The sequence below is a fragment of the Drosophila ananassae genome, chromosome 2L (genome assembly GCF_017639315.1).
Source record: "Drosophila ananassae strain 14024-0371.13 chromosome 2L, ASM1763931v2, whole genome shotgun sequence".
Lineage (NCBI taxonomy): Eukaryota > Metazoa > Arthropoda > Insecta > Diptera > Drosophilidae > Drosophila > Drosophila ananassae.
This window is the reverse complement of record NC_057927.1, coordinates 24,853,604-24,967,068: the sequence shown is the minus strand read 5'-3', so window position 1 is coordinate 24,967,068 and position 113,465 is coordinate 24,853,604. Positions and strand designations below refer to the sequence as shown.

The 113,465-nt window shown below is 41.3% G+C and overlaps 10 protein-coding genes across 23 annotated transcripts; 7 read left to right on the top strand and 3 right to left on the bottom strand.

The window, feature by feature from the left end:
* The first annotated feature begins 5,382 nt into the window (after nt 1–5,382).
* On the top strand, nt 5,383–34,901 carry LOC6506017 (transcription factor kayak). 4 transcript variants are annotated; one of them, XM_014905395.3, is made up of 3 exons: nt 5,383–7,018; nt 32,076–32,433; nt 32,494–34,901. In XM_014905395.3, exons 1-3 carry the CDS (start codon nt 6,416–6,418, stop codon nt 33,648–33,650), a joined length of 2,118 nt encoding a protein of 705 aa, XP_014760881.1. In that variant the 5' UTR covers nt 5,383–6,415; the 3' UTR covers nt 33,651–34,901. The 4 variants fall into 4 exon arrangements, with proteins under 4 accessions (XP_014760881.1, XP_001964783.1, XP_032312369.1 ...); XM_001964747.4 differs by lacking the exon at nt 5,383–7,018 and adding an exon at nt 22,653–23,263; XM_032456478.2 differs by lacking the exon at nt 5,383–7,018 and adding an exon at nt 29,522–31,657.
* LOC6506016 (transcription factor kayak) lies at nt 9,276–23,137 on the top strand. 3 transcript variants are annotated; one of them, XM_044717446.1, is made up of 2 exons: nt 9,276–13,734; nt 16,055–17,652. In XM_044717446.1, exons 1-2 carry the CDS (start codon nt 13,435–13,437, stop codon nt 16,058–16,060), a joined length of 306 nt encoding a protein of 101 aa, XP_044573381.1. In that variant the 5' UTR covers nt 9,276–13,434; the 3' UTR covers nt 16,061–17,652. The 3 variants fall into 3 exon arrangements, with proteins under 3 accessions (XP_044573381.1, XP_044573380.1, XP_032312370.1); XM_044717445.1 differs by lacking the exon at nt 16,055–17,652 and adding an exon at nt 17,659–19,382 and having other exon boundaries at nt 11,742–13,734; XM_032456479.2 differs by lacking the exon at nt 16,055–17,652 and adding an exon at nt 21,614–23,137 and having other exon boundaries at nt 11,762–13,734.
* Nucleotides 19,300–20,564, bottom strand: LOC6505517 (protein phosphatase PTC7 homolog fig). The gene is made up of 2 exons (XM_001964746.4): nt 19,841–20,564; nt 19,300–19,785 (listed from the first exon to the last, which is right to left on the bottom strand). Exons 1-2 carry the CDS (start codon nt 20,465–20,467, stop codon nt 19,414–19,416), a joined length of 999 nt encoding a protein of 332 aa, XP_001964782.1. The 5' UTR covers nt 20,468–20,564; the 3' UTR covers nt 19,300–19,413.
* Nucleotides 34,902–35,446: 545 nt separating the features above from the next.
* On the top strand, nt 35,447–36,558 carry LOC6506018 (retinol dehydrogenase 7). The gene is made up of 2 exons (XM_001964748.4): nt 35,447–35,597; nt 35,664–36,558. The coding sequence occupies exons 1-2, from the start codon at nt 35,482–35,484 to the stop codon at nt 36,550–36,552; spliced, it is 1,005 nt and encodes a 334-aa protein (XP_001964784.1). The 5' UTR covers nt 35,447–35,481; the 3' UTR covers nt 36,553–36,558.
* On the bottom strand, nt 36,554–40,314 carry LOC6505516. The gene is made up of 8 exons (XM_001964749.4): nt 40,035–40,314; nt 39,828–39,920; nt 39,101–39,694; nt 38,704–39,042; nt 38,437–38,643; nt 37,832–38,382; nt 37,698–37,773; nt 36,554–37,645 (listed from the first exon to the last, which is right to left on the bottom strand). The coding sequence occupies exons 1-8, from the start codon at nt 40,194–40,196 to the stop codon at nt 36,734–36,736; spliced, it is 2,934 nt and encodes a 977-aa protein (XP_001964785.2). The 5' UTR covers nt 40,197–40,314; the 3' UTR covers nt 36,554–36,733.
* Nucleotides 40,315–40,427: 113 nt separating this feature from the next.
* Nucleotides 40,428–42,702, top strand: LOC6506019 (AP-2 complex subunit mu). The gene is made up of 3 exons (XM_001964750.4): nt 40,428–40,887; nt 40,943–41,381; nt 41,494–42,702. Exons 1-3 carry the CDS (start codon nt 40,711–40,713, stop codon nt 42,189–42,191), a joined length of 1,314 nt encoding a protein of 437 aa, XP_001964786.1. The 5' UTR covers nt 40,428–40,710; the 3' UTR covers nt 42,192–42,702.
* Nucleotides 42,703–43,001: 299 nt separating this feature from the next.
* LOC6506020 (protein D3) lies at nt 43,002–44,744 on the top strand. The gene is made up of 2 exons (XM_001964751.4): nt 43,002–43,733; nt 43,791–44,744. Exons 1-2 carry the CDS (start codon nt 43,345–43,347, stop codon nt 43,927–43,929), a joined length of 528 nt encoding a protein of 175 aa, XP_001964787.1. The 5' UTR covers nt 43,002–43,344; the 3' UTR covers nt 43,930–44,744.
* Nucleotides 44,149–44,744, top strand: LOC6506021 (protein D3). The gene has a single exon (XM_001964752.4). It carries the CDS (start codon nt 44,149–44,151, stop codon nt 44,677–44,679), a length of 531 nt encoding a protein of 176 aa, XP_001964788.1. The 3' UTR covers nt 44,680–44,744.
* On the bottom strand, nt 44,732–46,263 carry LOC6505514 (valacyclovir hydrolase). Of its 2 annotated transcripts, none has more exons than XM_001964753.4 (2): nt 46,173–46,263; nt 44,732–46,075 (listed from the first exon to the last, which is right to left on the bottom strand). In XM_001964753.4, exon 2 carries the CDS (start codon nt 46,053–46,055, stop codon nt 45,219–45,221), a length of 837 nt encoding a protein of 278 aa, XP_001964789.1. In that variant the 5' UTR covers nt 46,056–46,075; nt 46,173–46,263; the 3' UTR covers nt 44,732–45,218. The 2 variants fall into 2 exon arrangements, with proteins under 2 accessions (XP_001964789.1, XP_032312368.1); XM_032456477.2 differs by having other exon boundaries at nt 44,732–46,093; nt 46,173–46,233.
* Nucleotides 46,264–48,006: 1,743 nt separating this feature from the next.
* On the top strand, nt 48,007–62,817 carry LOC6506022 (neurexin-1). 8 transcript variants are annotated; one of them, XM_032456473.2, is made up of 12 exons: nt 48,007–49,996; nt 50,192–50,665; nt 50,729–51,157; nt 51,221–51,605; nt 51,672–52,042; nt 52,288–52,399; nt 56,712–56,859; nt 56,921–57,678; nt 57,735–58,085; nt 58,162–58,397; nt 59,627–59,957; nt 61,839–62,817. In XM_032456473.2, exons 1-12 carry the CDS (start codon nt 49,043–49,045, stop codon nt 62,810–62,812), a joined length of 5,523 nt encoding a protein of 1,840 aa, XP_032312364.1. In that variant the 5' UTR covers nt 48,007–49,042; the 3' UTR covers nt 62,813–62,817. The 8 variants fall into 8 exon arrangements, with proteins under 8 accessions (XP_032312364.1, XP_032312363.1, XP_032312366.1 ...); XM_032456472.2 differs by having other exon boundaries at nt 59,606–59,957; XM_032456475.2 differs by having other exon boundaries at nt 52,288–52,408; nt 58,162–58,352.
* Nucleotides 62,818–113,465: the final 50,648 nt, after the last annotated feature.

Below are 113,465 nucleotides of genomic sequence, written 5' to 3'. Positions count from 1 at the left end.
TAAGTTATCATTAATCGTTTGTGGAATTATTTGGGAGGTTTTTATAGAGAAACCCTATCAGAATTTAAAAATTGTAAGGTTCCAAGAATATGCTTATAGTTTCTGATAAGCATAAAAAACAATATTGGATACAATTCACTTTCATTAATAAAAACGCCATGCTTTTTTTGGCCAATTAAAATATAAGGTAATATTCGTTGAAGCAGGAGCTTATTATCTTAAAGATAAGACTTACATATTAATACCTAATTTTATATAAAAACTTTCAAGTTTATATAACACAATTTAACAATATAAATATATGTAGTTGTAGACTTCTAAACATATAACGTGCTATCCAAACCAATCCCCTATATCCAACTCCACGTAGAGGCGCCTTGCCTGTTTTCGCGGCTGATTTGGTTTGCCTCCCGTTTGGGATCGGTTCGGTTGGGATTGCTCTTTTTGGGTCTGGATGGCACCGTCCGTCCTCATGTCTTCCGTCCGTCCGTACGTCCGTACTTCTGGCCCGATCTCCATGTGCGATGATGGTTGCGGCGTTGGCGATTAATTACCCTCGAAACGGCTTTGCTGATTTCAGCTTTACGAGCCTTTTTAATTTTTTTTTTAGCCGGTCGCCGTCTTTTCTTTGCCTGACAAGTTGAAATATGCGTCGGACACTTTCGAGCAAGGGGCATAAAAATACCAGAACCAATCTGAGCGGCTCGCAGTTTTGTTTTTTTTTTGTCGCTTATGGTTGTTTTTGTTGGGCAGGCTTTTGGTTTTTATAGTTGTTGTGCCGGGGCATTAAAAAAAATTTGGGGTTTCGCTTTGTTTGTGAGCGCCGATTGCCGTGAGTGGAAGAGTTAAGGGCCCTCAATTGTGGAGCACCGGCCACCGGGTGGTATACTCAATATTTATAGACCTAGGTCCGGTAGCCGAACAAAGAGAGAGACCGAATGGAACACTAGTATACAGGGGATACTAGTACCTTTTCAGTTTTAAAAACAAATAAATAAAACTATACTAAATTTTAAAAAATAAATAATTTTAGATAAGAATTTGTTTGGAATTTGTTTAAATGCTAATGAAATCATTTGAATTTTTATAAAACTATTCAAAGATAGAACTTGTCAGATAGTGTAACCTATAAGTAGTTTTTTTTTATCACTACTCTCCACTCTCTAATGGGGCTTCAAAATCGAAACTCTTTCTCTGCCTGCTATTGGGGAACTCTTCGATGACTCATTCATTCGATCGCCCATGTGTAATAATGAGTCTGTCTGATATGAGTGAACCGGAAAAACTGAAGAAAACTCACCGACGTCATTGGTAAAGAGTTGCTGATAAGGATATATGTACCCTGCTTACACGTCATAGTTGTCATGTAAAAAATAAAATATAAAGATAATTGAAATGGAGGGGACATAACCCGGTATGGGTTCAACGAACAGATGCTTTGGGGCCACACCTGTTGCCGAAACTACAATAAAAATAACAAAAAGCTGCGGCGCAATAAAGCCAGAGAGTAGCAGCAACAAAAGCCACCAGAACGCAGAAATCACGCTACGATCATAAAGTCGAAACGTGCTAATAAAAACAAAAACAAAGCTTGAATCGGGAGTCGGGGGAAAGAAAGCCACTAGACGTTGCACTTGAACTTAAGCTCAACAATATGGGGGAGGCGGTGGCGGCACCATCTGCCGTAGCGAATTTAGAGCTCGATGGAATGTCAGCCGTTTCCGTTTGGCCAGTAACCAGAAATGGGGCCAAGGCACACAACGACCTATCAAAAAAAAAAACTCTTACAATAGATTAATAATTATTTTTCTTTTTTATACCCTTGTTGAAAGCATTATAATTATTATAAAAAGTTTAAATCATACATATGTATGTATCATATCAGTATCATCAAGTGGACGCATATGTATTCTACTTTTCTAAAATGTCTATTTCTACAAACCTCTTAGATTTCTAGTTAGATTTCTAGACTCCAAATTTTATCAACTTAGAGATAGGAAGTTGCACCTTTTTTTTAATCTTATTCTTATTATATGAAAATGGTTTGCTACTAATAAGGACTTCCTACTAAGTCCTTACTACGCCAAAGTTTATTTTCTGTATAAATAAAATCTTCTATATCTTCTATATAAAGGATGTACCCTCAGGTAGCTCTGCTTTCTTGTTTATTTTGGTAATTTTTTAAGACCCCAAAAAATATAGTTTAATTCTTTCTATGGTAGCAAAGGGTGGTCAAAATGGCGGCTGATACAAAATGGCGAAAACACAACTCTCTCATGAAACAAAATATGTAAGGGTATAAGATTTGTGTCTCATTAATTTTATATATTTATTTTCCCAACAATACATACATATATGTAAATAAATGTGTATGCACACACATGCATATTTTATGAATTAAAACTGCGATTAAGTTCAAAGAACACTATCAAAGTCTTGATACTTCAAGTACTACTGTATTACTACTGTAGAGCAGGACTAATTCTTCTCTAGAAATTTATTTAAATTTAAATATATTTATTTAGTGTTTTCTGTTTTGGTTGCCTTTTTTTGTTTGTTTGCATTAATTTTCGCTATTACCGTCTTTTGTTTTGGTTCCCAATTTTCGCAGTGAGAGGTGCGATGCACCTATGCCAAATAAAGAGGCAAGATGGCGGAAGGGGGCTAATTGTCTCATTGAGAGCTAACCACACACACACACACACATACCATCATACACACACAGGAAACGCACAATTAAAGGCGTACGTAGTACACTTGCGTACGTGTTTTGAGTTCACTGTACCCGTTACCTTTCGCGCGTATTATTAACTCAAATATACACAAAATATAACAACAGAAACAACTCGTACATCAAAAATGACTTAAAATCTCGCCACACGTCAATGAAATAAATGCATTCGATGCACTAAGAAAAAGTTTAACAAATTTCAAAAACAATCTAAATAGCTATCATTTAGATGAGTATGTTTTTAAACAATAGAGCTTCCCCTATCCATAAACTCATAATAAAATACTTTGTAATTTAATAAGTAATCATTTTACTTAGTAATAACAATTATTTCTCCCAGTGTTGCTGTATATATTGGTGGTTGTGTGTGTGTATTTGCTTACATGCGTAAGTATTTGTTTCGACCGCTCCCTCGCCAAAAATGGCAAAAAACAATTTGTATCCTCGCTCGCTCCTCGCTCCATAAACAATGAGAAATGTTGCATCCGCCTTTGTTTCAGTTTCTTTTTTTTTTGTGTGAGTTTCCAGCCCAGTATTGGCTGGCCTTTGTGTGTGTGAGCTCCCCGTTTGTTGTTTTTGGCGTTATAAAAATGTCATTAACATGTCAACGGGTCGCAAAAGTTCGCCACGTTTCTGAATGGGTGGGAGGGGGCGCCGAAAGTGGTTGGTATTTAAAATGTTTGCCAACATTCATTGCTTCATTGTTTCCAGGGGCTGTATGCAAATTAAAATTCCAATTTTTTATTAAATTTAATCCAAAATGAAACGATGATTTATTTCGTTTTAAGACAGAACCTTTCAATAAATGGATTTCGAAAAATCTATTTTGAAATCTTGCAATCTGATTCTATTTGTTAAAAAAAAACTTGTTTCCCTTTCCAAATGGCAAAGGTCAATGCATTTAACATTATTATTATGATTGCCTTTTTTAATAAAACAATCGAATAATTTTGATTGTTAATTGATTGGTCGAATGCCGTGTTATGTAATTATTTTTCTGTTAGCATATGGGCCTGTTTTGTTGCCAACCAGAAAATGTAAGCGTTAACTGGCCCAAAGTTCAACTGGCCCTCTCATATATATTATTATTATTTTTTTTTTGGTTAACTCTCACCCCCGCTCCAGCAGCAAGGAACAACAAAAACTATGTGACGCCAGGGCGGGCAGAAAGCAGAAAGTCAATGATCGGCTGGCGTCGCCGTCCGCTGCTGTTGTCATAATTAAACGCGACAAATAAAATTTGAAAAAAAAGAGAAAAATGAGCCGCTGCCGTCGCAGCCAGGCTATAATACAACAATGAGACAACAATAAATTCTTCAATTAACATTCGCACAGGTAAGCGCGAGCGGTAAGAGCGCAGAAGAGAGAGCCGGAGCCGGAGCCACACAGACAGCCAGAGACCGTGACAGCTCTGTTCGTATGTATTAGTGCCAGGATCATTTGCATTTTCGCAGCGGCGTCGCAAGGTGTCGCAAAAAAAAGAGAAAAAACGAATCGCTGATTAAAATGCATTAACAACAACAATAGCCGCAAAAAACAAAAAACAAAACAAGAACAAATTTTGTTGCTGAAAAAGTGGGCACGTCGCGCATATTTTTGTGATCCCCTTGCATAGTTGTTGTTGCATAGTTTAAAAATCAGCAAAAACCAAAAAAGTTTAGACCAGGTGGGAGGGCAGAGCGGCAAGAGCGAAGGTGTGGTTTCAGTTTCACCCTTTTCCCTAATCTTTCAGAGAAAATTTAATTGAAATAATATTACAAAAAAACAGCTATAACAATTACTCTAAAGAATCATATAATATTACTTAAAAATAAAGCCTTTTTCATCTTATTTTAAGTTAAAAAATGTATCTTTTTTTTGGAAAAAAATTATTATCACACCCTTTTTTTTTTGCAGAGAATCTCTCGCTCCTGGCACCACTTGATCGGGTCTCTCGCACTTGCTTTTGTTGCCGCCACGGTTGTTCTACATATTGTTATTGTAGTTGGAGCTCCACCGCGTGCCTGGCCGGGATTAGTCATAGCCCGCAGCCGGTGGTGACGCCGGCAGAGACAGCGACTGCGACAGAGGCTAGCCAAGAAGACGACAATGCGAACGTGCCTCGAGTGCGAGTGATCTATGAGCCACCGAACCGAACGGATCGCCCATTTGGCCATATCGCCGTACAGCCGTACAGCCGTACAACCGCACCGCCAATTGGCGCCAAAAACCCCCCCGAAAGGTGTTTTGCGAAAATTGGACACTGGATATTGACAACGGGCGACCACCAAACACGGGATTAGTCACAAAAAAAACAAATAAATCGCCTCGTAATAATTTGTTTCTTCGGTTTGCATACGTATTTGTGAGATTTCTTAACGTTTTTTTTTTTTGACAATTTTTCGGTTCGGGTTTTTATTTTTATTTTTTTTTGGGTAGCCTTTAAGCGCAGTTTGAGCCCAGAACCTGGCCAGAGCGCAACAAAATACAATAACAACATATTAAGACCCCAAAAACGAAGCGGACTCGATCGCGATCGCATTCGGCTTTTGTCGCCTGCCTTCGTTTTGAGTTCAGTGAGTGTGAGTGTATCTGTGTGTGCCTTTGAGCGCAGGTTTATCAAAATTCGATTTTCATTTTGAGTTTTAATACACTTTCTGCCGCACTGCCGTGTGGAAGTATCAGTCCTGGCTGGTAAAAAAAAAAAAATAAAAAATAAATAAAATAATATACAAAAGTGCAAAAAATAAAATATATCAAGAACGTGCAACGAATGGAATAACGAATTGCAGGCGCAAGTGGAGCAAAAGAAATTATTATTATTATTATTTGAAAAAGCTGTGTCTGTGTGTCTGGCTTTTTCGATCTCGATGCCTGTTTATAACAAAATCACGTAATTTAATCCGTGCAAACAGTTACGGAGTCACCCTCTCCGCCCCGCCCGTGGCACAATTGCACTTTTTTTCGCGTCGTGTTTGCCCGTTTTGGTGTTTGTTTACGCGTCGTTTACCGTTACCCAGCCACTTGGCCTGCACGTGCTGATCAAAAACCAAAAAACAAAAAAATAAAGGCCAAAATCGAACAGTGAACGGCTAAAGGGGGCGGTCATCCGACGGATCGACAGTGGGCGTGCCCGACTCCACATATGCATATGTATGCAAATGCGAAATTAATAAGCCGAAATCATTGCGAGTTGAGGGAAAATACATTATCAGTGCGGAAACAGGGCGGCTGAGTCATTTCCAGGTCGGTGAAATTGCCAGCCCAGAAGGGAGGAATCAAGAAAAACCCCTATCCCTGGCATTGCACAATTTGTAAATAGTTGATCCACTGGAGGGAGATCATCAGCTCAAGTCATTGCACAAATAAAGTCAGTATCTCATGACGAGATAAAAGCTACAATCTAACACCAGAACAATAAGAACAAGTATAAAGTTTATATTAAATATTTAAATAATAAAATTATTGCATCCCTAGCCCAAACAAGTTGCCAAAAATTAAGTATAACTAAGCTCAGACATTAATCGAAAATAAAAGTACGTGCAACAATTGCAACACGACGATAAATCAAGCCAAAAATAAATCCGAAAATACATAATAACAATAACAAGCAAGTCAAAATAAAACAGAGGGAGAGAAGAGGCACGAAGGAGAGCAGGAAATTGCAACATCTTGTGATAAACGCTGACAACAAGTTGCTCGTTGATGATTGCAATAAAGGCCAACGAAATGCAGCACAACAACGGCGGCTGGAACCCCACCTTGCAGCAGCAGCAACAACAAGTGATCGATGTGTTGCTCGATAATCCTAGCATTTGGATCAATAATAACAACAGTGGCAACAACACAAGCAACAACGCAACATCCATGCAGTTGCAAGTGCAACAGAAACTGCAACAGCAACAGCAACAGCAGCAGCAACGAGGTGCTCCCTGGATAATCGAAAACAATAAGCCGCGCCACATTAACAACAATAACATTATGAATGTCAATTACAATCAGCACTTGGCGCCCCAGCAGCAGCAACAGGAGCCACAGCCCCAACTCCAGTTCATGCAACCCACTTACAACTTCTACACGCAACAGCAGCAACAGCAGCCGTCTGTCCCAGCCACAACATCCAACAGTTGTTTATACTCGTGCAACGTCCAGCAGCAACCAAATCAATATTTCGCCAACAATCCAACAACAACGACTGCAACAACACAGCATCAGGCGCATCAGGGGCAACTGCAGCAACTGCAACATCGTGTGCCACAGGACTACTTGGGCAGCCACAACGGAATTGACCAGCAGCAGCCACGACATGTAAGTTTAGTCGACCAAACGCATATATTGTCTGCCCATATACGTACATATATAGAAAATATGTAGGCATTACGAATCGCCATCTCCCTCATCTGCGGTTGAGCTCTTTCTGATTTGTCGTCGCCTTTCATTTTGCGGTTTTGTGGGCGGTGCTTCGCCCCAAAGTGAAGTTTTTTTTGTTCAGCTTTTGTTGTTTTCATCTTTTTAATTGTGACTTAGTGGCTAGTGGGTTGCAGCGAGTCGCAGCTGGAAAAGCTACAAAAAAAAATGGTGTCTACGGGGCGTATACTCGATATTGGCGCTCATCACGTATACGACATGTTGTCCAACGGAAAGCGAAGTGAAGCGCTCCGTTTTTGAACATTTTTTTAGTTTTTTATTTTTGTTTCTTATTTAATCTGAGGTAAATATTTACTGCCCTCTGGCTGTGGCGTGGGAATGCCACTCCCCAAAATACACAAAAAAAAGGGGAATAAGTAAATAAAACAAACAATAAAAAATACATTTCAAGTAATTTAATTTGTTTCAACTGGCAAACAAAAAAAACTGGATACTGTGTGTGTTCAGATATAAATTTCGCATATATAGAGGAATTTAAATAAATTTAAATTAAATCATCAGACAGTTACAGATTTATGCAGAAGGGATTAACCCCTGAGAGTTACTTTGCGGGAAAGCTGATACTGTTTTTAAGCGAAACATTCGAGTTTGGGTTTAATTTTAGAATCGAGGCATTAGTAATACTTTTCGGCGGGGTTATTTTTGAAACATTATTTGCAAAAAGTATATATATTAATTACTAATAACAGGGTAAAGCGGTGTTTCAGTTATTATAGGTTTTTTTTGGAACCTGTTGCCAAGAACGTAAAAGTATTCGCCTACTTCTTTGAAAGAGCTGTTAATTTTTTAATAGCCTTGATAAAAAGCTAAATAGTTATTAATGGCAAGCCCTTAAAGCTCCAACTTTTGGATACCAACCCCTTAAGAGCATTTATTTTTAATCTGGACGATTGTCGGCGACTAGCTAGCCTCCGCCCGATAACGTCATGGGGTAAAAATACCCAGGTGATGCATGGCCATCCGTGTGCCTGGCCGTGTCGCGACAGAAAGTCTACTTTGCCTAGTGCCTTTTCCTGAGCATTATCAATAGCCCCCAGACGAACAACTAGCGACCCCAATGACGACGACATCGACAACGTCAATGACAACCCCAACGACAGCAAGCACACGCCGTATGCGGAGCACCTCGTCCAGATAAGACCATACTGCAAAGTCACGAACTGAAAAAACCACACCGGGCCAGGAAGTGTAAAAGCCGTAAACAGTCACAGGTCCAAAGCACTAAACAACCAATGAAGAAAAAGTGAAATCCGCAAACGGAAATGCCACGGGCCGAGCGAGCACTCCAGATCTTATTCGGGGACCTCACAACTTGTGGCTTTATCGCGACGGAACATGGTCTATGTTTTAAAAGCTGAATGCGGAAGTGCTGATATTATAATGGCTGTTTTTTAATTTTGACCTAAAAAAGGCTAGTAAAGGCTAGTGCTGTAGAGTCCTGGAGCTTTAAAAAATTGAGGATCTTTTGGAAAATGAGTTTATTTTTCATCTTAGTTGGGTGTCCGTGAACTTGTAGTAGTCGCAGTGTGGAGGCAGTTTGGGGCCTGCTCTGTTTTGCTGTTATTACTTATTACAAAAACAATTAAGAGCTCGAAATTAACAACTTTAATTGGCAGTCGTTTAACTTTTATTGTTGCTCTGCTGTTGTTATTATTCCGTATGCTTAATTTTTTAATGAGCGACGCTCGATTTCCGCTCGGTTTCCCTGCCTTGCCTTGGCTTGGCTTGGCTTCTTAGTGAAAAAAAACGGTTCTACAACAAACTCATTAAGTTTTGTTAATCATTTACTGCGTTGCAAAGTGCTGCAACTAGTTGGCAAATAGCAACTAGCCACGCCCCCTCCAATTCGCCCCATTAGCGGACAAAAGTAATCAGCTGTTTTGGAGTGAAGGGGTGTCCCTGCTCGAAAGTAAACTTTAAATTCGATTGCTTTGTTTCTCTATCAAGGGCTGAAAGATTGTGGAGCTTGGACTCTTTGTCCCCGAAACCGAACATTGGCTCCCTCAGGTGCACCTCCAATAATGGAAAAAAATAACAATCGAAACAGACGTTTTCCGTTTGAAATAGCTCGGGAACAAGTCTTTGCAGTAATTGCAGCGGAAATAGTTAGGGATATGAATAATAATAATAATACTATATGGTACACATATAAGAAATGTTCTTCCTAGAGAGTCTCTCTAGATTCTTCTTAGCGCACCTTGAATTTCTCCAGACTTGGAACTTTCTTGGCTTATTCATTTAATACCCAGAAATATACACAAATTTCTGCGAATCGGATGACTTGTTGGGGAAACGGTGATGTTCTTTCATGACGTGATCGAAACTTTAATCAATGTAAACATTATTCAGCCGATCGTATCGCCGAGTAAATAATTGAGTATACAAGTTAAGCGGACTTAAATAAATCGTATGCCAGTAAACACTCGAAGTGAAATATACATATAATTATACTGTAATTGAATCTGGGAGGGATATATTGTAAATAAAAGCACTTTAATGTGAAGTTAAGCTGGCAAGACATGAGGGTCTTGTCCTATTTTTTAATTTTCTAAGAGTCTCTTGACCAATTTGATATTAAATTCTTAGTAACTTGCAATTGTGATTGGAAGAAATTATGCGTGTGGAATATTCATGGAACTTGATAACCGATTGCCTTCTAGGAGCCTCTCCCACATGAATGAAGTTTCCGTTTCCGCAGCAAGTGCTAATTCCCGTGAATTCTTGGACCATAATATTATATATGAGTTGAGATGGTAACCTAATCAGTGTGGCACCCGTGCAGTCGCCTGGCAAATTGCTTCAAAAAAATATAGTCACCAACAATAGCCACAACACCGGAGGCATTCAACCCTCCACTCAGCCTTGATTCCGGTCGGTCGTCGTTCCCGGCAATTGGGAAGTGCCAAGGCGTCGCCAGGCACTCAGACACCAGGCTCTTATCGAACTCGTGCTGAGCCTGGGCCCAAAGGAGCGTCGTCGGCCTAATGGCAGCAAAACATTTCGGCTACCTGGACCTACCTAATGGCCCTCGCATCTGAATCGGAATCTGAGTCTGAGTCTGAATGGAAATGGAAATGGAAATGGAAATGGGCATGGGAGTGGGCATGGAATTAATGTGTATGGGGTGCATTACTTGGCGGTCAAACTGTGGCTAATAGACGCATTTAGCACGCGTCCAAATGCATCTCATAGATACTCGCATTCATTAACCGGCCTCGGTTGCACAGAGAGAAACAGGTAGTTGCCAAAAACTAGTTTTCAATATAGGATTCTTAGGGAATACCTTACCACTAAATAATATACTTATAACTAATATTTAAAAAATAAAATAATTAATTTTAAGGGATATAAATTTTGTTTTTATGATAGTATTATATTATTTAATTTTAATCTTGTATTCTTATTTAAATTTTTAATATATTAATAACTCTTTACAATAAACCATATCCTCCTAAATAACTCATCTTGGCACTTAAAAAAATTTAATAATTAAACAAATATGTCCATAATTTTGACCCAATTATTGAAGAACTAAATCGGACCATGTTGTGATTTTTTCCACGTGTGGCACTTGCGTTAACCGCCAATTGGCGATGGAATCAGATGGAACGAACCTGTCTGAATATCTGAATGCCTGAATGCGGGAGGCCCACACCAGTTTCTATAGATGCCTATAGACTGTCTTTGTATTTGTATCTGTATCCGTGTCCGTGTGTAAAAACCCCGATGAGTCATCAGGCAAATGCCGATGCGTGCTGCGCCACATTGGCATACATAAATCCAACATGTGCCCGGGCAACTGGTCTGCCTTTTTGAGTGGGAGCCCACCTCAGGAAAAGAGCGTAACCGAGAGAGAGAGGCAGCGCGGCACCGAAATCAAAACAAAAACGTATCTTTGAAGTAGAAAATGTCAACAAACGAGTTGCCCGCCAAATTACTGATTTGAGTGGAACTCGACTCCGGTTGAGTGGAAGTGGCGGCCAGTGAGAGCGGTGGTGAGCATGAGCCGGCCTTTGAGCCTTTCTCGTTTTGGGCCAACAAAAATCGCATGCGACAAATCTTTCAGATTCGAATTGTATCTGTATCTGTGAGATGGCTCTCTTTCACTTTGTTGCTCTCTATCTCCTTTTGCTTCATCATTCTGACAGTTATTGTGTGCTGTGCCATTCCACCGCCTTTCGTCAGGGCCGCGGGAATCAAGTGGAGCATAAAAATATCGTTCAGTTGGGGATTTCCATGCGGTTGGGACATTTTATGGATTTCTCTTTGGCGGTCAAGATACAATTTGATTTCAAGGTGTGAAATTTTTTGGAAAAATAACGGAAATGCGAAGTAAATTTTGGATATTTTGTGTTAATTATTGAATGCGGTTACTTATTGTTGAAATGTGGTTAAAATTTTTATTTTTAGTTTCTATATTTAATAAGTTGAAATAATTAACTATATTTTATATACAAAAATAAAAAAAATTTTGGAGAAATATTATTACAATCTATAGTCAATCCTAGCTCGTAAACTGGTTCCGATGGCCTGCTGCAGCCCTGGCATCTACGCAGCTTGAATTTCCAGGCAAGTGCGCCTGTGTGCGAGTATCTGTGTGGGCCCGCCGCGTATCTGTGTGCGTGAGGCAATGGCCAAGACGTCACCCGATGGTGGATAGCCAGTTGCCAGTTGCTCAGTTTCAGTTATTCAGTTATTTTTCGCTTTTTGTTAAGGCAACGCGACTGCAGGAACGGCAGCGGAAAGCCACGCGGCCGTCTCTCTCTCTCTCTCTTTCTCATTCTCTCTCGTGTTAATCAGTCCAACCTCCCACCCAACCACCCAACACCCCTCTAGCGTGCTCTCCCGCTCGCACACAACCAGAGAGCTGCCTTTGGAGGAAGTGAGACCGAAAACCAACAACAGGCGACAAACCTTATTATTATTATAATTCCCTTCCATTGTTGTTGTTGTTACGTTTTAATTTTTTTAACACTTTCACAAGTGCACACCAATAACATTCCCCAACAAAAAAACAAAAAAAAAAAACATTGAAAAATAAAGATACAGTTACAAATTGTCAGAATAATTGTGACTTCGCGTTATCTTGTTGAGAATCGAGTTAGTGTGAGTGTGTGTGTGGAACGTCAAGAGCGGCGCCTCAAAAGCCACCAGAAAAGATTTTTTAGGAAAACAAACCGAAAACCAAAAAATCTCCCCTCAACAAAAAAAAGTAAAAAATATTACGAAATATTCCAACAAAGTCGGACGAAGTTCAAAAAGCGAAACGGTGACGGGCGATAAACGTCAGCGGTACACGAACGGTGAGCGGTGGTGGTACCTGTGGTGCGCGGTGTCGAGTGGTGCGGGGCGTGGTCCCCCTGCCTTTAATCTAGAGCAGTGGTGGGCAAAACGCACACATTTATAACATTTGATTGTGTGCGTAAGCAGCGAAAAACAAAGAGAGCAACCCATTCACTGAGCGAAAAACTTTGTGTACTAATTCGTTCATCGGTAATTTTGTAAATATTGCACAAAATAAGGTACTTTTTGTATTTTTCAGACTTGTATAATGAATTTACACAATTATAATAATAAAATATGAAAATATAATACAAAAATAAAAGAAAAAATACGAACTATAATAAAATTAATAAAGATAATAAAAAAAAATAATAATAGGAATATAAAAGAAAATATAAAACGAATAATAAAAAATTAAAATAAAAAAAAAAAAAATAATAAAAATTATTTTATTATTTCATCAATATTAATTTTACCAGAAAACTCTTTTATACGCAAAAGGTTCCCAAATTTCAAGAAACATTTTTCTCAGTGATTTTTTTGTCGCAATGGTCGTGCTCCAGTGAGGTCCGATCATCGAATAAATTCATTTTCATTGGTAGAACAGAATATTTTTGGCGCTCAAATGAAATGAAATGAGAGAAAAATGCCAACTTTGGCCCTCTCACGAAAGCTAATGAGAGTGCTTCGGAGAGGAGCGAGCTCGCTCATACTGTGCGTGTGCCGGCAGCGCTGCAGCAGAATTTTTGGCCCTATGCTCGCGAGTTATGGGAAATGAGAGTTTGCCCACCACTGATCTAGAGAATTCTCCATCGAGCTGTTACCAATTTCAGCGTTAAAAAGACAGCTGCTAAAACGCAAAACTGCAGGCCAACAAACAAAAAGCAAAAAAAACTAAAAGAAAAGAGAGTGCCACGAGGAGAGGGCCCAGCAGCCACCCGCACATGTAAATTTTTGTTTGTATTCGCAATTAAGAGGCGAAAACAATAACAAAAACAAAAACAAAAACGACAATGAAAGTTAAAGTCGAACGCACAACAAAAAAAGCCGCCATAACAAAGGCAACCGCACCGGAAGATTCCAAGATCCCCAAACCCGGTGACCCCGAGGAGGTGGAGATGGAGGAGGAGGAGGAGGAGGAGGAGGAGCTGAAAGACTCTGGCGAGGAGGAGCTGGACGAGCTGAAGGAAGCCCAGCAGTTGGCGGAACAGTTGTCGGGACAAATGGACTTTCTGACAACCGATCTAACCGCAACAACAAAGCTAGCAACACCAGCAGCAACACCAACAACGGCCGCCGTTCGCAATCTTATCGTAAGTGAGATACTCTATTTGCACAAAGACCCAGGAAGTGGGGTATTTGGGGGTATAGCTGGGAGAGGTTAGGACTAGAACGATCTCAGAAACTTAATTCAAGCTTAGAGTTATAGACCATATAGAGCTATAGATCAATGGATCTTAAAGATTGTATCTAAAGGGTCCTCTTCTAGGGGTTCTCTCTCTATAAAGATTGCTTTTTATTATCTTGAGCTACGTGATCGATTTAAGTGTCTTAAATTAGAAATACTATCTTATAGCTCTTACGTCTGAATACTGCCATTTTGGGCAAACTAAATAGTGGAAATTTTTCTGGAAAAGATACAATAAGAACCCTGAATGTATCTCAAAGATACATGGGTAATGGGTATTGAATACTTCGATTCCTGGCAGTGCCTATGGGTTTATGATGGGATTATAAGCCAAGTGGAGCCATAGCGGGGGACTGGCACTGCATAGAACGCAATAGTCGGACTACCCCCTACTCCCTGGTGGATCCAAGTCGGATCTGGCCAACATTTCTCACTTGAAGCTAAAATCAGACTTTGCCTCACCCGCAGAAAAAAAAAGCAAACGGCACACAGAGCTCTGGAAACTTGTTTAAAAAATATATTGAACTTTTGTTGTTGTTTATGTATATTCGTCTGCTTCTTTTTTTTTATTATGATTATTCGCCGAATTGTGTTGTGCGCATTTTGTTGTAGCTTTCCATTGTTATTGTTATTGTTGTGCGGTTGTCTCGTTTTGGGTTTTTATTTCGTATTTACTTTGTCGACATCTTTGGAATTTCAATTTACACTTTGTTGTTGTTTCGCGCTGTCACTCTCTCCCGCTCCCGCCCGACAGCGCTCTCTCACCAACACACACACACACACGCATACTCTCTCTGCGTGAGAGTTGCGCTCACACAGATACAAAATACGTGAACCTGCTCACGTTCACCAATGGCCGACATTTATCGCATGCGACTTTTGCACCCTCTCTCCACTCTCGCTCTCTCTCGGCGGAAGAGAGAATGAGTGGGTTTTTGTGCATTCCCCGATTGCACTCAAATTCGTAGCAGCCGCCAAGGTTGCCCTCCCCTCTCTTGCATTTGTTTCTATTGCCCAATTCTTTATTTCAGCCATTTGGGCCAGATTGTGTATCTTTGTATCTTTGTATCTTTGTATCTATGCGGTATGCAGTATCTTTTTGGCGTAGGTGCGGTTTTTGGGTTTTCGGGTGCCTAGCCTAAAATTATTGTTTCTCTTTGCTCACTTCTCGTTCTGCAACACGTGCGTCGCCCGATGCCAGCACTAATTTCACATTGCGGCAATATGGCCAATAAGCTGGCTGCTGCTCTGAGGTCAAGGCTTCCGATTGGCCGCAGGGGGCAAGTATCTAATTGGGTTTCACTGCAGTTTCAGTCTACAATCAATTTTAAGAATAAATTGTATTTATTAAAGAATTTTGTTTGAGAAAAATCAGTCCTAGGAGGCCTGACATTCGAAATTATGCTGCTGTTTCACCATAAAATTAAATCCAATGCCAAGGTCAAATGGCACTGAGATGCTCTCTGAGACCCACCCCCTGTAGCTGACATCCCCGATTTTGCGTTGGTATTCCACTTAGAATGTCAAGCAACTCACGCGTCGCCTGGCAAGTGGGGGAAAAATTTCAGATGGGGTGGCAAATATAGCAGGGAGCAGGGAGCTGGGAGGGATGTTGGCTATATACGGTGCTGTGCACTTGAACAACTCTGATTGCCTTTTTCGCATTGTGCTGCATAAAACATGCAGCGTGCTACATAAATATTCCATGCATTAAAAGCAAACGCATTAAAAGTCACGAGCAAATCGGCTAACGAGCAATCGAGCGGCGAACTCTCCTCGGAGATAACCTTTTTACAGATTTTTAAGTGTATTTCTACACTCGTGGTTGAATTAATAGTGACTATAACTACTCAAGGTGTTTAATGGGACAATTATTATTCTCCTTTTAATTAATTGTCATTAAGCATCAAGTTATAATATTTTTAAAGAATTTTTTAGTTTCAAGTCTCTTGTTGCTGACCTCGTCTGTAGAGTCGGGCACACGTTTGTATATTTATTTTTTTAGCTCTTTATAATCATGATCAGATATCCGCCAGAAATTGCCAATTTAATGTGCGCATCAACTAAAAATAAATAAATATAAAAACCGCCAATGCTCTTGGCCGTTCCAACAAACAAATAAATAAATAAAAAAATGCATACAACAAACGATTAATTATTATTGTCTTTGTTCTTCTGTGTTGTTGTAATTTGGACTCTGTTCTTCTCCTATATTTTATTCACAGCTATGAACTCTTTTTATGGACCGGGCCTTAAGCACTGGATTGTGCAAAAAATAAAAAAAAAAACTTTAACGACTTTGGCAGTTTGCAGTTCGCCTGTCCCCCGCACGTTTATTTTATCATTTTATTATTTTATAATACCTTTCGATTGTTCCAGGAAATTTTTCATGGGATTTTGTAAATTCGATTCCGAATGCGGTGCTGCTCGACTTATGGGCGAAGGCCGAGCGATAGATACACGTACTGACAGATAGCAGCGCAGAGATAACACTTTACTTTACTTTACAGTTGTAACTGCCTTTGACGCACTTGTTTCTATGTCCATAACAGTCTCTTCTTTGTTCGCGGATATATCGTGTCTTCCAGGAATACATATTTGTACTACTTTTCAATTGAAACTGATAAATGGTATAAATACGTGCAAATATATGATTTTACCAAGAAATTGCTTTATTTATTCCACTTAACTAATATTTATTTAATTGCCCTCCACTAATTGCCTATCCACTTTTGGCCAATCACTATTATTCCATTTTTTTGTGGTTTATTAACCCAAATTATGTGATTTTTTCCGGATGAATTTGCATTTTTGCCATGAGATTTTTATCTAAAGTTTATTTGTGGCATTAGCTTTATCTGGACTGGCTATGTTTGTTCTCTAATCAATTAGGGGAAATCACCGAAACAAAAAGACTCCCATACTAGCCTAGACTCCACAGTCATTGCTCTTAAATGTTCGTTTAGCTTGTGCATTTTGGCGCTTCGCTAATGAAATTATCTAATGACGTCAATGGCTTAAACTTAGCTTAAGCTAAGGCCACAGACGTGAAATAAAAAATGTTAGCTTAGACCGGTTTTCTCGGCTCTCGAAGTTTCATTTCAGTTGAGAGCCAAATTTGGTAACACGCTGCTGCTCGACTGCCGAGTGGTAGCGGTAGCATGACGTCACAAAGAGGGAGAAAGGCGATCGCTTTTCAGTTCCAATGCTAATTTCCCCCCCGTCCTCACAACAAAATTATGTCATCATGTATTTTCAACAAACTAGCCACAAAGTGTATATGGAAACAAAACGAAAGGAAAATGTCAAAAGTTGCGTGTTTTTCGCACTCGCTTTCGATTTTCTTGGAAACAGGGCACTTATTGGGGCGGTATACTGGGGAGGGGACAAGTGCTTATCAGGAGCGCTGTTTAAAGGGGGGATGGGTGGGTGGCGGTAAACCTAATTCAATGCCCAGATAGATAATGCACCGATAGGGGTTATCTTTTGTGTATAAACACACAGGCCACAGAGCTACAGTCATGCTTTTCATTTCGCAATTTAGATTGAAAGCCTAGACGATAAGCTACCTAGAAAGGTTAACAAGCTAATTTTAAAATTAATATTTATTTTATAAAAATTACTATAGTTTTAGGCCAGAAATTAAATCCCCCCATAGTATTCTATAGCTACAGCACTGTCCTTTCCATGGCAAACACTTTGTTTAGCTGGGTTTGTTGAACCCGTACCCCTCGGAACGAATGCCTCCTCGAAGCTAGTGCTAACTGCCAAGTTAGCCCTGTGTTCTTCCCCTAATTGAGTTATATATCGACAATACAACTAATTTCAGGCAGGAGGCCGTCGGAAATGGCACATGCCAGCAAATGGGATTGGGAAACGGGCTAGGCCTCTGGTGGGGCATTGGAATTGGAGCACATCTGGAGCTGGTTGGAGCGTGGCTAAAAATGCACTCGCCACTGAAAGATTTACACGCCCGGCGATCCTGGTCGGGATTACTTTCGTCTGTGACGCGTCATCCGATGAGGAATTCCAAGAAGAGGTGCAGCATCGAGCCAGAACATTCCACAACCAGAGGCAAGGTGGAGTGCAGGAGCATGAGCTGGGGCTGGAGCAGGGGCTGGGGCAGGGGCAGGCGCAGGCCAAGTGGCAAAAGAGGAGTGTGAAGTCCCGGCTCCATCTGCCACAATTCGCCATGGCGTTGAAAAGTGCGAAACGAGAAATGATAAAGCCAAAGAAAGGAAGAAAATTTATCAAGAACCGCAAACACCCAGCACTCCCAAGATTGTGTCAACTTTTGCAGTGGGGTGAGGGTATTTGGAATAGTATATTTACTAAACAGAGAAGATATTAAATATATAATATATTATACTAAGAATAATATTTGTATGTTAATCATAATTATTATTAAATCATTCCTGCGGTTTGGGGTTAGTTAGTAATGTTTAAGATTTAAATTTCCGTATTTACAAGAAAAAAAATATAACCTTTTAAGTTTTAAAGAGTATTCCCCTATCGGCATACACATCCTTCCCGTTTTTATCGAAGACTTTTATGCTTTGGGGGAATTTCGCAATGCTGCATTGGGGATTTCCAACGCCATCGCCTGACTCTGCCAGCCATCCGCTCTTGGCGCTGAGAGGAGTGCACTAGTTCTCAGAGGCACTCTCTCGGCCCAACCAACTCACTCACTCATATTCGTTCACCAACTCACTCACTCGGTGGCTCGTTCGAGTGAGATTGCTTTGAGTGTTGAGCGGCGCCAAACGAGTTTTTGTTGACGACGCTTTTGCGGCTGTAAGTGGGTGCCAAGTTTGGAGCCCTAGGCCATGGCACGTCCCCTCTCTCCCACACCAGTTCGGGCCAAAATGAAAAAAAACGCACGAATTCTGGTTAAAACGCGTATGAGTCATCCTGTTGTGTGTGAAATCGGTTGTAGCTGGCCCGTTCATTCATAATCGAGTTTGCTGAATGAACGAACAGCTATATAGCTACATACGAATCAAGATCTTTATAAACAAAACATATATAGTAGGTACAGCTGCGGTCGAGATAATAGTAGGTATATACGTAATTTCTCAGGTGTTTTGCCAACACAGATCCAGAATGAAATAATGGGGATTTCCGCCGCTAGCTTTAAAACTAAAATAATATTAAAGTTTATTTTGGAGAGGCATAATATTTGGACAACTGTTTATGAACCTCACTTGTGGGGGCAACACGGCGTATGAGTGATATTTACTATTTTTAGATTTGGAATAAAAAAAACTACTCTAGTTAAGATATTTATTATTATTTATGGGTTTGTAAAGGATTTAAAGGATAATAAAAGGGCTATTATGGTATTAGAGTTTATGGACAACACTGCGTATGAGTAATATTTATGTAAGCCTCTCTAAGATCTACATACTTTCTGCCTTATAGCTTATTTTCAAGCACAAGTACTTCCTTTTAATATAGAACCAAATATAAATATTCTTGCCAACCCCTTTTAATTTTTTAATACATATACTTGAGACATTTTATCACTTGACATTCTAGATAGACACACAAAAATATTTACTGGCAACACCTGAAATTTGTTTCCTTAACGATGAACTTTTGGCACCTCTACACTGGCCAAGATCAGGGTAATATCGTCTGGCTTGCCGCCGCCAGAATACGATATATTATTGGCCCTAGCCTTGACGGCGAACGGGGACGGGAAACTGGCATTCATGGACAGTTCCCGTGCCTTCTCCACTACCTGGTTGGCGGCGTCCTGCAGCTCCTTTTCGTCCCGCACGCCATGAAACTTTCTAAGCATCTCTAGGAGCATACTCTCTGGCAAATTGTCGAAGAGTCCGTCGGTGGCCAGGAGCACCAGGTCGCCCGGAGCCAGGGGATGTCGCGAGACGGCAGCCTTTTCCGGGCCATCGCAGTGGACAGAGTCCAGCTTGTGGCTGGGAGCCACAGTTAACTGGGGGAGAAATGTCAACTTTTCCGGACTGGTTAGTGCGCTAAGAGTGTCCTACCTGAAAGGGGGTGTTGAAGTCATGCGTCTGCTCCTCGGAACGGTGCATCACCCGCCCATTCCTCAGCACCATGAAGCCACTGTCGCCCAAGTTGGCCGTGTACAAGGTGAGGTCCCTTCGGTGCATGGCCACCACGCAAGCGGTGCTACTGCCCACCACTGGATCGTCGCGGTCCTTCAGCTCTTGGTAACTGGAGACGAGCAGGCTTCGTGGATTGCGGCCATCGAAGTCCTCCTGCTCGGAGCGACCGCAACAGCAGCCCATCAGCTCCTTGGCGAAGCGTCCCGCGTCCACACCCATATCCCGCCAGCCGCCCACGCCATCGGCCACGCCCAGCACCTCTGCCCGGGGCGTAGAGCTCACAAACCAGCTGTCCTCCCCGAATCTTCGGTTCGCCCTTTCCCGCGGAGAACAGGGCTTCTTCGATCTGCCCTGCACCACCGTGACCAGGTACGGTTCCTGGGCAGCTCGAGCGTACTGCTTAGTCTGACCGAAATATCCCAAGGGAGAAAGATTATCCGGGAATCCGGTAATCCGGTAGGGACGCCTGAAGTCCAACGGATGCCTGACTTGGCGTACAAAGCGGTTGATGAAGCCGGGCCAATTGGACATCATGGTTGGTTTCATTCTTCTAACATTTAAACACAAAACACTGGCAATTTTCAAAAAAGATTTGGTCAGGAAACTTTCGGAGTACAATCACTTTATTATTCTTTCCTTAAAAGAACTCGTCAGAATGATTCTAATTCAAAAGCATACGAAAAAGTGTTCGTTTTTGAAAAGTCTAGAAGACCCTTTTGTGATGTATCACCTGTTGGAATATCATTTTTCTGCAAAAGTCAAAGTAATAAACCTCATATATGTAAGCAATTAGTAATCTGCGCGATAATTGCAAACTTTGCCTTCTGTTTACATCATAAACAACATTTTTTTAATCTCGAGATATACTTTTGTTCCTACAAAGGCCCATAGGCATACGTAGCAAGGTATTTGTCATAGATTTGATTTCTTTGTTTTCCGTTTTTCAATCTTATCTTGATGTGGCCTACGACAGAGTGGACTGGGTCCGGGACATCGAATGGGACACCGAGTCGGAGTCGGAATCGGAATCGGACCCAGACCCAGACCCCCATCATCACCGGAAGTTTTGATCACGCTACGGCTACGGAACTGCAGGTCTTATCGGAGAAACCTTATATTGTGCGGACTCTTATCTGCCAAAGGAAAACAATACGGAAAGATAATTTTATTTTAAAACACTGATGCAAACCGGGTAGCTTATCAATATAGCTGGAGTATTCGACAGAATTGCTCGTTATTCATTTTGTTCGAGTATTATGACAAAATTAATGAGAAGAACCTTAGGCCAGTACTTCCTGTTACCCTTCCTACCAGATATTGCGTAAAATTCAAGTTGTTGGAAAACAGAGTCTTAAAAAGTCATTCCTTCTTCTAAAAAAAGAATACCATGAAGCGATATCTATTGGTTTTATTGGAACTGATAGGACCGACTACGTCAAAACTCTTATCGCTGGTGACGTCAAGCAAGATAGTTTTAAAGTTTTTAGTTCTAAACATGGATGACAGTATATTTTTAGATTTCAGGCCAAAGAGCTCTGTAGAATAGACTGTGGTTCCGGTATATTTTCTACAGATTTGGGTCACAGCTTCTGAAGCCTCTCCAGCCTCACCATGGCCCTTGATTACTCTGATTGATCTCGCTCTTATTGGCCGGAATCCTAATTGACTGTGCACTTTGTTTTCTCGTTGCAGGTAAGTAGAGCAGAGCCACTGCCACAAATGTCCAGTGTCACATGACCCACTTTTGGCTGCACTTTCCGGTACCCCTAGTGCCCCCCCTCCCACAGACCAGCCACCTGCCACCCCAAAATGGGGTGGAGGCTCTCATGTAAGTGGCGGCGCAAGGTCAGCGTGGCCTTTTTTTTTATAGTTTTTTGTTGTTTAGTTTTGTTATTGTAGTGGTAGCTGTTTTCGATGCGCATACAATTACATGGCATCGACATCGCCAATCGCCAATCGCCAATCGGCAGCCGGCAACGGAGCCCCATCAATATTTATTGAAAAGCTGGCATATCATAGATAAATGGTTAGAAATAACAATAAACAGGCGGGGCGGTGTGGTGCGGACACCTGCCAGGGCTGGGGCTGTGGCTGGGGCTGGGCACGGCCGAAAGCCACCTGAGCCTCCAGCGGCGACATCCGATCGCCGGGCGACCCATTTAGGAAAAGTATTTACCAAAATGCCTGATAAGAGCCTAGCCACCTACCACAAAGGCGAGCCATTCATGGGCTGCATTCTCAGTGGGGTTTACCTGGCTCTTTAAATTTAGTTGCTTATGTCATAACTAAATTGTCTGGCGACGGCTGCCCCCCGATAAGATAAACGGCAATCGGTCCAAATATCAAGTAAACAGAAAAAAAGCGTAGTCAAAGAAAAGCTAAACTGGCGGGGCACGTGAGACTCGCCGCCGAATAGAAAACAAAATTGTATCGAATGAATAGAGAGCAGATAGCGAGAGCCAGCGGGTTAAACCCACAATATATTTGTTTTTTTTTATTTTTAAGGCCTAAATGAAAATGGCTCATGCCAGCTCCTCTCGGTGTAGTTGTTTCTGGGGGGGCTTGCTCAGGAAATGCCAGAGCCCCCCCAGTTTCGGACTCACTCAACGTAGCACTCTGCGCCGATTTCTCTCCGATTTCATGCGCAGTGGCTCAATGCGATAAAAGCGAAAAATAAAAAAAACGCTCAATCGCACTCGTCTGGGGCTGGGTTGTATAAAAGGCAAGCCATCGACGATGACGCATTTACTCAAAACAAGTCCGCCGTGCCAAACGCTTCGGCCACAGAGCGAGTTCCCCAACATTCGCCAAAAGCCAAGAGCCAAGAGTTGGTGAAAATTACGCGAAAAGTCAGCAGAAATATTGTGTGTGTGAAAAGTGTCAGTATGTGCGGTGCCTGAAGTCCAAACAAAAACATCAGAGAATAAGCTAAAAATTCTAGGAAATATTGAAAACAGACAGTACAAATAATTCGCACGATCGCGCGCCACATACAGATACAGATACAGATACATTTGTGAGATACTTTTTAGCCGTATACCGTGTGTGTGTTAGTGAGCTGAAATACAAAGGCGGCAGGCGCTGAAAAGCAATTCAGGCAAATTTTAAAGGCGAATTTCGCCAGAAATCGCTTTGAGTCATTGCGCCTCTTCGAATATAGACACTGTGTCGCAATCGAGCACAACAAAAACTAATATTAAACTTATTCTAATCTATTTAAAAAAAAAAAAAACAATCAAAACGGAAGCAATACAATTATTTGATAACATGACGCTGGACAATTACAACATCTTCAACGACGAGTACCTGTTCGGTATGCCGCTATCGCCGCTACCAAAAGTGGTAAGAATCTACTGCTATTTAAAAGCCAGCGATCTGGCCCCGCCCATTGGCATAATTAGATCCAAGTCTTATCAGTGGAGGAGTGTTTGCTCTGAAATTTCTAGAATTCCATACTGCCTACATATGTATGTTACTGCCCCTGGTATTAGATGGTGCCTGGCTCGTAGCTTTTGCTTATCGCTGCCAATTGAATTCTTGGAAATTGGAGATCCCCCTTTTAGTTTTCTACGCCTGTCAATGTACATACTATATGTACAATTTATTTCGCGTTGAGGCCATTTTATTTTTGATGGGGTTGTGTTTGTTCAGCGCCGATAAGCAACGGCGCCCGCCCATTTGCCGTCTATTTCTGATTCCCCGATCGACCGATTTACGGTCATTACCTAAACTGAATTATTCCATTTTATTCGCCTTTTTTTCCAGCAAACTGATAAGCAGAGTTTTGTTGGCTGTGGCAAGTGTTTTCGGGTCCGATTCATCACTGATTTCCAAAACACTATCTTTTTGAGCTCTAAACACGTTTATTTGATGGATCGTAAATGGTTACAACGACTTTAGGGTCCTGGTTGATATCTAACTACTACTTTGAAGGCCACTAGATAAGCTTTTTATGACAAAAATCAGTTTTTAGTAATTTAATTATTTTCTGTACTTGTTTCTTATTAAATTAAGCGTGTAGGATTTCATTATAGCAACTGCCAAAAAAAACACCCCCATTTGGGAATCACGTTGCAATTCCATGCCACCACTTACAGTTGCCACTTTTTTTGGCTTAACTTCTTAGCCATATTTTTTGCTGGTGAATTTTGCCCATTGCATTTCACAGTCCAGTGATCCGGTCTGGGTCTGGGCACTCGTCTGGCTCTGTTTCTGTTCCTCCACTGGAACCGAACCGAACCGAACCGGCGCCATTCGCCCGATATCGCACACGTGCGATTTTCGTGACAATTTATCAAGTTTTATGCGCAACTCTTGCACTGCGTTTTAGGTATTATTTTTTTTGTGCCGACATCGGCTTGGACTTTATTTCACTTTCCGCTGCATAGGAGAAGGGGTCGCTTAATTTCGGGCGTTTTTATATCGCTGGTTTGTGGGCCTGGGGGGGGGCATAGAAAGTGAACGAGGGTCCGCCGCCGCCTGACCCTTTGACTTGTGAACCTCAACTTGCGTGACACTTGATACTCAGGGACAGATGTGTGCGATGGGGATATATAGGTTTGTTTTTAATACTAGCTCGTTATATGGCCCGGGCCCGGGTCTGGGCGGTTCAAAGTGACATGCTGCATGTCAAACACTTGCCACACTGCGCGGCAACAGCAGCGGCTTAGCCGCTCTCTCAAATGGTTTCATTAAAACCAGCGCCCCCACATCCCAGTATATCCCAGACAAAGTCCAACTTTCTTTTAATTAACCGAACAACTGAATATGGTCTTGGTCTTGAAGTACTACTTTCCGTCGCTGTTTTTTGAGGGGGTTAACATTTTTTTTTTGTGGTGGCTGTACTTTCGTACATATACTTTTTTTGGGAGGCGGAAAGGAGTGTTGGTGGTAGGTACAATATGCCCCCGGTATGTGTGGGCGTTTTCGATTGGCCCTGAGCCACAAACTTTTCAAAATGAAAGAAATCACTTGAAACCGTTTATTTGGCGAATTTTGGGCCAAACAATAACTTTCCTTTGTCTTCCGCAGAGCTGCCCACAGACATTCCCTATCTACGCTTCAGAATTGGCCTAAAAAGTAACAATTTTTTTTTAACAATTTCTTTGTCTAGCGCCTCTGCCTAGAAGTGGCCTAAAAAATGATTTCCAAGAGTATATAACTCTTTGGATCCAGTGATCATGCCATGTCCGTGGAGCATGCAACAAAATTGAATTCAATTAAGATCAAATTATTATTAAATATGTCTACGTTGCAACCGAAATAGCTTTTCAACACATACTTATGATGGCGAGTTTGAAGATTGTGTTTGTATGTGGGCACTTAATTGCATTTCCAGCCAATTTAATTGAGTTTCATCTTAATGAATCAAATGCAATCGGAATTGGGAAAGATGGGGCTCTGCGCCAGAGAGCTGCCAGGAAAGTTTGGTGCAGATAATTTGACAGGAGAGGCGATTGAGCCGAGCATTTGCCCTGTAATTGAAGTCCTTTGCTAAGGAGTTTTCCCTGTCTTTTGTGATTTTTTGTTGGTTTTCTAGTCTTCTAGTCGACAGCCGACAGCCGCCAGCTGTAATTTGGCGTGTTGGCAAGAGTCCTGGCGCTTGATGGCTGCGGTCATGTCCTTCTCGGAATTGGCCAAGCCCCGCAAATGAAAAGTGAAAACAACTTTTACTACTGTCTCCGCCTGTCCGCATATCCTGGCCCCTCCTTTCCTCTCCTATCCTTGTATTGTCTGTCTAGTGTTGTGCATTGCATTCGCCATCCTTTCTTTTTTTTCTCCCCATTTTTTTGTCCTTTCTGGCGCCTGGGAGACGCGTCGTTTGTTTGCCATTTCCTCGAACTGCTAACTTTGCCATAAATTCGTTGGGTCGTCCTCCCCCGCCAGGGTCTTCGGGGCTGTTCTTTTTGTTGTCGCGACAAAATGCATTTAAATAAATTATTCCCAGACCAATGTCGCGTCATTTTATTAGCTGCACGTTAGCGTATTATTCCAGCGAGTGTTCGAGTGTTCCACTATTCGAGTGCTGACCACAGAAAGTGCTTAATTATGACTTAATGGCCAAAGTGCAGCCACGGGGCTTTATCAATCAAAAGTTTCGCCTTTGCCAAATGCAATTATTGCTATCGATTAGTGTGAAACGACTCTATATGAGTATATTTATTCCCTGACCCCATATTTATTCGAACCCCAACCCAACCCAACCCAGGCAAATAAATTTCCCCCAGAGTCCGAGCCGATCGAGGTAGAGTCATTAGGCGAGTGGGTTCAATGCACTGCTTAAAAGGCAGAACATAAATATTTTCACTCTTTCTTTTTTAAATATCTCATGCAAATTTGTCAGCCTTGTTCTTTTTTCTGTTCTTCTTTTTTTTTTTAATTTACACGCCCTCCGAACAAAAGTCTGATTAATTTGACACTGAACTTAAAGCCCGACACCAGGGAATCCTGTCCGACTTCGAATCCGACTCGAAAATTTATTTCGGCCTGCACCGCTGTCGCTTGGCATTCTCCCCTTTAAATTTTTTTTATATATGTATATATTTTGTGCAATTTTTGGCAAATTTTGAATTATGGCCGTTGCCAGCTGACAACAGAAAAAAAAGAGTTAAACTTTAATTCAATTTTGTATGTGTAGCGCGGTTGTCGTGGGCGTTCCAAAAATGGACAAACGTCAAGTGATTTTAATGACGGCGCTGCTTTCCACAAACAATCATATATATGTTTTTATATAGTTGTGTATATTTTGCATAAATGTTGGTTATATAAGGGGGTTTTGTTTTGCGTGCCTAAAAAGGCCGGCAAGCCAGGCAAGTCAGGCAAGCCAGCCATCCAGCCGGCCGGCCGTTGACTCTGGGGCCACTCCAAAAATTCTTTTGGCGCGGGGTCGGACGGACATGAAGACCGGGTGGCTCTCAGGTGGGGGGGGGATAGCAGAAGAGGTAATGGAAATTTCGTTTTTTATCAACAGCCAGCCCACAGCCGGCACTTAACACAGTCAACACCGGCCATTTCGCTCGGGCATTGCGGTCACGTTCTCCTGCCCGCCTGCCTAAAAAAAAAAAATACAAAAATAATAATAAAATTAAATAAAAACAGCAAGAGAAGAAAAAAAGAGTATCACTAAAAAAAATATGATTTCTGCTTCTCCTTTGCGTTAATTGTTTTATTCGCAGAATTTGCATTTAAAATGCAAATCATACCAAGAGCCATAGCATTCAAAGTTGTATTCCGAATATTATGCTTATCGTCAAGGGAAGTGCGGTAGCCCGCTGCAATTAAATGGGTTTATACATAAATTTATATATTAAATGAATGTATATATAGTATACTATATAGTCTGATAAAGACAACGATCTTGAACTTGTAAACTTTGTCGCTGCACTCTGACATTGCTGGCTGTCGGAGCAAACAATGCTGGAGCTGCATTTTATTCATGACTCTTTCAAGCCAATTGAAAAATCAAAATTGTATTTATTTTTGCTTTAATTTTTCTTCTTTAATTTATGCGCATTTCTAACTAAACAACAGCCGACCTTCGGCATGCAATTTTTTGTATTTTTTATTTAACAAGCTTGCCAACTAATTTATGCCATTGCAGCAGAAGCAACAAAGGCAACTGAAGCAACTAAAGCATTAAAACAAAAGCAAAATAGTTGTGCCATTAGCATTGAGCTTAAAATTTAGTTAGTTGGTGAGTTAGTTGGGTGGTAGGGGCAGATGAGAAGAAGGCCTATACTAACGTGGCTGTCAGTCTTAACAATTATTAGCCGCTTTTGATATAAACAATACAAATGGCTGTCGCCTGTTTTCGTTTTGTTGTTGCACCTTTGATGATGCCAAGTTTTTGTTTTATTTTCAGTTTTCATTGCGTCATTGTCAGGCTAAAATTGGCATAAAAATAGCCCAACACGTCAGCTGAAGCAGAAGGCAAAGTCTGGGCCTCTCGAGTGCTGTTTCTTAGCCACTCAACTGGTTGCATATTCCCGCGAGAAATGTTTATTTCGGCCAATGAAATAACGAACTAATTCGCCCCAAGGTCATCGGTGATTAGGGCGAGCGTTGGATTTCTCAGAATCGGTGCAAGTCATCGCGCACTTTAGTCACACTTGGTTAAAACCACTGATTAGTGCACAAATGAGCCATTTCTTTTGCGGACTTTCTATCAGTAGCTTGTGGCTACGATTCTATTCCGACTTTAATCTGTAAACTCTGTGCAGCCATAGTCTCTGAGCTGTATTAGTCAGCACTTTGCTGATTCCCGCTGACTACGTCAGTTTATTTATTTTCACAGCAGCCCCACTCTACTCATGCCATGGGACACGCTTTGGCGCTGCTTAATTGACCCCCAGATGTGAACCCAGAGCACTGCTGGTCTGATAAGGCCCGCCAGTGCGCTGGCTTCAATTTAGACAATTCAATTCCAAAGCCGGTCCAGCCCGATTGCTGGTAGTTTGCTCATATTATTGCTATATTTATTATCACTCACTTTGCATATGAGTATATGTGGTGCAGGGTTCTGTTCTCGGTCTCAATTGGCTGATTCATCGTCTAAATGCGGATTGTTTTACGAACAAGTTCAAAAAACAAATTTGCCTTTTGGGTGTACGAGGAAAGTAGGTTAAAATGAAAGTGCTCTGCCGTGTTGCAAAGGTAGAGCGGCCGACTTGAAAGTAAATTTCAAAAAAATAAATATATAAAACACGAGGTGGAGTAACCAACTCAAAAAAGAATAAAATCGATTGTTTGTCTCGTTTGACAAATAAAAGCCGTCAATAAGGGAACGGCCTTTGGGATTGAGAAACACAGTGCGCTGATAAGATCGTCAAATAAATAAGCAGACAATCAGGATCGGTGTCGTCGCCAAATCCCCACCTAATTTTTTTCCTTATTTACCTATATTTTAAGCCATCAATTAATAAATAAACAACTCGCCGAGACAGGGGGTCTCTACAGTTAGTTTCTACACGCACCCACACCTGTTCCGCCATCGCATCTGTCAGATGTGACAGGGTGGACGGGTGTACGGATGTACGGATGTTCGCTATAAATATATATTCATTCTGTATTATTCTCATGTGTATCGGCCGGGCCATAACTTGTGCCAAATGATTTCGCCGAAATTCTCTCGGACATTGAGCGGCTGTAGACGTTAATTTATGGCCGAATAAAAAGCGTTTCAATGGAAAGCGGCTGACTGTAAAAATCGGAAAATCGACAAATCGGAAATAGCCTACACGCGAGCAGATGCACATCAGCCGGAGCAGGGTGTATGGCAGACTACCCATATACACTATATATCGGATAGTATCTGCTATAACTTTTATGGGGAGCGTAGGCCGCACCACCGATCCGTAGTCCGTGTGGGCAGTCGCTCAATTAAGAGCAGCCAGCATTTAAAATTATTTGATTTTCTTAGTGGTTGTCTTCTAATTTGAGCAAACAACTCGCGGGTCGTCCGTTGGCGGACGGAGGAGCAGTACGGTGGTCGTCGGCACACACCCATAGATGCTGATTCTCTCTCCGGGTTCTCTGCTTTCAGATAAATAGATATATATACGTATTGAGGTACGGCGTGATCGCGATCTTGAGTGTTGCCAATTTCGCTCGCCAGATTCAGTCGCAAACGAACAACGAACCATCGAAGTTTAGAAAATATCTAACAATTAAAAGCGATCGCGCGCGCGCTTTTTTCTCGAATTGTGCGAATCTCGAACCTCGAACGTCGAACGTCGAAAAACGAAACGAAACGAATATATATATATTTGGAAATTGTGGCTAGAAGCAGAAATTGCAATTGTCGTTTTGTTTTTAGCGCGCGTGCATTGCCAAAAACGAATTTTCAACAAAGAAACAACAACGAATCGAGCAAAAATTAAATATACACGTATATTTCAAGCGGAATAAAAGGAACAACCACATCAACAACACAAAACGACGCACATTTTCTTAGTTTTCAGTTTGGGTTGCATGCCGCGTGGATTTTAGAGCAGCAGCAGAATCAAAATATATACCCACCTATAGCCACTTACATATATAATTATATATAGCGAAAACTTGTATATATATTTGGGAAATAAAAGCGAACTGTTGGCCAAAGCCAAAAGGGTGGAATAACTTTGAGAGGCGTTGCCCGTCGAAGGAAAATAAAATACAAATTCGTGTTTCTCCCAAAAAACTAATGTGGCATTAATTGAATGCTTGCTCGAAACTGGCACAAGGCTCAAGCTCAGGCGGTCCATAATTACATCATACGAATTTTATCAAATAAATATACTTTTTTTTTGGATAGTACAGTGCCTTTGCTGGGCAGTGAACTGAGCACGAGCCATTAGAACTAAAGCCTCAAGATAAATCGAGTCGATTATGAGCGCTCTGGCCGTGCGGAATACAGATTTCAATCCTTTGCGAAATCAACGGAAGCTTATCGTTAAGCGCTTAAGACCGCCCGAACAGGTCAGAAAAAACATCAAGAACTAAGAAACCGAACAACGAATATACATATATTAATAATATACGTCACAACGAACTCTGCTCGCAGCTAAAATCGAACCTTATTTAAAGCCAACGCAGAATAACGAAATATATATAAAGAATATATATAAATAAAGAAACCACAACCAAAAACGAACGAATTTTTGTAAGAAGAACAACAACAAGAACAACAAATAAACTGCGACAACAACAAGAACCATAAAGACAAAAAAGGATCATCACATTTGTTAAAAAAGTAAATAACACTTTTCCACTCCAAGCGAGGAAAAGTGACTTTTGTAAATAGAATTTTAAAAGATTTTCATTTAGCCACTATAGCTATAGCTAACATTGTTTTTGTTGATTTTATATCATAGTATATCATTGTTGTCGAATTTGTTGTATTAGAGTACCGTTAGACTAAGCAGTCCGCATAACGTTTACTAGTCAGCCGCCCAACTGTGCGTATACGCAACACCAGTGCGTATACTTAATATTTAAGAATAGATTTTAGGAATTAGGAGCATACAGAGAAGAACGAAACAAATGATGAAAAATCTCAATGGTAGAGCGCATAATGCGTGCTACCGTCCTTACTACCATCAATCGTTGCACTTTGCCCAGCAGCAACAGTTGCAACTGCAACAGCAGCATCTGCATCAGCATCAGCAGCCGGAGCAGCAAATGTTACGTCAGCAACGGCAACTGCCCACGCAGCCAGCCTACCAGCAGCAACAGCAGCAGCAGCAACATCACCAGCAACAGCAACAGCAGCAGGAACAACAACAGCAGTTGAGGCAATCATTTGGCAACAACAATGCCGCCAACAACTGCTTTACAATGCGCAACAGCAACAGCAACGGCAACGGCAACGGCAACGGCAACGGCAATGCTTATGGCAATATTGCTGCCTACGCTAATAACAGCAACACCAGCAGCGACAGCAACAGCAACAGCAACAGCAATGGCAACTGCAATGCTGCTGCCATGGCCGCCATGTGCCAAATGCAGAACTTTTTTAGCCAACATCAGCAGGAGTATAATAATAATAATAATAATTGCTCGACTAATAATTATTATCAACAACAACAACAACCGCAGCAGCAGCAGCAACAGCAAGAGCAGCAACAACATGGGATAGTTCCAACGACAGCAACAACATGTACTGATTCAGGAGCAACTAAAACAGAAAACAACGATCATTTTGCAATGGACGCAAGTGAAATTGCCAGTTTTCTAGCCAGCGAGCTTTTTATGCAGCAGGTACCTACCTGGCCAATATCGATAATTGTTTGATTATGATTATCGAAATTTGTGTGGGGAAATTGGGCGGGAAACAATTGGCAGCGTATGCGTGTACTTATTCATCGACGGAAATAGATAAAAAAAGCATAAGAAGGGAGGGTGCTGTGGGGTGATGGGTGGCTTTATAAACAAAGTGATGGATTGGTTGGTGGCTCTCTCTCGTGTTTTCCCTCTTCTTGCCAAGAAAATAAACTAAACATTTGTCTCTCACATGGTTATATATAAATACATATATACAGACACCCCTTTAGTTGAAAATTAGTTTTTCCAAAAATGGCAACAGTGCGTATGATTTATAAAAATTATAAATTATTATTTAATTATTTTCAACAAAAAAGGAGGAAAACTAAAAAGAAATTATTGTTTTTTTTTACAGCTCGGCACCTTCGATGGCATTCAGTTGGCTCCAACGCTGACCACGCCCACGCTGACGCCCACAACAACGCGCAGCCTGCAGGAAGCCTTCTTCGAGCTGACCAACGACCCAGGAACTCCATACCAGGCCACCTTCAAGCCACCACCACTGGGTCTCATGCCCGGCGGCAACAATGGCAACGGAGTGACCAACGTCCCGACCACCACAGCCACGGCCACCGTGGTGGGCGTGGTCAACCCGATGATCAGCCAGCTTCCCTATGAAGTGAACAGCGCGCTGCAGGGAACCGATTCCGACAACTCCAACGCCTCCTGGGCTGATGCGCAGAACAACGAGGATCAGGACACAACCGATACTTGTAAGCTATAGAAATTATCCATTCAGTATAGATTTCTAATCCAATCTTTGTTTTCTGTAGCAAGTGCCCATACGGACAGCACCTCGTACCAAAATGGCCACATGGCGGGCAGCAGCGTCAACGGTGGTGGTGCCAACAACTTTACCAACGTTCTGGCGGGGATTAACGCCGGAAGGGGATCCACCCAGGGCAGCAACACGAATACCTCAAACAGTGCCACGCCAGCGCGTCGCGGAGGCGGCAGACGTCCCAACCGGAACACCAACATGTCGCCCGAGGAGGAGGAGAAGCGTCGCATACGCCGGGAGAGGAACAAGCAGGCGGCGGCTCGATGCCGCAAGCGACGAGTGGACCAGACCAATGAGCTCACCTACGAGGTGGAGCAGCTGGAGAAGAAGCGCGACGGGCTGAAGAAGGAAATGGAGACGCTGACAGACGTCAAGAACCAGCTGGAGTTTTTCCTGCGTGCCCACCATTCCTCCTGCCAAAAGATCCGCACCGATCTGCTGAGCGTGACCACCTGCAACGGCCTGATTGCTCCGGTCGGCCTCCCAAGTGCCGGCAGCTGCGACAGCGGCTCGAGCAGCCACCATAACAACAACAGCAACGACAGCAGCAACGGCACCATTACGGGATTGGACGCCTCTCTGAACTCCACCGGCCGGAGTAACTCGCCGCTCGATCTCAAGCCCCAGATTAAGGACGAGCCGCTGGACGGTGGCCTGGACTCGAGTTGCCTTTTGGATCAGGACGGCCCTCCGCCCAGCAAGCGATTCCCCTTGCCGCCCATGTCCACCCTGATGACGCCCACCGGCGTCTCGTCCGGATCACTGCAAACGCCCATTGCGAGCACCGCGCCCGGTGGCTTTGGTAGCGCCTACCCCATCACCACCACAAAGGGCAGCATGAACAGCCCCACGTTGAACGAACTGAACAAGCCCAAGGAGCGGCCCAACACGCTGGCCGTGCAACGACCCTTCGTCCCGCAGATGCATCTGAACCTGACCAGCAACCACAACAAGATGCCCGGATCGGGACCGACGCACATCCAGGGCGTGCCCATCCAGACACCAACCACGGGCTTCAACTTTGATTCGCTGATGGACGGTGGCACCGGACTGACACCGGTATCGGGGCCGCTGGTGCCCTCGCAGAACAAGCATCCCCTGGAGCTGCCCACGCCCACCGCCGAGCCGTCGAAGCTGGTCAGCTTATAACCGGACGGGGGCCGGGACAGATGCTGGGACCGGGCCGGATGAAGTCCGTGTAGTGGAGTCGAGTCAGGATTAAGTTAAGTTTTATATAATTGAGAGTAGCGATTATATCTATACTTGCTAAAGCAAAGAGCGAAAGAAAACCAACAAAACATTTTTCTAGTTGTAGGAGATGTTTTCATTTTGTAATTTTAAAGCGTAAACCGTAAACCGTAACGAATATTTTGTTTTCGTTTTTGTAACTTTAATGTTTTTGTATTATTATCTTTATTATGGTTAATTTATGATTTTGCTATGTCTTTTTACATACGCCGAGCTACATATGTTATGTACTTGTAATTTGTGCAATTTTCAAACCTTTTCATTTGCGTGTTGTATATTTTCAAAAAATATAAATGCGACGATCGAAGCGACGATGCATAATTAATGCCAGGCGCCCGCCCTCTGACCTGAGGACAGGACAGGGCCTTGGACAGAGAGGGTTGGCGTTTGAATGATAAGGGTAATATGATGATGTGTAGATTTGAAGGATGCGTTGTGATATTTATTATAAAAACAAAAAACAAAACAAAAAAACGAATACAAACGGATAACAATTAAAACGAAAGTAGAAAGCAAAACAGGAGCAGTAAAGAAAGCGTCTAATGAAAAGAACTAAGTCGGTTTTAAAATTGTACATTTAAACGGAATGCGTAACAGAAGTATATATATAGACATATATATAGATTCAAACTACAAACTAAATACAATGCCTTGAGAGAGAATTAAGAAATGCAACCACTTTATATAAATATATATATATATATGTATGTTTAAAGCTAAACAATAATCGCAGAGTTGAGCAAAGTTTTATATTGGGAAAAGCAAAAGTAAAAGCAAATGTGAAATGATATAATATACTTATTGTATTCTGTAAGCTGCAGTAGGAAAACCCAAATATATTTTTACTAAACGCAACGAGTGCGCTATTTTCAAATACCATTTATAAGAAATGACAAAAGCAAAGCAATTATTTAATATAACTATGTATTATCTAAAATATGATTATTCAGAATCAGAATCAGGTCAAATCAACTCTCGCAAGTTTCCATAGTGAATTCTAAATATATATTTCGAAACTGTTAAAGGATCTATCCAATTTGAAGCCAGGTGGCCATCAGGGGCCACAAATTAAATGCACTTATAAGGACAGACAACACCAAAATTGACAAGGAATGAAATAAAATAAAATAAAAATACCGAAAAACCTAAAAATAAAGTGTTTTCTTATGTTTTTTTGTTTTAAAATTCAAAACAAAACGAAAGGAAGAGCGGAATTTTCATGACTTGCAAATTGCGGCTTATCGTCAGGTAAGCTGAGCAGGTAAATATTTGATAAACTGAGACTACAAATAGACATTGAACAAGTTTTTTATATACAAATATTCTTATAATTTTAATTTTCAAAAGTATCAGTTATAGATAATTTAAAAATGTAATTAAATTCAAAAAAAAAAGAATGGAGAAAATCGTAAAATAGAAATCTTATAACTCTAAAACACTACAAAATATCTTGAATAATTCATTATTATTCATTACTTGAGATGTTGTCAGTTTTGTTTTTAGTTTAAATTTTCAGCTAATTAAGGACCAGCCTAAAGAGCAGGTAAACACGGCTATACTCCTCCATTGAGGCACAGATAATGGTTACATACATTCTCGCCTGAACATCCATACATATATTCATTTTCGGGTTTGCCTTATTTTGCATTATTTGGGATCTGGTGTTTTCGGTGCACCGACAACCGACAACCCGACTCTTTGTTTCATTTTCAGTTATCCGAGAACTGGCGATATGAGCGGTAGCCATTTCCTAAGTGCCCTGCGACGAACCCTGGGACTGGGTCGAAAACAGTTGAAGGTCGATAGCCGGCATGTGGTGCTCATTACGGGCTGCGACTCGGGCCTCGGGTAAGGTAACTGAACCTGACTCCCAGTTCAAAGTACTAACTGGCTCTTATCACTGTCTCTGGATAGCCACTCCCTGGCCGTGTATTGCCACGATTCCCTGCACATGACGGTGGTTTCCTGTTGCCACAATCTCAAGTCGGAAGGCGCCAAACTGCTGCAGCAGCTGAGCACCTCCCGGGACGGAGAGTCCAGAATGCATACGCTGGAATTGGATCTATTGAAAACCGATTCCATCCAGCTGATCCACCAACAGCTGAAGGACTTACTGTCAAGGAATCCGGAGTATCAGCTGAAAGCTCTGGTGAACAATGCGGGTGTCATGTGCTTCGGGGAGTTCGAGTGGCAGTTGCCCGAACAGATCGAGATGCAGATCAATTGCAATCTTCTGGGCACCATGCGACTGACCCGGGAACTGCTGCCATTGCTGCGCCAACAGCAGGGCAGGATTATCAACGTGACCAGCCACTGTGGACTTCAGGCTCTTCCGGCCATGGGGCCCTATGCCGCTTCGAAAGCAGCTCTGCGATTCTGGACGAACTCCCTCCGCGTGGAACTCCAGCAATACGGCGTGGAGGTAGTCAACTTCGTGCCCGGTTCCTTTGTCCTTGATAGCAACATTGCAGCCCGCCAGCAGCAGCACGCCGATAAGATGAGACAGGCCTTCAGCGAGGAGCAGCATGCTCTGTACGACTCCTACTTCGAGTCCTTCAATGCCTACCTGAAAATCCTCTCCGGCTTCAAGGCTCCCAACCAACTGAAAAACGAATCCTTGCTGGCGAAATTCAAGGATGCCGTGACCAACTGCCAGCCCTTAAGCATCTACATAGAGGAGCCCTGGCGATATCGCCTGTACCGATGGCTCTTCGGGATCTGTCCCACGCCCCTTGTGGACTGGCTGGCAGTTCGTTTCTGTGCCATGCCCACATACGAGTCCACCAGAAAGCAATCCACTTAGGTAAATACGTAGTCTATTTTATTAACATTTACATTGTAGCACATTGGAATACTTGGATAGAGTTGTGGTTAATAAATCCTATCGAGTCCAGGAAATGGAACCATTTTCCACAAAAACAAAAATTTAATCAAAAGGGCAAGACGATCACAGAACGCAACTGGGGTGTAGAAGGTTAAGGGTTTCAATAACCAGTGCTCCGGCACCGTTCGAAGACAGCTTCATTGAGCAGCTGGAACCACTCGCTGGCATAGACGGAGTCCTCGGCGGTGCGGAACAGTAACTGCTTCTCCTGGGCTGGCAGTGCAGAGCTGAGGTAGTAGCATATTGCCGTCTCCGTCAGCTCGGAGTGGTAATTCTTAAGCGCCCACTCCAGTAGGCGCAAACAGTTCTTGGCGTCCAGGAACTGAATAAGGCGCTCCTGCAGGGCACTCTCCATCTCGGGTATTATGTAAACCCGCGACATTTCGAAGGCCTGCAGCAGGGCGGGATAGTTTGTTTCGGCTAGGTGCCGTTTGTGGCAACCAATTAAATGCAAAAAGTAACGCAGGCCGCTGGCCGAGTATTCCTGCAACTGAATCTCGCCATCGTGCCCCTCTCGAAAGTCGCTGTTCAGCATCTTGTTGAACACCTCACTCGAGTCGCAAAGCAACTGCTTGTTGAATCCAATTTTGAGGATGTTGTCACCCTCCCCACCGACCAAGAATCGCATATCGCATTGTTCATGCATTGGCGTTGAATCACTTATCTGTTGGGAGCAAATGGCATTGGAGCTCTCCTCAACGTCTATCTCCGGCAGTCCAATTCCCAAGGTGTAGCGAGACATGGCAGTTACAGCATCCGCGGCTTCGTCGGCATAGCGATCCTCACTCTTTTTGCGCAGGAGCAGGTCAAAGAGCAGGGTCAGGGCGTTGCCATCGTAAAGAAATTGGTATAGAAGCCGATGGCTTCTGATGATGTGGGCCACCGAGATGGCTGCCCGCTGTTGGGCATTGATGTCGTCACACCGCAGCAGTCGAACCAACTCCTCCTTGCCATAGTTTGATTCTCCCACATTGGTGAGGGTCTCCAGGAAAGCGAACCCATCCTTGCGCATCTGAAACAGGATAATAAGTACACCAGAATATATATTTTTTTTGTATACCCACCTCCTCCACTTTTGTAAGTTGATAAAGCTGATGGACCACGCCGTGCTTAATGATCTGGGCAAAAAACTGGCTCTCCCTGTGAATAAAATGATACTTTAAGAGGAGATTCTACCTTATTTCATCCTTAAACTTACAGGAGTATATTCGTCAGGGCATTGGCAAAATTGTTGTTGGCTCCAAATAAGTTTATGGCTCTAATGAGCGTGTCTAGCGTCTCTGGCTTTCCCAGCTCCACTCGCTTGTTCACCATCAGCGTGATGCGATATATAAGATTCTCTATAATGTCAATGGTATCACCAGCCTCATTTCGGAAAGGTCCTAGCTTAGGCGGCACGTCGGAACTCAGCTCTTCGAAGTCTTCCTTGTCGGAGAGAGTGTCTTCGATGGGTTCGCTGCCCTCATCGATTAGTTTCAAAATATCCAATACATTTGAGGCTTGCGCCCGATTGGCGGCTATGCGGCGGTCTTTAGTATCGACATTGGATGTGCTATTGGTGGTGTCATCATCGTCATCGTCGTCGTCACTGCAGGCAGGTGAGTAGTTGTCATCGTCGTCGTTGGTCAGCAGATCCTTGCAGATGGGTGACATGCTGCGGGAGCTGCACGGACTTGTGGTGCGATATGACCGAGGCGAACTGCTGGGTGAATCAAAATCTGAACCTAAAGTATCGTGAGTTTTGGAAAACTAAAAAAAAATATTACAAATTATATATAAAAGCGTAGTTATTTTATAACATACCTTGCTTAGCATCTCTGGCGAAGTAGGATCTGTTAGCTTTCGTTTCTTGCCGCCTTGCAATCTCTCCTCTCGGCGACGCTTGTGATGATCATCGTCGCTGGTCAGATAATCATTCAGTTCCCGCACCAGCATGGGCACCAGGCCCTCGTACAGCATCAGTTCCATGCTTAAGTTGTCATATTGAAAGTTGATGAGTATGTGAAAGAGCTGTGGGTTAAAAAAGAATTAATTTTTTGTTTTAAAACTAAGAAGCTGTCTGTTTCTTGCCGAAGATCGCTCGCTTTGAGAATTCGAGTCCCGTATTAAAGCCACCAGCTTACGCAAAGCTCCACATCGTCTGATCTTGGAGCGGCTGCAGGCATCGGTGGACAGGGTGGATATAATGTTAATGCAGTGCCGGACTTCGCTCTCCGTGAGTGGCTTCGCCATGTTGACTGCCATTAGCATCTCACAGGCAGCCACAATGGCATCGGCGGTGCTTAGCATATAGAAGGCGCAGGGATCCTTGCAAAAGTTGGAAAGGATCTTTAATGCAGCCGCCCGCTGGTCACCATCTTCCTTGACGAAGCACACTATAGTTGCCAGTGAAGTGTTTCGGGAAATGGACTGTTTAAAAAAGGGATTTTAGGTGTTATTTATTAACTTTTTGATTTAATCGAGTTACCTCCCAGGCCTTCATGCCAATCTGCTGTGCGGATATCAGCACCAGACATTTTAAAATCTCATGAGCCAGCTCTACGGCAGATTCGTTGTCCTTGGGAACGGCGTAGTCATAATTCCTCTTTGTGTTCTTCAACATTTGATAATCGAATATGTCACTACGCACTCCCTCCAGATTGCGGGCCACCTCCTCGAAGTATTTCTCACGGTGCTGGTTTCTTTTGAGTCCGATCAGCGTTGACACCTCAATGTCCGGTATGGGCTCCTTGGGCACCTCATCGTTTTTCATCACGGCCACAAATATCCGCATCAGCTGCATGAACCCGTTGGCCATGAGAAAGTGTTTGAGAAACTGGCTGCTGGCCAGCAGGAAGCGGCAGACGCGGAATGCCATGATGCGGGTCTGCACGGCGCTGGTTGATTCGATAATGTGGCAGATGGCGGGGGCAATGGCCGCATAGTGCACTTGTAGGTACTGAGCCGCCTTCTTGCTTTTGGCCAAGTTCCCCAGCATACGGCAGGCGCGGCATTGGATGACCGGGTTGGGAATGGTTTTCAAAATGGTCACCAATGGGGAGATTACTTTAAGATCCACGGCCTAAAAATGCAGACAATAGAGTGGGAATAGAATATATCGAAGAAATAATTCATTTTTAAATGTAACTTATTGGGTTTAAATGCGAAACCCGTTTCAGTTGCACTATCAGAATGAAAATACAAGCATTACTCACCTCAATACACGACAGCTCGTCTGTACAGCAGTTTCCCAATATACTGAGAACTACTTCCATTATTTTCTCATTCAGCTTTGTTATCAGGCGCACCTGGGAAAGTATCTTTCATTATCATTTGATTCAAAACTGCGGTTTTGATCTTATATTGTGCAAGCCAGTGGCTCTCAAACCGATTGACATGAGCGATGTGAATGTCAAACTTACCATCACTGGAATACCACCAGAAGTGCGAAATAATTCAATGCCAGTTTTGTCTTTAACCAGATCTGTGCGCAGCTTTACCAAACATTTGTAGATTACCGTACGGTCAGTGGAGGTCTTGAGCACGTTGAGCATGCCCTCGACCTGTTCCGTTGACCAAAACATTATTTTTATTTACAATTTTTATACTTTTCGAACAGGGTTGCCACAAATAATGGAAAAGCGATGCCAACCCAATAGATGTTCTAAATTATGGCACAGTGAACTAAATTAGCGTTGCCAGTACAAGTTATAAATGTGACCAGATATTGTATATTTTTAAAAAGGTAGTAGTTAAGAATCTTTCCAGCGCTTGCTTTGTTAAAGGTACATATCAAAAACCTATTAAAGAGAACTTTTGGTTTCATCCGGACTTTGAATAATTTCGTAAAATTAAGCTAGCATTAAACTGTAATGAATTATGTCCACAATAAATTCTTGTTTATTAGCGCCATGAAGATGGTACTAAAAGTCTTGTATTTTCTGCATTGCGATCTACGGACACACTAAAGGGGAGTGAAAATTGATTTTCTGATAAAAATTTTCGCTTGGAGCTCTTTTTGGCAATTCCGTTGGTGGCAAACTCTCCGTGAAGGATTCAATTAGCCCAAACAGGACCTCCTATCAGAGAGCGCACAAGATGATCGGCGGCCTGTTCGTCTACAACCACAAGGGCGAGGTGCTCATCTCGCGAGTATATCGCGATGACATCGGCCGAAATGCTGTGGACGCCTTCCGGGTCAACGTCATCCACGCCCGCCAGCAGGTTCGCTCTCCAGTGACCAACATCGCCCGGACCAGCTTCTTTCACATCAAGGTAGGCACTTGAATCCCCTCTTATCAATAGTCCTTCATTGTCCCATTCTTTCCAGCGTGCGAATATCTGGCTGGCTGCTGTGACCAAGCAGAACGTGAATGCTGCCATGGTTTTTGAGTTCCTGCTGAAGATTATCGAGGTGATGCAGTCGTACTTCGGCAAGATCTCCGAGGAGAACATCAAGAACAACTTCGTTCTGATCTACGAGTTGCTGGATGAGATCCTGGACTTTGGCTACCCGCAGAACACCGATTCTGGAACCCTGAAGACGTTCATCACGCAACAGGGCATCAAGTCGGCCACTAAGGAAGAGCAGATGCAAATCACATCGCAGGTTACCGGCCAGATCGGCTGGCGGCGAGAGGGCATCAAGTACCGACGCAACGAGCTGTTCCTGGACGTCCTGGAGTACGTAAACTTACTTATGAGCCCTCAGGGACAGGTGCTCTCGGCTCATGTTGCCGGCAAGGTGGTTATGAAATCGTATCTGTCGGGTAAGAAACCTTCACCATTAAAGGCAACTAACCTTTTAAAATTAAACTTTATATACTTTAATATCATTTAATAGCCAAAAGAAAGTATAAGAATTGTAATTCCCCTTTACAGGCATGCCTGAATGCAAGTTTGGCATTAACGACAAGATTGTGATGGAGTCAAAGGGACGCGGCTTGTCCGGTAACTCCGAGGCGGAAACCTCGCGGTCTGGAAAGCCGGTCGTCGTCATCGATGACTGCCAGTTCCATCAGTGCGTCAAGCTGAGCAAGTTCGAGACGGAGCACTCGATCAGCTTCATCCCGCCGGACGGGGAGTTCGAACTGATGCGCTACCGCACCACCAAAGACATTTCACTGCCATTCCGAGTCATTCCGCTGGTGCGAGAGGTAGGACGAACCAAGATGGAGGTGAAGGTGGTGCTTAAGTCCAACTTCAAGCCCTCGCTCCTGGGCCAGAAGATCGAGGTGAAGATCCCGACACCGCTTAACACTTCTGGCGTGCAGTTGATCTGCCTGAAGGGTAAGGCCAAGTATAAGGCCTCGGAGAACGCCATCGTGTGGAAGATCAAGCGCATGGCTGGAATGAAGGAGACTCAGTTGTCTGCCGAGATTGAACTGCTCGAAACAGACACCAAGAAGAAGTGGACTCGGCCGCCCATTTCGATGAACTTCGAAGTGCCGTTCGCGCCATCCGGCTTTAAGGTGCGTTACTTGAAGGTGTTTGAGCCAAAGCTGAACTACTCCGACCACGATGTTGTCAAATGGGTGCGCTACATCGGACGCAGCGGCCTCTACGAGACTCGTTGTTAGTGAGAATGCCTGGAGTAATCCACAAGCAAGGGTATCACAGTTGAATTTACCGACATGAAAATATGAGAACGTGTTACGTGTACCGCATTCATTGGTATTTCCTCAATCAAATTGAACCAGCAGTTAATGTATTCCAAGATTAGTTCCAGAACTCTGGCATATCCTCAGTTTCCGGATGTTCCAGATATCATATGCCGTATAGACATACCACTAGGTACTATTATTTACCCTAACTTGTAACTGTAAACTATGTTGTTTTTATAATCGTCGCCTCGCGGGACGTCCCCCAAATCTCACGCTCTCGTTTCACAATTTTTTGATTATTATTTGTATTATCTTATTATAAATATACATAAATATTATATATTATTTCATTGTGCAAAGAACAAAGGCGATAAATGCAACTAAGCGTATTTAGTAGACCAAAACTCTCTGTCAGCGCTATCAATATTGATATTCAAGTGTTAATAATATTCGAATTGTTTAATAAATAGCATGATATATATACTAATTGTGTGTTTTTTGAATCTCTTACATACATTGTCGTTTGTATATCATTGATTGGCTATCTTGCGATAGATTGCGATGTAAAATATATGAGTTAATAGCCCTCATAAGGGCTGTCTTTTGCGCCTATCAGGTGTGCACAGTGGAACCACGCTAGTGGAAACCCCCAAAGCTACCAATAGCGCACTAACTAGTTTCAAATTTATGACTCACATCTGCTCTAGAGTTATTTCTCTCTGGCGTTATTGGTAAAAATTTCCTAAATAATGCCAGCTGGCCGGAAAGCTTTTGCTTCGGAATAGTTATAGGGCTTTTTCACCTTATTTACCTTTGAAAACAAATCTGACGGATCGCACTTGACCAATGAGTTTGCTAACCGTGATAAAGTTTATAGTGGTTCCTCCATAAAACCGTTATTTATAGGTTTCAGCTGTTGCCACCGCAGTTTGACCTTGTGGATTTCAACATCCAGATATTAATTAAGTGAACTGGAAACTTTATTAAAAACCGAAAGACATCCGCTTTATCTCTAAGAAGCTCTTTCTTCGTTATCACCCAGCCGGCTTGGTCATCGGTGATAAGACCCAAAAAAAAAAAACGAAAAACGAAAAAAAAGTACAATCATCCTTCTCAACTGACACGTAACATGGATGACATAGTTCCCGATGTGTTGGATGCCGTCCCCGCTGGCACTGTCCAGGTTTCCTATGCCGAAAATGAGGTGAGCCAAGGTAATGAGCTGACCCCCACTCAGGTGAAGGACACGCCGACCGTCCAATGGTGTGCCTGTGAAGGCGACAATCTGTACACCCTGCTCATGGTGGATCCCGATGCTCCTTCGCGGCAGGATCCCAAGTTCCGTGAGATCTTGCACTGGGCAGTGGTCAATATCAAGGGTAGCGACATCACCACTGGTTTTCCGCTAGCGACCTATGTTGGTTCTGGTCCCCCGCAGGGCACTGGCCTCCACCGGTATATTTTTTTGGTCTATCGCCAGGAGAATAAGATCGAGGAGGGAGAAACTATTCCCAACAAGTAAGATATATTAAGTAATAAGTGTCTATCATGATTACTCAATCATTTCCGTTTTAGTGTTCGTGCCGGACGCCTGAACTTCAGCGCTCGCCAGTTTGCCGCCAAACATGGATTGGGGGATCCCATCGCCGCCAACTACTACCAGGCCCAGTACGATGACTATGTGCCTATCCGCAACAAGACCATGATCGGCTAGGATTTTGCATATATCATCACAGAGCAGAACTTTCTATTCCAAACCGATAATAATAAAGTCGAACCATTCGCTTATCTCACTATCTATGCGTCGAGGTATTAGCAGTAAAGTGCACGGAACTGATTAGGGAAACGTCCAGGTTGCGACGATAAAAGGCTGGTGCTCCGGGTTCCGGGCCAGAGTTACCTCGCAGAAGCAGAAGGAACCACACTAGCTAACATGGACACCGCTGGCATCATTCCCGACATCATCGACGTCAAGCCCGCCTCCAAGGCCACCATCACCTACCCCTCCGGTGCTCAGGTGACTCTCGGCAACGAGCTGACGCCCACTCAGGTGAAGGACATTCCCACCGTTGAGTTCGAAGCCGAGGCCGGATCTCTGTACACCCTTCTGCTGGTGGATCCCGATGCACCCAGCCGTGCCGACCCCAAGCTCCGTGAGCTGCTCCACTGGCTGGTGATCAACATCCCCGGCAACAAGGTGTCCGAGGGCCAGACCATCGCCGAATACATTGGCGCTGGACCCCGCGAGGGAACCGGCCTGCACCGCTACGTGTTCCTGGTGTTCAAGCAGAACGACAAGATCACCACCGAGAAGTTTGTCTCCAAGACCAGCCGCACCGGACGCACCAACGTCAAGGCCCGCGACTACATCCAGAAGTACAGCTTCGGCGGACCCGTTGCCGGCAACTTCTTCCAGGCCCAGTTTGACGACTACGTGAACACTCTCCTCGAAACCGTCAAGTAATCTGGCCATGAACTGATCAGCGATCTGTGAAATAATAAATATTAAATACTAGTTTCCATAACAAATCCGACTGATTCTTTATTCTGAGGTGGATTACTGTCAACTTGATTAGTTGGTATTGGCCCTTGATTTAGAATCAAGTTCAAAGTCCTTAAAAGAAATTTAAATTTATTAGTCACACTTATAGTTACAGATAAGGAGTCTCTCTCTTTTAAAGTGGAGTACAAACGGTTTAACTTTCTCTAGGGGATTAGGGCGGTTGCCACTTTCCATTGATTCCATTTCGAAAATCGCGCTAGCTAGTCAACTTATATGGAATATTCCTCAATTAATTTTACGTGATTCATGGCCTAGATAAACAATTTCCTTCAGTTTAGATATGGGTTTGATTCACAGCAACTATCACTTTCGACCTATGGACTTTTGATTGCTTTTGTCAATTAATTAAATAACAAAATTGCGTTGGTCTTTAGTCTAAGAGGAAATATAATAGGAGTTTCATCACAATTGTTCCCATGTATTTTTATAAATTTTAAGAATTAATTCGAATCGTTTTTATTAAAAAAATCAGCCACCAATTTGTTAAAATCCTCCGCATATCGCAGATGGATATTGTGCTTTCCCTCAGGGAACTCGTGATATTTGGCTTTAGGTAGACGTTCTTTTAACCAGGGAATGTGCTCTGCTGCTATCATGGGATCCTTCTTTCCATGCAAAATGAAGGTTGGGGCCTTCACCTGCTCCACTTCGTTGCGACAAAAGTCACCGTCCCGTTGATCGTAGAAAGCACAGGCGGCGTCCACCCATTCGCCCCATAGCTGTGCGAATCTATCTACTCCATACACCTTTTCCATGGGCTCTCGCATCCTAGGCGACCACTTGGACACGTCACGGATATTGCGTAGAGCTTTCACCTCATCGGCATTCAGATAGGCCCCTGCACCCCAGATGGCCAATCGATCCACTGCCTCCGCGTAGCGTCCGGCCACTATAAGGGCTGTGATTCCGCCATCACTCCAGCCTAGAATAGAAAACTTAGGCCTATCCAAAGCACGCATCAGATCCACAGCGGCTTTGGCATCCTCCCGAAAGAATTCCAAGCCAAACTGACGTTTCGGGGGAACAGATTTTCCGTAACCCGGCGGATCCCAGGCAATGATCGTGTACTCTGGCAGTAACTTGGGAAGTTGCTCGATTTGAGGTTTGAAATCCGTCCAGGCGGAGCCCAGAGCTCCTGGCATCAGCAGTAAGCTCCTATTTCCACTTCCAGATTCCACAATATTGAGATCTGCCCCATTAACCCGCACTTTTCTTTCCGTGTGCAACATACGATTAAGAAAGGGGGATCGGAGACGCCTTCCTAAATTGGTGAGCATTACGTAATGGTACAGGGAATCTAGAAGATGGCAACAAACTATATATTCGAACTGGAGTGCACTTTAGATTTCCCATAAAAGGTTTGTGGCTTGTGCAAATCTTTGAAAAGCGTCTACCTTGTAAAGTGCACTTGATAAACTTCCGTTGATAAGAACAGCTGTGTAATGTTTTGATGGTGCTGCCAGACTGTGAGTAGGCTTTGTAACGTTTATTGACGATTGTCCTCCCTTTTATAAATCTATCAATAGAAAAGCTGCTGAATTTTTATTGCAACTTAAATTATTTTAAGCCCTTAAATTAAAAAAAAAACTTTTAGTTTCAGATTTCCCAAAGACTTGATACAATAGTGGCATCACTATTTTTAAAAGCAGTTTAAGTCTGGCAACTCTTTCCTGATTTTGATTGGAACTTTCGGGATATATCTTTTGAGCGCTTTTAATTGAATCTCTTTTACTTAACAACAGTATTCTTAAAAAAAAATTAAAATATAAATGTAAACGTATAATAAATACCTATGTAATTGAATGTAATTGTCTAAAAATTTCAATCATAAAAAAATTTGTCCGATTTAATAAATCCAAAACATAAAAAACGAACATATATTTTTTAGTTTTAAGAAAGTGTTCAAGCATTGTACGCGATAAAAATTCCAAAGATAAAATGTCAAGAGATTGGACCCTTCGGAATACGTAATTACCAGCATGGTTTGAAAACGATCTCCTGCAGTCTAAAAAAATATTTATGGGGTGCACTTGAAGTACTTAAAAAAGGGTCACAAAGCGAGTCAGAGTGCAGTCCATTGATAAATAGTTTTAAGTAGATTTAAGATTTTCATGTATCTTTCTTGTAAGAGAAGTGTATGAAATAAAAACAGTTTCAAAACGAACTCATTGGAGTAACACCATTATTACAAGGTGCTCCTCTTATCAGAAAGTGTTGATATTATTGATAAAACTATATAAATATTTAAAAAAAAATAAAAAAAAAATATATCGAAGTACCATCTGATTGTAGTATTTTGTTTGGCGGTTAACTTAAAATAAAGCTTTTACCTTCATTCAGCCATTCGGCGTTCCCAGTCCTTTTTATTCCTTCATCGACGTCACAATTATGAAGGACAATGGACAGCACGTGCTGGCATTTGTTTAGCCTTTGGCGTGCGCTTAAATATTATTAAAAAATGTAAGAGCTCAGGCACTAAGTGCCATGTTTAATAATGGTCAGTGCGTGATTGGTGTTCTCAAGTTAATGTGCTCGCTATGACCACGATTTATAATGGCGGTGGCCTTGCAATTCCTTAACGGGTAGGGAAAGCAATTTTCAAGCCATTACGCCCACACACATTCGCTCAAAGGACATGCCACAATTTTCATTGCAAATGCAAATCCAATTTGACACCGAGTCATCGAAGTTTGCGTAGTAAATGTCAAGGAATTTACACGGGTCGTCTCTGAGATAGTGTATGGGTGGACACAGGCCCACACACAGGATCATGTGTATCTGCATTTGTGTGGGAGTGCGAGTGTATGGGTGTCCCATCTAATACGCTTCGAGTGGTGCAGGTTATGAACCTGCGTGATATGCGCACATTACGCATGTGTGGGTGTTTGTGTGTTAGTAGTACGCATATGAATGCCTCGTGCGAAGTAAGCGAGCTTTTAATTTTTGGCATTCCCACACACTACACTTGGGCTACAAGGTCCATCAGCTTTTCGTAGCATACTTTTCAGGGCTGCAGTAAGGAATCAATCGTTTTTGAAGGAATTCTTCAGTATTTTAAGCTAATTTTTAACAAAACAGCTTTTTATATATGGCTATATACTGTTAATAATAGGAAAAAAGGAAAAATCCAGTAAAAGAGCCATTGCAGGGAACACCAATAGAGTCGCCTAGGCCGCTCCAATGGCTTTTTGTGAATAAGCTGGCGGAGCTTTCGTTATCCATTGGAAACAGTGCGAAGAAATTAAGTTTGAAATTGCAGTTCAGTCTTGTCGTGGATGCAGCACGGATCGATAACGGAGCCAAGAGCAGCGGAAGCCACTCCGCAGCAAAATTCGACACACAAAATTTTTGTATCCCCAAGTTGAACCCAAAAAATGTGAAAAAATCCCTAAATTAATATGAAAATCAAGCTCGCGGTCAATCGAAACGCAAATTGTTACATAAAGTATAAAATGGGAATCAAGCGAGTGTGCAAATAGAAAAAGGAAAGGACATTAAATAATTGTGCAATTAAATTAATCACAGTGTGTGTGGGAAATGCGAATACATATGTCCAATCAATAGCTTCAATCGATGTCTATCAATAACTAATTAATTATAGTCCGCCTTCCGCTTTTCGGGGACTACAAAAAAAAATTTTCGCCTACATTCTTGGTCATGCAGTGAAAAATTTTTCCGATTTTTAGTATGTACATGTACGTTGGAGCGCTCGTGGGCGCCACAGCAGCATCGGGTGGCATGGGTATCCGGCGAGCTTTTGGCCCCGAAACCACCACGACCACATTAAGCAGTTGTAGTCCAACCACCCTTGAAGCAGCTACCACTCGACTTTTAGCGGCTGTTTGACCCGTTCAATCGGCGATATGTGCGAGTTTGTAATTAGTTTGCCAAACATTTTGCATATGCAGTGCAAGAAATGCCAAAACATCTCATAAAACAGTGCAGTGAGGACCAGGAATTCTGGCCAAATCAGTAGTAATCAGTGCAGTACCGTTAGCTGTCCAAGAGCTTTTATCTACTCGCTCTCAACGCGCTCTCTCTCACTGAATGAAAGCTGCAGGCGCGGATAAAACGATTCCAGAGTAATATACAAGGACATCCAAAGCTTTTCCCTCAAGGACTGGAATACGCAAAAAATACAAAAAAAAAAAGAAGAAAGAAAACGAAAACCAAAAGAGAGAGCCGCGAGAACAAGACGACAATTTACGTTTACGCGCGCAACGTGCGTGCGTATGTGTATCTGTGTTAGTGTGTGTTTGTGTGAATGAAGGCGCCAAGTGCAACATATCAGGATAAGAAGACCACGAAAAACTATGCTCCCCCAGCATTGACAGCCAGGCAACCAACTATGGACAAGGATATGGCTCGAAATCCGGCGGAGCTCAGACTCCTGCCCACCCAGCGTCACGCTTCTGCCTCCTCCGCCTCCCCGGACTTGCGATTCAACAAGGCGCGATGCCGGCGAAGAGAGGTGACTACGCCTCTGGGGCATGATAATGCCCATTCCAAGTCAAATCCCAACCGTAATCCCCTAGTGGTCGAGTACCGACGCTCGTATCGCGTGCTAGTCGTCACCGCCCTCCTGGTCAGCCTGGCGGCCAGTTTCGTGACCCTCAGCGCTGGCTTCCAGCTGGATGGATCCCAGAACTCCTTCTATACGTTCCGAAAATGGTACACCGGACTGAACGGCACGCTGGAACTGGAGTTCAAGACGGAGCAGCCCAACGGACTGGTCCTCTACACCGACGACGGGGGAACCTACGATTTCTTCGAACTAAAACTGGTGGAAGGCGCTCTCCGGCTGAGATATAACCTGGGCGGCGGAGCCCAGATCATTACTGTGGGACGGGAGCTGCATGACGGCCACTGGCACAAGGTACAGGTGCTGCGGAACGACGAACAGACCTCACTCATTGTGGACGGCGTCTCCCAGCAGCGCTCCGCTAAGGGTAAGGAGTTTCAGTTCGGCAAGTTCGCCAGCAACTCGGACGTCTATGTGGGTGGAATGCCAAACTGGTACAGCACAAAGCTGGCACTTCTCGCCCTGCCCAGTGTCATCTTCGAGCCGCGTTTCCGGGGTGCCATCCGGAACCTGGTCTACGCTGATCAGCCAGGCGGCTCCACCAGGCGTCAGGAGATCAAGCAGCCACGTGACATCAAGTGCGGCGATGTGCCCTGCGATCATGGGGAGATGCAAGCCCGGGAGAGGCCATTAAGGGTAAGTTTTGAATGAAATATTTTAATATTTTCTATATTGGATAAGTATTCTATATATGAATCTTTAAATTTCCTCTAAAGTCCACTCTTTACATTAAATTTATGATACTAGCTATATGTACAAAATATAATTCTGTTGTGAAAGTCCATCCTCATAAGTCCTCCTGCTTCATAAACTTTGTAAATACTCCTTTAGGGCGTTCGCGGCAACACCACGGATGCCTGTGAGCGCAACGATCCTTGCCAGCACGGCGGCATCTGCATATCCACTGACTCCGGTCCAATTTGCGAGTGTAGAAACCTTGAGTACGATGGCCAGTATTGTGAGAAGGAGAAAGCGCCATCGGAAGCAACGTTCCGCGGTACACAGTTCCTCTCATACGACTTGGGTCAGACGGGCGCCGAGCCGATAGTAAGCGCCCAGGATGCCATATCCTTCTATTTCCGCACCCGCCAGCCAAACGGTCTGCTTTTCTACACGGGACACGGAACTGACTATCTGAACCTGGCCCTCCGCGATGGTGGCGTTTCGCTCACAATGGGCCTGGCCAACGGGAAGCAGGAGATGCATATTAAGCCCTCGAAGGTTCGATTCGACGACCATCAATGGCACAAGGTCACCGTGCATCGTCGCATCCAGGAGATATCCTCCATTACCAGCTTCTGTCGGGTAAGCATCTGAGGCTTTCGTTTTAGAGACTCTATTTAAAGATTAATTTATTTCTTTTTCTAGCTGGTCACTGTCGTAGATGATGTCTATACTGATCACTCGCACATTGCCGGCAAGTTTACCATGTTATCCTCCTCGCGGGTATATGTGGGTGGAGCTGTTAATCCTAGAGCTCTACTGGGAGCCCGTGTCCACAACAACTTTGTGGGGTGCTTGCGGAAAGTTGAGTTTTCGGCGGATACGTTGAACCTCAATCTGATAGATTTGGCCAAGAGCGGATCTAAGCTCATTCAAGTGGCAGGAAATGTAGAGTATCAGTGTCCCAGTGGCGATCCACAGGACCCAGTCACTTTTACAACCCGCGAATCGCATTTGGTCCTACCTCCCTGGGAAACTGGCAAGCAGAGTTCCATTAGCTTCAAGTTCCGCACCAAGGAACCCAATGGCATCATTGTCCTGGCCACTGGATCCAAGCAACCAAGGGCTAAAAATGTAAGTTATCATTTAGGTAATTCCGATCCCAGTTCAGTAGTAAACACAATTTTTTCTCCTCAGCCCGTTTTGATTGCCATCGAACTGCTAAACGGGCACATATACATCCATTTGGATCTGGGATCTGGAGCCTCCAAGGTTCGAGCTTCGCGACGACGTGTGGACGATGGTGATTGGCATGACCTGATTTTAAGGCGGAATGGACGAGACGCCAAGGTGAGCGTGGACGGCGTGTGGAACGATTTCCGCACGCCCGGCGACGGCACCATCCTCGAGCTGGATGGTCACATGTATCTGGGCGGAGTGGGACCCGCATACAACACCATTGCTTGGCCGGCGGCCATTTGGACAGCCACGCTGCGCCAGGGATTCGTGGGCTGCTTGCGTGACCTGCAGCTGAGTGGCAAGCCGATCGATATTGCGGCCTTTGCACGCGTCCAGGATTCGGGTGAGTACCGCAGCCAGAAAACACGCTACTGATGGTCACCCACTGATAACCCACTTGCCACGACAGCCTCCGTGAAGCCATCATGCCACGTGCAGAGCAACGTGTGCAACGGCAATCCCTGCCTCAACGGGGGCACCTGCCTGGAGGGCTGGAACCGCCCCATCTGCGACTGCTCGGCCACCCTGTACGGAGGACCCACCTGCGGCCGGGAACTGGCCACCCTTGCCTTCAATGGCAGTCAGCACATGACCATCTGGCTGGGCAATGGACAAGGAACGAAGACACAGACCGAGGAGCTGGTCATCCGCTTCAAGACCTCTCGGCCCGCTGGACTTTTGTTGCTGACCAGTGCAGAGTCCAATTCCCCGGATCGCTTGGAGATCGCTTTGGTGGCGGGACGAGTGAGAGCCAGTGTCCGGCTGAGCGACAGGGAGAAGGTGAGCTAATATGTTGGAAATGGGTTAAGACTTTTTACGTTAAGGCTTATTTGAAGATAGGATCTTTCAATCGCCATTTGGGTTCAGTTAAAGAATAATTTTTGTATAAGAAACTGCTATAAGATTTGGGTTCTTTAAGTTACAGAATTGATTTAGACATTGTTTTTAATTATAAATATTATGAAACTGATATTTTTTGACATGGGTATAATACATTATTTCTGAGTTTATGAAATCCTTTTCAGAACCTGCTGGCCGGCCAATCAGTGCTCAATGACAACAACTGGCACACGATCCGATTCTCGCGCAGAGCCTCAAATCTGCGGCTTCAAGTTGACGGGGCTCCCCCCGTCAGGGGTATGTTATGTATGTATCAACAGCACATCTAAGCCCTACTACGTGTCGTGCCGTGTCGTTTTTTTTTACCAACCAACCAATCAATCAATCAACCTACCAACCAATCGACAACCAACAACTCCTGGCTCTAGTCACAGTCGATTCGAATCGAGTAACTGGCATTCACATCGCTGAGCGAAAGTGAATCCGATTAGCTTCCATGTAGAGTGCTCCACGCACAACCTCGATATCCGCAGGTTCAAGTTCAAATAGTAATGCCCTCCCTCTTTTTAAAACAGGAAGGTGTGTGAAGGTGCTTAAGGACAGTTGAAAAGCAAAAGATACTAGACAAAAAAAAAAAACAAAGAAAATTGCAAGGAAAATGAAAAAAAAAATCAATAAAGAAGGAAAGTGCAGTCAGCAGCGCGTTTTCCGTTTTTAAGTTCCACTTAAACTTTTTCATTTGAGAGCTTTTCAGTTACCAACAACAATTCTCACACCGACACAACATCACAGCCACACACATACACCCACAAAGTTCAACACACACGCGAGTACACCCACTAAGAACAACAAAAAAAAATACAGTAAAAATACAACAGAAAGAAACGAACTAAAGAAAATTTGGAAAGTATTTAGCAAGTTTATTTCTCTCTCTCTATATACATTTCTTCAATGCTCATTTATCATTAAACATTTCTCGATTATGATGATGATAAAGTGACTGATTTGACATTTATCTCTCTATCTAACCACCTACGTCTATTTCGCTCTGTATCTCTGAACATCGTTTAAGCATCTGCAATCTATATAGTTTTGAACATCATAAGACACCACAAGCTCCAGCTCCACATTCACATCCACATCCACACCATTTGATACACATTGTACGCCTCTCTGAAAAATTTATTTACATCCCGCCATCACTCATCCCGATTAATTCGATGAAGGATTCGATCGCATTTTCAAAAACTCATTTCAAATAATTTTTTTTATATATTTTGCTCTTGTAAGTTTCTCTCAAAAAAAAAAAAAACCAAACTCTTTCAAACGTCTCGATGTTGTGTCTTCATTTGCGATACATACTTACTTTGTTTGATTTCCCAATTAAGATTGCCAATTAAATTCCAATTCCAATTCCAATTACAATTACAATTACCATTCAAATTTCAATTCCTAAGCCCACACAGTCAACGTATCTGAAAATATTGTTATCATATAAGAGTAACTGCGAAAGCGAATTAAAGTTGGACAGCTGTAAAGTTTCAGCCTTAAGTGTTATAAATACGATTACTATTGATTGTCTTGTAAATTGTTTTGTCCTTGATAACCAAAGTTGTGTTCTTTGCTTTTATTCGATAATTCTGTTAATTGATTAACTTAACCCCCCTATCCTAAGAAGTAATCAGCAAATTGATAAAAAAAAAAATATCTGTATGTATATTTTGTGTTACCTTTTGCTTTCTGTATATACATTTATACCTGGAAAATGAGTTTTCGTTTCAAGTCCTATGATAATCTAAATAACAAAATATAAACAAATAATTGCTGTACCATAACTTAAACGACACGTGCGGTATGTTAACGTTAAAAGGTGTTTGTTTCAGACGTCTATTAAGTGTAGACCACAACAGCCAACAGCCAACAATGTCAAATGCAAATGCAAATGCAATTTCCTAATCACAAACGTGATCAAAACGACCTTTTTAAAACTAAAAAAAAAAAAATAATGCAACCATAATGGAAAAAAACTGATTGAAAAAAAAAGAAAAATGTATTAATGCCACAGAGAAAATGAGTAAGGCGAGAACCGTACAATGACGAGAACGTAAATAATTTCTATGTACAATATTGTATTTTTTGTATCATGTTTTAGGCGAGAGAAAAAATCGACACGCAAGAACTCGGGGTAACATTTTTTTGCCCAAATCGCTCGATGAAAGTCACGCCATCACCTCAACATCGCCAACGCCATCGCCAACGCCATCGCCATCGCCTTTCGCCATCGGCATCGGAAAATTGCGAATGCTATTTGCGATTTGTATGGGGTAGTGGCATTGCAGAATGAGGAGGGGCTGGGGCTGGGGCTGATTGAGACGAGAGGGCAAAACAATGTTTGGAAACGCCCAGGGCTGTAATTTTGCACCATTTAATATGTAATTAGCTTTTGTGTTAAGTAAACTCAACTATTCGTAAACATCAATACAACAATACCGCATACCGCAACCGCAAACCAAATTGCAACTAATTAATCAAGCCTAACGTGTCTCACGTACAAATTAGTTTCTTGTTGTGTAAGTGTGTCAAAAAAAATACAAAAACTATCAACAAAAATACAGTAACAAAGTAAAGTGATGGAAAATTAAAGGGGCAGGTGATGGGGAAGGCTGAACCTTTAAGCTGGATCCTGCTCCTGCCCGTCCAAACAGAAAATAAACACACAAACACTGACAACCGAAAGCGTCACACACCTGCACAGGCACAGGCAAAGGCTAAGGCACACATCACACATACGCACCGTTGCACACACACACACTCTAATACTCGCCCACGTGAAGCGTTTGCATGTGAGCACCCAAAAAGCAGTAATACAAATAAACAAACAGCAGCAATAACAAGCAAGACCAATAACTGTCAGTCGGAATGATAGAGAAGCGCATGACCTGCTCACGATCTGCAATATATAGGTCTGATTACCAGTTGGCTAGCCCTCTGTACTATACAGTGTACTCTATATATATATTTATGTCTCGTACTGTACTATACTGTACTATATCGTATAATCGTATCGTTCGCCAAAACGCATCGCATCGCATCGCATCGCCTCGTATCACACACAGTTCACTCAGCGAATTCAAGTGTATGAATAAGTAACTGTAAATGCGCCAAATTGCCAGCTGCAACAACAGTGGCCTACTTCTCGCCTTACCCTCTCGACCACACCATTGCCCCCACTCCACTCCACCTTTTCTCTTTCTCTTTTTCTTACTCTTACTCTTTCTTCTGCTGTTCCTGTTACTTTTTCTGTCTCTGTCTCTGTCTCTGTCGCCGCAGCCATTTGCATGTCAAGATGTCAATCATTCAGTGGGCCAACGCGTCGTATGCGCAATGTAGCCACTCGTTAAGGCTAATGCACCCTTATTAACTTAGACGTAGTCGCCGCACACACACACACACACACTTTAACACACACTCATCCATGTACTACTACTAACACACTCGAAAAATACATCCACACAAATAGAGCTCTCTAGGCCACAGATTAACACATTTATACAGAAACTAAACAAGAAACATGGAGACAGTTACCCGACCGATACCCATCGATGTTTAGTTCAATGTCGTTAAGCAAAACCGAAATTATTTTACTTTTTCCTCGGTTCAGTTTTATCAATTACCCTGGTTATTATTGATGCCAACTTTGACCTTTTGATTTCGAATTACTAGCCCGTAGGTTGTCACCTTTATAGTTTCCTTCGGTTTCTGTTCTTGAGCCATGCACAGCTGGAAAAAGTATAGTAACAAAATCAAACGAAATTAACCGAATAAAATATCTCACCGCCACCGTAATCGTATTGAAAATGTATCTCACACACCAACTAATAACTAATTTATGAAAAGATACTACTCGTATATATCTCAAATGTCAAGCAATGCATATTCGTATGTAAACAAGAACAAAGCGCACCAACTAACTTTAATCTAACCAACTTAGCGAACTCTTTACTTTCACTTACTTTCCTTTGGTTTGCGCTGGAGCAGCGACAACTGACTAATTTCAATTTTCAATTTTCCATTTTCCATTTACGATTTAGATTTTATTTACTTTTTTTTGGTCTTAATTAAGAACTTGAATTTACTATCCGTACCAGTACATATGTATTGTAATCTGCACCTTTCTTTAGTATGTACCAAGCTGCAATAATAAATAAATTAATAATACTCGTACTACAATCGAATTCCAACTACATTCAGCCACTTGTCGAGTGATTCAAAAAAAATAATGAACAAAAAACAAATGCTTGAACAAAATCTTTGAACCAAAACTTAGATCTATGTCTACTAAAACCGCATACCTATATCTATATCTTAATACTACTACTATATATACTCTTTGACTACATATGCGTATGTGCTTCTTGTCACCAACTATACTCCATATACTACTCGTACCAATACCTATATATAACCAAACTATAACCATATGTATCCAATGTTAACGGTACTCTGCCTAGCCAACAACTTAGAGCAAAGCCGAGCCTGGCTTGACAAACCCATGGCGAGGCCACCGAGTTTTATCCATTTCTTGTTTTTGGAAATATTCCTTCCACAGCCGAGACGATCCTGGGTCGCCACAGCACCATGGAGATCCGTTCGATCCATTTGGGTGGTCTCTTCCATGCCGAGGAGGAGATCCAGATGACCTCCACCATGCCGAACTTTGTGGGTCAGATGCAGGGCTTCATCTTCAACGGCCAGCGGTGGGTATTTTCTTAAATTTGTTAAGAATTATTGAAGCTAAGGATACCAATTTTATTTCAGCTATTTGGACATTGTGAAGAGCCTGGGGCCAGAGCTATCGGCTCTGCCCAGTGCCACCTTCAAGTTGACGGCTCGCTTTGTGAACTCTCCGGCGGGACAGCCCTACCACGCGGCCACTTTCCGCTCCAAACACTCCTACGTGGGTCTGGCCATGCTGAAGGCCTACAACAGCATATCCATCGATTTCCGCTTCAAGACCGTGGAGCCCAACGGCCTCCTAGTCTTCAACGGAGGACGTCGCAACGACTTTGTCGCAGTGGAGCTGGTGAACGGACATATTCACTATACCTTCGACTTGGGCGACGGCCCGGTGACCATGAGAGACAAATCCCGCATCCACATGAACGACAACCGCTGGCATCAAGTCAGCATCCGACGACCGGGACCCAAGACCCACACGCTGACGGTGGACGACTCCTTTGAGATCATCAGTCTCACTGGCAACAATATGCACCTGGAACTGGCTGGCATCCTGTATATTGGCGGTGTCTTCAAGGACATGTACTCCAAGCTGCCGGCTTCGATCTCGTCTCGTTCCGGATTTGAGGGCTGTCTGGCTTCACTGGATTTGGGGGATACGTCGCCCTCACTAACCAGCGATGCAGTGGTGCCAAGCTCTTTGGTGGTCAGTGGTTGCGAGGGACCCACCAAGTGCAGCCAGAACGCCTGTGCCAACCGGGGCGTATGTGTCCAGCAGTGGAATGCCTATGCCTGCGAGTGCGATATGACCTCCTACACAGGACCTACTTGCTACGATGGTATGTTAGGAGCAGGACCTAGGTGGAAGTGTATAATAAGCTTAAATTTACCCTAGAATCCATTGCTTATGAGTTTGGCAATAACAAGGGCATGGTGCAATACACCTTCCCGGAGAATGCCCAGGCCGACACCGAGGAGGATAACATTGCCCTGGGCTTCATTACCACTCGACCGGATGCCGTACTCCTTCGAGTCGAGAGTGCCACCACCCAGGACTACATGGAGCTGGAGATCGTGGAGGGTAACATCTTTATGGTGTACAATATTGGAAGCGTGGACTTGCCGCTGGGGGAGATTGGTACCAAGGTCAATGACAATGCCTACCATGTGGTGAGATTTCAGCGAAAGGGAGGCAATGCCACGCTGCAGCTGGATGACTACAACGTTCAGGCCCTGACGCCGCAGAGTAAGTGGAGGGATCATTTGGCTTCCGGGGATGTCTAATGCTGTATCCTTCGATTTCTGTTTGGATTCATCCACAGGCCACCACTCGACCGTGTTCAATACCATGTCCAATGTTCAGGTCGGCGGCAAATTCAGCCGCAACGGTCGCAATCGTATCGAGCGTCCGTTTGCCGGCGTGATTGCCGGACTTTCGGTGAACAAGTTGCGAATCCTGGATCTGGCCGTAGAACGCGACACCCATATCACCATCCGCGGAGATGTTCAATTGGTAACTGGAGTATTAGATAGAAATGATCTGCAGAGAATGCAGCAGGTTAGGGAATTTATTTGAAATTTTATTTGAATTCCTCTCAACTTTCAACTTTCCAAGTATTTTTCTCATCGTAAACCAAGTTTATTCAAAATTCTTTCTTTAATTAAAACCAAAAAAAAAAAACGAAAAAAAAAAGAAATTTTAACCAAAAAAAATGTTATTGTATTAATCCGCTTCATGAGTTGTGGAACCCTTTTTCCCAAAATGATTTGACATGATTTGTAATTGCACCACAATGATTCGAAATCCGATTCGAATAATGTACAGTAATTTCCCAAGCACTTTCCCGATATTTAAAATGCATAACCGTTAACCGTTTCGAATGTAACTCCATCTGTACATTGAAGTCATCGCCATCATAATCAAATCCGGGAAATTCGGTTCGACATTCAGTATAAACGTTAACCGTTTCAACTAAACTAAAAGTATTAGCTAACTAAATGTATAATCTAGTGTAAATGCTGCATTTGATTTGAACTTATCATTTCCCTCGGGCGTTTTCTTCACTTCATTTTATTCTGTAACGCTTTTCACGCACAACAAAAAAAATTATACTAAAATGAAAATTTGCAGAATTTCCACTAACCAGCTCTATGATTTTCGTAAATTTATTTCAATTGCTGCACAGCACATTAACCAATAAATGTGAATATATATAATCAGCTATATTAACTGATACGATTTAATATGCACTAGAACTCGTCCGCACTAATGCTGCATGACTCTAATCAAAGCACACATCAAACAAGAATATACCCGAACATATTAGCATAAGTGAAGTCACTGGAAATGTATTAGAACTTTTAAATCTCATCTTAAAATTATATTTCTATATGTAGCATAGGAAACAAAGAATTTCCTATTAAAATTATTAAAATTGTGATGCGAGTTCATAGGACTATAGGAAGTCTATAGAAATTAAATTATTAAAATTGTGATGCGAGTTCATAGGACTATAGGAAGTCTTTAGAAATTGTTTATGATCTGTATCTCTTATTCAAAGAATCTTAACGTAATTAAAAATAAAAAATTGATTATAAGTCCTATTCAAAATGTTCCGTAAGACCAAAACACAAACTCCAGTGCCTTCATTTTATCATACACCCATATAAACTTAATCGCAGAGCACCTACTAATCCAGTTAACAAGCCCCATACAATAACCATCGCTTGGCTCGGCTGCCGCCAGATCAACTGAAGTAAAATTAGACTATCAACTCTACTCGACAGACTCCGGCGAGTGGCTATCCGGGTGCCCTGGACGATCTGATCTTCTCGGGAGCGGGATCCGGGTGCCGGGGCGATGACGAGGACGAGTGCACGCCACCCTTCGAGTCGGGCAGCGGGGACGACCTGATCACTCCGGTGTATGTACCGCCCACCAAGCAGACAACCACCTCCCAGCAGGGCAACAACTTGAGCACCGGGGGCGCCGGCGGGGGCACTGGCAACACCAATGGCACGGAGAGAGCCTGCGATGATGAGGACTGCGTCCACGGATCAGGGGACTACGGTGAGACCACGGAGCAGTTCACTTCCACGAGCACGGCCAGAGGATCAGGTGAGTGTCTTCCGGCGGTGTGGGGGATTTCATTTTTTCATTGGCATTTTGATCGATCACCACAAAAAAAAAGGAATCACAAAACACAGTCAGACAAAATCCAAGCACACACCCACAGACTTCATCACAGACATTAGCTAGTCCCACAACAAAATTAATGATACACTTAAAACTCGGATTAAGTATACGCAGTGTAGTGCATAACAATTAGATGGTGTAGAGTTAAACGAGTTCATGAATATGCTGTGGGTTCCAGTTCTGTTCGACTTCCAGTTCGAGTTCAAGTTAACCTATAACCGAATTTCTATAACCGATTAGCTAGAGACGCTTTGCCTTTTCAGTTTTGTTCGGAGAGTTACGGAGGCAGTTAGGTTAATGCCAAATGCAACGCCAATGCTTTGACCGCTTACACAACCACATATAAACAGCCAAAACAGCTCTGAAACAGTGTATATATCGCCTGTTCAAAAAAAAAAAAAGTAATATATATATTTGAATATACATATCGCACCTCTCGCAATGCATCAACCCAACCAGAACCAACAACCAACTACCAATCCAACCAAAATCAATCGCTCGCCGTGTCATCTCAGCTCAGATACAGATCAGATACATCTCAACCTCAGATGTATCTCAACTTCAAACTTCAAACGTCGCCTCTCCTACTCACCTCCACTCTGTTGCTGATGATTGATTGTTGCCTTCTAATTTGAACTGACAATGAGTACGCCTTATGTGTCTCTTTCAGAATGTGAAAACGTCTTCATATTTCTGACTGTGATTGCGCCATGGATACTCTGTAAATTCCCATAAACAACCAAACCAAACCAAACCAAACCAAAACAAAGCAAAGCAATGCAATGCAAAGCAAAGCCAAGCAAACCAAGCAATGCACTTAGGCTAAGCTTCCAACTCTAGGCCTTCTCCTCTGTCTAAAATGTATAACTAACTTTAGCATTAACGTGAGCTAAACCACCAGCAACTGCAACAAATGCAACTACAACAAGAACAACAACAACAGCAGGCAGAAAAACAACATCAACAACAACCAGAAAACAACTAGAAAATATCAATTAACCAACAACTACACCGATCACTTAGAGCGTGCACGCGGCATTGCCATTGGCGTGGTTTTTTTGGTCAAAAGGGGGCTAAACGGAAAGGGTTATGGGTCAAGTGTTATGGTTTACAAGCACAATACTATATAAATGTGTATGTGTATGTGCACCGATCGATAATGTATATGTTTTGTACATAGTAGCGATAAAAGCGTTTCGAAGCGTGTAAGAAGTGAAGAGATGGTGTTTTTTGTGTAAAACAGTTTTCCTGCTCCTGCTCCTCGTCCTTCTGATCCTACCTCCATATTTATTCCCTCGATACCATAGTTTTGCAGTTATTTCGATTTCAATTTGTACATATTATATCGGTGAAGAGCAAAGTTTTCGAACAACCATACAGATCGGAACACACCTCAGCATATCTCTCAATATCTAAAAATCTCTATCCTCTCTAACTGTGTTGAATAAACTATGAAAAGCAAAGAAAATCTGGTAGTTGCAATGGTTTTTTGTGGGAAGGGCTAATATGATAAATATTTGGGCTTATTTTAATCATTAAATTTAGTTTAAATATATATTTTTTAAATCTTTATCGATTCATTGGTGGTTTCTATGATTAGGAAACAAAAAAATCTATCACTTTTGTTTATATTTTGTAGTTTTGTTTTGATTGTGAATGTTATTCCAGATAAGATCTACTTTTTTCAATAGTTCCTAGTTATAGGAAAACAAGAAACACTTCCCCAACATCATAAATACTTGCAACTCTTCTGACTCCAAATCATAGAACACTCGAATAAACCAAACCCCGAATACTTTACAGAATCCAACAATGAGGTGGTCACAATCACAACCACTGGACGCAGCGATGTCACCACGGAGCAGCAGCAGCACAGCAGCAGCAGTAGCAGTGGTAGCACTCCGTCCTACTCCACCACTCAGTCCAGCAGTAGCAGCAGCGGCGGAGGAAGTGGCAGCACTCCGGGACAGCCGAGCACCACCAGCAGCGCGGGCACCACCTCCACGCAGCGAGCCACCAGCAGCAGTACCAGCACCAGTACAAGTACAACCACCACCACCTCCACGACCACCACAACGCAGGCTACGCCGCCTCCGGAAATCCGAAGTACAGTCACGGAGAGGGAGACCACGCCGTACGACGTGTACATTGCAGGCGGTGGAATGGGCGGCTCCGGTCGCAGCCATGATCATGATCGCATGCAGCTGCCGGACGAACACCATCCAATGCCCCCACTACCACCTCCACTACCGCCACAGGATCCACCGCCATATGGTCCTTACGGCGGAAATACGTACAACACAAACCTGAATAACTACCGACCCAAGGGCAAGGGTGGCCGCATCAACTCCATCGAGGAGGAGCGCACTGCCATGATCATTGGAATCGTGGCGGGCATACTTATTGCGGTGGTGCTGGTTATCCTGCTGGTCCTGTGGCTCAAGTCCAACGGCGATCGTGGCTACAAGACGGAGAGCGAGAAGGCCGCCGCCTACGGATCGCACAATCCCAATGCAGCTCTGCTGGGCAACACGAGTACGAACGGTTCGTACCACCAGCAGAGGCAGCACCACCACCAGGCTGGTGGAGCGGGGCAGCAGCAGCACCACCACAGCCAGCAGCAGATACACAACGGCAACGGAGGTGGCGGCGGAATGATGTCCAGCGGAAGTGGGTCGCTGGGCTACGGTAGCGATGGCAGGCCCCAGATGGCAGGACTGGTGCAGCCCAAGGCCAAGAAACGCGACTCGAAGGACGTCAAGGAGTGGTATGTGTAAGAAGGTGTAAGAAGGAAAAAAAGAGACAGAGAAGGAAAAAGAGGAGGTCCTCGGAAATATCGTCAAATTAGCAATATAAGCAAGTAGTGCAAAGCGAGCCCAAAGTGAAAGCGGAAAGAGTTCCCTACCCCCTACCCGACAAATACACGACACAAACACACACACACATAAACGTATATAAATATATATATTTATTTAGCAGCCTCATAAAGTTAATTAGATGCAGACACAGTCAAAAAAAAAAAGTAAAAACCTTAAATATAAAATCGAAAAACACTTAAATCGGAACAGGAGTGTACAAATGAATGGAAGGATAATAAGAGCGAGCGCCTTGCGCAGTTCGGTCCGTTGGCAATAAACGATTATCGATTATCGATTAAAGATAGCTAATAGCTGATAATTAGCAAGCATATAGACACGCAAATACTTTAGTCGGATGTCTCTGACCAGGAGCATGCGATCATACTGAAGTAACGTTTAGATTACGCCTAAGAAATTATAGCTTCAACTTCAAGACTTGCTAATAAATCTACCACTGAGCCACGGATCGCTTTGGTTAGGTGTAGCCACAGCCATCAGCAAATAAGCAAATACATTACACTAACTAAAATTATATATATTATATATATCACAAAAGTTATGATAAATTATGCCACTAGCCAATCAAGTAATTGTGTAAAATATTTCGCCACAAAGCATGCTATGAATGGGAGCCACGCGACGAAATGCGCAATCTTCTAGAAAAAGAAATCCACTAAAACCACTAAAAAGTTAGCAGAAATTCAATATAAACGTACTTAAATATACATATATATTTATATAAAAAAAAATCGTAAAAATAATCAGGTTCTGAATGAGTTCTTTCTTTGCCTAGGCAGCGTGTAAAGTTACAAAATGTGGTGCTGTAGATGTATGAGACGGGATCGTGTGAGTCGTGATCGTTGATTACTAAATAATATTTAATGATAATGATGAATGCAAGAATTTATGCTACAGATTGTTTGTTGAATTGAAACCGGCTTTAATTAGTTAAAATGTAAATGATAACTAAATGAAAATGAAATCAAAGAAGAGCGAAACGATACGGATACGGATACGGATTGAGCACTGTAGATCCCCACGATTTGGTTGACATATACGTAATGCGACTTTTTCGTTTGCGTGCAGCAACTCGATGCGAATTTTTTGTGTTAGTCCCAACAAATCCCGAGCCCAACACATATACTTTTTATATGTATTTGAGACTAAATATTGCCATCGACTCGCATGCGCAATATGAACTCAGACATATCAAGTGACAAGACAAGACACAATCACACAAACACAAAAAACAACACAACACAAGACACATACACGGCAAACACATGATACACTCTGAAGACACTGAAGCAAACCTACCTAGCTTTTCTACAACTAAAACTAAAACTGCTATACAATGTGAGCAAAAATTACTTTACCGACAAACGAGGAGAACAAGCAACAATTTTACAGTATTATAGCAGCTTTAAGCGTATTTTTCGAGGCATACGTGACGTATACACAATCAGCAGCCAGCGCACGCTTACACCAACCACACACTACCACACGTGCACACATACATACATACATAAGCGAGATTCGATTTTTGGCAAGCCGCCATTGTTTTTTGGTAATTAAATTCTAAAACACATACGAGTATATGAATAATATCCTATATCATTTTAAAGTGCTATATTCAATTTTGGCCTCACTATATCTACCAATTAATGTATCATTTTGGATTATATATACAAAATACCTATATACACTCGATGAACTTACTAATACACGCACACTCACCCCACACACACACCCAATCACTTACTCTCACGCATTCGAACACTAGCGGAATTACTTCTCTAAAATTCTTAATGGAAACCAAGGCAAGGTATGCTGCAAATACCTAGGAAAGTACTATATATACACAAATATATATTAAAATAAATATATATATTTAACAACTAAAATACATATATATACTGCATTTCAAGGAACTTTTGATATATTTTCGAGTTTTTTAAACCCTTAACTTGTATACAAAAGGATGAGAATCGCGGAATGGCGGATAGACACAAAAGAAACTAGCGAATCTAGCTGAAAAGAACACCTAGGACAATTACAATTACAAGTACATAGTGGACACAGGACACATACCTACAGGCATACATACATTCATAGGTATATTATACAAGACATACACGCGCATCATACCAATCCAAACTATACTATTTATAAATGTACATCTATACAACATATACATGCAAACGATATAATGTATAATTACGAACAATGATTATTATGTATTACGTCCCTTCAATTTAATATAATGAATCCAAACGAGTAACGAAAACAAAAACAAATTTTAAACGCTGTTGATAACCAAAAACAATTCCCACTTATACATACTTACATGTATGTACCATGTATGTGTAACACTCTCTCCCAAACGGCTACTTTCTATCTATCTCTTCACAATGTTAATGCTGCACAAGGAAAACTCTGCATTTAAACTAAACCACAAAGTTTATTCATTTCGATTCAAGTGACAAAACCAATTAAATATTGATAATATACAAAAGTTTGCCTTGCACACGAAAAGGATCTAAACCGGAAGCTAGAATAGCCCAATTCTACAGGCCGACGCAAAATCTCTTCATTGTTTTCAAAAATTATAAAATCAAACCAAAAAAAAATCAATTAAAAAAAATTAACAAACAAAATCCCAAAGCAAAGTCAAGGTATATGTTATGTATGATATAGTGACAGGAACGTAATGGACGAGTACAGTTAGTTGTATGAGTAACAGTAAAAATAGCACAGGCCAACAGCAAAAAATCTCCACGCATAATTTTACCTGCTCCAAAACCTTTAGGCTCCCCTAAACCAAAGTCCAGAACAAACATAGGTTCTATCACCCACCCTTTCCGCGGTACACCTAAGAGAAGAAATTGATCAAATTTTACCATATATTGAATTATGTAGGCCGTGCAATGGCTATGACCATCATTGTTTCCAGTACATATCATTTTTGAAATGTATGTGTACCAACTAAAATTAAAAAATGGTATCTAGCAGTTACCATATCTTTGGAATACTCATCCAAAGTTGAAATCTCAGATTTTCTACGTTAATTTTTGGTCTTCTATGATTTTTCCCCAAACATTTTTCTATGGAAGATTTTTATTTTCTTATTGAAATCAGTAGATCATACCATGTTTTAATTTTGGATTTAAGGAAAAACTCGAAATAATTTTATTGAATTTATTATAGGTGGTTAAACAATATTTTCTTCAATTAAATTTGAGTTTTTAATCTCATATTTTCAAAAAGTCATGGCTATCTACAACTTCTGTAAAGCTTTACTAAACAAGCTGAACCTGCAATAGATACGTTTTGAATATAGAAACAGTTTTAGATAGCCATGACTTTTTGAAAATATGAGATTAAAAACTCCAATTTAATTGAAGAAAATATTGTTTAACCACCTATAATAAATTCAATAAAATTATTTCGAGTTTTTCCTTAAATCCAAAATTAAAACATGGTATGATCTACTGATTTCAATAAGAAAATAAAAATCTTCCATAGAAAAATGTTTGGGGAAAAATCATAGAAGACCAAAAATTAACGTAGAAAATCTGAGATTTCAACTTTGGATGAGTATTCCAAAGATATGGTAACTGCTAGATACCATTTTTTAATTTTAGTTGGTACACATACATTTCAAAAATGATATGTACTGGAAACAATGATGGTCATAGCCATTGCACGGCCTACATAATTCAATATATGGTAAAATTTGATCAATTTCTTCTCTTAGGTGTACCGCGGAAACGGTGGGTGATAGAACCTATGTTTGTTCTGGACTTTGGTTCAGGGGAGCCTAAAGGTTATGGAGCAGGTAAAATTATGCGTGGAGGAAAAAAAAAGTTGGAAATTGTCGGCCTGTGTAGTTAAAGCATGTAACTTAATGGTTCAAGAGTGGGCAGCGGTAAGAGCAGCACATGAAAGTGCAGCTGGCGAGGGGTGATCACAAGTATCGGTACTATACTTACTTCTACTTAGGCTTAATATAATTGTTATCTAATCTATACATATATATAAACCGACACACCACACCCACACACATATAACAGAGAATATGTATATGAACATGTATTGGATGCCCAGCATGAGCTGGGCTTAATCTTATATATAATATATATATTAAACAAATTGTAACGTGTATGTATATGTAGCGGCAGTGATTGTTAAAGAAATTGCTTTGTTTTGTGTTAGACTTTATAATTTACGAGAAAAACAAAACCAAATTGTAAAACGCATACAAATACAGAATGACTGACAAAACAAAGAATTATAACATTGCATATAATAAATATAATAAAAATATAATTGAAACAAAAGCTTACGTTTCATTTTTCAGAATAAAGTTCGGGTTTATATACAGTTGCTTTCAAAATAGTTTTGTTTTAATTTTGAATGAGTTTTTGTCAAATATAGTTTAAATTGGATATATAAATAAGACCTTTTATTTAGATTTTATTTTATTTATATAGGTTGTTATACCTCGTTTGTAATTTATGTTTTTTGAAATGAAAAAAGATTGGTACAAATTAAAGCCAACGGTGCGAATAAGTGATACTCCACACATGCTTCGACACTCCCGATAAGGTAATGATTAGATTTTCCCTGTCGCAGAAAACCCTGAATTCAAATGCAAATCAAGAAATATATTTGCCGAAATCTGTTCTTAAACAACAATTTTTTTAGTTGAATTTTTTTTTTGCGTATGCTGTAGTTTTTTGATTCCATTGAAGAAACATTAATGGGATCAAAAGCCATTTTTAACAATAATAGATTAAATAATGAGCATCAACAATCACATTATTAAATTCCAAGAAATATTTCTTCATAATTTTTATTTGCCTAAGATTCGATTTTTTAAAGCGGCTGTGATCGGCTTCAGAAAGTAGACAATTTTTTATTCTCCGAATTCTCAGTTCACAAATATTGGGGTATATAATGAGATGCCCAACATGGGCATCTGCCAGTGCGATTTATAATTCGACTTAAGGCGGAGCAATTATTTTTAGTTCAGTCATGGGAAAGTATCCTTATCTTTCGTTTTTTACGATGGCATTCGCTTTTTGTTCGGTTTGCCAAGCCAACGAAGACAAAATAACTCTTCAAAAGGGGATTAAAAGCTTAACAAATATAATAGTGACATACCGAAGTGAATTTGACAGAAGAGTGCAATTTCAGAAGTTACGGGAGGCCATCGATGTTATTGACGAATTAATGAGGGGTTATTTGGGAACAGCCAGAAACAAATTGGATCAAGTGCGAAATTTAAATTCAGAGGCCCGAAACACCTATTCGAACTGTGTGAAACCTATATTCGAGTGGTGCATCTCGTCGAACCTTACCTTCAATACACTTATACCCTATATAGGTTCCGAGAGTCTTACGAAGCACGATAGAGATGAGTTATGGAAAATGATAGTGGGTCAACTCGATTCCGGACTAAATTACACCCAACGATCGCTGGACCTTTTGAATGTTGTTCATAATCGAACTCACGAGCTTAGAAATCTATTTAAATCCATCTTACATGACCTATCCTATGATTTCAAAGGGGAAGGATACTACAGCAAAATGAAAATTGAGTTGCTGAAAAATATTGATACATTGCAGAATAGAAGGCGCGTCACCCTAATCAGCTCTATATTTCTCGCAATCGGCGCTCTGATTTTTGCACCCATTGGCATTGGACTTGGTATTGCAGCAGCAATTGGTGTTGCTTATGGAATAACTGATTATGCATTATGGACGAAAACGACATCCTATGAAGACCAAATAAATAAAATAGAAAAGTTTTTTGACATTCTACAGGATAAAATTCGTAATGCCTCCGAAATTGTCGAACAAATCAATTCGGCCTTGGAAGAAGACCAAACCAACTTACATATGCTTCGAGGAAAAATTAGCCATGCCCATATTGTGAGTGTAAAACTGAATTAATTTCGAATTTATTTGATGTTTTTCTGTTATCTGTACTTTTAGCAAAAATTTCTTTTGACTTTCGACTCTCCAAGTATGCAAGCTCAATTTATTCCTGCATTAACGAATGTGAAGGACCAGTGTTCGGAATACATCATCTGGCATGGATATAGTTCGTTTTATAATAATACTGGCAATACTAATATCAGAACGCGGCGAGAGGTATCGCAAATATTTGAATTTCTAGAAACATCACATGAGTCTAAGTCATTGGAACCCGTAACTCAACCTTTGGAAAATTCTCCCATTAGTGACACGGATAATAGTCCACAAACAGTATCCGTTCCAGAAACGCAGGTATTCGAGGATTCGAAACCAATTAGACACTTCCTGAAAAAGTCAATGCACGTGCCGAACAATTTGTTGAAAGAAGAGTCCTCTCAATCCTACCCATCGCAGATCAATATGATGGCGGCATATTTAAAGTACGTTACATAAGTTATTATAACCAAATTATATCTTAATCTCTATAATAAAAGAGGGAATTGAAAAAATGGTTTTTAATAAATGCGAATATATGTCCATATCTTTTTTTTATAGCTTCCAAATTACAGTTATGCTTACAAATCAGATTAAGCTTTAATTTAAGTCAGATTCACAACAGTTATTTGGTTTAAAATTACAATTTAGAAACAATTTATTCTGTTTTTAGATCGCAAGTTAGAGGTGGGAAATTTAAAATAAAATACTAGAGGTGAGATATTTAAAAACAATTAATATTTAGAATTATCGTTTGCCTGTTGATGCTCAATCCGTTTCATAAATTAAAACTGTACATTTTTAAATGCAAACTTTGTTAGCTAGGTTTAATACAAAATATACTGATTCTACTCTAAGTTCTAAGATCGGGAGGGTATAACATTTCATGATCTTCCAAGTATTCGCCAAGTTATGAACATTTTTCCATTGGAAAACCCAAAAAATTTGGGATAATAATTTTTTTTTTGTTTAAAAATATGAATTTTTGTTGCGCATTTTAGTAGATATTTTCGCTATTTCGCAACTGATTGAAAAACGGAATATCATTTATGAATCAGAACACTAATCGCCATCGATTCAAAATCGTCGAAAATTTTATTGTTCGATTTTAAAATACTATTGATGCAGATGGAAGGATAATGATGTCCTGATCACAAAATGACACCCCTTTTCAAAATCTGCTAGGAAATAGCTGAGATATGAGCTTGGAAAATCGCGCCTTGGCGGCCAAAACGCGGAGCAAATTTCTCAAAATTCGTATGGCAGAAAATCTGAAGTACCAGGCGAACAGAAACCAGCAGAAGGTGGACGAAATCGAGCAGTGCAAGCAGTGCAGTGACGTCAGAGCAAATATTATTTTCTGATCACAAGGGGGGAGCGGGACAAACAGATCTGAATATATAACGACCAAGCCTTGCCTCCCTTTCCACCTAATGCAATGGAGATCCAACTTAGGCTTCATGGGGGGGAATGGGACAATGTACTAAGAGGGAGACAGGTAGACAATTGAGGCTCTCTTGGGGATGGCAGTACTGAGTGACTTGGAGCCACGGTTGTCACGACTTCTCGGCACGCATTAACATCCCCCATACAAAACAATGAATTTTCGCTCACGATGGCCCCAAATCGTGACACGCGCAGAAAAACAACGTGTGTCGTTTTAACTTTGCCATCATTAAGTGAATATTACCGTTCTGGACTGGAAATTGCGATGCAGGGATTGGCGAACTGTCGGCCATCATGGATTTCAGTACCGTTTTTTTCGAATTTATGAGAGAATACTTAGATTAACCCTTCACCTGTCTTTAACATTGTTCAATCTTTATTTTAAGTTATGTATATGTACCTAGAAGAAAAAACAATCCATCAATGAAACAGAACGAGTTTAAAATGCTGAAATTATAAAAAGGAAGCATTAGTGTGTTTTTTTATTGCCGTATTAATAAGGCTTTGCTTGCGAAAATTTTGTTAAAATGTTAAACCCATGGGGCCAGTGAAGGGATAATCGAGACAAATTTCTGGCGAAGTGAGGGTGAGGGGATGGTGGAAATCCACCTTCTGCTGATTTCTGTTCGCCTGGTACTTCAGATTTTCTGCCATACGAATTTAGTGCAATTGGCGCAACATTTTGGACAGCGCAATAACGCTTTTTAAACCTATATTTTGGGCATTTCACAATGGATTTAAATATTTAAAAAAATATAATTAAATAATATACTATTTATATTTTATAAAAACATGCATTTTTAATAGTCATATCCCCCCGATTATCCTTTTTTGAATCCTTTTTGTAATCCCTCCCTATCAAATTTTGGCCAGCGGCGCAAAAATTTTTCCTCGATTTCAGCCAATTTCAGCCAAGGTGTCACTCGGCAACCTTCCGCTGGTTTCTGTTGGCCTGGTGCTTCAGATTTTGTCCCATACGAATATTAAGCATTTTGCGGCGGCTTTCGGCCGCCGTTTGGGCATTTTGCCAAGCTCATATCTTGGCCATTTCCCAACCGATCTTGAAAAAGAAAGTCATTTTGGAATCCTTCGATTTGCATCTAAAGTTTTTCGAAATCGGACAAAACAATTTTTCCGCAGGAAAAATTCCTCCAGGAAGAATATTTCTCATATCCTGGTGGCACCTTCCGTAATCCCGGTGATTTTGGGAAATAAATATTATATTGCTTAAGTCTATGATTTCTGGTTACTTATGGTTGGCCTTCGCTAGAGGCGGGGAATTCAAATTTTGGTTAATTCATCGATATTTTTAGTTCGCCAAGTAAGTGGTGAGAAATTCAAAATAATTTACTAGAGGTGAGATATTTAACAACCGGTTCAATCATCGATAGTTTTAGATCTGGTTGGAGGTGGAAAATTCAAAATAATTTACTAGTGGTGAGAAACTTCGGAACCATACAGCTTATCGATATTTTTAATTCCCTTCGAAATTTGAAACCCTTAGCTTTTAATTTTGAATTTTGAGAATTTTAAGGATCCTTTGATGAAGATCTATTGGGATGAGTTCCCTGATTCATAAATGGAACGCCGTTCTTGAATCGGATGCAAAATGGTTAAGATATTCGGAAAAAACTGCGAGGAAAGTGCTGATCGCACTTTTCCAAGGGTTTTCCAAGGGGTACCATCATGATTTGTGCCAAAAATGGGGCCAAAATTGAATTTTGAGAATTTTAAGGATCTTTTGACGCAGATCTACGGGAATGAGTTCCCTGATCCACAAATGGTACGCCGTTTTTGAATCGGATGTGAAATGGTTAAGATATTGGGCAAAAACTGCGAGGAAAGGGCTGATCGCACTTTTCCAAGTGTTTTCCAAGGGGTACCATCATGATTTGGGCCAAAAATGGGACTAAACTTCAATTTTGAGAATTTTAAAGATCCTTTGATGAAGATCTACGGAAATGAGTTCCCTGATTCATATATGGTACGCAGTTTTCGATTCGGATGCGAAATGGTTAAGATATTGGGCAAAAACTGCGAGGAAAGTGCTGATCGCACTTTTCCAAGGGTTTTCCAAGGGGTACCATCATGATTTGTGCCAAAAATGGGGCCAAAATTGAATTTTGAGAATTTTAAGGATCTTTTGACGCAGATCTACGGGAATGAGTTCCCTGATTCACAAATGGTACGCCGTTTTTGAATCGGATGTGAAATGGTTAAGATATTGGGCAAAAACTGCGAGGAAAGTGCTGATCGCACTTTTCCAAGGGTTTTCCAAGGGGTACCATCATGATTTGGGCCAAAAATGGGACCAAACTTGAATTTTGAGAATTTTAAAGATCCTTTGATGAAGATCTACGGAAATGAGTTCCCTGATTCATATATGGTACGCTGTTTTCGATTCGGATGCGAAATGGTTAAGATATTCGGCAAAAACTGCGAGGAAAGTGCTGATCGCACTTTTCCAAGGGTTTTCCAAGGGGTACCATCATGATTTGTGCCAAAAATGGGGCCAAAATTGAATTTTGAGAATTTTAAGGATCTTTTGACGCAGATCTACGGGAATGAGTTCCCTGATTCATAAATGGTACGCAGTTTTTGAATCGGATGCGAAATGGTTAAGATATTTGGCAAAAACTGCGAGGAAAGTGCTGATCGCACTTTTCCAAGGGTTTTCCAAGGGGAACCATCATGATTTGGGCCAAAAATGAGACCAAAATTGAATTTTGAGAATTTTAAAGATCCTTTGATGAAGATCTACGGGGATGAGTTCCCTGATTCATAAATGGTACGCCGTTTTTGAATCGGATGCGAAATGGTTAAGATATTGGGCAAAAACTGCGAGGAAAGTGCTGATCGCACTTTTCCAAGGGTTTTCCAAGGGGTACCATCATGATTTGGGCCAAAAATGGGACTAAACTTGAATTTTGAGAATTTCAAGGATCCTTTGATGAAGATGAACGGGGATGAGTTCCCTGATTCATAAATGGTACGCCGTTTTTGAATCGGATGCGAAATGGTTAAGATATTTGGCAAAAACTGCGAGGAAAGTGCTGATCGCACTTTTCCACGGGTTTTCCAAGGGGTACCATCATGATTTGGGCCAAAAATGGGACCAAAATTGAATTTTGAGAATTTTAAAGATCCTTTGATGAAGATCTACGGGGATGAGTTCCCTGATTCATAAATGGTACGCCGTTTTTGAATCGGATGCGAAATGGTTAAGATATTCGGCAAAAACTGCGAGGAAAGTGCTGATCGCACTTTTCCAAGGGTTTTCCAAGGGGTACCATCATGATTTGGGCCAAAAATGGGACTAAACTTGAATTTTGAGAATTTCAAGGATCCTTTGATGAATATCAACGGGGATGAGTTCCCTGATTCAGAAATGGTACGCCGTTTTTGAATCGGATGTGAAATGGTTAAGATATTCGGCAAAAACTGCGAGGAAAGTGCTGATCGCACTTTTCCAAGGGTTTTCCAAGGGGAACCATCATGATTTGGGCCAAAAATGAGACCAAAATTGAATTTTGAGAATTTTAAGGATCCTTTGACGCAGATCTGCGGGGATGAGTTCCCTGATTCATAACTGCGAGGAAAGTGCTGATCGCACTTTTCCAAGGGTTTTCCAAGGGGTACCATCATGATTTGGGCCAAAAATGGGACTAAACTTGAATTTTGAGAATTTCAAGGATCCTTTGATGAAGATCAACGGGGATGAGTTCCCTGATTCAGAAATGGTACGCCGTTTTTGAATCGGATGTGTAATGGTTAAGATATTCGGAAAAAACTGCGAGAAAAGTGCTGATCGCACTTTTCCAAGGGTTTTCCAAGGGGTACCATCATGATTTGTGCCAAAAATGGGGCCAAAATTGAATTTTGAGAATTTTAAGGATCCTTTGATAAAGATCAACGGGGATGAGTTCCCTGATTCAGAAATGGTACGCCGTTTTTGAATCGGATGTGAAATGGTTAAGATATTTGGCAAAAACTGCGAGGAAAGTGCTGATCGCACTTTTCCAAGGGTTTTCCAAGGGGAACCATAATGATTTGGGCCAAAAATGAGACCAAAATTGAATTTTGAGAATTTTAAGGATCCTTTGACGCAGATCTGCGGGGATGAGTTCCCTGATTCATAATTGGTACGCCGTTTTTGAATCGGATGCGAAATGGTTAAGATATTTGGCTAAAACTGCGAGGAAAGTGCTGATCGCAGTTTTCCAAGGGTTTTCCAAGGGGAACCATCATGATTTGGGCCAAAAATGAGACCAAAATTGAATTTTGAGAATTTTAAGGATCCTTTGACGCAGATCTGCGGGGATGAGTTCCCTGATTCATAAATGGTACGCCGTTTTTGAATCGGATGCGAAATGGTTAAGATATTGGGCAAAAACTGCGAGGAAAGTGCTGATCGCACTTTTCCAAGGGTTTTCCAAGGGGTACCATCATGATTTGTGCCAAAAATGGGACCAAAATTTAATTTTGAGAATTTTAAAGATCTTTTGACGCAGATCTACGGGAATGAGTTCCCTGATTGACTAATGGTACGCCGTTTTTGAATCGGATGCGAAATGGTTAAGATATTCGGCAAAAACTGCGAGGAAAGTGCTGATCGCACTTTTCCAAGGGTTTTCCAAGGGGAACCATCATGATTTGGACCAAAAATGAGACCAAAATTGAATTTTGACAATTTTAAGGATCATTGGATGAAGATCTACGGGGATGAGTTCCCTGATTCATAAATGGTACGCTGTTTTTGAATTGGATGCGAAATGGTTAAGATATTTGGCAAAAACTGCGAGGAAAGTGCTGATCGCACTTTTCCAAGGGTTTTCCAAGGGGTACCATCATGATTTGGGCCAAAAATGGGACCAAAATTGAATTTTGAGAATTTTAAGGATCCTTTGACGCAGATCTGCGGGGATAAGTTCCCTGATTCATAAATGGTACGCCGTTTTTGAATCGGATGCGAAATGGTTAAGATATTCGGCAAAAACTGCGAGGAAAGTGCTGATCGCACTTTTCCAAGGGTTTTCCAAGGGGTACCATCATGATTTGGGCCAAAAATGGGACCAAAATTGAATTTTGACAATTTTAAGGATCCTTTGATGAAGATCTACGGAAATGAGTTCCCTGATTCATAAATGGTACGCTGTTTTTGAATTGGATGCGAAATGGTTAAGATATTTGGCAAAAACTGCGAGGAAAGTGCTGATCGCACTTTTCCAAGGGTTTTCCAAGGGGTACCATCATGATTTGGGCCAAAAATGGGACCAAAATTGAATTTTGACAATTTTAAGGATCATTGGATGAAGATCTGCGGGGATGAGTTCCCTGATTCATAAATGGTACGCCGTTTTTGAATCGGATGCGAAATGGTTAAGATATTTGGCAAAAACTGCGAGGAAAGTGCTGATCGCACTTTTCCACGGGTTTTCCAAGGGGTACCATCATGATTTGGGCCAAAAATGGGACCAAAATTGAATTTTGAGAATTTTAAAGATCCTTTGATGAAGATCTACGGGGATGAGTTCCCTGATTCATAAATGGTACGCCGTTTTTGAATCGGATGCGAAATGGTTAAGATATTCGGCAAAAACTGCGAGGAAAGTGCTGATCGCATTTTTCCAAGGGTTTTCCAAGGGGAACCATCATGATTTGGGCCAAAAATGGGACCAAACTTGAATTTTGAGAATTTTAAGGATCCTTTGACGCAGATCTGCGGGGATAAGTTCCCTGATTCATAAATGGTACGCCGTTTTTGAATCGGATGCGAAATGGTTAAGATATTCGGCAAAAACTGCGAGGAAAGTGCTGATCGCACTTTTCCAAGGGTTTTCCAAGGGGTACCATCATGATTTGGGCCAAAAATGGGACCAAAATTGAATTTTGACAATTTTAAGGATCCTTTGATGAAGATCTACGGAAATGAGTTCCCTGATTCATAAATGGTACGCTGTTTTTGAATTGGATGCGAAATGGTTAAGATATTTGGCAAAAACTGCGAGGAAAGTGCTGATCGCACTTTTCCAAGGGTTTTCCAAGGGGTACCATCATGATTTGGGCCAAAAATGGGACCAAAATTGAATTTTGAGAATTTTAAGGATCCTTTGACGCAGATCTGCGGGGATAAGTTCCCTGATTCATAAATGGTACGCCGTTTTTGAATCGGATGCGAAATGGTTAAGATATTTGGCAAAAACTGCGAGGAAAGTGCTGATCGCACTTTTCCACGGGTTTTCCAAGGGGTACCATCATGATTTGGGCCAAAAATGGGACCAAAATTGAATTTTGAGAATTTTAAAGATCCTTTGATGAAGATCTACGGGGATGAGTTCCCTGATTCATAAATGGTACGCCGTTTTTGAATCGGATGCGAAATGGTTAAGATATTCGGCAAAAACTGCGAGGAAAGTGCTGATCGCACTTTTCCAAGGGTTTTCCAAGGGTTTTCCAAGGGGAACCATCATGATTTGGGCCAAAAATGGGACCAAACTTGCATTTTGAGAATTTTAAGGATCCTTTGACGCAGATCTACAGGAATGAGTTCCCTGATTCACAAATGGTACGCCGTTTTTGAATCGGATGCGAAATGGTTAAGATATTTGGCAAAAACTGCGAGGAAAGTGCTGATCGCACTTTTCCAATGGTTTTCCAAGGGGAACCATCATGATTTGGGCCAAAAATGAGACCAAAATTGAATTTTGACAATTTAATTTTTGACAATTTAAAGGATCATTGGATGAAGATCTACGGGGATGAGTTCCCTGATTCATAAATGGTACGCCGTTTTTGAATCGGATGTGAAATGGTTAAGATATTTGGCAAAAACTGCGAGGAAAGTGCTGATCGCACTTTTCCACGGGTTTTCCAAGGGGTACCATCATGATTTGGGCCAAAAATGGGACCAAAATTGAATTTTGAGAATTTTAAAGATCCTTTGATGAAGATCTACGGGGATGAGTTCCCTGATTCATAAATGGTACGCCGTTTTTGAATCGGATGCGAAATGGTTAAGATATTCGGCAAAAACTGCGAGGAAAGTGCTGATCGCACTTTTCCAAGGGTTTTCCAAGGGTTTTCCAAGGGGAACCATCATGATTTGGGCCAAAAATGGGACCAAACTTGCATTTTGAGAATTTTAAGGATCCTTTGACGCAGATCTACAGGAATGAGTTCCCTGATTCACAAATGGTACGCCGTTTTTGAATCGGATGTGAAATGGCTAAGATATTGGGCAAAAACTGCGAGGAAAGTGCTGATCGCACTTTTCCAAGGGTTTTCCAAGGGGTACCATCATGATTTGGGCCAAAAATGGGACCAAACTTGAATTTTGAGAATTTTAAGGATCATTGGATGAAGATCTACGGGGATGAGTTTCCTGATTCATAAATGGTACGCCGTTTTTGAATCGGATGTGAAATGGCTAAGATATTTGGCAAAAACTGCGAGGAAAGTGCTGATCGCACTTTTCCAAGGGTTTTCCAAGGGGTACCATCATGATTTGTGCCAAAAATGGGGCCAAAATTGAATTTTGAGAATTATAAAAATCCTTTGATGATGATCTACGGAAATGAGTTCCCTGATTCATAAATGGTATGCTGTTTTTGAATCGGATGCGAAATGGTTAAGATATTCGGCAAAAACTGCGAGGAAAGTGCTGATCGCACTTTTCCAAGGATTTTCCAAGGGGTACCATCATGATTTGGGCCAAAAATGGGACCAAACTTGCATTGTGAGAATTTTAAGGATCCTTTGACGCAGATCTACGGGAATGAGTTCCCTGATTCACAAATGGTACGCCGTTTTTGAATCGGATGCGAAATGGTTAAGATATTTGGCAAAAACTGCGAGGAAAGTGCTGATCGCACTTTTCCAAGGGTTTTCCAAGGGGTACCATCATGATTTGGGCCAAAAATGGGACCAAAATTGAATTTTGACAATTTTAAGGATCATTGGATGAAGATCTGCGGGGATGAGTTCCCTGATTCATAAATGGTACGCTGTTTTTGATTCGGATGCGAAACGGCTAAGATATTCGGCAAAAACTGCGAGGAAAGTGCTGATCGCACTTTTCCAAGGATTTTCCAAGGGGAACCATCATGATTTGGGCCGAAAATGAGACCAAAATTGAATTTTGAGAATTTTAAAGATCCTTTGATAAAGATCAACGGGGATGAGTTCCCTGATTCATAAATGGTATGCTGTTTTTTATTCGGATGCGAAATGGTTAAGATATTCGGCAAAAACTGCGAGGAAAGTGCTGATCGCACTTTTGCAAGGGTTTTCCAAGGGGTACCATCATGATTTGTGCCAAAAATGGGGCCAAAATTGAATTTTGAGAATTATAAAGATCCTTTGATGAAGATCTACGGAAATGAGTTCCCTGATTCATAAATGGTACGCTGTTTTTGATTCGGTTGCGAAACGGCTAAGATATTCGGCAAAAACTGCGAGGAAAGTGCTGATCGCACTTTTCCAAGGGTTTTCCAAGGGGTACCATCATGATTTGGGCCAAAAATGGGACCAAAATTGAATTTTGACAATTTTAAGGATCATTGGATGAAGATCTGCGGGGATGAGTTCCCTGATTCACAAATGGTACGCCGTTTTTGAATCGGATGTGAAATGGTTAAGATATTGGGCAAAAACTGCGAGGAAAGTGCTGATCGCACTTTTGCAAGGGTTTTCCAAGGGGTACCATCATGATTTGTGCCAAAAATGGGGCCAAAATTGAATTTTGAGAATTATAAAGATCCTTTGATGAAGATCTACGGAAATGAGTTCCCTGATTCATAAATGGTACGCTGTTTTTGATTCGGATGCGAAATGGCTAAGATATTCGGCAAAAACTGCGAGGAAAGTGCTGATCGCACTTTTCCAAGGGTTTTCCAAGGGGTACCATCATGATTTGGGCCAAAAATGGGACCAAAATTGAATTTTGACAATTTTAAGGATCATTGGATGAAGATCTACGGGGATGAGTTCCCTGATTCATAAATGGTACGCCGTTTTTGAATCGGATGTGAAATGGTTAAGATATTGGGCAAAAACTGCGAGGAAAGTGCTGATCGCACTTTTCCAAGGGTTTTCCAAGGGGTACCATCATGATTTGTGCCAAAAATGGGGCCAAAATTGAATTTTGAGAATTATAAAGATCCTTTGATGAAGATCTACGGAAATGAGTTCCCTGATTCATAAATGGTACGCTGTTTTTGATTCGGATGCGAAATGGCTAAGATATTCGGCAAAAACTGCGAGGAAAGTGCTGATCGCACTTTTCCAAGGGTTTTCCAAGGGGTACCATCATGATTTGGGCCAAAAATGGGACCAATCTTGCATTTTGAGAATTTTAAGGATCCTTTGACGCAGATCTACGGGAATGAGTTCCCTGATTCATAAATGGTACGCCGTTTTTGAATCGGATGCGAAATGGTTAAGATATTTGGCAAAAACTGCGAGGAAAGTGCTGATCGCACTTTTCCAAGGGTTTTCCAACGGGAACCATCATGATTTGGGCCAAAAATGAGACCAAAATTGAATTTTGACAATTTAATTTTTGACAATTTAAAGGATCATTGGATGAAGATCTACGGGGATGAGTTCCCTGATTCATAAATGGTACGCCGTTTTTGAATCGGATGTGAAATGGCTAAGATATTGGGCAAAAACTGCGAGGAAAGTGCTGATCGCACTTTTCCAAGGGTTTTCCAAGGGGTACCATCATGATTTGGGCCAAAAATGGGACCAAACTTGAATTTTGAGAATTTTAAGGATCATTGGATAAAGATCTACGGGGATGAGTTTCCTGATTCATAAATGGTACGCCGTTTTTGAATCGGATGTGAAATGGCTAAGATATTTGGCAAAAACTGCGAGGAAAGTGCTGATCGCACTTTTCCAAGGGTTTTCCAAGGGGTACCATCATGATTTGTGCCAAAAATGGGGCCAAAATTGAATTTTGAGAATTTTAAAGATCCTTTGATGAAGATCTACGGAAATGAGTTCCCTGATTCATAAATGGTATGCTGTTTTTGAATCGGATGCGAAATGGTTAAGATATTCGGCAAAAACTGCGAGGAAAGTGCTGATCGCACTTTTCCACGGGTTCTCCAAGGGGTACCATCATGATTTGTGCCAAAAATGGGGCCAAAATTGAATTTTGAGAATTATAAAGATCCTTTGATGAAGATCTACGGAAATGAGTTCCCTGATTCATAAATGGTATGCTGTTTTTGAATCGGATGCGAAATGGTTAAGATATTCGGCAAAAACTGCGAGGAAAGTGCTGATCGCACTTTTGCAAGGGTTTTCCAAGGGGTACCATCATGATTTGTGCCAAAAATGGGGCCAAAATTGAATTTTGAGAATTATAAAGATCCTTTGATGAAGATCTACGGAAATGAGTTCCCTGATTCATAAATGGTACGCTGTTTTTGATTCGGATGCGAAATGGCTAAGATATTCGGCAAAAACTGCGAGGAAAGTGCTGATCGCACTTTTCCAAGGGTTTTCCAAGGGGTACCATCATGATTTGGGCCAAAAATGGGACCAAAATTGAATTTTGACAATTTTAAGGATCATTGGATGAAGATCTACGGGGATGAGTTCCCTGATTCATAAATGGTACGCCGTTTTTGAATCGGATGTGAAATGGCTAAGATATTTGGCAAAAACTGCGAGGAAAGTGCTGATCGCACTTTTCCAAGGGTTTTCCAAGGGGTACCATCATGATTTGTGCCAAAAATGGGGCCAAAATTGAATTTTGAGAATTTTAAAGATCCTTTGATGAAGATCTACGGAAATGAGTTCCCTGATTCATAAATGGTATGCTGTTTTTGAATCGGATGCGAAATGGTTAAGATATTCGGCAAAAACTGCGAGGAAAGTGCTGATCGCACTTTTCCAAGGGTTTTCCAAGGGGTACCATCATGATTTGGGCCAAAAATGGGACCAAACTTGAATTTTGAGAATTTTAAGGATCATTGGATAAAGATCTACGGGGATGAGTTTCCTGATTCATAAATGGTACGCCGTTTTTGAATCGGATGTGAAATGGCTAAGATATTTGGCAAAAACTGCGAGGAAAGTGCTGATCGCACTTTTCCAAGGGTTTTCCAAGGGGTACCATCATGATTTGTGCCAAAAATGGGGCCAAAATTGAATTTTGAGAATTTTAAAGATCCTTTGATGAAGATCTACGGAAATGAGTTCCCTGATTCATAAATGGTATGCTGTTTTTGAATCGGATGCGAAATGGTTAAGATATTCGGCAAAAACTGCGAGGAAAGTGCTGATCGCACTTTTCCACGGGTTCTCCAAGGGGTACCATCATGATTTGTGCCAAAAATGGGGCCAAAATTGAATTTTGAGAATTATAAAGATCCTTTGATGAAGATCTACGGAAATGAGTTCCCTGATTCATAAATGGTATGCTGTTTTTGAATCGGATGCGAAATGGTTAAGATATTCGGCAAAAACTGCGAGGAAAGTGCTGATCGCACTTTTGCAAGGGTTTTCCAAGGGGTACCATCATGATTTGTGCCAAAAATGGGGCCAAAATTGAATTTTGAGAATTATAAAGATCCTTTGATGAAGATCTACGGAAATGAGTTCCCTGATTCATAAATGGTATGCTGTTTTTGAATCGGATGCGAAATGGTTAAGATATTCGGCAAAAACTGCGAGGAAAGTGCTGATCGCACTTTTCCACGGGTTTTCCAAGGGGTACCATCATGATTTGTGCCAAAAATGCGGCCAGAATTGAATTTTGAGAATTTTAAAGATCCTTTGATGAAGATCTACGGAAATGAGTTCCTTGATTCATAAATGGTACGCCGTTTTTGAATCGGATGCGAAATGGTTAAGATATTTGGCAAAAACTGCGAGGAAAGTGCTGATCGCACTTTTCCAAGGGTTTTCCAAGGGGTACCATCATGATTTGTGCCAAAAATGGGGCCAAAATTGAATTTTGAGAATTTTAAAGATCCTTTGATGAAGATCTACGGAAATGAGTTCCCTGATTCATAAATGGTACGCTGTTTTTGATTCGGATGCGAAATGGCTAAGATATTCGGCAAAAACTGCGAGGAAAGTGCTGATCGCACTTTTCCAAGGGTTTTCCAAGGGGTACCATCATGATTTGGGCCAAAAATGGGACCAATCTTGCATTTTGAGAATTTTAAGGATCCTTTGACGCAGATCTACGGGAATGAGTTCCCTGATTCATAAATGGTACGCCGTTTTTGAATCGGATGCGAAATGGTTAAGATATTTGGCAAAAACTGCGAGGAAAGTGCTGATCGCACTTTTCCAAGGGTTTTCCAACGGGAACCATCATGATTTGGGCCAAAAATGAGACCAAAATTGAATTTTGACAATTTAATTTTTGACAATTTAAAGGATCATTGGATGAAGATCTACGGGGATGAGTTCCCTGATTCATAAATGGTACGCCGTTTTTGAATCGGATGTGAAATGGTTAAGATATTGGGCAAAAACTGCGAGGAAAGTGCTGATCGCACTTTTCCAAGGGTTTTCCAAGGGGTACCATCATGATTTGTGCCAAAAATGGGGCCAAAATTGAATTTTGAGAATTTTAAAGATCCTTTGATGAAGATCTACGGAAATGAGTTCCCTGATTCATAAATGGTACGCTGTTTTTGATTCGGATGCGAAATGGCTAAGATATTCGGCAAAAACTGCGAGGAAAGTGCTGATCGCACTTTTCCAAGGGTTTTCCAAGGGGTACCATCATGATTTGGGCCAAAAATGGGACCAATCTTGCATTTTGAGAATTTTAAGGATCCTTTGACGCAGATCTACGGGAATGAGTTCCCTGATTCATAAATGGTACGCCGTTTTTGAATCGGATGTGAAATGGTTAAGATATTGGGCAACAACTGCGAGGAAAGTGCTGATCGCACTTTTCCAAGGGTTTTCCAAGGGGTACCATCATGATTTGGGCCAAAAATGGGACCAAACTTGAATTTTGAGAATTTTAAGGATCATTGGATGAAGATCTACGGGGATGAGTTTCCTGATTCATAAATGGTACGCCGTTTTTGAATCGGATGTGAAATGGTTAAGATATTGGGCAAAAACTGCGAGGAAAGTGCTGATCGCACTTTTCCAAGGGTTTTCCAAGGGGTACCATCATGATTTGGGCCAAAAATGGGACCAAACTTGAATTTTGAGAATTTTAAGGATCATTGGATGAAGATCTACGGGGATGAGTTTCCTGATTCATAAATGGTACGCCGTTTTTGAATCGGATGTGAAATGGCTAAGATATTGGGCAAAAACTGCGAGGAAAGTGCTGATCGCACTTTTCCAAGGGTTTTCCAAGGGTTTTCCAAGGGGTACCATCATGATTTGGGCCAAAAATGGGACCAAAATTGAATTTTGAGAATTTTAAAGATCCTTTGATGAAGATCTACGGGGATGAGTTCCCTGATTCATAAATGGTACGCCGTTTTTGAATCGGATGTAAAATGGTTAAGATATTGGGCAAAAACTGCGAGGAAAGTGCTGATCGCACTTTTCCAAGGGTTTTCCAAGGGTTTTCCAAGGGGTACCATCATGATTTGGGCCAATTTTAAGGATCCTTTGACGCAGATCTACGGGAATGAGTTCCCTGATTCACAAATGGTACGCCGTTTTTGAATCGGATGTGAAATGGTTAAGATATTGGGCAAAAACTGCGAGGAAAGTGCTGATCGCACTTTTCCAAGGGTTTTCCAAGGGGTACCATCATGATTTGGGCCAAAAATGGGACCAAACTTGAATTTTGAGAATTTTAAGGATCCTTTGACGCAGATCTACGGGAATGAGTTCCCTGATTCACAAATGGTACGCCGTTTTTGAATCGGATGTGAAATGGCTAAGATATTGGGCAAAAACTGCGAGGAAAGTGCTGATCGCACTTTTCCAAGGGTTTTCCAAGGGTTTTCCAAGGGGTACCATCATGATTTGGGCCAATTTTAAGGATCCTTTGACGCAGATCTACGGGAATGAGTTCCCTGATTCACAAATGGTACGCCGTTTTTGAATCGGATGTGAAATGGTTAAGATATTGGGCAAAAACTGCGAGGAAAGTGCTGATCGCACTTTTCCAAGGGTTTTCCAAGGGGTACCATCATGATTTGGGCCAAAAATGGGACCAAAATTGAATTTTGAGAATTTTAAAGATCCTTTGATGAAGATCTACGGGGATGAGTTCCCTGATTCATAAATGGTACGCTGTTTTTGAATCGGATGTGAAATGGGTAAGATATTCGGCAAAAACTGCGAGGAAAGTGCTGATCGCACTTTTCCAAGGGTTTTCCAAGGGGTAAAAATCATGATTTGGGCCAAAAATGGGACCAAAATTGAATTTTGAGAATTTTAAGGATCCTTTGACGCAGATCTGCGGGGATGAGTTCCTTGATTCATAAATGGTACACTGTTTTTGATTCGGATGCGAAATGGTTAAGATATTCGGCAAAAACTGCGAGGAAAGTGCTAATCGCACTTTTCCACGGGTTTCCAAGGGGTACCATCATGATTTGTGCCAAAAATGGGACCAAAATTGAATTTTGAGAATTTTAAGGATCTTTTGACGCAGATCTACGGGAATGAGTTCCCTGATTCACAAATGGTACGCCGTTTTTGAATCGGATGTGAAATGGTTAAGATATTGGGCAAAAACTGCGAGGAAAGTGCTGATCGCACTTTTCCAAGGGTTTTCCAAGGGGTACCATCATGATTTGGGCCAAAAATGGGACCAAAATTGAATTTTGAGAATTTTAAAGATCCTTTGATGAAGATCTACGGGGATGAGTTCCCTGATTCATAAATGGTACGCCGTTTTTGAATCGGATGTGAAATGGTTAAGATATTGGGCAACAACTGCGAGGAAAGTGCTGATCGCACTTTTCCAATGGTTTTCCAAGGGGTACCATCATGATTTGGGCCAAAAATGGGACCAAAATTGAATTTTGAGAATTTTAAAGATCCTTTGATGAAGATCTACGGGGATGAGTTCCCTGATTCATAAATGGTACGCTGTTTTTGATTCGGATGCGAAATGGTTAAGATATTCGGCAAAAACTGCGAGGAAAGTGCTAATCGGACTTTTCCACGGGTTTTCCAAGGGGTACCATCATGATTTGTGCCAAAAATGGGGCCAAAATTGAATTTTGAGAATTTTAAGGATCATTGGATGAAGATCTACGGGGATGAGTTCCCTGATTCATAAATGGTAAGCTGTTTTTGAATCGGATGCGAAATGGTTAAGATATTTGGCAAAATCTGCGAGGAAAGTGCTGATCGCACTTTTCCAAGGGTTTTCCAAGGGTTTTCCAAGGGGTACCATCATGATTTGGGCCAAAAATGGGACCAAACTTGAATTTTGAGAATTTTAAGGATCCTTTGACGCAGATCTACGGAATGAGTTCCCTGATTCATAAATGGTACGCTGTTTTTGAATCGGATGCGAAATGGTTAAGATATTTGGCAAAAACTGCGAGGAAAGTGCTGATCGCACTTTTCCAAGGGTTTTCCAAGGGGTACCATCATGATTTGGGCCAAAAATGGGACCAAACTTGAATTTTGAGAATTTTAAGGATCATTGGATAAAGATCTACGGGGATGAGTTTCCTGATTCATAAATGGTACGCCGTTTTTGAATCGGATGTGAAATGGTTAATATATTGGGCAAAAACTGCGAGGAAAGTGCTGATCGCACTTTTCCAAGGGTTTTCCAAGGGGTACCATCATGATTTGGGCCAAAAATGGGACCAAACTTGAATTTTGAGAATTTTAAGGTTTTCCAAGGGGTACCATCATGATTTGGGCCAAAAATGGGACCAAAATTGAATTTTGAGAATTTTAAGGATCCTTTGACGCAGATCTGCGGGGATGAGTTCCTTGATTCATAAATGGTACACTGTTTTTGATTCGGATGCGAAATGGTTAAGATATTCGGCAAAAACTGCGAGGAAAGTGCTAATCGCACTTTTCCACGGGTTTCCAAGGGGTACCATCATGATTTGTGCCAAAAATGGGGCCAAAATAGAATTTTGAGAATTTTAAGGATCATTGGATGAAGATCTACGGGGATGAGTTCCCTGATTCATAAATGGTACGCCGTTTTTGAATCGGATGTGAAATGGTTAAGATATTGGGCAACAACTGCGAGGAAAGTGCTGATCGCACTTTTCCAAGGGTTTTCCAAGGGGAACCTTCATGATTTGGGCCAAAAATGAGACCAAAATTGAATTTTGACAATTTAAAGGATCATTGGATGAAGATCTACGGGGATGAGTTCCCTGATTCATAAATGGTACGCCGTTTTTGAATCGGATGTGAAATGGTTAAGATATTGGGCAACAACTGCGAGGAAAGTGCTGATCGCACTTTTCCAAGGGTTTTCCAAGGGGTACCATCATGATTTGGGCCAAAAATGGGACCAAAATTGAATTTTGAGAATTTTAAAGATCCTTTGATAAAGATCAACGGGGATGAGTTCCCTGATTCATAAATGGTAAGCTGTTTTTGAATCGGATGTGAAATGGTTAAGATATTGGACAAAAACTGGGAGGAAAGTGCTGATCGCACTTTTCCAAGGGTTTTCCAAGGGGAACCATCATGATTTGGGCCAAAAATGGGACCAAACTTGAATTTTGAGAATTTTAAGGATCCTTTGATGAAGATCTACGGGGATGAGTTCCCTGATTCATAAATGTTACGCTGTTTTTGAATCGGATGCGAAATGGTTAAGATATTCGGCAAAAACTGCGAGGAAAGTGCTAATCGGACTTTTCCACGGGTTTTCCAAGGGGTACCATCATGATTTGTGCCAAAAATGGGGCCAAAATTGAATTTTGAGAATTTTAAAGATCCTTTGATGAAGATCTACGGAAATGAGTTCCCTGATTCATAAATGGTACGCTGTTTTTGATTCGGATGCGAAATGGCTAAGATATTCGGCAAAAACTGCGAGGAAAGTGCTGATCGCACTTTTCCAAGGGTTTTCCAAGGGGTACCATCATGATTTGGGCCAAAAATGGGACCAATCTTGCATTTTGAGAATTTTAAGGATCCTTTGACGCAGATCTACGGGAATGAGTTCCCTGATTCATAAATGGTACGCCGTTTTTGAATCGGATGTGAAATGGTTAAGATATTGGGCAACAACTGCGAGGAAAGTGCTGATCGCACTTTTCCAAGGGTTTTCCAAGGGGTACCATCATGATTTGGGCCAAAAATGGGACCAAACTTGAATTTTGAGAATTTTAAGGATCATTGGATGAAGATCTACGGGGATGAGTTTCCTGATTCATAAATGGTACGCCGTTTTTGAATCGGATGTGAAATGGTTAAGATATTGGGCAAAAACTGCGAGGAAAGTGCTGATCGCACTTTTCCAAGGGTTTTCCAAGGGGTACCATCATGATTTGGGCCAAAAATGGGACCAAACTTGAATTTTGAGAATTTTAAGGATCATTGGATGAAGATCTACGGGGATGAGTTTCCTGATTCATAAATGGTACGCCGTTTTTGAATCGGATGTGAAATGGCTAAGATATTGGGCAAAAACTGCGAGGAAAGTGCTGATCGCACTTTTCCAAGGGTTTTCCAAGGGGTACCATCATGATTTGGGCCAAAAATGGGACCAAAATTGAATTTTGAGAATTTTAAAGATCCTTTGATGAAGATCTACGGGGATGAGTTCCCTGATTCATAAATGGTACGCCGTTTTTGAATCGGATGTAAAATGGTTAAGATATTGGGCAAAAACTGCGAGGAAAGTGCTGATCGCACTTTTCCAAGGGTTTTCCAAGGGGTACCATCATGATTTGGGCCAAAAATGGGACCAAACTTGAATTTTGAGAATTTTAAGGATCCTTTGACGCAGATCTACGGGAATGAGTTCCCTGATTCACAAATGGTACGCCGTTTTTGAATCGGATGTGAAATGGCTAAGATATTGGGCAAAAACTGCGAGGAAAGTGCTGATCGCACTTTTCCAAGGGTTTTCCAAGGGTTTTCCAAGGGGTACCATCATGATTTGGGCCAATTTTAAGGATCCTTTGACGCAGATCTACGGGAATGAGTTCCCTGATTCACAAATGGTACGCCGTTTTTGAATCGGATGTGAAATGGTTAAGATATTGGGCAAAAACTGCGAGGAAAGTGCTGATCGCACTTTTCCAAGGGTTTTCCAAGGGGTACCATCATGATTTGGGCCAAAAATGGGACCAAAATTGAATTTTGAGAATTTTAAAGATCCTTTGATGAAGATCTACGGGGATGAGTTCCCTGATTCATAAATGGTACGCTGTTTTTGAATCGGATGTGAAATGGTTAAGATATTCGGCAAAAACTGCGAGGAAAGTGCTGATCGCACTTTTCCAAGGGTTTTCCAAGGGGTACCATCATGATTTGGGCCAAAAATGGGTCCAAAATTGAATTTTGAGAATTTTAAAGATCCTTTGATGAAGATCTACGGGGATGAGTTCCCTGATTCATAAATGGTACGCTGTTTTTGATTCGGATGCGAAATGGTTAAGATATTCGGCAAAAACTGCGAGGAAAGTGCTGATCGCACTTTCCCAAGGGTTTTCCAAGGGGTACCATCATGATTTGGGCCAAAAATGGGACCAAAATTGAATTTTGAGAATTTTAAGGATCCTTTGACGCAGATCTGCGGGGATGAGTTCCTTGATTCATAAATGGTACACTGTTTTTGATTCGGATGCGAAATGGTTAAGATATTCGGCAAAAACTGCGAGGAAAGTGCTAATCGCACTTTTCCACGGGTTTCCAAGGGGTACCATCATGATTTGTGCCAAAAATGGGACCAAAATTGAATTTTGAGAATTTTAAGGATCTTTTGACGCAGATCTACGGGAATGAGTTCCCTGATTCACAAATGGTACGCCGTTTTTGAATCGGATGTGAAATGGTTAAGATATTGGGCAAAAACTGCGAGGAAAGTGCTGATCGCACTTTTCCAAGGGTTTTCCAAGGGGTACCATCATGATTTGGGCCAAAAATGGGACCAAAATTGAATTTTGAGAATTTTAAAGATCCTTTGATGAAGATCTACGGGGATGAGTTCCCTGATTCATAAATGGTACGCCGTTTTTGAATCGGATGTGAAATGGTTAAGATATTGGGCAACAACTGCGAGGAAAGTGCTGATCGCACTTTTCCAATGGTTTTCCAAGGGGTACCATCATGATTTGGGCCAAAAATGGGACCAAAATTGAATTTTGAGAATTTTAAAGATCCTTTGATGAAGATCTACGGGGATGAGTTCCCTGATTCATAAATGGTACGCTGTTTTTGATTCGGATGCGAAATGGTTAAGATATTCGGCAAAAACTGCGAGGAAAGTGCTAATCGGACTTTTCCACGGGTTTTCCAAGGGGTACCATCATGATTTGGGCCAATTTTAAGGATCCTTTGACGCAGATCTACGGGAATGAGTTCCCTGATTCATAAATGGTACGCTGTTTTTGAATCGGATGCGAAATGGTTAAGATATTTGGCAAAAACTGCGAGGAAAGTGCTGATCGCACTTTTCCAAGGGTTTTCCAAGGGGTACCATCATGATTTGGGCCAAAAATGGGACCAAACTTGAATTTTGAGAATTTTAAGGATCATTGGATAAAGATCTACGGGGATGAGTTTCCTGATTCATAAATGGTACGCCGTTTTTGAATCGGATGTGAAATGGTTAATATATTGGGCAAAAACTGCGAGGAAAGTGCTGATCGCACTTTTCCAAGGGTTTTCCAAGGGGTACCATCATGATTTGGGCCAAAAATGGGACCAAACTTGAATTTTGAGAATTTTAAGGATCATTGGATGAAGATCTACGGGGATGAGTTTCCTGATTCATAAATGGTACGCCGTTTTTGAATCGGATGTGAAATGGCTAAGATATTGGGCAAAAACTGCGAGGAAAGTGCTGATCGCACTTTTCCAAGGGTTTTCCAAGGGGTACCATCATGATTTGGGCCAAAAATGGGACCAAAATTGAATTTTGAGAATTTTAAAGATCCTTTGATGAAGATCTACGGGGATGAGTTCCCTGATTCATAAATGGTACGCTGTTTTTGATTCGGATGCGAAATGGTTGAGATATTCGGCAAAAACTGCGAGGAAAGTGCTGATCGCACTTTTCCAAGGGTTTTCCAAGGGGTACCATCATGATTTGGGCCAAAAATGGGACCAAAATTGAATTTTGAGAATTTTAAGGATCCTTTGACGCAGATCTGCGGGGATGAGTTCCTTGATTCATAAATGGTACACTGTTTTTGATTCGGATGCGAAATGGTTAAGATATTCGGCAAAAACTGCGAGGAAAGTGCTAATCGCACTTTTCCACGGGTTTCCAAGGGGTACCATCATGATTTGTGCCAAAAATGGGGCCAAAATAGAATTTTGAGAATTTTAAGGATCATTGGATGAAGATCTACGGGGATGAGTTCCCTGATTCATAAATGGTACGCCGTTTTTGAATCGGATGTGAAATGGTTAAGATATTGGGCAACAACTGCGAGGAAAGTGCTGATCGCACTTTTCCAAGGGTTTTCCAAGGGGTACCATCATGATTTGGGCCAAAAATGGGACCAAAATTGAATTTTGAGAATTTTAAAGATCCTTTGATGAAGATCTACGGAAATGAGTTCCCTGATTCATAAATGGTACGCTGTTTTTGAATCGGATGCGAAATGGTTAAGATATTGGGCAACAACTGGGAGGAAAGTGCTGATCGCACTTTTCCAAGGGTTTTCCAAGGGGAACCATCATGATTTGGGCCAAAAATGGGACCAAACTTGAATTTTGAGAATTTTAAGGATCCTTTGATGAAGATCTACGGGGATGAGTTCCCTGATTCATAAATGTTACGCTGTTTTTGAATCGGATGCGAAATGGTTAAGATATTCGGCAAAAACTGCGAGGAAAGTGCTAATCGCACTTTTCCACGGGTTTCCAAGGGGTACCATCATGATTTGTGCCAAAAATGGGGCCAAAATAGAATTTTGAGAATTTTAAGGATCATTGGATGAAGATCTACGGGGATGAGTTCCCTGATTCATAAATGGTACGCCGTTTTTGAATCGGATGTGAAATGGTTAAGATATTGGGCAACAACTGCGAGGAAAGTGCTGATCGCACTTTTCCAAGGGTTTTCCAAGGGGTACCATCATGATTTGGGCCAAAAATGGGACCAAAATTGAATTTTGAGAATTTTAAAGATCCTTTGATGAAGATCTACGGAAATGAGTTCCCTGATTCATAAATGGTACGCCGTTTTTGAATCGGATGTGAAATGGTTAAGATATTGGGCAACAACTGCGAGGAAAGTGCTGATCGCACTTTTCCAAGGGTTTTCCAAGGGGTACCATCATGATTTGGGCCAAAAATGGGACCAAAATTGAATTTTGAGAATTTTAAAGATCCTTTGATAAAGATCAACGGGGATGAGTTCCCTGATTCATAAATGGTAAGCTGTTTTTGAATCGGATGTGAAATGGTTAAGATATTGGACAAAAACTGGGAGGAAAGTGCTGATCGCACTTTTCCAAGGGTTTTCCAAGGGGAACCATCATGATTTGGGCCAAAAATGGGACCAAACTTGAATTTTGAGAATTTTAAGGATCCTTTGATGAAGATCTACGGGGATGAGTTCCCTGATTCATAAATGTTACGCTGTTTTTGAATCGGATGCGAAATGGTTAAGATATTCGGCAAAAACTGCGAGGAAAGTGCTAATCGGACTTTTCCACGGGTTTTCCAAGGGGTACCATCATGATTTGTGCCAAAAATGGGGCCAAAATTGAATTTTGAGAATTTTAAGGATCCTTTGATGAAGATCTACGGGGATGAGTTCCCTGATTCATAAATGTTACGCTGTTTTTGAATCGGATGCGAAATGGTTAAGATATTCGGCAAAAACTGCGAGGAAAGTGCTGATCGCACTTTTCCAAGGGTTTTCCAAGGGGTACCATCATGATTTGTGCCAAAAATGGGGCCAAAATTGAATTTTGAGAATTTTAAGGATCCTTTGATGAAGATCTACGGGAATGAGTTCCCTGATTCACAAATGGTACGCTGTTTTTGATTCGGATGCGAAATGGTTAAGATATTGGGCAAAAACTGCGAGGAAAGTGCTGATCGCACTTTTCCAAGGGTTTTCCAAGGGGTACCATCATGATTTGTGCCAAAAGTGCTGATCGCACTTTTCCAAGGGTTTTTCAAGGGTTTTCCAAGGGGTACAATCATGATTTGTGCCAAAAATGGGACCAAAATTGAATTTTGAGAATTTTAAAGATCCTTTGATGAAGATCTACGGGGATGAGTTCCCTGATTCACAAATGGTACGCTGTTTTTGAATCGGATGCGAAATGGTTAAGATATTGGGCAAAAACTGCGAGGAAAGTGCTGATCGCACTTTTCCAAGGGTTTTCCAAGGGGTACCATCATGATTTGTGCCAAAAATGGGGCCAAAATAGAATTTTGAGAATTTTAAGGATCATTGGATGAAGATCTACGGGGATGAGTTCCCTGATTCATAAATGGTACGCCGTTTTTGAATCGGATGTGAAATGGTTAAGATATTGGGCAACAACTGCGAGGAAAGTGCTGATCGCACTTTTCCAATGGTTTTCCAAGGGGTACCATCATGATTTGGTCCAAAAATGGGGCCAAAATTGATTTTTGAGAATTTTAAGGATCATTGGATGAAGATCTTCGGGGATGAGTTCCCTGATTCATAAATGGTACGCCGTTTTTGAATCGGATGCGAAATGGTTAAGATATTGGGCAAAAACTGCGAGGAAAGTGCTGATCGCTCTTTTCCACGGGTTTTCTAAGGGGAACCATCATGATTTGGGCCAAAAATGGGACCAAAATTGAATTTTGAGAATTTTAAAGATCCTTTGATGAAGATCTACGGAAATGAGTTCCCTGATTCACAAATGGTACGCCGTTTTTGAATCGGATGCGAAATGGTTAAGATATTGGGCAAAAACTGCGAGGAAAGTGCGGATCGCTCTTTTCCACGGGTTTTCTAAGGGGAACCATCATGATTTGGGCCAAAAATGGGACCAAAATTGAATTTTGAGAATTTTAAAGATCCTTTGATGAAGATCTACGGAAATGAGTTCCCTGATTCACAAATGGTACGCCGTTTTTGAATCGGATGCGAAATGGTTAAGATATTGGGCAAAAACTGCGAGGAAAGTGCGGATCGCTCTTTTCCACGGGTTTTCTAAGGGGAACCATCATGATTTGGGCCAAAAATGGGACGAAACTTGAATTTTTAGAATTTTAAGGATCCTTTGATGAAGATCTACGGGGATGAGTTCCCTGATTCATAAATGGTACGCCGTTTTTGAATCGGATGCGAAATGGTTAAGATATTGGGCAAAAACTGCGAGGAAAGTGCTGATCGCTCTTTTCCACGGGTTTTCTAAGGGGAACCATCATGATTTGGGCCAAAAATGGGACCAAAATTGAATTTTGAGAATTTTAAAGATCCTTTGATGAAGATCTACGGAAATGAGTTCCCTGATTCACAAATGGTACGCTGTTTTTGAATTGGATGCGAAATGGTTAAGATATTGGGCAAAAACTGCGAGGAAAGTGCTGATCGCTCTTTTCCACGGGTTTTCTAAGGGGAACCATCATGATTTGGGCCAAAAATGGGACCAAAATTGAATTTTGAGAATTTTAAAGATCCTTTGATGAAGATCTACGGGGATGAGCTCCCTGATAAATAAATGGTACGCTGTTTTTGAATCGGATGTGAAATGGTTAAGATATTCGGCAAAAACTGCGAGGAAAGTGCTGATCGCACTTTTCCAAGGGTTTTCCAAGGGGTACCATCATGATTTGGGCCAAAAATGGGACCAAAATTGAATTTTGAGAATTTTAAAGATCCTTTGATAAAGATCAACGGGGATGAGTTCCCTGATTCATAAATGGTAAGCTGTTTTTGAATCGGATGTGAAATGGTTAAGATATTGGACAAAAACTGGGAGGAAAGTGCTGATCGCACTTTTCCAAGGGTTTTCCAAGGGGAACCATCATGATTTGGGCCAAAAATGGGACCAAAATTGAATTTTGAGAATTTTAAAGATCCTTTGATGAAGATCTACGGGGATGAGCTCCCTGATAAATAAATGGTACGCTGTTTTTGAATCGGATGTGAAATGGTTAAGATATTCGGCAAAAACTGCGAGGAAAGTGCTGATCGCACTTTTCCAAGGGTTTTCCAAGGGGTACCATCATGATTTGGGCCAAAAATGGGACCAAAATTGAATTTTGAGAATTTTAAGGATCCTTTGATGCAGATCTGCGGGGATGAGTTCCTTGATTCATAAATGGTACACTGTTTTTGATTCGGATGCGAAATGGTTAAGATATTCGGCAAAAACTGCGAGAAAAGTGCTAATCGGACTTTTCCACGGGTTTCCAAGGGGTACCATCATGATTTGTGCCAAAAATGGGGCCAAAATAGAATTTTGAGAATTTTAAGGATCATTGGATGAAGATCTACGGGGATGAGTTCCCTGATTCATAAATGGTACGCCGTTTTTGAATCGGATGTGAAATGGTTAAGATATTGGGCAACAACTGCGAGGAAAGTGCTGATCGCACTTTTCCAATGGTTTTCCAAGGGGTACCATCATGATTTGGTCCAAAAATGGGGCCAAAATTGATTTTTGAGAATTTTAAGGATCTTTTGACGCAGTTCTACGGGAATGAGTTCCCTGATTCACAAATGGTACGCCGTTTTTGAATCGGATGTGAAATGGCTAAGATATTGGGCAAAAACTGCGAGGAAAGTGCTGATCGCACTTTTCCAAGGGTTTTCCAAGGGGTACCATCATGATTTGTGCCAAAAATGGGGCGAAAATTGATTTTTGAGAATTTTAAGGATCATTGGATGAAGATCTTCGGGGATGAGTTCCCTGATTCACAAATGGTACGCCGTTTTTGAATCGGATGCGAAAAGGTTAAGATATTCGGCAAAAACTGCGAGGAAAGTGCTGATCGCACTTTTCCACGGGTTTTCCAAGGGGAACCATCATGATTTGGGCCAAAAATGGGACCAAAATTGATTTTTGAGAATTTTAAGGATCTTTTGACGCAGATTTACGGGAATGAGTTCCCTGATTCACAAATGGTACGCCGTTTTTGAATCGGATGCGAAATGGTTAAGATATTCGGCAAAAACTGCGAGGAAAGTGCTGATCGCACTTTTCCAAGGGTTTTCCAAGGGGAACCATCATGATTTGGGCCAAAAATGGGACGAAACTTGAATTTTTAGAATTTTAAGGATCCTTTGATGAAGATCTACGGGGATGAGTTCCCTGATTCATAAATGGTACGCCGTTTTTGAATCGGATGCGAAATGGTTAAGATATTGGGCAAAAACTGCGAGGAAAGTGCTGATCGCACTTTTCCACGGGTTTTCTAAGGGGAACCATCATGATTTGGGCCAAAAATGGGACCAAAATTGAATTTTGAGAATTTTAAAGATCCTTTGATGAAGATCTACGGAAATGAGTTCCCTGATTCACAAATGGTACGCTGTTTTTGAATTGGATGCGAAATGGTTAAGATATTGGGCAAAAACTGCGAGGAAAGTGCTGATCGCTCTTTTCCACGGGTTTTCTAAGGGGAACCATCATGATTTGGGCCAAAAATGGGACCAAAATTGAATTTTGAGAATTTTAAAGATCCTTTGATGAAGATCTACGGAAATGAGTTCCCTGATTCACAAATGGTACGCTGTTTTTGAATTGGATGCGAAATGGTTAAGATATTGGGCAAAAACTGCGAGGAAAGTGCTGATCGCTCTTTTCCACGGGTTTTCTAAGGGGAACCATCATGATTTGGGCCAAAAATGGGACCAAAATTGAATTTTGAGAATTTTAAAGATCCTTTGATGAAGATCTACGGGGATGAGCTCCCTGATAAATAAATGGTACGCTGTTTTTGAATCGGATGTGAAATGGTTAAGATATTCGGCAAAAACTGCGAGGAAAGTGCTGATCGCACTTTTCCAAGGGTTTTCCAAGGGGTACCATCATGATTTGTGCCAAAAATGGGGCCAAAATTGAATTTTGAGAATTTTAAAGATTCTTTGATGAAGATCTGCGGGGATGAGTTCCCTGATTCACAAATGGTACGCCGTTTTTGAATCGGATGTGAAATGGTTAAGATATTTGGCAAAAACTGCGAGGAAAGTGCTGATCGCACTTTTCCAAGGGTTTTCCAAGGGGTACCATCATGATTTGGGCCAAAAATGGGACAAAAATTGAATTTTGAGAATTTTAAGGATCCTTTGATGAAGATCTACGGAAATGAGTTCCCTGATTCATAAATGGTACGCTGTTTTTGAATCGGATGTGAAATGGTTAAGATATTTGGCAAAAACTGCGAGGAAAGTGCTGATCGCACTTTTCCAAGGGTTTTCAAAGGGGTACCATCATGATTTGGGCCAAAAATGAGACCAAAATTGAATTTTGAGAATTTTAAGGATCCTTTGATGAAGATCTACGGAAATGAGTTCCCTGATTCATAAATGGTACGCTGTTTTTGAATTGGATGCGAAATGGTTAAGATATTCGGCAAAAACTGCGAGGAAAGTGCTGATCGCACTTTTCCAAGGGTTTTCCAAGGGGTACCATCATGATTTGGGCCAAAAATGGGACAAAAATTGAATTTTGAGAATTTTAAAGATCCTTTGATGAAGATCTACGGGGATGAGTTCCCTGATTCACAAATGGTACGCCGTTTTTGAATCGGATGTGAAATGGTTAAGATATTTGGCAAAAACTGCGAGGAAAGTGCTGATCGCACTTTTCCAAGGGTTTTCCAAGGGGTACCATCATGATTTGTGCCAAAAATGGGGCCAAAATTGAATTTTGAGAATTTTAAAGATTCTTTGATGAAGATCTACGGGGATGAGTTCCCTGATTCACAAATGGTACGCCGTTTTTGAATCGGATGTGAAATGGTTAAGATATTCTGCAAAAACTGCGAGGAAAGTGCTGATCGCACTTTTCCAAGGGTTTTCCAAGGGGTACCATCATGATTTGTGCCAAAAATGGGGCCAAAATTGAATTTTGAGAATTTTAAAGATTCTTTGATGAAGATCTGCGGGGATGAGTTCCCTGATTCACAAATGGTACGCCGTTTTTGAATCGGATGTGAAATGGTTAAGATATTTGGCAAAAACTGCGAGGAAAGTGCTGATCGCACTTTTCCAAGGGTTTTCCAAGGGGTACCATCATGATTTGGGCCAAAAATGGGACAAAAATTGAATTTTGAGAATTTTAAGGATCCTTTGATGAAGATCTACGGAAATGAGTTCCCTGATTCATAAATGGTACGCTGTTTTTGAATCGGATGTGAAATGGTTAAGATATTTGGCAAAAACTGCGAGGAAAGTGCTGATCGCACTTTTCCAAGGGTTTTCCAAGGGGTACCATCATGATTTGGGCCAAAAATGAGACCAAAATTGAATTTTGAGAATTTTAAGGATCCTTTGATGAAGATCTACGGAAATGAGTTCCCTGATTCATAAATGGTACGCTGTTTTTGAATTGGATGCGAAATGGTTAAGATATTCGGCAAAAACTGCGAGGAAAGTGCTGATCGCACTTTTCCAAGGGTTTTCCAAGGGGTACCATCATGATTTGGGCCAAAAATGGGACAAAAATTGAATTTTGAGAATTTTAAAGATCCTTTGATGAAGATCTACGGGGATGAGTTCCCTGATTCACAAATGGTACGCCGTTTTTGAATCGGATGTGAAATGGTTAAGATATTTGGCAAAAACTGCGAGGAAAGTGCTGATCGCACTTTTCCAAGGGTTTTCCAAGGGGTACCATCATGATTTGTGCCAAAAATGGGGCCAAAATTGAATTTTGAGAATTTTAAAGATTCTTTGATGAAGATCTACGGAAATGAGTTCCCTGATTCATAAATGGTACGCTGTTTTTGATTCGGATGCGAAATGGTTAAGATATTCGGCAAAAACTGCGAGGAAAGTGCTGATCGCACTTTTCCAAGGGTTTTCCAAGGGGTACCATCATGATTTGTGCCAAAAATGGGGCCAAAATTGAATTTTGAGAATTTTAAAGATTCTTTGATGAAGATCTACGGAAATGAGTTCCCTGATTCATAAATGGTACGCTGTTTTTGATTCGGATGCGAAATGGTTAAGATATTCGGCAAAAACTGCGAGGAAAGTGCTGATCGCACTTTTCCAAGAGTTTTCTAAGGGGTACCATCATGATTTGGGCCAAAAATGAGACCAAAATTGAATTTTAAGAATTTTAAGGATCCTTTGATGAAGATCTGCGGGGATGAGTTCCCTGATTCACAAATGGTACGCCGTTTTTGAATCGGATGTGAAATGGTTAAGATATTCGGCAAAAACTGCGAGGAAAGTGCTGATCGCACTTTTCCAAGGGTTTTCAAAGGGGTACCATCATGATTTGGGCCAAAAATGGGACAAAAATTGAATTTTGAGAATTTTAAAGATCCTTTGATGAAGATCTACGGGGATGAGTTCCCTGATTCATAAATGGTACGCCGTTTTTGAATCGGATGTGAAATGGTTAAGATATACGGCAAAAACTGCGAGGAAAAGGCTGATCGCACTTTTCCAAGAGTTTTCTAAGGGGTTACATCATCATGTTGGCCAAAAATGGGGCCAAAATTAAATTTTGAGAATTTTAAGGATCCTCTGACGCAGATCTGCGGGGATGAGTTCCCTGATTCATAAATGGTACGCCGTTTTTGAATCGGATGTGAAATGGTTAAGATATTGGGAAAAAACTGCGAGGAAAGTGCTGATCGCACTTTTCCAAGGGTTTTCCAAGGGGTACCATCATGATTTGTGCCAAAAATGGGACCAAACTTGAATTTTGAGAATTTTAAGGATCCTTTGACGCAGATCTGCGGGGATGAGTTCCCTGATTCATAAATGGTACGCCGTTTTTGAATCGGATGTGAAATGGTTAAGATATTGGGAAAAAACTGCGAGGAAAGTGGTGATCGCACTTTTCCAATAGTTTTCTAAGTGGTAACATCATGATCTTGGCCAAAAATGGGGCCAAAATTAAATTTTGAGAATTTAAAAGATCCTTTGACGCAGATCTGCGGGGATGAGTTCCCTGATTCACAAATGGTACGCCGTTTTTGAATCGGATGTGAAATGGTTAAGATATTGGGCAAAAACTGCGAGGAAAGTGCTGATCGCACTTTTCCAAGGGTTTTCCAAGGGGTACCATCATGATTTGGGCCAAAAATGGGACCAAACTTGAATTTTGAGAATTTTAAGGATCCTTTGACGCAGATCTGCGGGGATGAGTTCCCTGATTCACAAATGGTACGCCGTTTTTGAATCGGATGTGAAATGGTTAAGATATTGGGCAAAAACTGCGAGGAAAGTGCTGATCGCACTTTTCCAAGGGTTTTCAAAGGGGTACCATCATGATTTGGGCCAAAAATGGGACAAAAATTGAATTTTGAGAATTTTAAAGATCCTTTGATGAAGATCTACGGGGATGAGTTCCCTGATTCATAAATGGTACGCCGTTTTTGAATCGGATGTGAAATGGTTAAGATATTCGGCAAAAACTGCGAGGAAAAGCCTGATCGCACTTTTCCAAGAGTTTTCTAAGGGGTTACATCATCATGTTGGCCAAAAATGAGGCAAAAATTAAATTTTGAGAATTTTAAGGATCCTCTGACGCAGATCTGCGGGGATGAGTTCCCTGATTCATAAATGGTACGCCGTTTTTGAATCGGATGTGAAATGGTTAAGATATTCGGCAAAAACTGCGAGGAAAGTGCTGATCGCACTTTTCCAAGAGTTTTCCAAGGGGTACCATCATGATTTGGGCCAAAAATGTGACCAAAATTGAATTTTGAGAATTTTAAAGATCCTTTGATGAAGATCTACGGAAATGAGTTCCCTGATTCATAAATGGTACGCTGTTTTTGATTCGGATGCGAAATGGTTAAGATATTCGGCAAAAACTGCGAGGAAAGTGCTGATCGCACTTTTCCAAGGGTTTTCCAAGGGGTACCATCATGATTTGTGCCAAAAATGGGGCCAAAATTGAATTTTGAGAATTTTAAAGATTCTTTGATGAAGATCTGCGGGGATGAGTTCCCTGATTCATAAATGGTACGCTGTTTTTGAATCGGATGTGAAATGGTTAAGATATTCGGCAAAAACTGCGAGGAAAGTGCTGATCGCACTTTTCCAAGGGTTTTCCAAGGGGTACCATCATGATTTGGGGCAAAAATGGGACAAAAATTGAATTTTGAGAATTTTAAAGATCCTTTGATGAAGATCTACGGGGATGAGTTCCCTGATTCACAAATGGTACGCCGTTTTTGAATCGGATGTGAAATGGTTAAGATATTTGGCAAAAACTGCGAGGAAAGTGCTGATCGCACTTTTCCAAGGGTTTTCCAAGGGGTACCATCATGATTTGTGCCAAAAATGGGGCCAAAATTGAATTTTGAGAATTTTAAAGATTCTTTGATGAAGATCTACGGAAATGAGTTCCCTGATTCATAAATGGTACGCTGTTTTTGATTCGGATGCGAAATGGTTAAGATATTCGGCAAAAACTGCGAGGAAAGTGCTGATCGCACTTTTCCAAGGGTTTTCCAAGGGGTACCATCATGATTTGTGCCAAAAATGGGGCCAAAATTGAATTTTGAGAATTTTAAAGATTCTTTGATGAAGATCTACGGGGATGAGTTCCCTGATTCACAAATGGTACGCCGTTTTTGAATCGGATGTGAAATGGTTAAGATATTCGGCAAAAACTGCGAGGAAAGTGGTGATCGCACTTTTCCAAGAGTTTTCTAAGGGGTACCATCATGATTTGGGCCAAAAATGAGACCAAAATTGAATTTTAAGAATTTTAAGGATCCTTTGATGAAGATCTGCGGGGATGAGTTCCCTGATTCACAAATGGTACGCCGTTTTTGAATCGGATGTGAAATGGTTAAGATATTCGGCAAAAACTGCGAGGAAAGTGCTGATCGCACTTTTCCAAGGGTTTTCAAAGGGGTACCATCATGATTTGGGCCAAAAATGGGACAAAAATTGAATTTTGAGAATTTTAAAGATCCTTTGATGAAGATCTACGGGGATGAGTTCCCTGATTCATAAATGGTACGCCGTTTTTGAATCGGATGTGAAATGGTTAAGATATTCGGCAAAAACTGCGAGGAAAAGGCTGATCGCACTTTTCCAAGAGTTTTCTAAGGGGTTACATCATCATGTTGGCCAAAAATGGGGCCAAAATTAAATTTTGAGAATTTTAAGGATCCTCTGACGCAGATCTGCGGGGATGAGTTCCCTGATTCACAAATGGTACGCCGTTTTTGAATCGGATGTGAAATGGTTAAGATATTGGGCAAAAACTGCGAGGAAAGTGCTGATCGCACTTTTCCAAGGGTTTTCCAAGGGGTACCATCATGATTTGGGCCAAAAATGGGACCAAACTTGAATTTTGAGAATTTTAAGGATCCTTTGACGCAGATCTGCGGGGATGAGTTCCCTGATTCACAAATGGTACGCCGTTTTTGAATCGGATGTGAAATGGTTAAGATATTGGGCAAAAACTGCGAGGAAAGTGCTGATCGCACTTTTCCAAGGGTTTTCCAAGGGGTACCATCATGATTTGGGCCAAAAATGGGACCAAACTTGAATTTTGAGAATTTTAAGGATCCTTTGACGCAGATCTGCGGGGATGAGTTCCCTGATTCACAAATGGTACGCCGTTTTTGAATCGGATGTGAAATGGTTAAGATATTGGGCAAAAACTGCGAGGAAAGTGCTGATCGCACTTTTCCAAGGGTTTTCCAAGGGGTACCATCATGATTTGTGCCAAAAATGGGACCAAACTTGAATTTTGAGAATTTTAAGGATCCTTTGACGCAGATCTGCGGGGATGAGTTCCCTGATTCATAAATGGTACGCTGTTTTTGAATTGGATGCGAAATGGTTAAGATATTCGGCAAAAACTGCGAGGAAAGTGCTGATCGCACTTTTCCAAGAGTTTTCTAAGGGGTTACATCATCATGTTGGCCAAAAATGAGGCAAAAATTAAATTTTGAGAATTTTAAGGATCCTCTGACGCAGATCTGCGGGGATGAGTTCCCTGATTCATAAATGGTACGCCGTTTTTGAATCGGATGTGAAATGGTTAAGATATTCGGCAAAAACTGCGAGGAAAGTGCTGATCGCACTTTTCCAAGAGTTTTCCAAGGGGTACCATCATGATTTGGGCCAAAAATGTGACCAAAATTGAATTTTGAGAATTTTAAAGATCCTTTGATGAAGATCTACGGAAATGAGTTCCCTGATTCATAAATGGTACGCTGTTTTTGATTCGGATGCGAAATGGTTAAGATATTCGGCAAAAACTGCGAGGAAAGTGCTGATCGCACTTTTCCAAGGGTTTTCCAAGGGGTACCATCATGATTTGTGCCAAAAATGGGGCCAAAATTGAATTTTGAGAATTTTAAAGATTCTTTGATGAAGATCTGCGGGGATGAGTTCCCTGATTCACAAATGGTACGCCGTTTTTGAATCGGATGTGAAATGGTTAAGATATTTGGCAAAAACTGCGAGGAAAGTGCTGATCGCACTTTTCCAAGGGTTTTCCAAGGGGTACCATCATGATTTGGGCCAAAAATGGGACAAAAATTGAATTTTGAGAATTTTAAGGATCCTTTGATGAAGATCTACGGAAATGAGTTCCCTGATTCATAAATGGTACGCTGTTTTTGAATTGGATGCGAAATGGTTAAGATATTTGGCAAAAACTGCGAGGAAAGTGCTGATCGCACTTTTCCAAGGGTTTTCCAAGGGGTACCATCATGATTTGGGCCAAAAATGGGACCAAAATTGAATTTTGAGAATTTTAAAGATCCTTTGATGAAAATCTACGGAAATGAGTTCCCTGATTCATAAATGGTACGCTGTTTTTGAATCGGATGTGAAATGGTTAAGATATTTGGCAAAAACTGCGAGGAAAGTGCTGATCGCACTTTTCCAAGGGTTTTCAAAGGGGTACCATCATGATTTGGGCCAAAAATGAGACCAAAATTGAATTTTGAGAATTTTAAGGATCCTTTGATGAAGATCTACGGAAATGAGTTCCCTGATTCATAAATGGTACGCTGTTTTTGAATCGGATGTGAAATGGTTAAGATATTTGGCAAAAACTGCGAGGAAAGTGCTGATCGCACTTTTCCAAGGGTTTTCCAAGGGGTACCATCATGATTTGGGCCAAAAATGGGACAAAAATTGAATTTTGAGAATTTTAAAGATCCTTTGATGAAGATCTACGGAAATGAGTTCCCTGATTCATAAATGGTACGCTGTTTTTGAATTGGATGCGAAATGGTTAAGATATTCGGCAAAAACTGCGAGGAAAGTGCTGATCGCACTTTTCCAAGGGTTTTCCAAGGGGTACCATCATGATTTGGGCCAAAAATGGGACAAAAATTGAATTTTGAGAATTTTAAAGATCCTTTGATGAAGATCTACGGGGATGAGTTCCCTGATTCACAAATGGTACGCCGTTTTTGAATCGGATGTGAAATGGTTAAGATATTTGGCAAAAACTGCGAGGAAAGTGCTGATCGCACTTTTCCAAGGGTTTTCCAAGGGGTACCATCATGATTTGTGCCAAAAATGGGGCCAAAATTGAATTTTGAGAATTTTAAAGATTCTTTGATGAAGATCTACGGAAATGAGTTCCCTGATTCATAAATGGTACGCTGTTTTTGATTCGGATGCGAAATGGTTAAGATATTCGGCAAAAACTGCGAGGAAAGTGCTGATCGCACTTTTCCAAGGGTTTTCCAAGGGGTACCATCATGATTTGTGCCAAAAATGGGACCAAACTTGAATTTTGAGAATTTTAAGGATCCTTTGACGTAGATCTGCGGGGATGAGTTCCCTGATTCACAAATGGTACGCCGTTTTTGAATCGGATGTGAAATGGTTAAGATATTCGGCAAAAACTGCGAGGAAAGTGGTGATCGCACTTTTCCAAGAGTTTTCTAAGGGGTACCATCATGATTTGTGCCAAAAATGGGACCAAAATTGAATTTTGAGAATTTTAAAGATCCTTTGATGAAAATCTACGGAAATGAGTTCCCTGATTCATAAATGGTACGCTGTTTTTGAATCGGATGTGAAATGGTTAAGATATTCGGCAAAAACTGCGAGGAAAGTGCTGATCGCACTTTTTCAAGGGTTTTCAAAGGGGTACCATCATGATTTGGGCCAAAAATGGGACAAAAATTGAATTTTGAGAATTTTAAAGATCCTTTGATGAAGATCTACGGGGATGAGTTCCCTGATTCATAAATGGTACGCCGTTTTTGAATCGGATGTGAAGTGGTTAAGATATTCGGCAAAAACTGCGAGGAAAGTGCTGATCGCACTTTTCCAAGAGTTTTCTAAGGGGTTACATCATCATGTTGGCCAAAAATGGGGCCAAAATTAAATTTTGAGAATTTTAAGGATCCTCTGACGCAGATCTGCGGGGATGAGTTCCCTGATTCATAAATGGTACGCCGTTTTTGAATCGGATGTGAAATGGTTAAGATATTGGGAAAAAACTGCGAGGAAAGTGCTGATCGCACTTTTCCAAGGGTTTTCCAAGGGGTACCATCATGATTTGTGCCAAAAATGGGACCAAACTTGAATTTTGAGAATTTTAAGGATCCTTTGACGCAGATCTGCGGGGATGAGTTCCCTGATTCATAAATGGTACGCCGTTTTTGAATCGGATGTGAAATGGTTAAGATATTGGGAAAAAACTGCGAGGAAAGTGGTGATCGCACTTTTCCAATAGTTTTCTAAGTGGTAACATCATGATCTTGGCCAAAAATGGGGCCAAAATTAAATTTTGAGAATTTAAAGGATCCTTTGACGCAGATCTGCGGGGATGAGTTCCCTGATTCACAAATGGTACGCCGTTTTTGAATCGGATGTGAAATGGTTAAGATATTGGGCAAAAACTGCGAGGAAAGTGCTGATCGCACTTTTCCAAGGGTTTTCCAAGGGGTACCATCATGATTTGGGCCAAAAATGGGACCAAACTTGAATTTTGAGAATTTTAAGGATCCTTTGACGCAGATCTGCGGGGATGAGTTCCCTGATTCACAAATGGTACGCCGTTTTTGAATCGGATGTGAAATGGTTAAGATATTGGGCAAAAACTGCGAGGAAAGTGCTGATCGCACTTTTCCAAGGGTTTTCCAAGGGGTACCATCATGATTTGTGCCAAAAATGGGACCAAACTTGAATTTTGAGAATTTTAAGGATCCTTTGACGCAGATCTACGGGGATGAGTTCCCTGATTCACAAATGGTATGCTGTGTTTGAATCGGATGCGAAATGGTTAAGATATTCGGCAAAAACTGCGAGGAAAGTGCTGATCGCACTTTTCCAAGAGTTTTCTAAGGGGTTACATCATCATGTTGGCCAAAAATGAGGCAAAAATTAAATTTTGAGAATTTTAAGGATCCTCTGACGCAGATCTGCGGGGATGAGTTCCCTGATTCATAAATGGTACGCCGTTTTTGAATCGGATGTGAAATGGTTAAGATATTCGGCAAAAACTGCGAGGAAAGTGCTGATCGCACTTTTCCAAGAGTTTTCCAAGGGGTACCATCATGATTTGGGCCAAAAATGTGACCAAAATTGAATTTTGAGAATTTTAAAGATCCTTTGATGAAGATCTACGGAAATGAGTTCCCTGATTCATAAATGGTACGCTGTTTTTGATTCGGATGTGAAATGGTTAAGATATTGGGCAAAAACTGCGAGGAAAGTGCTGATCGCACTTTTCCAAGGGTTTTCCAAGGGGTACCATCATGATTTGTGCCAAAAATGGGACCAAACTTGAATTTTGAGAATTTTAAGGATCCTTTGACGCAGATCTACGGGGATGAGTTCCCTGATTCACAAATGGTATGCTGTGTTTGAATCGGATGCGAAATGGTTAAGATATTCGGCAAAAACTGCGAGGAAAGTGCTGATCGCACTTTTCCAAGAGTTTTCTAAGGGGTTACATCATCATGTTGGCCAAAAATGAGGCAAAAATTAAATTTTGAGAATTTTAAGGATCCTCTGACGCAGATCTGCGGGGATGAGTTCCCTGATTCATAAATGGTACGCCGTTTTTGAATCGGATGTGAAATGGTTAAGATATTGGGCAAAAACTGCGAGGAAAGTGCTGATCGCACTTTTCCAAGGGTTTTCCAAGGGGAACCATCTTGATTTGGGCCAAAAATGGGACCAAACTTGAATTTTGAGAATTTTAAAGATCCTTTGATGAAGATCTACGGAAATGAGTTCCCTGATTCATAAATGGTACGTCCGATTTTAAGCAACTTTTGATGCAGATCAAAGGATAATGATGTCCTGGTTTCATAAGGACATGTCATTTCGAAATCCGTTTAGGAATGGCCGAGATATGAGCTTGGCAAGATGCCCAAGCGGCGGCCAAAACGCGGCGCAAATTTCTTAAAAATCGTATGGCAGAAAATCTGAAGTACCAGGCCAACAGAAACCAGCAGAAGGTGTACGAAATCAAGCAGTTAAAGCAGTGCAGTGACGTCACAGCAATAATTCTTTTCTGGTCATAAGAGGGGAGCGGGACAAATAGATCTGAATAAGGTGCCATTTTGCCTCTCTTTCCCTCTAATGGTATATATTCTGCAACTGATTCTTGCTAGTAATACAAAGAACGGTACTAAAATCCATGATGGCCGACTGTTCTCCATTCCCTGCATCGCAATTTCCAGTCTAGAACGGTAAAATGCACTTAATGATGGCAAAGTTAAAACGACACACGTTGTTTTTTTGCGCGTGTCACTATTTGGGGCTTGCGTGAGTAAAAATGCATTGGATCGCATGGGGAATGGCGGATCGTGCCGGGATGGCGTGCCAAATGTCGCGAAAAAACACTCCGGCTCCCCCATCTCTAAGTTGCTTAATTTATTTACCTGTCCCGCTCGATCGCATTATCTCGTTCTCCCCCATAGAGTTTGATACTGTGATCCCCATCCCATAAGGTGCAATGGGGAGGTCAGGTGCCACCATAGCTACCATCCTCCCTTTCCCATACATGGCGAAATGAGAAAAAATTGCGTAGAACTGCTTCAACTGCTTTCTCTTGGCGACCTTCTGCTGGCTTCTGTTCGCCTGGTACTTCAAATCTGGCCACGGGCAAAATCCACTGAAATCGAGGAAAAATTTTGCCGCCCTGGCAAGAATTTGATGAAGAGGCGTTTAAGAAATGGCTTAAAAAAGGGTAATTGGCAAGATTTTAATTATGAAATTATATATTTTTGTTAAATATAAATACTATAGTATTTAATTATATTTTTTTAAACATTTATATCAATTTCCAAATGTCCAAAATATGGACTTGAAAAGTGGCGATATTGCGCCGCCAAAAATGTTGCGCCAATTGCACGAAATTCGTATGGCAGAAAATCTGAAGTACCAGGCGAACAGAAATCAGCAGAAGGTGGATTTCCACCATCCCCTCACCCTCACTTCGCCAGAAATTTGTTTCGATTATTCCTTCACTGGCCCCATGGGTTTAACATTCTAACAAAATTTTCGCAACCAAAGCCTTATTAATACGGCAATAAAAAAGCGCACTAATGCTTCCTTCTTATAATTTCAGCATTTTCAACTCGTTCTGTTTCATTGATGGATTGTTTTTTCTTCTAGGTACATATACATAACTTAAAATAAAGATTGAACAATGTTAAAGACAGGTGAAGGGTTAATCTAAGTATTCTCTCATAAATTCGAAAAAAACGGTACTGAAATCCATGATGGCCGACAGTTCGCCAATCCCTGCATCGCAATTTCCAGTCCAGAACGGTAATATTCACTTAATGATGGCAAAGTTAAAACGACACACGTAGATTTTCTGCGCGTGTCACGATTTGGGGCCACCGTGAGCGAAAATTCATTGTTTTGTATGGGGGATGTTACTGCGTGCCGAGAAGTCGTGACAACCGTGGCTCCAAGTCACTCAGTACTGCGATCCCCAAGAGAGCCTCAATTGTCTACCTGTCTCCCTCTTAGTACATTGTCCCATTCCCCCCCATGAAGCCTAAGTTGGATCTCCATTGCATTAGATGGAAAGGGAGGCAAGGCTTGGCCGTTATATATTCAGATCTGTTTGTCCCGCTCCCCCCTTATGATCAGAAAATAATAAGTGCTCTGACGTCACTGCACTGCTTCCACTGCTTGATTTCGTCCACCTTCTGCTGGTTTCTGTTCGCCTGGTACTTCAGATTTTCTGCCATACGAATTTCGAGAAATTTGCGCCGCGTTTTCGCCGCCAAGGGGCGATTTTCCAAGCTCATATCTCTGCTATTTCCTAACGGATTTTGGAAAGGGGTGTAATTTTGTGATCAGGACATCATTATCCTTCGATCTGCATCAAAATTTTTTTAAAATCGAACAATAAAATTTTCGACGATTTTTGCAAAAAATCCTGATGGTACCCCTTGCCAAAATCTCGAAAATTGGGTCGAAATTTTTTTGCCCTATTTTCGAAATCCTGGGATGCAGTTCGAAGGATATCAAAGTCCTGATTGCGAAATGATATGATATATTTCCAAATCCTTCAAGAAATGGCCAAGATATGCGCTTCGAAAGTTGAGCCTTGCCGGCTCAAACGCGGCGCAAATTTCATAAAAATGATATGGCAGGAAATCTGAAGTACCGGGCCAACAGAAACCAGCAGAAGGTTGTCGAGTGACGCAGTTCGATGGCGATTAGTGTTCTGATTTATAAATGGTATTCCGTTTTGGAATCAGTTGCGAAATAGCTAAAATATCTACTAAAACGTGCATCAAAAATTTATATTTTGAAACAACAAAAAAATTATTAAAACTGGATCCCAATTTTTTCCGTTTTCCAATGGAAAAATGTTAATAACTCGGCTAATACTTGGAAGATCATGAAATGTTATACCCTCCCGATCTTAGAACTTAGAGTAGAAACATTATATTTTGTATTAAAACTAGCTAACAAAGTTTGTATTTCACAATGTAGAGTTTTAATTTATGAAACGGATTAAGCATCAACAGGCAAACGATGATTCTAAATACCAATTAAATAGACGTTTGAATTTCCCACCTCTAACCAGATCTAAAACTATCGATGATTGAACCGGTTTTTAAATATCTCACCTCTAGTTGTTTATTTTGAATTTCCCACCTCTGGGATCTAAAAATATCGATGATTGAACCTTTTTTTAAATTTCTCACCTCTAGTAAATTATTTTGAATTTCTCACCACTAACTTGGCGAACTAAAAATATAGATAAATTAACCGAAATTTAAATTCCCAGCCTCTAGCGAAGGACAACCATAAATCATAGACTTAACCAATATAATATTTATTTCCCAATATTACCGGGATTACGGAAGGTGCCTCCAGGATATGAGAAATATTCTCCTGCAGGGAATCATGAACAATATGGACACAAAGGCGACCTCCCACAAATAGCTGCGGCACGTTAAGGTGAAAGGACGAATACCGCCGAAAATATCATGAGTGAAAAGCACTTATCTAAAGTTCCAATTTATCCACGATCAGTTCTTAAATACATAACAATACATAACATAACAAATACATTTTTCTAATGAAATGGTTACAGCAAGGTAGAGGTAAAATAGAAAACAAATATATACACATAAATAATGTGTGTGTTTTATTTGCGGAAATACTTTCAGTCAATAGGCTATATTGGATTTGAAATGGCAAAGATGCTTTGACAAATTACAGTCTCAGAAATAGGATCAGAAATACTGATCCTCAGACGGAGGAATTCAATTGGCAATAATGTACATTTTTGATGAAGTTTTTAGCAAATAGCTCTGCAGTTCCTTTGCCGATTGGGAATCCAATTACAATTTTGGAATCAGGACTTCAATATCCTTTCAACTGCATCCCAACATTTCGAAAATCGAACAAAAAAAAATCGACCGATTTTTGAGATTTTTGCAAGGGTAACCAACACAAAATTTTGCGAAAAAGGGGAAAAATTTTATTGTCCGATTTCGAAAAACTTTAGATGCAAATCGAAGGACATTGAGGTCCTGATTCCAAAATGACTTCCTTTTTCAAGATCGGTTGGGAAATGGCCAAGATATGAGCTTGGCAAGATGCCCAAACGGCGACCGGCAGCCGCCGCAAAATGCTTAAAATTCGTATGGCAGAAAATCTGAAGTACCAGGCGAACAGAAATGAGCAGAAGGTGGATTTCCACCATCCCCTCACCCTCACTTCGCCAGAAATTTGTCTCGATTATCCCTTCACTGGCCCCATGGGTTTAACATTCTAACAACATTTTCACAAGCAAAGCCTTATTAATACGGCAATCAAAAAGCACACTAATGCTTCCTTTTTATAATTTCAGCATTTTTAACTCGATCTGTTTCATTGATGGATTGTTTTTTCTTCTAGGTACATATACATAACTTAAAATAAAGATTGAACAATGTTAAAGACAGGTGAAGGGTTAATCTAAGTATTCTCTCATAAATTCGAAAAAAACGGTACTGAAATCCATGATGGCCGACAGTTCGCCAATCCCTGCATCGCAATTTCCAGTCCAGAACGGTAATATTCACTTAATGATGGCAAAGTTAAAACGACACACCTAGATTTTCTGCGCGTGTCACGATTTGGGGCCATCGTGAGCGAAAATTCATTGTTTTGTATGGGGGATGTTACTGCGTGCCGAGAAGTCGTGACAACCGTGGCTCCAAGTCACTCAGTACTGCGATCCCCAAGAGAGCCTCAATTGTCTACCTGTCTCCCTCTTAGTACATTGTCCCATTCCCCCCCATGAAGCTTAAGTTGGATCTCCATTGCATTAGGTGGAAAGGGAGGCAAGGCTTGGCCGTTATATATTCAGATCTGTTTGTCCCGCTCCCCCCTTATGATCAGAAAATAATAAGTGCTCTGACGTCACTGCACTGCTTCCACTGCTTGATTTCGTCCACCTTCTGCTGGTTTCTGTTCGCCTGGTACTTCAGATTTTCTGCCATACGAATTTCGAGAAATTTGCGCCGCGTTTTCGCCGCCAAGGCGCGATTTTCCAAGCTCATATCTCTGCTATTTCCTAACGGATTTTGGAAAGGGGTGTAATTTTGTGATCAGGACATCATTATCCTTCGATCTGCATCAAAAGTTTTTTAAAATCGAACAATAAAATTTTCGACGATTTTTGTAAAAAATCCTGATGGTACCCCTTGCCAAAATCTCGAAAATTGGGTCGAAATTTTTTTGCCCTATTTTCGAAATCCTGGGATGCAGTTCGAAGGATATCAAAGTCCTGATTGCGAAATGATATGATATATTTCCAAATCCTTCAAGAAATGGCCAAGATATGCGCTTCGAAAGTTGAGCCTTGCCGGCTCAAACGCGGCGCAAATTTCATAAAAATGATATGGCAGGAAATCTGAAGTACCGGGCCAACAGAAACCAGCAGAAGGTTGTCGAGTGACGCAGTTCGATGGCGATTAGTGTTCTGATTTATAAATGGTATTCCGTTTTGGAATCAGTTGCGAAATAGCTAAAATATCTACTAAAACGTGCATCAAAAATTTATATTTTGAAACAACAAAAAAATTATTAAAACTGGATCCCAATTTTTTCCGTTTTCCAATGGAAAAATGTTAATAACTCGGCTAATACTTGGAAGATCATGAAATGTTATACCCTCCCGATCTTAGAACTTAGAGTAGAAACATTATATTTTGTATTAAAACTAGCTAACAAAGTTTGTATTTCACAATGTAGAGTTTTAATTTATGAAACGGATTAAGCATCAACAGGCAAACGATGATTCTAAATACCAATTAAATAGACGTTTGAATTTCCCACCTCTAACCAGATCTAAAACTATCGATGATTGAACCGGTTTTTAAATATCTCACCTCTAGTTGTTTATTTTGAATTTCCCACCTCTGGGATCTAAAAATATCGATGATTGAACCTTTTTTTAAATTTCTCACCTCTAGTAAATTATTTTGAATTTCTCACCACTAACTTGGCGAACTAAAAATATAGATAAATTAACCGAAATTTAAATTCCCAGCCTCTAGCGAAGGACAACCATAAATCATAGACTTAACCAATATAATATTTATTTCCCAATATTACCGGGATTACGGAAGGTGCCTCCAGGATATGAGAAATATTCTCCTGCAGGGAATCATGAACAATATGGACACAAAGGCGACCTCCCACAAATAGCTGCGGCACGTTAAGGTGAAAGGACGAATACCGCCGAAAATATCATGAGTGAAAAGCACTTATCTAAAGTTCCAATTTATCCACGATCAGTTCTTAAATACATAACAATACATAACATAACAAATACATTTTTCTAATGAAATGGTTACAGCAAGGTAGAGGTAAAATAGAAAACAAATATATACACATAAATAATGTGTGTGTTTTATTTGCGGAAATACTTTCAGTCAATAGGCTATATTGGATTTGAAATGGCAAAGATGCTTTGACAAATTACAGTCTCAGAAATAGGATCAGAAATACTGATCCTCAGACGGAGGAATTCAATTGGCAATAATGTACATTTTTGATGAAGTTTTTAGCAAATAGCTCTGCAGTTCCTTTGCCGATTGGGAATCCAATTACAATTTTGGAATCAGGACTTCAATATCCTTTCAACTGCATCCCAACATTTCGAAAATCGAACAAAAAAAAATCGACCGATTTTTGAGATTTTTGCAAGGGTAACCAACACAAAATTTTGCGAAAAAGGGGAAAAATTTTATTGTCCGATTTCGAAAAACTTTAGATGCAAATCGAAGGACATTGAGGTCCTGATTCCAAAATGACTTCCTTTTTCAAGATCGGTTGGGAAATGGCCAAGATATGAGCTTGGCAAGATGCCCAAACGGCGACCGGCAGCCGCCGCAAAATGCTTAAAATTCGTATGGCAGAAAATCTGAAGTACCAGGCGAACAGAAATGAGCAGAAGGTGGATTTCCACCATCCCCTCACCCTCAC

What these genes read in the sequence shown, in the direction of transcription:
- LOC6506016 (XM_044717445.1), top strand. Translation starts at nt 13,435, where the DNA reads ATGAAAGTTAAAGTCGAACGCACAACAAAAAAAGCCGCCATAACAAAG. An exon ending in CCGCCGTTCGCAATCTTATC is followed by an intron (nt 13,735 to 17,658) that starts GTAAGTGAGATA and finishes AACTAATTTCAG; the next exon opens with GCAGGAGGCCGTCGGAAATG.
- LOC6505517 (XM_001964746.4), bottom strand. Translation starts at nt 20,467, where the DNA reads ATGAAACCAACCATGATGTCCAATTGGCCCGGCTTCATCAACCGCTTT. An exon ending in ACTTCAACACCCCCTTTCAG is followed by an intron (nt 19,786 to 19,840) that starts GTAGGACACTCT and finishes TTTCTCCCCCAG; the next exon opens with TTAACTGTGGCTCCCAGCCA.
- LOC6506017 (XM_032456478.2), top strand. Translation starts at nt 30,941, where the DNA reads ATGATGAAAAATCTCAATGGTAGAGCGCATAATGCGTGCTACCGTCCT. An exon ending in GCGAGCTTTTTATGCAGCAG is followed by an intron (nt 31,658 to 32,075) that starts GTACCTACCTGG and finishes TTTTTTTTACAG; the next exon opens with CTCGGCACCTTCGATGGCAT. An exon ending in TCAGGACACAACCGATACTT is followed by an intron (nt 32,434 to 32,493) that starts GTAAGCTATAGA and finishes TGTTTTCTGTAG; the next exon opens with CAAGTGCCCATACGGACAGC.
- LOC6506018 (XM_001964748.4), top strand. Translation starts at nt 35,482, where the DNA reads ATGAGCGGTAGCCATTTCCTAAGTGCCCTGCGACGAACCCTGGGACTG. An exon ending in GGCTGCGACTCGGGCCTCGG is followed by an intron (nt 35,598 to 35,663) that starts GTAAGGTAACTG and finishes GTCTCTGGATAG; the next exon opens with CCACTCCCTGGCCGTGTATT.
- LOC6505516 (XM_001964749.4), bottom strand. Translation starts at nt 40,196, where the DNA reads ATGTTTTGGTCAACGGAACAGGTCGAGGGCATGCTCAACGTGCTCAAG. An exon ending in CTGGTGGTATTCCAGTGATG is followed by an intron (nt 39,921 to 40,034) that starts GTAAGTTTGACA and finishes ATACTTTCCCAG; the next exon opens with GTGCGCCTGATAACAAAGCT. An exon ending in GCCCTGACGAATATACTCCT is followed by an intron (nt 37,774 to 37,831) that starts GTAAGTTTAAGG and finishes TTTTATTCACAG; the next exon opens with GGAGAGCCAGTTTTTTGCCC.
- LOC6506019 (XM_001964750.4), top strand. Translation starts at nt 40,711, where the DNA reads ATGATCGGCGGCCTGTTCGTCTACAACCACAAGGGCGAGGTGCTCATC. An exon ending in CCAGCTTCTTTCACATCAAG is followed by an intron (nt 40,888 to 40,942) that starts GTAGGCACTTGA and finishes CATTCTTTCCAG; the next exon opens with CGTGCGAATATCTGGCTGGC. An exon ending in TATGAAATCGTATCTGTCGG is followed by an intron (nt 41,382 to 41,493) that starts GTAAGAAACCTT and finishes TCCCCTTTACAG; the next exon opens with GCATGCCTGAATGCAAGTTT.
- LOC6506020 (XM_001964751.4), top strand. Translation starts at nt 43,345, where the DNA reads ATGGATGACATAGTTCCCGATGTGTTGGATGCCGTCCCCGCTGGCACT. An exon ending in GGAGAAACTATTCCCAACAA is followed by an intron (nt 43,734 to 43,790) that starts GTAAGATATATT and finishes TTTCCGTTTTAG; the next exon opens with TGTTCGTGCCGGACGCCTGA.
- LOC6506021 (XM_001964752.4), top strand. Translation starts at nt 44,149, where the DNA reads ATGGACACCGCTGGCATCATTCCCGACATCATCGACGTCAAGCCCGCC.
- LOC6505514 (XM_001964753.4), bottom strand. Translation starts at nt 46,055, where the DNA reads ATGCTCACCAATTTAGGAAGGCGTCTCCGATCCCCCTTTCTTAATCGT.
- LOC6506022 (XM_032456471.2), top strand. Translation starts at nt 49,043, where the DNA reads ATGAAGGCGCCAAGTGCAACATATCAGGATAAGAAGACCACGAAAAAC. An exon ending in CCCGGGAGAGGCCATTAAGG is followed by an intron (nt 49,997 to 50,191) that starts GTAAGTTTTGAA and finishes ATACTCCTTTAG; the next exon opens with GGCGTTCGCGGCAACACCAC. An exon ending in CCCCGTCAGGGGTATGTTAT is followed by an intron (nt 52,409 to 56,711) that starts GTATGTATCAAC and finishes TTCCTTCCACAG; the next exon opens with CCGAGACGATCCTGGGTCGC.